This window comes from Macadamia integrifolia, unplaced genomic scaffold, assembly GCF_013358625.1.
Source record: "Macadamia integrifolia cultivar HAES 741 unplaced genomic scaffold, SCU_Mint_v3 scaffold1692, whole genome shotgun sequence".
In the NCBI taxonomy this organism is placed as follows: Eukaryota; Viridiplantae; Streptophyta; class Magnoliopsida; order Proteales; family Proteaceae; genus Macadamia; species Macadamia integrifolia.
Window position 1 is genome coordinate 1 of NW_024868313.1, and position 132,710 is coordinate 132,710.

The 132,710-nt window shown below is 41.3% G+C and overlaps 1 protein-coding gene, 1 long non-coding RNA gene and 2 other non-coding genes across 7 annotated transcripts; all 4 read right to left on the minus strand.

Annotated features, from left to right (window-relative positions):
- Nucleotides 1-8,584: 8,584 nt before the first annotated feature.
- LOC122064603 lies at nucleotides 8,585-75,828 on the minus strand. Of its 4 annotated transcripts, none has more exons than XM_042628329.1 (10): nucleotides 75,640-75,828; nucleotides 75,187-75,445; nucleotides 50,418-50,475; nucleotides 25,679-25,796; nucleotides 25,420-25,568; nucleotides 24,044-25,297; nucleotides 10,180-10,217; nucleotides 9,889-10,099; nucleotides 9,066-9,174; nucleotides 8,585-8,969 (listed from the first exon to the last, which is right to left on the minus strand). In XM_042628329.1, the coding sequence occupies exons 3-9, from the start codon at nucleotides 50,460-50,462 to the stop codon at nucleotides 9,172-9,174; spliced, it is 1,818 nt and encodes a 605-aa protein (XP_042484263.1). In that variant the 5' UTR covers nucleotides 50,463-50,475; nucleotides 75,187-75,445; nucleotides 75,640-75,828; the 3' UTR covers nucleotides 8,585-8,969; nucleotides 9,066-9,171. The 4 variants fall into 4 exon arrangements, with proteins under 4 accessions (XP_042484263.1, XP_042484261.1, XP_042484262.1 ...); XM_042628327.1 differs by having other exon boundaries at nucleotides 50,341-50,475; nucleotides 75,640-75,827; XM_042628328.1 differs by lacking the exon at nucleotides 75,640-75,828 and adding an exon at nucleotides 75,583-75,638 and having other exon boundaries at nucleotides 50,341-50,475.
- A 12,763-nt stretch (nucleotides 75,829-88,591) lies between these two features.
- Nucleotides 88,592-89,570, minus strand: LOC122064604. The gene is made up of 3 exons (XR_006135766.1): nucleotides 89,435-89,570; nucleotides 89,185-89,280; nucleotides 88,592-88,631 (listed from the first exon to the last, which is right to left on the minus strand). It is a non-coding gene; the product is annotated as an uncharacterized LOC122064604 (long non-coding RNA).
- Nucleotides 89,571-109,751: 20,181 nt separating this feature from the next.
- On the minus strand, nucleotides 109,752-109,858 carry LOC122064607. The gene has a single exon (XR_006135768.1). It is a non-coding gene; the product is annotated as a small nucleolar RNA R71 (small nucleolar RNA).
- Nucleotides 109,859-126,627: 16,769 nt separating this feature from the next.
- On the minus strand, nucleotides 126,628-126,734 carry LOC122064606. The gene has a single exon (XR_006135767.1). It is a non-coding gene; the product is annotated as a small nucleolar RNA R71 (small nucleolar RNA).
- Between the last annotated feature and the right edge of the window lie 5,976 nt (nucleotides 126,735-132,710).

Genomic DNA, 132,710 nt, shown 5'->3' on the forward strand with positions numbered 1-132,710 from the left:
AGTGAAAAACATGAAATCTTCAACAAAATCTTCTAAAAAAAACAACCATAAGATTCAAACTTGAGACCTCTTGGTGAGCAAGAGAATTTTGTACACCATAGCTCACCAACTAAGCTAGGTAGTTGTTGTTACCAAAAACAAATCTTTAATCACTTAAAGATGTGGTCCATCGATCCTTGTTGGCATTTGGAGTATTCCTTGTACCTCTGGGACAATTGCAAACGGGCTGGTTCTGCATCTCGGTTCAGTTTTGATCTATTATTCTTTTTCTGACCCGAAAAAGAATAATCATTTGTACGGGTGACCAAACGAATGTGTACTTTTAATTGAACACGTCCATCTTGCTCAGAATTTCGTCCTCTTCGCAACCATGGAAAGAAATAGAACCTCTTTATGTGTAAAATTGAAGATATAGCTCCCGATAGTCCTTAAGGCCTTGAAAATATAAAACCTGCAAAAAGAGAGTAAAACCCAAGGTAGCTCCATTCTAAATATGTAAAATGCATGTTTTACTACCCTAGATTTCACACATAAATGTGCTCATCAATTCCATACCTACCCAAAATTCCCAGAAATCCTATGCGAGAGAAAAGAAGAGTCCAATTATGACATTTCATATACGAAGGAATTTGGTCCTAGGTGACCGTGCAGATTCATAGTACTTGGTGACTTGAGGGATACTATTTTGAGAGAAGCACATAGCTCTCCATACTTCATTCACCCAGGCAGTAAGATGTAAAAGGATTTGAAGGGTTCCTACTAGTGGAAGGGAATGAAGAATGATGTGGCCATGCATGTTGTAAGGTGCCTCACATGCCAGCAAGTCAAGGCTGAAAGACAAAGGCCCATGATTAACTACAGTCATTATTCTAGAGTGGAAATGGGAGAATACCACTATGGACTTCATCGTGGGCTTACCCCGCACCAACAAAGGCATGGATGCTATTTGGGTAGTTGTGGATCGCTTGACCAAGGCAGCTCACTTCATCCCAATTAAGGTCACTTTCTCCATGGATAAGTTGGTCAAGCTGTATATTGACAATATCATCCGGCTACATGGTGTACCCATTAGCATCATCTCCGATCAAGATCCCAAATTCACTTTCAAGTTCTAGACATGTGTGCAGAAGGCTATAGGCACACAACTAAATTTTAGCCCGGCGTTTCACCCACAGATAGATTGACAGTCGAAGAGGACTATCTAGACCTTAGAGGACCTACTTTGAGCATGTGCCTTGGATATGAGTTACAGCTAGGATGAGCACATCTCACTCTCATTGAGTTCTCCTACGACAATAGCTACCAGGCCACCATCAGTATGTCTTCCGTTTGAGGCACAGTATGGTAGGAAATGCTGGACTCCTTTGTATTGGGACGAAGTTGGTGAACAACACATTCTAAGCCCAGACTTGATATAGGCCACTAGTGAGAAGGTGAATATGATCAGGGAAAGAATCAAGGCAACTCAGTCTAGATAAAAGAGTTATACAGATGTCAGGAGGAAGTATTTGGAGTTTGGGGTTGGAGACAAGGTATTCTTGCGAAGCTCCCCAGTCAAGGGAGTGATGCAGTTCTGCCAGAAGGGAAAGCTGAGTCCTAGATTTATGGGACTGTATGATGTATTAGAAAGGATTGGACTGGTAGCTTACAGGACAGCTTTACCACTAGAGTTGGAGGGTACACATGATGTCTTCCATGTATCCATGTTAAGGAAATACATTCCCGACCCCACTCACTTCTTGACTTATATACCACGTGAGTTAGACGAGGATTTTTCCTATGTCGAATATATGGAGAAGATTGTTGACCGAAAGGACCACGTTCTCCGCAACCGCACCATTTTGTTTGTCAAGGTGAAATGGATGAATCACCTAGAACAGGAAGCATACTGAGAGCTGGAAGATGAAATGAAGAAGCAGTACCCTGAATTATTTGATTTACCATGTACGTTCAATTTCGAGGACGAAATTCTTGTAAAGTGGGGGGAATATTATACCCGTGCCCTAACCCGGTCTAATTTGAACTGTTGTGATAGGTCTCGGACCGGAGGTGGAAAGTACCACCGGATTTTGGCTCACGGCTGTCCATTGCAAAAAGGGGAGAGATGATTCCACTTACTCGTGTGTTGCTTACCAATCCAACTAGAGGGGATTCAAGCCTTCCGATCACAAATGGTAAGTGACCCGACACCCTACCTTTGAATCCCGACACACATCAAAACTGTTGGAAGGCCATGTGCACAGCCTAGGACAACTACCCGTGCAAGACTAACTTGTGGATAGCACCTAGGTCTGAATCCGATGGCCACCTGTGCTGCTGAACTGGTTCTGATGCCCATGGACCCCACCTCCCGCATCGAAAACAACCCCGGATAACCACACACACTCTCCCGCACTTTCCTCGTGACTTGTATTTCGTATGAGTCCAAGGAGATGGGCTCACGTGTCCCGAATGCCGGATTAACCCAATTGGACAAGAAAGGACCCAACCAAACAGGCCCTATTGAGGACTCTGATAGGGCGCACCATGACATCTCACAATATTATCAATATATAATTGTGCCAATTTCTCCATAGAATGAGATACCTTCATAGGTATGAAATGTGCTACCTTTGTCAACGTATCAACAATGACCAAATAGTATCATTACCTCTTTTTGTTCTTGGTAGCCCTGAGAAATTAATTGGCCACTGTCCAGGCCACCAGAAACAACAGGGTTAGATCAGATGACTCTGACCATAGATCAGGTGTTTGGTTTCTGGTGACCTGCTCTGAACTATAAAAATTGATTGTTCGTGTAGCTTTCGGGGCCGACCTTGTGGGTCCCCCTTAGATGTTTTCGACATGTGTTGACGCCTGCTTAACCTTGTACCTAGGACAAAGACAACACAGAACGAGGAGGCCTAACGGGGTTTGACATCGGGTTGGAACTTGGGATTTCACCCGTCCATGCTACAGATGAGGTGCGTAATGGTTTCACTTTATTTTTTTGAGTGTTTTAACATTATAGAACTACCCTGCATGTCATAGCAATCATGTGTAGATATTTTCAACTCCTTGAATGATATATGTGAGTGGTACAACTTGTTGTGGTATATTTGAACTGCATAACACATGTGAATTTGGAATTGTATATATGTTGTGAACTATGTGAAAGGATCTGGTGTGGCCGAGGTGGTTCTCGTACCATGATCGTCATGTGGATGATTGCATCATGCATTGGGTGCGCATTAGAGTTAGCTATAGTTGTGGATGCACTTTGTGGTCGATTGTAATTATGGTATCAGGTACCTTATGGCTATACTTGGATATGGGTGCTTTTATGCCGCAATGGTAACTCTTGTATCGCATATCCCATACTTAACTGCTTGTATGCTAGATAGGCTTGGACATGGACATAATGTAGCCGATGGTGATTCCAACATCGTATTTCATACTGCCTATATCTACATGCAGGGCATGTAGTATATTGTGGTTAGGTTGCATCTCCTATGCTACGTCCCCTTGCATATAGGGGTAAGGTGTTGGATAAGCCGACTATGGTATGTTCGATGAACCCTTCCCGAATGCCACTTCCATGGTAAGATGTGATTGTTGCCGAAGGAAAAAATTTGTCCGACATGGCCGATGGTAATTCTGATGTTGTGACTACCATGGGGGATTATCAAGGATTTACTGGGTGACCGATGGTCGCATTCTGGGACCAACAGACTCCTAATCACGACTAGGGCTTATATCGTTAAGTGACTGATGTGCGAGTTTTAGGACCAATGATACAACCTCATGCATCATAGTAGCATGAACCCGACTTAGTTGTATGTTAGGTGGTTTAATGTAAAATGAATTGCATCATTATTGCATCATATACTATGTGTGTATGCTTGCCTAAACCCCATCCTTCACTGAACTAGTTGGAGCTCACATCACATGCGTGTTGTTTTTTAGATAATAATGCATGTGCTGTAGTGCCATTGGACAGTGATACTTTTTCCTTTGCAGAGCTAGTGACTAGTGGACACCAGAGGCTAACGAGTACGACCCCAACTATACCTGTGATACCTGTGCATATGCGGCACTATGAGTTGGGTGGTGGCCTATTGTCATCCTGATACCGTATTTATGGATGATATTCTTTTGGAGTTATTATATTTATGTTTTGGATAGATGTGAAAAGAACAAACTTTCGTTATGTAACATATTAACGTTAGTTGTTTTCTCCACTTGATTTATAATTCCGCTATATTATACTCTCATTCCGCTGCATTTTTAGTTGGTTTGGTATTGTGTGATTGTAACGGTTATGGTATTGTTATCAGAAATCCTGGTAGCGAAATAAGACGGATAAGTGTCATATTCACACCGCTAGTATCCTAGTAATGGGAGCGGGGTGTGATAGTAGAAGTTAGGGGATGAGAATGGGAATCGTGATTTGGCCTATAGATAGTTGGAAGGCGGGTAGAATGGATTAAAGAGGAGGATGATAAGGGATGAGATATGGAAGTTGGTTGAGAAACGTTAGGTGTTATAGGAGAGAGAGATTAAGGTGGAGAGAAAATGGAGGAATTGATGGAATTGGGAGAAAATAACATGGAGAAGGGTGGAGTTATAACTATGTATGTATTTAGGAAGTTAGAAAACGAGGGAAAAATGGGACAGTTGTAGGCTCCTAGGTGGAATTTCAGAATAAGGAAATTTATCCTCAAAAAATTTGACATGGTGAGAGATCACAAGACATGGGTAAGCATGATAATTTTGGGCATAACTAAGGAATAGGCAATGAGTAGAGCATTAAGCCAACTTGTGTTTTATAGTAGCCATTTGATTGGGATAGCAAGAACATCCAAAAACCCATAAGAAGCTATAATTAGGGCAGTGTAATAAAGCAATTGGTTTGGAATTTGACATTTAATGGTGGAAGATGAGAGTCTGTTTACACACATGTACAACAGTAGAAAGGGCCTCAACCCAGTACGTGAGAGGAAAATAAGCATGGAAGAGAAGGGAACAAACTATGATTGAGATGGTTTTTTGTCAGCGCTCGGCAATGCCATTTTGTTGTGGTGTGCGGAGGTAGATTTACAAATACCATTTATGTCTGTCTAAACATGATTGAAATTTTGAATCAATATATTCACCAATGCCATCACACTGAAAAATATTATTTTGTGTAGAAATGTATATTTTTAACCTTGGCCTTAAAAACAGCAAATGTAGGATGGACATCAGATTTACTTATCAATGGAAAAACCCAAGTGTAACCGGAATAGTCATCCCCAAACATAATGTAACATTGGAACCCAGAAAAAGAAGCTCCAGGTGATGACCATAAATCAGAATGAATTAATTGTAAAGGTTGTGTGGACCAAGAAGGGAACACAGAGAAAGACAATTGCGTGCTCTTTGCAGTCACACATTACAAATGAAGTTCGAATATGAATTGAAAACAAGAAGTAAATGAGATCAAGTGATAGAAGCAAAATGGGTTAACTAGGATGGCCTAGGCAGCTGTGCTAGATTGATGATGGAACCCGAATAGCGGTGAGAGCAATCTGACTGCAGCCAACACAAAGACACTTGATGGAATAGGGTAGAGGTAGCCCTTTCTATTGCAACGAAGGAGCGGTGTTTTCACCACATAATCCTTGAGATAAAAACCAAAGGAATCAAAATGAAGAGAAACATTATCATTAGACACAAATTTCTTACATGAAAGTAAATTATTTTTTAGATCAAGAACAAGAAGCACATTTTAGAGATGAAAACAATGATTGGGAGTATGAGTAATACGCAAAAGGAGAGTACCAGTACTCACAAAAAATTTGTTAGGACAATAGTAAGGTGAGATCAAGTGACAAAAGCTAAAATGGGTTCACTAGGAGATTGATGATGGAACCCGAATAGCGATGAGAGCAATTTGACTGGAGCCAACATGAAGACACTTGATGGAATAGGGTAGAGGTAGCCCTTTCTATTGCAACGAAGGAGCAGCGTTTTCGTCGCATAATCCTTGAGATAAAAACCAAAAGAATCAATATGAAGAGAAACATTATTATCAAACACAAATTTCTTACCTGAAAGTAAATTATTCTTGAGATCAAGAACAAGAAACACATTTTTGAGATGAAAACAATAATTGGGAGTATGAGTAATACGCAAGAGGAGAGTACCATTTTAGGACCATAGTAAGGTGATTTGGTATGAAGAATATCTTCAGAGGGGGTCATGTGGGATGAGACACATATGTCTGGGTACCAGGAGTGATCAATGAGTGAAATGAGTGTACATGGCTACAAAAGAGGTTAGTGTTGGTGTACGATGTCTTGTATTCCGTCACAGTTTAATCCAGGGAGTACTGGTGCAGTGCCTCGACAGGCAGAACAACGGTCCCGCTAGCCGATTAGCGAGCTGCGAGGATTGCAAGGGGGGCAGGAGGCCCTCCTGCATAGCAGGGGGTGTAGGGAGCACAGCCCCTTGTTCGAATTTTTTATTTGAGGGCAATTGTATACTTTTCAGATTAGGGTTTTTCGCTATATATTTGTAGCGAGGGTTTTTTTCTCTGTAATGTAAGCAATACTAAGAGGTGTGATGGACGAGCACTGTAAACCTATTCTCCATTGATAGTGAAGCAAGATTTTATCTCACCGGGGACGTGGGCAATCTTGCCGAACCTCGTAAATCTATGTGCATTGCTTGTTCTTGTTTTTCCATTATTTTCTGCATCGTTTTAGGGTTGCATTTCTACAGTTAGGAGATCGTTGGTTGTATAAGCTTGATTTATTTGTTCAGACATTGAAGGGCAGAATGGTTGCTTTTATTGTAAATTTGGCACTAGAGACCTTTGTTAGAAAAGGTAGGAGTAGAAAGAAGACCATTGAATACCGAGGAAGAAGAGTGAGAGTTGGGATGGGGCTTGTAGAAATGGGAGTTGTTAGTATTGGCATAACTATGACAGTGACCAATACCATTGTTGGAGTTTGAATAATGGAAGAAGCTATGTCCACAAAACTTATTTTGCCACCATCAAAACTATGACCACGATTGCTAAAAATACCGAATGATCAGGCAAGGGGCCTTAAGAGTGTTGAAGGTGGATCTCTTACCTGAGGAATTGAGATCAAAGTTCTTCAAAAGTGGGTAAGGTGGATGGGCAATAACGGCCACAACATAACTTTCAAAATCAAAGGGCAAACCAATTAAAGTTTGCATGACTACATCTTCCTCAACAGGAGAATGACCAATAACAATGAGGTAGTAAGAGAGAGATAGAGTTAACCAATCGAAGGTAATCAGCCATTGTGAGATTGGCTTTCTTGAGGTAGTCAACAGGAGAATGACCAAGCAAGGGGCCTCAAGAGTATTGAAGACGGATCTCTTACCTGAGGAATTGAGATCAAAGTTCTTCAAAAGTGGGTAAGGTGGACGGGCAATAACGGCCACAACATAACTTTCAAAATCAAAGGGCAAACCAATTAAAGTTTGCATGACTACATCTTCATCACCAGGAGAATGACCAATAGCAATGAGGTAGTCAGAGAGAGACAGTTAACGAATCGAAGGTAATCACCCATTGTGAGATTGGCTTTCTTGAGAGAGAAAATTGCATTTTCAGTTGAAGGCATTTGACATTGGCCTCATCATGAAAAGGCGTTTAATTGCAACACATGTTCTTCAGGCCCTGAGAGAATTACAGGCCTTATGATATGTTTTAACACATCAACGGACAAGGTTGCAATGATCCAAGAAAAAACCTTGTCATCTTCCCGTTTTAAGAAATATAGATGGGATTCGAGATGGAGTGACCATTTTTATCCATGAGAGTGGGTCAGTCGGAGGCAGAGGGTTCATCGAACCATCCACATCATGCAATGCATCATAGTTGTTGAGGACGGAGAAAAAACAGGGAGAAAAAGGGTTTGTCACATGAGGAAGTAGTCATAATCAAGGTTTCTGGGAATGAGAAATTTGACATTGGAAATTTTGAAGACAGGATGCGTAGCAGAGAAATATAGGATCAGAACAAGAGAATTGGGGAGAATATGAGGAGAGTTCTCTATGTTTGAGGGAGTGTTCGTTTGGGAGTCGGAGTCCATCATTGCAGAAAATAGGAAGATGTAGAAGGAAAATTCACAAAAAAAGGAAACCTATTGCTCTGCTCTAATACCATGAAAACTAGAATTCTATTGTGCAACCCAGACTTACTTTCATTTGACCAATTATTATTATTATTATTATTATTATAGCAATACATTTTCATGACAATAATGCCCTTGTGTTGGACATCTGTTCATAGCATCTAGTAGGTCACAGGCTTGCAAACAATGCTACAGTAGCGAAGCATAGAGAGGTGCTAACCACACGCTTACAAACTCCTCTTTTTTTTTCCACAAAAGGGGGGGGGGGGAAAGGAACCTTATCATATGGACCCACGCAATATCATGATGCCATGATGGTTATCAGGATTCCTTTCCCCACTCCTGATAAGCAGCAACAGTGATTTGTAAAAAGGAACTAAAAAGGAATCAGTTCCTAGTGATGGAACATTTGCCACCAACAATCCAGGTCACTGGTAAGAGGCTTCAAAAGATATTTAAACTTCCACACTGCAAATTTTTTTTCCTTTCCCGTTTTTTGGGAAGAAAACATGCTGAAATCCTATGGCAAAGTAATTCCACAACAAAATAAACAAATATATGGAACAATTCGACCAGAACTCCATAAGTTAGAAAGCTGGTTTAATGGACTTTTGAGATACCAGAAAGGAATGAAAGAATATTGTCATAAGGACCCCAAAGGCTAAAGTTATTAACGGCATACGTCCCGAGATGAAATCTACCTTTAAATTTTGGGGTATCCTGCTGCATCTCAATATTATAAGTATAATGGTCTCCTCAGTCAACTTGAACATCTAAATTAATGCATCTCAGTATTATGTGGTCACCTTGCCTCCACCTTCAGCTTACAATACTGACCTAGAAAAGGAGAACAAGTACAATCAAATGTTAGATAAAAAATCAAACACCACAAATTGCACAGATATTAAAGCAAAGAACTAGAAGCTTGCTTACTATCGCATCTACATGTCATAGAGCCTCTTTGCTCTCGAATGTGCACCATCAGAGAATGTGATGTGAAACTGGCCTACCTTGTCCTACTTCTGACTTTAACTTGAATTCACTGGAAAGAAAAATAAACCATTTTAAAAGGGATTCATCTAGTTGACATACAAGAGATTCAAATAGTTAGGCCCTTAGATAAACGAGATGATGCCCTTGTATTAACTTGAGATAAAAGTTTCATTTGCAGAGATGGGCAGTCATCACTCACAACATATTTTCCAAAGGAAAAATGAGTTGGAAAAAAAATAGAAAGCTACCAACATATATATTTCCAGCTGATTGAGCGGTCATTCACTCTCGACTTTAGGTGGTATCTGCATGTATCTACAGAAAAGAGCCTGCAACAAGGTGCAAGTCCCCTGCTTTCGCATGGTCCTTGGGGGGGCATTGGAAATGATCCTAACCTTGGCATTTTGCATGCATCAAAATATCATGCAAGCTTACTGTAAGGGTTGGTGTTACATCCAGCAGAAATTACTCAAATTTGCTACTGATATTGATTAGAGTGAAAATAATGGTTACCAGAGAGAAAATTGCAAGTACAAAAGAAATTAAGCACTGACTTTATTTACTGGTAATTTTAGTCTTTTCACCAAAAAAGCATCTTATCCAAGTTATTTGTTTCTCCTTTCCGTCAATTCTGATAAAATACTAGTTACCTTCTTTCCTGTGAAGCTAAATTATGGTAAAGAAAGGAAAAAAAAAAAAAACCTCCCGATTCATAGTTTCAATCACGTATATTAATGGGAAAATATAAGTAGTATTTGTAAACCTTTAAGACTAGCCGCAATGATCTCCTACTAGGGCTAGGAATTTCTCTTGCCGTTTGCATTGAACTTTTTATATTCTTTCCAGTAGGTTTGGTGCACCCATTTTGATCCACACTACTAGTTTGCAGTCTCTTACTCTGAAGACCATCACAATATTTGTTACCATGTGACCTCTTACAGTTCCTTTCTGATGTGTTGTCTATCTGTGAGCATCTGAATGAACAAAAAAGATAATAATCAGGTACTGTCCATTACATTAGACATAAAAACATGACTTTGAGAACAAAATTTACTCGGAGCTCTCTCTATCATTTATGGTGCTGCTTCTTTCCTGCATATGAATATCAATGATTGTCAGTTTCTAAATCACTGGATTGATAGAAAACTGAACAAAAACATCTACCTAAAAGAAAGAAAAAAAATTGGGGGTATATACATATAATTTAGTTGTTAGAGATAAAAAAACTAATGATATTACAAAGTTAAATCAGAAATGTTTTCAATTGAGGTCCAACTCAATATTTATCCAGAATTCTCTTAATGCCACTGTGCTTAATTTGACAAAGTTGCATTACATATCATAGTTGTCATGGCGACTAGGCAACCCAAGGGCATTGGAGAGGTGATAAGAGACAGGCTCCAGTCATGACCATATGTATTATAGCAATGACAATTTTATACTTTTATGCTTATACGCAACATAGAAGCCAACATATAACAAACAAAGCATAGGATATAATATAAGCATATTCATCAAAAAACAAAACAATAAACATAAATCAATATAAACACATGAAGTATCAACAAGGCTTGTTGTCACCTTAGACCCAAGAAAGAGTCTGGATGCCTAGGTGACGCCTTGACAACTATGTTACATATAATGCAATTGGAATTTTACAATAAAATACTAATGAATTAATGGTTCTAGCGTGCAATAAAATATATTTAACTATTACCATGGCATAGCAAAATTTCATGCCATGCATGTAAAATGAAAGTGTAAAAGTTCAATTCAACACAAGAAAGGTTTATTCCAAGCTTTCAACTACCAAGGGTAACAGCTGCCTAGTGCAGTTGGTGAGGTAGTGGTGCTTCTATTGCACACTCACCAGGAGCTCTAGAGTTCGAATCTCTTGGCTGTTACCTTTTTTCCCCCTCCCCCTTTTTCTATAGTGTACCTAATGTAAGGGTATTGAGAGGTCAATAACCCCCAATATTATTCCCCAAAGCTCCAATTAAACCAAGCATAATTATAGAAAAATCTGAAAACCAGATTTAGAAACAAACCCCAAAACAGGGTAAAACTAGGGCAGCCGGCGGTTGGGAGTAGGAGCCCCTCTGATGGGGGTCAAATTTGGATCGGCAGAGGCTGTTAAGGTTCTGAATAAAACCACCAAAGGGATCTTCAAACTGATTACAGACCTAAGAGTTTTGCAGGTTCTTGATTCCTGGGCTTTAAATAAGGAAACTTGGAGAGAATCCTCTAGAACAAGTTCCAGACCTCAGATGGGCCCCCAATGCTGGTCGAGTCTCTCTCTCTCCTAGGGTGATAAACAATGGTGACAAACAAAACCCCAAAAGGGGAGGCTGATCAGACTTCAGACTTTGGAGGTGTGGCCACTCAATTGGACTTCAAAACAGCTTCACTGCTGAAATCGATTCTTCCCTCGGACTGTTCTTCAAACAGATCTGGTTGGTGGACTTTCGGGTCATAGTAAACACTCTTGATATGATTTGTTTGTTTTGTTTCAGTCCAACTCCATGTTGGAGTCCTAAGAAGTCTTTCAGGAGTCCTAATAAGAGTCCAATTATGCCTTTTGTTTGTTAGTCAGTTTTTCAGTTGAGTTATTTTAGGAAACTTGTTTGTTAGTTGGTGAGTCAGTCATAGATATGATTTCTATTTGTAATAGGAGTCTTCAGTTACTTTCCTGTTTGGGTTATGACAAATCTTTCCTAATTGTAATCAGCAAGGTTACAGCCTACATATATGGCTGGTCAGTTGTAACTTAGGGGAGAATGATTGAATAAAGTTCAACAGAAAGACTACTTAAACTAATAAAGTAAATCTCTGTTTCCTAATTTCTACCCCATATTTTTGTTAGAGATATTAGTTATGCTCCTAAGGGCAGTTTAGTAATTTGTCGTAACATGTTTTATTTTCATTTCCCTCAAAGATGTATGTGTAATATCATGTAAATATATTAGTGAAGTAATATATTGGTGTGAGTGAGACTTTACTCACAACACACATTCTACCATTCTTCTTCTTCTTCTCCATCTTCTTCCTCTCCAACTCTTTCTCCTTCTTCTTCCTCTTTCTCTCTCTCTCTTTCTCCCTTGTTAATCACAAACCTTACATTCTAACTTGGTATCAAAGCACAAGATCTTGGTTTGAGAGTCGGATTACAAGTTCGCTTATTCTATCTTTGGAACCCTAGGTTACAAAGGGGTCCCAAGGAAGAGATCATTATGTGAGAAGACTTGAAGTTTTTTATCAAATGAGCTTGAAAGAGGGTCAAAGCAAACCCTTGAAGAGGTTTTAGAAGGAATGAAGCTGTTGAGGAGCTTTGAGAGTCGTTTTCTAGGCAATCCATGATTACCGCCCTCCTGTTCTTGAGAACCTTCTTTCTCTTTCATCCTGCCACCTTTGGAGGTGGTTTATACCTCATTTGAATTGCCCAAGGGTCCTTTACAAAGCTCCCAAGCTCCCAGTCCTAAGGAGAAAGAGGTGTGAGATCACAACCTCTTTTCCTACTAATTTACAGGTACTGCCTCCCCTGTTTTCTTCTCTGTTGGCTTCCGAAGTTGTGTTTATGATGGACTTCAGCCCTATTGGATTGTGAGATGTTTTGTTTGGGTGTTGTGAAGTGGTATGATCTGTTTTGCTGCTATTAGTATGCCTTGATCTCATTTCTTTCCTTTTGTTATTGTGTTTCTTCCTTGTGGGATTCATCTCTGAGTACTAAGGAAGGATTTTTTGGGTAGAGTGTGCACTCCCCATTGTGTTTGTGACTCCTTATCCACAATATGTCTGAAGATAGTGGACTAGGAGCCCTCTTTAGTGATGTTTCAGCCAATGTATCGAGTAGTGCTCCTCCTACTCCTATGGTTTTTGATAACTCACATACTGTGAAGTTGGACAACACCAACTATTTGGATTGAGCTCATTCTGTGAAGCTTTCCTTGTAAAGTAGGGTAAAGCTAGGGTATATTACAAGTACCATTAAGGCTCCTGCACAAGATGACCCAACATATCCAAAATGAGAGACCGAAAACTCCACTGTTATGACGTGGCTGATCTTTTTCATGAAACCTGAGATTGGAAGAAGGTTTATGAGGAAAGAAACTGCCAATGATATTTGGGACAGTGTTACTAAGACCTTTGACCGTGTGAGTGACTCGGCCAAAGTTTATCAACTATTCCAGAAAGTCATTGGCATGAAGCAAGGGGTGAGGACCATTTCTGAGTATTATAACACAGTCATTAGTCTCTGGGAGGAGTGTGATCACTACAGGGACCTCCAACTATCCAAACCTGAGGATGAAGCTAAGGTTTACCGGACACTTGAGAAACAATGGGTTCTTATTTTGTTTGGTGGGTTGAATCCTGAGTATGAGCCTATCCAAATACAGATATTGGGCCGGTCTCCACTTCCATCTCTTGATGAAGTGTGTAGCTATTTGCAGAGTTAGGAGACCAGGCAGGTGGCCATAAAGCATGTTCCTTCCTTGAGCGGTCAGCTCTTACTACTAGCTCTCAGAGAGATTGGCATGGTGGTGGCCAAGGCCAAAGCCCATCCCGTGGCGATGATAGACGTTGTGATTGATGTGTGAAGTCTGGGCACACCAAAGAGAGTTCTTCATGGTCGACCTCCTGGCATGTGTGGTGGTTCTGGTGGTGCTCGTGGTGGACGTAGTGGGGGAGCTAGAGCCCACAGTGTTGAGGCCAAGCATGCTACTACAGGGTCTACTCCTAGCCACAGGAAAAACACATTTCCCTTACTAGGGAGGATATTGCAGTATTCCGCAGAGTCATGTCTCAGCTGGGAGGCTCATCATATGCCCTTAGAGTGCCAGATTCCTCAACTTCCGTCTTACTGGTTTCCTCATCTGCCCCTTTCACAGTACCATCTTGGGTTATTGATTCTGGTGCTACGGATCATATGACTAGTACGTCCCATTATTATGATACGTACTCTATTTGTTCCGATAAAGATAAGGTCAGGGTTGCCAATGGCTCCCTTTCCTCCATTTCTGATAAAGGTAGCATCCCTATTACTTCTTCCATTTCACTTGATTCTATGCTTCACGTTCCTGACCTTACCCGTAATCTCTTGTCTATGAGTCATTTGACAAAATCCTTAAACTATTGTGTCACTTTTTTCCCTTCTCATTTTTTCTTTCAAGATTTAGTGACGAAGAGGATTATTGCAGTGGGCGTGAAGAGAAAGAACTCTACATACTTGAACCTCAATCACCTCTTTTGGCTATAGCTCAGTTTTATGTGTGTGGACGTACTGATAGCAGTTATGTGGATTCTGTGATGTGGCATCAACATTTAGGACATCCATCTTTTGTTTTTATGAGGAAACAGTTACTTCATTTACTTACTTATTTTCCTAGTTCCCATGTTTTTCATTGTGAACCATGTATTTTTGCCAAACACTGTCGTTCTTCTTATCCTTATCATGATAATAGATCTATTGTTTCTTTTAATATTGTGCACTCTGATGTTTGGGGACCTTCTACTACTACTTCTCTACTTGGTTTTCGTTATTTTGTTTCATTTGTTGATGACTTTTCTCATGCTAATTGGACTGTTCTAATGAAGCACAAGAGTGATGTGTATAATGCCTTTAAAAATTTTTATCATATGGTATGTACACAGTTTGACACCAAAATTAAAATTGTTCATTCTGACAAAGGGGGGAGTATATGTATGGTGGTCTTCAAGACTTTTTTACTGATCATAGTATTATTCATCAGCTAGCTTGTGTTAACACACCCTAACAAAATGGGATAGCTGAGAGAAAAAACTGCCATTTGTTGGAGGTCAGTAAGAGCCTTCTCTTTGGCATGCATGTTCCAAAAACTTTTTGGTCTAATGCTCTCCTTACTACTGCTTATTTGATCAATCATATGCCAACACAACTCCTTGGTTCCAAAACTCCCTTAAACATCTTGTCTCTTCAATCCTCTTCTTTCTCCCTTCCCCCCAAAGTGTTTGGGTGTATTTGTTATGTCCATGTTAATAAGTCTTCACGAACTAAACCGGACCCTAAGGCCCTTAAATGCATCTTTCTTGGCTACTCCTCCACTACTAAGGGATACAAGTGTTATCATCCTTCTTCCAGACGAAGGCTTCTCTCTAAAGATGTCACCTTCCTCGAGTCTACACCTTTTTTTGCCTCTTCTCATCATCCTCTTCAAGGGGAGCATAATGGAGGTGAAAAGGCTACTGATGAGATTCATTTTCTTTCCCCATTGTCTATCTCTCCTTTTATGCTTGACATTGGGAAACACAAAGAGGTGGATATTATTGATGTTGGTGATCATTCAAGAGGTGGTTCAAGTTCAGGTTCAGGAAATGAAAAGGAAACCATTGTGTACACAAGGAGAAACAAGAAGACCTACCAAGAGTCCTCTTTGAATCCAACTCCTGAGATCCACCCTCTTCAGTCAAGTAATATCTTTCCTTCCTCATCAGAGTTAGATCTTCCTATTGCTATTAAGGGAAAGAGAGCTTGTACTAATCCTATAGCCCAGTTTGTTTCCTATGACTCTCTCTCTCCTACAGGTGTTGCATTCACCATTGCTCTCTCATCTGCTTTTATTCCCAAGAATGTCTTTGAAGCTATGACTGACCCTAAGTGGAAGCAAACCATGACCGAGGAAATGAAGGCCCTTGAAAAAAATTGTCCCTGAAAAATTGGTTGACCTTCTAAGGGGGAGAACTCCAATTGGATGCAGATGGGTCTACACAATTAACTACCGGTCAGATGGTACTATTGAGAGGTACAAAGCAAGACTGGTGGCGAAAGGATACAGTTAAGTGTATGGGATTGACTACCAAGAGACATTTGCTCCTGTGGCTAAGCATAACACTATAAGGGTCCTTTTGTCTTTGGCAGCAAACAGGGATTGGCCATTGTATCAATTGGATGTAAAGAATGCCTTTTTGCATGGTGATTCAGAAGAGAAGGTGTATATGCAAACTCCTCCTGGCTTTAAGTTCCCTTCTGCTGCAGGAAAAGTGTCTTCTCAAGAAGGCCTTGTATGGCCTTAAACAGTCTCCAAAGGCCTGGTTTGAAAGGTTCCGACAGGCTATCTTGAAGAATGGTTATTCCCAAAGTTAGGCTGATCACACTTTGTTCACCAAGCGTGGTAATGGCACCATTACAGCCTTGATTGTCTATGTGGTCACTAATGATGACAGGACTGAGATAGCCAATCTGAAGAACTACTTAGCCAAACAGTTTGAGATTAAGGACCTCAGACCCTTAAAATATTTCTTGGGGATTGAAGTGTCGAGATCTAAGAAGGGCATAAACATATGCCAAAGGAAGTTTATTCTAGACCTATTGAAAGAAACAAGAATGATAGGCTACAAGCCTGCAAGTTCTCCTATTGAGCAAAATCATAAGCTGGGAGAAGATGCTAGCCCTTCTCTTGTTGATGCAGGGAAATATCAAAGGCTAGTTGGGAAGCTCATTTATTTGTCCTTGACTCGTCCAGACATTACTTATGCAGTGGGGGGTGGTGAGTCAGTTTATGCATGCTCCCACGAGTGGGCACTTGGATGCGGTTTACCACATTCTCCGGTACTTGAAGTCCTCTCCAGGAAAAGGACTACTTTTTGCCAAGCATAACCATATGAGGATAGAAGGCTTCACTGATGCAGATTGGGCTGACTCAGTTTCTGATAGGAGATCTACTTCATGTTATTGCACATTTGTAAGTGAAAACCTAGTTACATGGCGAAGCAAGAAACAAGCAGTAGTGGCTCAGTCTAGTGCAGAGGCAGAATTTAGAGTCATGGCTCATGGAGTGTGTGAACTCCTATGGCTGAGAAGGCTGGTCCAAGAGTTGGGATTTGATACTGAGGCACCTATGAGGTTTTATTGTGACAACAAGGCTACCATAAGTATAGCCCACAATCTAGTGCAACATGATAGAACAAAGCACATAGAGGTGGACAGACACTTCATTAAAGAGAAGATTGACACTGGTTACATATGCACATCTTTTGTGAGGACTGGAAATCAGCTGGTTGATGTCTTCACAAAGGGTCATCTTCATCATCAGTTCAGTTCTCTACTATCCAAGCTAGGAATGCATGATATTTATTCTCCAGCTTGAGGGGGAGTGTTAGAGATATTAGTTATGTTCTTAAGGGCAATTTAGTAATTTGTCGTTATATGTTTTATTTTCATTTTCCTCAGAGAGGTATGTGTAATATCATGTAAATATATTAGTGAAGTAATATATTGGTGTGAGTGAGACTTTGCTCACAACACACATTCTACCATTCTTCTTCTTCTTCTCCATCTTCCTCTCCAACTCTTTCTCCTTCTTCTTGCTCTTCCTCTTTCTCTCTTTCTCACTTGTTAACCACAAACCTTACATTCTAACTATTTTAGACCTACTAAAGTGGCTTATTACAAAGAAAACTCATGGGATCAAAGCCCAACACCTATAAAACCCAACCCAAGGCTTATTTCCAATCAAATAAACCCTTTAAATGACTGACTTATTTGCATCAATTCTCCTGTACTTGAAAAAACTCGACCTCGAGTGTTGAACATTAGAAAGATCACCTTGGTGTGAAGGTTATGTTCAAGTCCATAGAAAAACTCAGGAAATTCTTTAAAAACATGAATATAGTGTAGAGGACGAGGCTCTCATTCTTCAAAGTACTTTGAAGGAATAAAAAATTCCTCATGCTCAATTGCAGAATCTTCAGACATGTCCATAGGGTCATCCACCAATGTACCATTGACCTCTGCAAACTTTGGTGCAACGTAGAACTCTTTTGATTCATCTACCCAGTGGTTTTTTATTGCTCTCGTTGATGGTTCAATCACATCTTCAATCTTTTGATTCATCTACCCAGTGGTTCTTGGCTGTTCACAATCATCACATTTTTTGTAGTGCCATGTTCCTTCTCAACCTCATTGTCCATTACGGCAACTTTGTTGCTTTCGAATTCTTTGATATGAGTCTCAGTGATGGGAACATCAAGGACCTACTCTTTCTCACTGACAGGAATTACTAGAACTTCTTTAACATGAACCTCAATTTCAGGGTTTGGTTCTAAAATATTCCTCCAAAGAATCTAGCCAATCAAGGGCTTTGTATAGATCCCTCTATCTAGCAAAGTAACAAACTTCCAGATCCATCTTCGGTTCGGTTCGGTTCTGATACCAATTGAAGGACTCTAACTAAACTAATAAATCCTACTTTCTACCTATATTGTAGGCCCATTAAAGTGGCCTATTACAGAGAAACCCATAGGATCAAAGGCCTAACACCTACATAACCCAACTCAAGGCATATTTCCAATAAAATAAACCTTTAAGTGCTTATCTGCATCAGTAGCGATCTAAAAAAAAGATCAAGGGTCATTTAGACATTTATATTGGGTTATGAACCCTTTTATATTGTTCCACATCTATGCCCATACCTTCCATAAAATCACCAAACCTCAAGAGTTGCCTTACTACGTCAATCCAGTTTTTCTTGGACCTTTCCCTCATCTCAATTAAGCCTTTATCTTATGACATGCCACTCCTCACTACAGTAATTGTTCCTTAATTAAACATGACAAACTAATTCAGTCAACTTTTCCCCATAATATCACCAATTGCTGTTATGTTAACCCTATGTTGTAGTGATCACATTCATGTTTAATTCTATCCTTTCTAGTGCCTGCCTAGGCCCATAATTGTCAAGGCATTTCCTAGGCAAGCACATTGAACTCCTTGGTTGCCTTGTTGGTGTTGCCGTGCGTCTAGACCCCTTCCAACTCCTTGGGTCACCTAGATGTCGTGACAATTATGCCTAGGCCTGGGATCAAATCCCACTTTCACCCTCCCCACCACCCACTATAGATCCTAACTATAATACTAATATATTTTTATGTCTATGGGGTTAAACCTACAGAAGAGGGTGGACCTTGGTGCAACATTAAGGTTGCTCCATTGTGACCAAGTGATCACGGGTTCGAGTCAAGGGAATAGCCTCTCCGCGAAGCAGGGGTAAGGAGGCATATTATGACCCTCCCTAGACCCCACAGTGGTGGGGCCGCAGGAGCCTTGTGCATTGGGTATGCCCAAGGTTTTAATTATCCTTCTATATTTGCCGATACTAATTGATACATATCGTATCTTTAATTTACCTATACGATACCTAAAAAAATTTGATATTAGTAAATGTAAGAAACTTCATCCTTCTATATATAATCAATTGAATGCACTTGTCTCTCATACTTTGTTCTCGTTTTTATACATTTTTATAGTGTTTAATGCTTCAATACAGTATTTTGCATATATCCTGAGTGTTTCCAAATGTTTCTTCTCCATTACCACACATATCTTGTGTATCTTGTCTCTCTCTGATACGACACGATACATCCCTTAAAATCACCCTTCCGATACGATACCAAATACCGATACTTTAAAACCTTGGGTACACCATTTTTTGTGGTTAAACCTATATATGCCCCTCCCCATACCATGAAGTAGCAGGTTCCTCGTATATTGGGTATGCCCTAGTCGTTAAACCTACATATATAACCCATAGAGCTCAGACATATCATGTCAATGGTGGTAGAGTTTATTTTAAGGCTTTGATAATATGTAGTTAACATGTTGGACTTATGGATTTACATGTAATCTATCCACGTTATCAAAAGTAAGTGTTGAGATGACCATAGTTAGCATATTATTATCTTGGGTATTTTACTATTTATCATAGTAATTCATGTAGATAGGGATGCTTAGTTAGTGACACCCTACTTTCTTTATCTGTTATGATTAGTAACCTTCAAAGAGACCTCTGTCATCATTGACAAGTCAAATCATTCCCCAAACCTCTAATTCTCACCTTGGTATCAGAGCAAAAAACCCTAAATTTTCTTTTCTTTTTCTGTTTTGTTTTCTCTGCCACGTTTGGGGGCCCTCGCCTCATAGTCTAGCATGGTAGACTAAACCCATTCTATGCACTACTAACCCTAACCTATCGCGCTTCCCTCCACTCCCGCGCCTTTGTGACCTAACATCACCTTGCCTCCCACCTCGTGTAGCCACGCTCATCGTGCCTCCTCGCCAAGCGTCATCATGCTTCCCACCTCGCGCTAATCTTGTCTCTTCACTAGCCGCTACCGCTGCTCCTACCTCCCACGCCGCGATCCCTCTGGTTGCCACACTTCATTGCAGGTGTCACTGCCACTTGTGTTGCTATCGTGTTCTCTTGCCACCTACATGCGTACCGCCCTTCTATGCCATGGCTACTGTGACTGATAACACCAGTAGTTGTATCTCCTTCGGGGTGTAAAATGGTCATCGTTTAGGCAACCAGCTCTCTCTCTCTCTCTCTCCACCATCCCAATCAAGTTTAATGGTCAGAACTATCTCACGTGGTCTCATGCCTGCCTGCTTACAATCTGTGGGAACAACTTCTCTGGCCTTGTCACTGGGAAAACCCACAAGTCTCTTGTGTGAACTTAGAGTTGTTTTTGAAGATCCTACACGTCTATACAATGATAACAAGGAAACCAACGGTATTGCTCACAATCCTGTCCAGCATAACAGAACAAAGCACATTGAGATTGATAGGTACGTCATTAAAGAGAAGCTCGAACAAGGGACAATTTGCATATCCTTTATTAGTTCTGAAAACAAGTTAGCTGATGTGTTTACTAAGGTTGTTCTCTGTAAAGCGTTTAATCTTCTTCTCACCAAGTTGGGCATGTATGATATATTTGCACCAACTTGATGGAGCATTGAGATGACCATAATTAGTTTATTATTATTACTTTGGTTATTTACATTGTAGATAGGGACGCTTAGTTAGTGATACCCTACTTTCTTTATCTGTTATGGTTGTAACCTTTTTATAAATAAATGTGACCTCTATCATTACTGATAAGTCAAATCATTACCCAAACCTCTAATTCTTAACTATAAGCCTCTACATTTTCTTGATAAATATAGAAATGGTAACTTTATTGATAAAAATAGCCGGAACAATATAAATCAAACCTCCTTAATGGTCAATGTGCACAACCTTAGAGAACAAGCACAATGCACAAGAGAAACTAGCACACAACAAAAGCCAAACCCTGCTAATTGTTTCCTGATCTACTACAATGTTTTGGTTTCGTAATAAGTCAAAACGAAACTCCATGCGATATGTAAAAAACACAACGTTTAGGTCGAAATTTTGTTGTTTCGGTAAAGTTCGATGATATGTGTGGTTCCAGTATCTTTTTTTACCGAAAGAATACAAACCTTTAATATAATGTATAGTTTCGAACGAAATGGGCCCAAATTTTATACCATTTCATTGGTTTTGCTGGTTTCCAGTCTAGGGTTTGTGGAAATTTGGTTTTTTATTATTTTTTGGCCAAATCACTCCCATACAAGAGTAGAAAAAATACAATATTTGATAATTATGAAAGGGTTTATAATTATATGTTTATGCAGTCCTAATGCATATTTTAGTTGTTTTAAATTATGTGGCCTAGTGCTCTATTTTGTGTGGAATAGGCCATATTAAGAATGTATAGAGCAACATATAACGTATACTACCAACCTAGGATCCAAAGTCAAACTACAATTTTTGGTGCCTTTTTTTACCACCTACGGGCTCCACAATTTAGAGGGCCTAAATAGGGTTTCCTTGAAGTTTCAGGACCTAATTGGCCATTTGGGCCTTGAAACCATCCATTGAAACTATCCACCGAAACCTGGAAGGTTTGACTGAAATTTCGCGGTTTCGTGAAATATCTCGGTTTCAAGCCTGGTTTTGTGGTAGTGAATAATTTTTCTTATCTTGGGCTCAAGCAGGGCAAGTTCAAAACCTAGGTTGAGTTAGGATCTAGCCATCCTTTCGGCCTGCCCAATGCTGAATACCCAGCCCTGAACTCAACTCACATTTCAGGGACAGTTAAATAGGAGCAACATGGAACCACCTTTAGGACCAGCCAAACAGATGACATCCAAAGAGCAAGTGATTTTATGAGGGGCTGCAATATCAGAGTTTTGATTTAGCTATCGCTTTGTTGTGTTCTAGTTCCTCCCATCTTTTGTTACAAATGGCATTTTGGAAATTTTGGTTCTTGATCTGATTTAACTCTTGCCTGGTTCTCTTTATTTTCTATTTGGGTTAGTTTTTTTTTTTTTTTGCTAGAAGATCAGAATATATTAAAATTGAGAAAAAAGGAAGAATATATTATAAGCTATAAGCCAGAAGCGAGTCTCCACCTTCAGCATTGCCATCAGCAGAGACTCACAACTGCTATCTCATAAATCTGAATCTAGTTCTGCCTGCCTCATCAGAAAACAGCTCACTCATGATACGATGGGGGAGAATAACATCGTCAGACGAGGTCCCAATCTTGGCTGCTTCCTTGGCCAAATAATCCGCAATCGGATTAGCTTCCCTGTAACAGTGCGAGATCTTCCAAACAATACTATTTAGATAACTGAGAAGGTGACTCCATTCCTGACAAACAAACCAAGGAATGAACCGATGGTGGAAAAGCCCAACAGCCGCAGAAGAGTCAGACTCAATCCAAAGGCGATGGATATTCCTATCACGAGAAATTGAAATCCCCTTAATTATACTCCAAATCTCCGCCGTGAAGCTGCCAGTGACACCGAGAAAAGTCTGATAACTGAGAAGCATCCTTCCATCATGATCTCTAAACACTCCTCGCCCTCCTGCGCCTTGGATTACCAAGAGAGCAACCGTCTGTGTTTATCTTCACCCAATCACGCATGGGCTCACACCAATGAACTTCCAAGATAGGAATAGGGCGCTAAGAGGATGTAGTAAGTTGCAATCTTCTGCACAGGATAAGGTCTTCAGCAGACTTGGGAGAAAATTTCCGACTGCTACATATGAAATGGATGTCCCCTTTTATATTGCTTAAAATCATGGCTAAGTTTCTTTTCTTCCCTTTCAAAGCGCCTTAGATTTCTTTCGTGCCAGATTGCAGCAAGGAAAGAGAACAAGGCCACCACCCATGCCTCTCTCAGAGACCAACTTTTAGCCTTTCTATTTGGGTTAGTTAGGTCCAAGTTACTTCAGTTTAGAATTAGTAAGTACTAAGTAATAAGTAGGAATAGTTTTGACTTTCAATGTATCATAATTGAAGTTCTAATTTAGATACAAGTTGGGGGTATCCAAGAACATGTATCAGTGTAATATTTTATTCCTTATTGTTTTATGAGAATTTGGCTCTCATAATTCACTTCAAGCATGTGGCTGCTAAGAATTTGTTGGACCTTGATTATTTCACAGAGAAAGTCTGATTGCTAGTAATTAAAATTCATTTTCTACATTAGGTTTATTCATCTTTACATATATTTTCAACGGTTCATATACCATTTTGTTTTTGAGATAAACCATTGCTTCTTTCATTGCTTACTAGCTACTTGACTTCAAACCCTAGTCCATGCTTCTAAAAAGCATTAAAACCACCCAACAACAAATCCTAACCTTTTTTATCAGAAAAAAAAAAAAAAAAACACTCCTAACCCTGTTCCATAGCAAGGAGAAATTTCTAGTATAAAATGATATAATTTAGTAACAGGAGTCTGGATCCTTTGGTTGTGTGACTGGTGAATTTCCATGTGTCGTGGATGTGAGAATTGTTGAATGGATGGAAACTTCCAGTAACAGCTTTTTATAATGATGTCTAAATAACTTTAGAATGAAAATGCTGATGTATTGAATGTATGTCCCCCTAGACAACCAGAATACTAGTCTAGTTATAAACTCAAACAATCCAGACTCATAGAGTGACACTATCCAACATTATGAGATGTTACAGATAATAGCATCTCTACAATGTCAAATTATATATTAATATTTAGGTCATAGTTTCCAAAGTAACAATATGTTGGCAATAAAAGGAAAGAAAGCTAATACCCATGTTTCAGTATATGCAGTTGGAGGGTTCCTACAGGTGTTCTGATCATGCTCACAATTTGCAGATTCTCCATTTTCAAGTTGTGTACTGCGCATCAGATCATCAAAATTAACTAGACCACAGTTCTGGCAAAAGGAGTTTATCACGTTCTTACATTGACTTCCAACTTCTGACATCTGCATCTCTATAGAAACACTTGTTGAGAATCCAGGACAGACCTCACTAGGATTTTCAAAACTGGCAGTATTGGACGGGACTGAAACCTCACAGATTTCGCTAGATACTGGAAGACCCCTATCTTGGAAAACATTACAAGTCCCTGAGCTGTGTCTTGCAGAATTTTCAGTACAAGTGCTACAAAACATTGAATTCTGATGCTTCATAGAATCAGGGCAGTTTAGTCCGTCCAACTTCGTATCCAAAACAGAGTTAGAGGCCGATTTTACCTGGGAAGTATCAAGGACCTCCAAATCAAGACATGTCATTTCCCCTTCTCTAACACAGGTTTCTGTACCAGAAACCATTTGCATCTGTACATCAGAATTAGGTCTGGATATGGATGTAAGTACTGGATCATCATTCTCTGAAACCCCTAATATTTCTAGAGGAGTTCTGCATGGTATTGTTGTACAGGACCTTAGTGTTTCACCAGTTATATCTGAGTAATGAGGATCCTGCAAAGAGTGCTCATTTGTCACAGCTGAACTCAGGGAGGATCTGGGACATCCAGGGTCACCTTTTGTTTGGAGTCCTGACTCTTTACTCGAAAGTGATGAGATTTTCATTTTCTCATCACCAACTGCAATGTTTTTAACTTCCTGGAAGATACAGACCTCAGTTGTGAAGCCCTCAACCCAGTCTGATGGACTTGAATTTAAATCAACGTAAAGATTAATTCCTTCTTCAGAACTGACAAACAACTCAAAAGGAGGTGCTTTTATAGAAGACTCATTGGGGGGAAGGCCATTCTCTGTAGAAAACACAGTAGAAGTTGGGCTTCTATAATGCATTTTTCGTGAATTGCCTGCCCCACCAATGGTGGTGGAATCTTTCGAATTCTTATCCGAGTTTCTTGTCTCTGCAGGTCTCTGAGACTCAAAATTTTCAGCGTTAAAACTAGCCAAGCCATGTTGAGAGCCAAAACGTGATATAGTTGTAATCTCTTGCAGCTCATAAGCAGAGCACCCATAACCTTCTTTAGCTCCATTGATGGAAGGTTTATTGAGAACCATACTCACAGTTGCACCTGAAGCCTGCAGATGCAAAATATAATAAAGTTTCCAGTACAGAGAGGACAAAGAAATAATGTTAGAAAGTAACCCTGCACAAAAATATATCTTAATCATTCTAAAAGAATACGAATGAGAAATTACACCTTAGGAGACATATGAGCATTTTTATGACTACACATTCCACTGTAGTTGAGAGTTCGAGAATTCAAATCTTCAGAAGTGTCCTCTTTGGAAAAATGGGAAGGTCCAAAGCTATCAGCATTAGATGTTCGCAATCCTCTTTTGCACATTCCTATTAGATTGCCAAGTTATATTTCAAGCAGGACAATTAGAATCATTTTCCAGTTCTATAGGAAAAGTTGCAAATATAAGCTACTATCAAAATCCATCTGTGAAGCATACCTCTGCAGATTTCTCCTACAGCTTCCAATTGCGGTACAGATGATGTAGGAGGGAAAACATCCATAGATCCATTGCACCATTCCCCTGAGGGTAGTGAATGAACACTCTTCTCATTTGACTGAATTAAGAAGAAACAATCATGTGTCACCAAATACACCAATTCATCACACTGAAACCAGAAACCTGTTTAAGGACTAGACTATGGAGATGTCTTATGCATATAAGCACTCCCAAGTCTCAAACTCATGGAAAACCCAGGGAAAAAAGAAAAGACTTTCTGATACATCCATTAATCCATAGATCCCTTAAAATAAAAGCAAATGATATGCCGGTCCCAAGTGTAATACCCTAATCTGACTTTTTATACACTTACCTAGATGGTTCGAGAACTCGATTTCACAGGTATCGCCAGGGGTCGAAACAAAACCTCTAGTATTTTTTAAAATCATCTGTTTCGACCAGGTATCGACAGGTTTTGACCATGTTTCCCCTGTTTCAACCGAAACATGGGAAATTTCGACCTTTTCGACCTCGTTCGACCATTTGGGTTGAACCAGGTCCTATTTAATTTGTTTGAAACAAAAACCATTCCCTATTTCAGTAGATTTCGACTTTCTCTTGTGCTTTTTTTCTCCCAAGTGTGGGAAACTTGGGGAAACAGTGGAGATTTTCATTTTTTGACTATCAAACTTGAATCTAAGGGTGATTAGTGCTACCTCTACACAAGAAAGGCATCTTGAACCGAAAAGGTAAGTCCCAACTTCCCCAAAAAACTTTTTTTTTTATATAATATGTTAGTAAATAGGGTAGAATCATGTAATTTTTTTATATGTTGCTTAGGAGGACCCGATCTACGGATTCACGATGGCCAAATTTTTTTTTGCATGTTAATGCTTTTTCTTAATATTCTGTTTTTAAAAATGCATTTACCAACATTTTTCTGAAAAAAAAAAATACGTTAATAGTTGGTCTTTGGTGTTCAACTTAATATATGCTGAACACCATCAGCCGAGCTACAACTTGATGATTTTTTTTTTTTTTAGATATATTCTGAAATTATTTTAAAAATGTAAATAATTACGAAAAATTGTCTATTATAGTTTGAAAATTCAAGAAATTTATAGAATGTATTACAAATTCATTTACAATCATGCTTGTAAACTAATGTGATGTTTTTTAATTAGTCATTATTTATTAATTAAATAATTATTTTTTAAATATTTTTTTAAAATATTTTTAAATAGGGAAAAAATATAATGCTTTGTTGGGAATTTGCAATTATCTCTAATTGTTTTTATGAGTCATTATGGATGCATATATGTTTATAATTGGTCTTTTTTTTGTTGGAATAGTGTTGTAGGAAGATTTTAAGTGTTGCATAATGAGTGATAGAGGTGGGGACATTGCATGGTTGCATAGGAGACCCCTATCAGCTGATAAAAGGAAGTCACAATGTAATTATTTCCAGAAAAAATATGTCTGGTGGGGCCACAAGATTAAAGTGGCATCTAGCAAGTGGGGATAGGAATGTGTTGGGCTGCCTTAATGTATCCAATGAGATCAAGAGGAGCATGTTGAAGCATTTAAAATGAGGGTTACAGAAGAGGAAGGAGAAGATGGCAGTTAGGGATGAATAACATGATGCTTGTCTTGAGTCATTGCCAGAGTTGGGGGAGCAAGATTAAGACAGTGAGGAACCTGACTTGGATGATGTACAAACGGCACAAGAAGCTGAACAATTGAGGAGGGCTTTTGTAGCAAGCAAAGCCCAACTTGATATTGATGAGGAAAGACGGGTACAGAGGGCTAGGGAAGCTAGTTCATCTCGAGCAGTTGAAAAAGACCCTGAGCCACAGAGGAGGAGGAGGAGGTTGAGACATAGAGAGCCAAATGTTCTATTGAAGAGGTCCTAGAGTAGGAGGGACCAAGCCCCAACTCCACCCACACCCACTCCCCCACCCCCACCACCACCACCACCACCATCATCTCGTAACTGTAATGTTGAGGTTCTCCAATCTGATACTGCACTGTATCGAAGGCAGGACTCGAGATGATTAAAATTGAAGCAAGTGTGGACCAATGTTAAGGAGGCAATGGGGATGGCTTTCTCTAAGTGGGCTTTCTATCATACCATTCCAGCCAATGTGACCACAGGGTCATATTACCAAAACATGCTGGATGAGATTGGTAAGGCTGGTCCAAGTGTGAAAGAGCCAACAACTTATGATATGTACAATGTATATTTGCCAAAGCAGAAGAAAAAGTTGGTAGATTACATTACGGATCTAAAGCCAATGTAGGAATATTATGGGGTGACCGTGATGAGTGATGGATGGACTGGACCCACTAGACAATCCATCATCAATTTCATGGTGAATTATGATGGAAGGCCAATCTTCCTAGAGTCAGTTGATGCATTCAATGAGAAGAAAGATGCAAAATACATTTACAACCTCTTAAAAGAGGTGGTAAAGGATGTTGGGGTCAAGAATGTTGTACAGATTGTCACTGATAATGGGAGCAACTTCAAGAACGCTGGGGAAAAGTTAATGAACAATCGAAGGTACCATCTATTTTGGACTCCCTGTGCAGCCCATTGTATAGATCTCACGTTAAAAGATATGGGAAGTTTGAAGATTAAAAAAAAATGTGGTAGAGAAAGCAAGGCAGGTGACCACATATGTGTACAACCATGGGTTTACTCTGAACTTATTAAGAACAAAATGTGGTGGGGACTTGGTGAGGCTAGGATTGACAAGGTTCGCGACGAACTATATCACCTTAAAGAGCTTTGAGACGAAGAAGTCTATATTGAGATCCACGTTTGCTTCTGAGGAGTGGTTTAATTGGGATGGATCTGACTCCCAAGGAGGAAAAGCAGCCCAACCACTATTAGTGAAAAATTCTAGGAGGATCTCAAGAAAGTAGAGAAGATATTAGATCCGATTGTGAGCGTCTTGAAGTTGGTTGACTCACAGAAGAAACCCACCTTACCAATCATATGGGCTGCCATTGAAATAATGAAGATGGAGGTGGAAGCGGTGTACCAAAAGGGTAACAAGAAGTTCCTTGCCATAATCAAGGACCGCTGGGAGAGGCAGCTCACGCATCCTCTACATAAGGCTGGTTAGTTTTACTTTATTCACCTTGCTTGAACTTGTTAATACTGACATATACTTTTGCTTACCCAATATTCACCTTAACTATTTTTAGCTTATTACCTAAACCCCAAGTATCAATACAAGCATAGGGTTGGCTTGAGAAATGATCTCATAGATGCAATTCACACCATGGTGGAGAAGATTGAGTCAACCCAACCGCACAAAATATCATCAACACGGAGGTGAGTGTTGAAGTTATTAATTGATGCAATTATTACCTAGGATATGAACATTAAGTTGCTAACATTATTACCGACGTATAGATGAAAGCCTTTAGGGATGGTGGTGATGGGGATGGTAGGGATGATGTCGGTGATAGATTAGCTGCCATACGAGCTGAAGTAACACGGTTCTACAACCATCTCCAGTAAGATTCATAGGGGAGACCAAGTTCACACATGCCATGCAAGATGAACATCATGGTTCCCGAGAACAGAGAGGCTATAGTAGAGGACCACACAAAAGGTTCGAGCCTTATGATGAGGCAAATAGGATGGGCCAAAGCATGGATATATCCAAGGTTCGAAATTTCGTTTCATTTCGGTGTTTCGGTGGGTTAAGAAACACTGAAATACCGAAATTTCGTCGAGATTTCGCCGAGATGGTGTATTTTTGTTTTTCTTTTTCGGTTGATTGTTTCGGTGGTCCAACGGCCATATTTTGACCTGAACTTGGTGGGTAGCTTATTTTAAGGTTAATAAACATGCTTAGAACATAGAAATGCAAAAATATTAGAACATGATATTATTTTAGAGTTGCACCTTTGTTTGGAAGCAACCGTAGATGTTCTAAAAATTTTACCAACAGTATTTATGTACTATTTAAAAAAAAATTGATTTTGGAGAAAGAACTTTACCTTTCTTAAGCTTTAAATGTGCAGATCTTCTTGTAGGAGTCCAATGAAAGTCAAAATGTGTGATGGTGTGGCTAATTAGAAGCTTGTTGGAGTGTTTTTCCTTCAAAACATGCAAAAGGAACCGAAACCACTGAGACAGGCGAGACAAAGTTGAAATTTCAGTGAGATACCAAAATAATACCGAAATTTCGACTATGGATTTATCTAGTTTATCTTCCACAATGGAATCCATGAGTTTGGGACAGGGTGGAGGATCTGAGCATTAGCGTGCACCAAAATTCATTGACTCGAGCCCTAGTCCAGTACATCAAGGTGATAGTGGCTTTAAGAGCACCGGATCAGCTACATCGCATTATGGGTATCCGGGACAGTATGGTGTATATGCCGGTGGACCATCCTTCGAGAGCACAGGTTCATTTGGATATGGTAGTGGCTATGGGCAGTATGATGAATCTTCTTCCTCATTCGAATAGGAGGGTTCTACAAGTGGTGGGTCATCTTTTGTTGATAATATCTTTGGGTATCGATCCCAACCTTCTATGTCATACCCACAAGGGCCACAACCCAACCTTCTGTGTCATACCCACAATGTTACTAACCCATTCCCTAGGTTAGGATACCTAGCTAATGTTGATGATGAATCTTATACAAAAGCGGTGAGAGACTACCAAGACAATTGGGCCCAAAACATGTCATGGGATGCATATGTCTCATCAGATTCAAAGGAGCGGCTACGACATCTGCAATGGTATGCAGCTCATGGGATGGAACTACCTAGACACTCTACTTGGAATTGAGTCACTACTTTCGAGTGATGAGTAATTGAGTCAAAACTGTTGAGTATTGATAGATAACTGTTGATTATGTAATACTTTTATTTATTTTGGATCATTTGGATTATGTCTTATGTTTTGATGTAGATTGTAGACTATATATAGTCATTATGTAGTAAAGTTTCAGAAGTTAAGCCAACAAGTCAGCGTAATGATTATCGAACCTTTGGTTCACCACACAAGTAGGAATGTGTTTTTTTTTTATGAAACTAATGATGTGAATGTGTTAGAAATGTTTAAAATATGATGTACACAATAAATCAGACCAAAAAAACACTGTTTGGGGGTCAAAACCTAAGTTTCTACCATACCGGAAAAAATTCCCCAGTATCCTCGAAATTTCCCAGGTTTCGACCAAAATTTCGGTCTCCCCAGAGATTGAAACCTGATACCGTGAACCTTGCTTACCTGTGAACAGGCAAGAGTACAGGACAGAGAAGGCCCATGCTGGCTTGGTTGGCAGCAATGGAATGCTAGGAGAGAAAAAGTGACCCCACTTGGTCATGTTCATCCTGCCAACATTGCTAGAAAAATCACCAGGAAGTGTGGGCAGCTAGGTAATTTTCAACCTAAAAGAGATCAGGTAGGGAAGGAAGCATGATAGGCCATAGGGGGCTGAAAGTGGCCAAACTGATGGGTACAAACCGGCCAACCGGTTTTGCCTGGCAGAATGCATTTTTCTGGTTTTTGCACTATGGGCCCCACATCTCTACCGTGCAAATTCCCACTTTGCCCCTATGTAAAGAGGGCTACATAAGCCATGAAATGCATAGTTTAATTTCAGAAAATGCAATGAGGGAATTTATTAATTTAATCAAATTCTGATTAAATAAGTGATATATAAATATATGTATATATATAATATCTATAAGGGCCAACCAAACAGACCTTTGGGGTGCCTTAAATACAGGTTTTAGGGCAAAAACCTCACCCCAAAACTGTGGCTGTGTAACAGTAAGAAGAAGAGGGGAGAAAGAAGAAGAAGAAGAAGAAAAGAGAAGGAAGAAGAGGAAGAGAAGGAGATAAGAAGGGAACTCACCTATCTCAGGCTACTACTGGAATCGAATCTGCACCAGGTGAGTAAAACTACTACTGTACTAAGCTTAGGAAGGTGATTTTGTATGTGTAGGATAGCTAGGGTTAAGGTTTTTGCCAACTGGGGACTGCCAGGGAAACCCTGTGCAGAGTATTGCTACGCAGTAAGGTAAAACCCCAACCCAGGGAAGGTTTCAGGGAATCAATTGGTTAGAAATTGTCCCTGTAAACCCTGGAATCTAGGGTTTCTATAATTTTAGTAGTAATAGAGAAAATTAGGATGGGAGTAAGGTCCCTTAAATGAAATTCGATTTCATATCTTAGGGCAGAATTCTAATAATTGTTGGAATTGAGAATTTCAATAGATTTTAATTAAATTCATTGTAAAATTCTGTTGCAAACTGAGGTGGGCTGACTTATTATGTAAGAGATTGCAAATGAATGTATTCAACCTAGTTCAGTGATCGAATTGAGAATACATGGGTCAATTCAGCTTCACAGCAACTTGTGTTGCAGGAAACAACAGGGCCAAATCGGATTCTGCAGAATAAAAGAGAACTGGTGGGTCATGACCGGCCAGCCGGTTGTTGCCCAGGTAACCCACCGGTTAGGGTTCCAGTAGACAGAGATGCTGTGTAACAGGTCAGCAGACCTTTACACATGTTTTGGGACTTGTGTACATAAGATTTAGGATTTGTGTACATAAGATTTAATGAAAAATAAAGCCCATGACAGTACGATACAATGTCTGGGATTTAATATATGTTTTGAGGACTGCAGGTATGACTAGGGCACTTTTACCAGGTGAGGATCTATTAGTGGTTCCCTATACATAGTCCCACAGTAAAGAAGGTTTACGAAACCAGAATACACAGTCAAATGCCCCCCTAGTTCAGGAACAGGAATACTACACTTAAACAGGTTGGGGTAGAGTGTAGAATTTTGTTATGTAATTAATGATGTAAGAGTGATTTACATCCCCCTCCCCTGTGTTTTTCTTATATTACATCCCCCACCCCCATGTTTTCAAAAATTACACCAGCCTCCCCTGTCAGATGACATTGTTAGTGGGCTATTAGTTTTGGGTGTTAAAATACGAGTTTGCCCTTTTTCCTTTAACCACAATAGTTTTTCGAGTTTACCCTTGTCGCTACTCTCATTACATTTTACCCCAACCTTAAAACAGATTTGGGGGTTTGAGGGTTTCAGCATTGCCGGTGATAGGGGGCAACTCTAGGTGAAGACGACAAGGCGACGACAACAGTTGCAAGCAACGGCGACATGCGATGGTTGCGCGACAGGCGATTGTTGCAGCGACGCGACGGTGATGAGATCTCTAAAAATGGAAATTTGCAGACTAAGACCTCTATTTCAACATTACGAATCATAGGACATTCTGAAGTCAAATGTGTAATTAGATCGAACAGTGATAAGGTTTTAAGGGTTTAATTAAGAGCAATTGGGTAGGGAAACCCAGAGGCTCAGAGAAGAATTGATTTTCATCCTAAAGGGGTAAAGATCTCTTCTCAAATCAATGTGTGTTCCCATAGAAGCCAAAAATGGTTGGCCAAGCAAGGGGCTTATCTCCCAACCACTGTTCTCACCACTGTCACCCACAGGAGAAAAAATAGAGTATGGACAACATACTACGGAGATGAGGAAAGAACTTACCGAGAAGAGAGTCGCCAACTGCAACTACAATCAATTGGGGTTTGGGTCTAATAACGGAGGCTAGCCACTGCCGCTCGCCATTTGCCATTCATCGTTCGCCGTACACCGTACGCCATTGCCTTCACTATTGCTGCTGCCGCTCGCCGCTTCTTAGTTTTGTTAAAGGTGTTTCACAAGGGAGGGTAGAAGGGTAAATTACATTAATAAGGGGTAATATGGGTATTATAAAAAAATTGAAAACTAAACGGCCAAAAGTTGACAGAGTCAGCTTATTTGTAATATGTGTCATCTGACGGGGAGGTTGGTGTAATTTTTGAAAACAAGAGGGTGGGGGATATAATATCAACAAAACACAGGGGAGGGGGATGTAAATCACTCATGATTTAAATATCTTATGAAATAGGAAATATAAGTGGCAGTGTGGGAGTCTGCTTAAACCAAATAAGTAAATTTTCTGGACTTGAACACCAAGTTGAGTGGGTGCCCTGACTTATTTTATGGAGTGTTTTATTATTGTAATCTTGCTTGGAATTCATGCATTATGATTGTGTGCATATAATTATTATTATTGTTCTGGTACTCACTTGTGAAATGGGAAGTTGGAACAGGTAAGACAAGTAAGATGGGACACTGGTAGGTGCCCAATGATTTTTGTGTACATGTGATGAATGGTTGATGGATGGTTATACATCATGTAGATTTGTGGGTTAGGTTATCACCCAGGTCCCCAATGATTTTTGTGTACATGTGATGAATGGTTGATGGATGGTTATACATCATGTAGATTTGTGGGTTAGGTTATCACCACCAAAATGCTACAACCCCTTGTCAGTAGGGGGATAGGTACTGACTAATCCTGACCCATGGTTGCCTGATTAGCCGTACACTTCCGTGGTACGACGTACTGTGCCCAAGACGGATAGCAGCAAGGTACGACATATTGTGCACTTGACTGCCCCCGGGGTTACTAACCTAGGGGATAGCTGGGGGACCGAGGTTATTTCCGAGATTGGCTGACCTCCTACCTGCAATGAGCTTGTATGTCCTAAGGCCTAGGGGTGTCAATTCCAGGCCAGCACCAGTTGGTCCGACCAAGCCCGACACGTTTATGGCCCGACCTAGACCGGCCCTATTAACAAACGTGAGCCCGACACGTTTATAAACAAGCAGTACACAGTGCATCCGTCTAGCCCGACAGGCGCCTGACCGACCCAACACATTTACAAGCCCGACTTGAACTGACTCATTTAAGCCCGACCTAGCCTGACCCCTTTAATACCACTTGTATTTTTTAAAAATTTTTAATACTATTTCTATTTAGTGCCAAGGCTATATGATATGTACAGTTGAGATGGTGGTGATTGTTATCTGAACATTCATCTTTTTCAAACATAATTTAATTGATTTACACTTGCTCAACTTGGGTTGTGTAGGCATAGTTTAATTGATTTGAGTTCCGCTGGGTTAAAGACTGAGTACCTTAGTAACTTAGCTGCTTCCATCTTTGGCTTAATCCATTTTAAATATGGGATCTTTCTTCACTATGCCCATCTTTACCTCATTTATTGGTATTCCTTTCAAGCACATTTAAAAGACCAATTTTAAAGAGGACACATTTAAAGCCCGTTTAAAGGTCAATAGGTTTACAGCCTGGTTAAGGCTCGACTAAGGCCCGTTTATGGCAGCCCAATTAAAGCCCGAGACCGACCGGCCCGATTATCAACTGTACTATGCCCCCACTAGCTAAGCCTATTTAGCTAAACGGGCATTCAAGGTGCAGCCCTAAAAATTAGCCGAGCCTGATGAGGCCCAACCAAGACCGACCAGGCCAAACCCATTGACACCCCTACTGAGGCCCAACGTACAGGGTAAGGACTACCATCTACGTTGCGTAGCGCTATATCATTGATCTCAAACTTAATAATGGACTAGAAAGTAGTGTAATTTAATTGGAATCATGAGCATCATATAAGGTGTGGAGCATGCATTGCATCATTTGTATTGTGTTTGATTGCTTGCCCCCAACCCTCATAGAGCATGACTTGCTCACCCCCCTTTATTTACTCCCTCTCATAGTTGTCAAGGCGTCGCCTAGGCGTCCAGGCGGTTTTCCTGGGGCCTAAGCGACAATTGCCTTATTGCACTGCATGCCGCCTTGTGTTTTGGCACTTATTTATGCCAAATATCACTTAAGTAAATTTCATTTACGTAAGATATTATTCATAAATAAGAAAATACCCCCTATTTGAATCCAATAAAAATAGTTTAAAAATCAAATTCCAAAAGGATAAAAAGTCAACCCCCCGGTCCAAGAAGAACAACTGAATTTTGGTTATAGGGGCGATTTTCAACTTTTAAATGCTGGAGTTTTTCTCAATCATGAAAATTTTATAAATTCTATCATGTTAAAACATTGCTAAAAACCAAAAGTCCAGTAAAATAATTTTTTTGTTTTGATATCCATAAAATTATTTTCATTCAGGCAATTTTAACAGCATTCGCGCACTTAAAAATAAGTTTGACCAGAGCATAACTTTGTCATTATAACTTAGATTTAAGTAATCTTAGACTTGTTGGAAAGCTGGTTTTATATTATAACTGATACAAAAAAGTCTCATGTAAAAATAATATCATTTGACCAGTCAAACTTATTATAGAACCAGAGCATTTCTCTAAATTTTGATTTTTTATAACTTAATATGACTTAATGTTAATTTTTTATGATTTAATATGGCTAAATGTTGATTTTTAATGACTTGATGTTGTTTAATCTTTATTTTTTATGATACAAGGTAACTAAATAATGTTAGAAAATAGGAAAAATAAAAAATAACAATTGGTCGCCTTGTTCGCCTCAAGGCGTGCGCCTTCTCGCCTAAACGCTTAGACAACCCTCCACCGCCTTGGTTCGCCTTGACTCCGTGACAACTATGCTCCCTCTAGATGGCGAGACCGGTATTTTGCCAATTACCTGCTCTGATCATAAGACGATGGCCTTGGATGACTTGGCCAATCTTCAAGAAGATGAAACCAACCATGCACCCGACTGTGGATGCGACGACTGTCTACGGAGGATAATTCTTCTGAGGACTAGAGTAGTCCATTTCTGATGACATTTTGTGCAGATACTTCCGCTGATGCAGACTCTGATGCATTAAACTCTGATGTATATATATATTTTGCTTCTGAGATGTTGTAATTATGTAAATAATCTTTTTGAGGTGTGTGACATATACCTGGATAATTGTAAATATCATCTATAACTTAGTGACACTGGAAATGATGTAACATATTTTAATGATGGACTGTAAATATTTTTATGAACTCTGATCTTTAGTTATGTGGTCGTGGTGTTATGATGTGCCTTAGTCTAGATCCTGGGGCAAACAGGCTTACTGGATATGGGAAGGTGTCCAGTGCCGCATACCTTGTACGAATTGGAGGCAGGGTGTGACACCAAGGTCAATCATGAAGCAAAGTTGGTGGATCCTGAACTTCACTATATGATGAAGATAAAACGCCTGAATAGGTGTGCCCAGATTAAGACACCCCTTTATACTAAAGATCTCATCTATAGCCTGAACATGAGTTGGGTGCTAAAATTGACCAAAAAAAAAAAAAGCGTCTTAAATGGTCTGATGGTCAAATCAACCAACTTGTATGGATCAAATGTACAAGTCCACACTATTGATCCATGGATATGAGAGCATGCCATGTGGCACTATGAAAACAATAGCCCCCACACAGCAACAAAGTTGTTCTGATATGACGAGACTTTTTTCGGCTCTCCTCTGGCCTGACCCCCACTCCCCTCCCATGTAACCTCGCCATGATTACTCCCCCTCCGACGGCAGGGGCAGTCAGAAACCCTGTGACTGACCCTCTTCCCGCTCCTCCCCTCCTTATTCCCCCTCCTCCCTTACCTACAATCACCTCCCCCTCCTCTTCACCTTCTCTCTCTCCCAAATCTTGGTCATCGGTTGTTGCATCTCCCTCCCACCCTTCCCACAATGGTCATCCCCTATTCTTCATTCCTCCATCCATCATTGAAGACCTCAAAGTGGGTGTTTGCCCTACTAGTTTGTTGGAACCTGAGATTGCTAAATGGAAACATTGTTTGATTGGCCACTTCCTGGGTAGCCATCCTCCCTTCCCGATAGTCAAAGCTTCACTCTCAAATCAGTGGAAGATTAATGGAACCTTCTCGACTTATCTTCTTGACAACAAGCTATTCATTTTTAAGTTCTCTGATGAAGAAGGCTCAAAGTTTTCTCTCGAAGGGGGCCCTTGGCTGGTAGGAAAAAAGCCTATCTTCCTAAGGTTCTGGGACCAATTTATTAGTCTCAGCAAAATTGATTTCAAGGTTCTGCCAATCTGGGTCTCTCCCAAACCTCCCCTTGCACTTCTGGTGTCCCCATGGTCTAAGAACTGTGGGATCTGTCATAGGGAAGCCGTTTTACTAAGATCATCGAACGCGCGTCATAGACCGACTTGCATTTGCTCGAATTTGCAACAAGCTATCGGTTGATGAAATTCTGCCTACGTCTGTGACCATATCCACTGATGAGGGGTTCTCCTTCACCCAACAAGTTCACTACGAATGGCTCCCTCACCAATGTACAATCTATAACTCGTTCAGCCATCTCACTATGGTCTGTGCCCCCAAGTCAACCGCTGCCGCTGCTGAATGCCCTCAACATATTGAAGCTAATATTAGTGCCGAGAAACTTACTCTCATGCCTGATTGTGGAAGAAAGTTCAATCGTACTCATCAGCATCATAGTAGAATGGCCTTCCCCCGACCAACTCGATGATCCCTCTGCTAGTCCGTCATCCATTAGCCCCTCAGACATCTCCCCTTTGCCCAACGGTCACAAAAGATTTGCATCTTTTCTCTCCTCGTCTTCGAGTGACAGAGAGGAGGGTGAGCTTTATCTGCGTCTTGTCTCTGACCCCTGCCAATCTCCTAGCACCGACATCATGGCGTGTCTTCCTCTCTCATCCCCTTCTTCCTCCTACTCTGCTCCCCTTTCTTTGTTACCCCCTGTCCTCTGTCCTTCCAAGGAAACCTCTCTCCACAATCCTATCGAATCTCCTTTAGACCTACCTCCTCCCTTCCCATCTTTTGACATGGATAACTTCTCTCCCCTTTCTCATCAGCCCATCCTGCCAGCCCATCCCGCCAGCCCAATCCAGCTCCTCCACTTCTTTTGTTCACCAGACCACTACCTCCTCCATTGCTTCCTTGGCCATCATTCTAGGCCCATCCACCAATTCTCTCTTAGCCCACCCCCTCCTCATCCACCCTTAGCCCACCCTTCTTCCTCTAATCCGACCCAGATCTTACCCATGCCTGTCTCCCTTGGCCCCGATACCCACTTTCGTTGGTTGGTTCCAACCTTGGGTCTTCGTCCCAACCTAACGAGAGCTCCCCTGCCCCCCCCCTCCCCCCTCCCCCCTCCCCTCCCCCCTCTCTTCTCCACTACAGGTACTCGACGCTCCATCTTGCCTGACGATTCTTCGCTGCCTGTCGCCCCTGCGCCTTCTCTGCTTAGTATGCCTCTTGCTCTGGCTGCCATTATTCTGCTCCCTCCGGTCCTCTGTCATCATGCCACCTGTCTATGTTGCCTCTGCTAAAGCTAAAGACTCCCTCTCTACTCATGATCTCCGCCTCCTGCGTTGCTGCTGAAGACACCTCTTTGCTGGTGACTCCCATCAAACACAAAATCGTGATTCCACCGCAGCCTCGTTTGCTGCATCTTCATCCTTGTTTGCTGCTCCCTCCTCTGCCCCTGAGGGCTCTGCCTTTGTTGTCGTCCTTGTAATCGTCAATGCTGATACTTCCCCAAAGGCCAGGCTTCATGCTTCCCTTGAGGCTTGAGCACACTGGCCCATCATCTCCTACCACAATGCCATCTGTTGCCCCCGAGGCATTGGTATTGCATCTACAGTCAACAACCATTCTCCTCCTGAGAACACCTTGCTGCCGATCACCTCTGCTAGTACTTCCTCTGAGACAAAGCTTCATTCTGGCCTCGAGAACACTTCTACAGTTGGCAACCCTTCTTCTGAGAACACTTCGCTGCCCATGCCCAGGGTTATAATTGGCCTCCACTCTCAGATCATCTCCATTGCCTCCCTTCTGAAGAAGCCTGACAATTGGACGGCGGTGTTGCATTTGAAGGTACTGATGACATCCGGATTAACCATTCCCCCCTCCCTTATCAGGTTGCCTGCCACCCCGTCCACCCCCTCCCCGCCCGTCACCTCTGATATCCTTTCTGATAGAATTGTGGTTGCCAAGCCCATAGCCTCTAAGCCTAATCCCACCAACTTTTCTAAATGCACCAAACCCCTAGATTCTTCCAGGTCCAAATCTACTAAAGTTGTCCCCCCATGCTCTGCCCCGTGCTTACTCTCTCTGCTCCCCCCTCATAGAATATCATCGCAGGAAAAAAATGTCATGGCTCCCTTAAGCCCTCGATGCCACACTTCTCCCATTCCAAATGATCCCTTAGACCGTTTGGAACATCCGAGGATTAAATTCCTTGGCAAAGCAATCTGCCATTCGAGGCCTCATCCGCTCTTCCAAATCCAACCTTTGCTGCCTGCTGGAAACAAAAGTCTCTAGAGTCAACTGCCCGTCGCATCCTTAACCGCATTGCTCCTTCTTAGTCCTCCACCTCCAATTTCTCCCTTCATCCCCATGGTCGTATCTGGATCCTTTGGAATCCATCCAAGCTTAATGCTTCCTCCCTTTATGCGTCCTCCTAAGCGATCCATCTCTTATCTATTCAGCTCCAACTTTTGCTTCCTCTCCGTGATTTATGCCTTAATTCGTGCCACAAATAGAGATCTCTAGAGTAACCTTCAGTCCTTTGCTCCCAATATAGGCTCCCTCCCTTGGGGCCTTGCGGGAGATTTCAATGTGGTCAAAACTAGTGCCAAAAAGCTGTGTGGAGCCCCATTGACTCTTCTGCGGTGGGCTCCTTCAATGATTGTATCGACGACATTGGTGTGTATGACCTCATATGGTCTAGAGCCAATTTCATATGGCAAAACCGCAGAGCTGACTCTGGCAGACTGACTAGTAAACTTGATAGAGTTCTGGTGAATGAATCCTACATGACCTCCTTCCCCTCTTCTCATGCTACCTTTGATCTCCCCAACTTCTCTGATCATTCCCCACTCTCCCTCCACGTTTATCCCTACATATCCTTTGGACCCAAACCTTTCAAATTCATTGACATGTGGACTCTTCACCAAAGCTTCCTCCCCCATTGTTCGTGAGGCTTGGAGCCTGCCTGTCCAGGCCTACTCTTGTCACACCCCGCCTCCACTTACCTAAAGACTAGTGTGACCTGGACACACATAAGTGTCCACAATCCATCCAAGATCCCCGATGTAAATGATTCTACAATACACATAGATAATAAAAATCATTAATGTAACGCAGCTGGTGAATTCTATTGATATTTACCATAATTACACAAAAGAATGTTTCCACAGACGGATCATAATACAATTATGCCCTTAGGGCTAAATCAGATATGCACAGAAAAGAATCAAAAGAGAAGATGAATACTATCATCTTCAAGGTGCCCAAAAAGCACAATCATCACATACGCAGCCAAGCCAGCTCCTCAATCCAAAGATCATCTCCGTAGAGGGTCGGCTTATCGACCACAGTCTCAAGATGGTCCCCTTGATCATCATCTAAACAGGGTGCAACAAATGGGGAGAGCTTCCATGAAGCCCAGTGAGGGGTGGACACACAAGAAATCACAACAATATATGAAATGCAATAAAATATCAATGCTCAACCACACCAATGTGAATGCAGTTAGATGAATGCAATGTCATGATCCAGTTTATTAACACACAAGCCTAATCAACAGATTCTAAGTCTATAGTGAGTTTTAGTGCTACTGCAACATAGGTGTTATCCCCAGTCACGAATGTACGTTATCAGTCCCCGAGGATACAAGCTAATTATGAGACAGGAGCATGCCGATTCCGATACCAAACATTGTTATCTGGCAAAACCCAATTAATAATTCCCTATAATACCACTACATCGAATCCAACATCCCATGTAGGATATACCACTACCCCAGAACCAAAACTTTGGAGTAAGGTTCTGTCACGATGCCTGTACCCTGCACCTCGGTCACCAAAAATTCCCCCACCTCGGTCCATCAGATGTTAGGATTAGCCAATACATAAACCCCTATTGGCAAGGGTTGTAACACCAGGGTTGTCCTAGCCTGATGCAATCTATCATGACACATGCCACATCACAATCATACTCACACACCCCGTGGGCATACAGTGCCGAAAACAAACCTTCAGCTACCCTGTACCCCACATTCACAGACCATAGGCATGCAATGCCGATACCCAACCTTCGGCTACCCTGCATCCCATTCACCCACACCCACACACATGCACACAAACACATCATTATGCATATTTAACATCCACAACAGTAACAAGTTATAATATGCAATACACTTGATCATTCACATCCGTAAACATGTTATAAACAGTCCACAAACACACACAACACCCACCCACCTCGAGTCTCTACTGATTGCGGAAAGCAGATGGCCTCGTGCCGCATTGCCCCGCTGTCAGCTGGTTCTATTCCTAGGAGATAGTGTTTTTAGGTCAACTGTCAAGCATGGTAAGGGCCTTCCCATCGATCGAAGGACCCATCAAAAAGGAACAAAAATAAGGTTTCAGGTGGTTCACCGGTGGATGCTGACCGGCTGGTGGTGACCCACCGGTGAGTTCACCAGCTAATGAAACCGAGTATTTTTCCTATACAAGGTTCATAGGTGGATGTTCACCGATTGGTGTGCACCCGCTGGTGACCATTGGTCGGTGAAGCACTTTTGTGTTGTTTTCTACCTAGATCTGTCCTACAAGTCGGTTGGGTTTATTTTAGAGTCTATATGTATGGTTGTTTCCATACTAGGGGTCCCTTCCAGCCAAGGTTCCCATTTTCCCACTTTTGTCTTGTTTACAATTAGGTTTTAGGGTTCTAGGTTTGACTTACTTATAGGAGCGTATTCACATACCCAATTAGGTCTTAGTAAAATTAATGGTTTAAATAGTATAGGAGTGTAAGGTTTACCCAACTCCCCATTTAGTGGTCTATGTTATCCCCAAACTTGGGGATTTCAGTTGGGCACACACCATAGCCACCAATTACTCATGTGATCACCTTAACCTCCCATATACATGTCCAATCCCATTTTCCCAACATAATGTTAGGTTGGAATGGTTAGTTTTAGGGTATTTGGGCCAGGTTCACTCCTCTAGGGTTTGATTGCCCAATTTGGGGTTTTCAAGTTGGGATTTCTCATAGGGAGAGCCCACATGCTCAATGTGAGCAACTAATCATGTTAGGTTAGGTCTCCTACACCATTTCCCCCATCCAATCCGTAGGTTGGGTAGGTGGATAGGGGAAAATCGGTTAGGGTTTTGTCTACCCTAGTACAGGTCTTAGAGTCGGTAGGAGAGAAAGAGGTATTTACATAGAGAGTAGTAAGAGATAAGAACTCACCTTAGTTTGGGTAGGTGATCCCTTGCTCCCCTACTTCTTCTTCTTCTTCTTCTTCTTCTTCTCCATTCTTGCCCTCCTTGCTCTTCAGTTGGTAGGAGTGAAATGAATAAGCAATAAATTCTATTTATAACCATTTAAGTCACATAACGGTTGTTTGGGGAAATAATGAGTTTTCACTCATTACAAGGTTAATCCGTCATTTGGCACTAATGGGCCCACCTCAGGGTATCCCGGTACATTAATCTATTCCCCAATAGGTTGTCCCAATTATTTGGAGTGGTTTGAGGCGCACGGGTGTGAGGGCTCGGGTCTCACGGAAATTCAACCCATTATTGGCCAGTACACTCACCGGAGGGTGCTCACCGGCTGGTGTAGGCAAGCCAATGACCATCAGCGGGTGTAGTTTGATATGGTGCACCTTGTGTGGGACAGAACCCATTGGCTAACTAGGGCTCCCTTAGGTATTTCCAATGTGTGGGCCCCTTTTTGTGTATTTCACTACTAGGGTTCGAACAATTCCCATTAAGGTCTGAGGGCTTATACTAACCTCCTTTTCTATGGTTTGAAATCCTTCTAATACTTGGAGCATGAGTAGCAGATGCAAGTGGGGTCATCCTTCCCTTCTAGGCAAAAAACAGCTGCTACCCAGTACTCATTGGTACTGGTATCCTCTTGCGTCTCATCTGCATTTAGTCACAAAGAGGAAATTTTAGGGTACGGGTATAACACCTTTCCTCTTATTGCCTTTTCTAGGAAGCTCAAAAATGTCAAGACTGCCCTCAAAACTTGGAACCTCCACCTTCAGGGACATCTCTAATAGAGTTTCCCTTAGCAAAGATCATCTCCAAACCATCCAATCCTCTCTCCCATTGGACCCTCTGAATCCATCTCTTGCTGAGGAGGAAACGGCTGCTGCCTTGAGCTCTCTTCCCTCCTAACCTAGGAAGAGAGTTTTCTCCAGCAAAAATCTAGAATTAAATGGTTAGAGCTTGGAGATTCCAACTCCTCTTTTTTCCATCGCTCCCTCAAAGCTAGATCCAATTCCAACTCCATCCCTCTGCTCATCTCCGGGAATGGACCTCGGCCATGGCTGCTGCTACTGCTATGCTGGCCAGCCCAGCAAGTTGTGGCCTACGCCACTTCAACATTCCAACTGCCACATGGCAGTCCACATCAGCCACAGGTCAACAACAACAACAACAACAACAACAAAAAATCAGCCTTATCTCAACTTAATGGGGTTGCCTACATGGATCTAAGCAAAACAAAGCAGGGAAAATTGAGGTCAAAGGACCATAATACCCCTGAATGATCTCTATCATCTCCATGAGACCCTGGAAAAGACCAAAATATCCTTGGCTCAAATCAACATAAAATAAAGGTTTCTTAGCCTTGTACCCAACACTTGTGCACTGTGGGGCCTTGTCCACCTCACCAAACACAGTGGGGCCTACTCAACTTCATATATGGCCACAACACATCAAGAACACATCCACTGCAGTCTGCACCTCCATTGCTGCACTAACATGCACACCTGTACTGCACTGGACCTGAGCACTACCACATCACCTGAATTGACCACCTCATCACAGGTCTGGTCAAATCACACAGACACATGGACAAGGTTTCCAACAATGACAACCCATATGCAACATGGCACATGTATTGGTTTGATGTGAAAAATGCTTTCCTCCATGGTAACTCACAAAAGAAAGTGTTTTATGCAAGCCACTTTAGGGTTCAAATTCCCTATGGCTGAAGGGAAGATGTGCAAACTTAAAAACAAGCTCTCTAGGGCCTTATACAATATCACAAAGACATAGTTTGAAAGAGTCAGAAAAGCCAAATTAAGGAATGGGGGTACTCAAAGCCAAGTCAACCACCCTACGTTAGATAAGGCAATGGTAACATCACAGTCTTAATTGTTTATTTGGATGACATTGTAGTAAATGGAAATAATCAAGACAAAATAATTAGTCTCAAAACTTACTTGGCTCAACAGTTTGAGATTAAAGATCATGATACTTTAAATATTTTTTTTTTTTTTTTTTTGTATTCTATTCAGCAGATAGTCATATGTTTGTTCGTCATGCACCACTCAGTGGCAAAGTCTACCAAACAAGCATACCCATCCTGCACACATTCACAATCCACTCACTTTAATATACACACACATACACTTTGCACAAAATATACGTGGTTTGACTCACTGCCTACTCCACAGACCAATACCCTTTCTAAGTTTCATATTTTGCTCAACACTCTACTAGCTTGTGATTACATGGGTAATCCAAATGCTATAACACCTGCTTCAACCTGAGATGAAACTCAAGCTAGGGTTTCACCCCTTTACAATGTAAATGATAATAATGTGAGTACAAGTAAGGATTAAAGTATCGGTATCGGTTGCCATATCGATCAGCTAAATTTAAGATACGTATCGGAGTGTACAATATCGTATTGGACATACACTCAGATATGCTAAAGATCAAGGATTAAACTATCGGTATCGATGGCTGGATCTGTTGACTAAATTTAAGATACATATTGAAGGGTATCGTACCGGTATCAAAGATACTTTAAACCATGAGTACAAGTCCCTCCCCTTACAGTCAATGCCTTAGGTTTAGTAACACTAGCTTGTGTACAGAGATTACCTCCCTTGACTAGCAAGAGGTGGAGAGCTCCTAAGTGGACCTAGCAGCACACTAGAATCTTCAACTGACCACCTTTGGCTGGGTAGACTTGAATCTTCAAGTGCAAGTGCAAAAACTCCTCATTGTCCTCTTCCTCTATAGTAGCATCCACAAATCTTTTTGAGCTTAATAGAGTCCAACCATCAAGCTCAAGCCTCCAATATAACCTTCATAAGTTCTCGCAAGAGTGGATAAATGTGATTCCAACTCGATCAATGCTCACAAATTCTCTTCGAAAGAGTTTCTTAAAAAATCGAGCACTTGGACCTCCATCCTCTCTGTTTTCTCTCTGTAGATTTGTAGTGCTCGAAGAATGGAGAAATCTACAAGTTGAATCACTCGGTTTGGAGCTATAATGAAGGAGATATTCCAGTTTGAAGCGCCAATGAGATAGATCAAAATGGAATCTCCTGGGGGTCTACAAGCGCATGCGCTACACCAAAGCACGGCTGGCAATAGGCCGTTGGACTCAAATCCAAAGTTGGTTGTTTTCATATCAGCTGCATGCTGTGACAATGGCGTAGGGGCTGTCAGTCGTTCGATTAGCATCGGCTGACGTCATCGTCTGGTGTCTCATAGAGTTACTAGGCCGCATTTCGGCAACTATTGGTCCAGCAAAGCAGATAGGCTTCAAGCCATCTGATTTCTCTCATAACTCATAAGGCAAGAAAGCTCTACAACCTTCCAATTAGGATCCTCGGAGCGCAACAAATAAAAACTCATCAAACAACATCTCTCCAGCGGCATACAAACCACACAAGAAGCATGTGGGCCATAGTTGTCACAGCGTCATGGCGACCCAAGGCGGTGGAGGGGTTGCTAATCGATTTGGCGGTGAATCAATGCCATAGCGATCAAATCGCCCATGTGTTATTTTTATATCCCCTATTTTCTAAAGTTATTTTGTATGTTATAATATATACCCTATGACATAAAAAATTAATCAAAATTAAGCAACATCAAGTCATAAAAAATCAAACAGTCACACTCACATCAAGTCATAAAAATCAACATGACTTATTGACATTTAGAGAAATGCTCTTGTTCTATTATAAGTTTTATTGGTCAAATGATTCTATTTTTACAAAAGACTTTTTGTATTAAGTATAACATAAAACTAGCTTTTCAACAAGTTTAATATTACTTAAATCTGAGTTATTATTGACTTTTTGTATTAGGTATAACATAAAACTTATCTTAAAGTGCGTGAATGTTGTTAAATCGCTTGAATAGAAATAATTTTATGGACATTAAAACAAAAGATTATTTTACCGGATTTTCGGTTTTTAGCAATATTCTACCATGATAAAATTTATAAAATTTTCAGAATTGTGAAAAACCTTAGCATTCGAAAGTTGAAAATCGCCCGAGGGTTGACTTTTTATCCTTTTGGAATTTGATTTTAAACTATTTTTATTGGATTCAAATAGGGGGTATTTTCTTATTTATGAGTAATATATTAAGTAAATGAAATAACAAAATATAAAATCATTTACTTGGATTCAAATAGGGGGTATTTGGCATAAACAAGAGCAAAAAATATAAGGCGACAGTCGCCAAGGCCCCAGGCAAACCGCCTGGATGCCAAGGCGCTTGGCACTGCCTTGACAACTATAATGTGGGCGTGGATTGATTCCATGAGTCACGGCACATAATGCACAATATGGTGGACCAACGCTTGCACTATCGCAGGCACTACTTTTGTCTTTGGTATTTGTGATATGTGGCGGCATCTCAGCCGCGGATCGGGAATAAACAAACTATCAACAATTACCCCCAACTCCTCTAGAAAGTCCCCAAGACATTTAGATTAACTCTAGGCCATAGGATTTGAATCAACCAGACTTCTTAGAATTTGCAAAAAGACCCCCAGAGTAATAAGAGATTACTACTAAACCACTAATAGAAAAACAAAACAGCAGCCATTTATGAAATGCTATTTTGGAAAACTTGTAGCGACCGAGCAGGAATGCCCATAACTTAGTCATACAAACTAGGATTGCAACAAACCACCATCAACACTCCAGAACAAACCACCATCAAACTCAGCCATATAGAATGACGAAGTTGCCCCTGAACTTTGCACTAGCTGTATCTTCTTCTTTCAATATCTGATCAAGGCATATTCGGATGCGTTGGAAAGACTTCGAGTCCCTCCACAATTTTCCTGAAGGAGCCAACTGCCAAATGCCATCTTAAATGACCAAATTCCCCCGAACCTGAACTTGTCAAAAATTTCCGTAACTTGCATGGGGATTGAATACGGACCAACCCTATGTACACACCACTGACCATCCAAGACGACATCCACTGATCCTGTTGCTAACAATGACATGTCCGAACTGCCACTCAATTAGCGAGATGACCAACAAAGTGTATATATCAAAGAAGGGAGTTCACATTTGTCATAGAAAGTATGTGTTGACCTCTTGAAAGAGATAGTGATATTGTGTTGTAAAACTACTAACTCTTGAAAGAGATAGTGATGTTGCGTTGTGAAACTACTAAGTCTCCATTGACAAAAATCATAAACAAGGTGACAATGGTGTTCGTCCGTTAATTAATGCAATAAGGTATCTAAGAGTGGTGGGAAAGAAAATCAATCTCTCTCACACTCGTCCAGACATAACATATGTTATTGGAGTATTAAGCTAGTTTATGCTACACCCACGGACTGGTCATGTAGAAGTTATATACTGCATCCCCAGGTGTCTGAAATCGAGCCCAGGAAAGGGATAGTTGTGTACTAAACATAACCACATGAGAGTTGAGTCATAACCATTTAAGGATTGAACCTAGCACTGATGCAAACTAGGCTGGTCTATAACAGAAATAAGACTATATCAGGTTGCTGTACCTTTGTAAGTGGAAACTCAGTTACTTGGAGAAGTAAGAAGCAATCCACAGTTGCTAGATCAAGTGCAGAGGTAGAGTTTAAAGCAATGGCACATGGACTTTGAGTAACTGAAAAGCAACCAGGTTCCATGCCTTCTCTGAAGCATGTCACAAAACTTATCCAAGGACACTTCCTATCCAAAAGTCTACGGTTTTTGGATAGGGGCACAAAATTGTCAAAAGGAAAGGCCACGATGGACACAAAAGGATACAGTCAGAATTAGTTTTTAGAAAGATGGAACGAATATAAGAGTATATTTATCAGAGATTCAGAAAGGGAATTCAACCACCAAAGGTGTTCTCAAAATCAAAAGGCGGCTATAGATGAAGGGGACCACTATTGCACATATACTACTTTAAAGATATCCTATGTCAATAGATCAAACCCCAGTTTTGCTCTCAACCATCTCAGCTATTGTATCTACTTTTTTCCTCTTTTTGTGGTACGGGGAGTGAACAGATAAACAACTGATGCGGATCCGTGTTCCAAAACTGGAATCAGATCGCTTATGGGCCCATCCAAGTATTAGATAACTCGAATCAAAGAACCAATGGCAAAACAGTAAATAACTTGACTTTTGTAATAGGTTGGCATACTTGTAAATAGAGGGAATCCTAAAAGAATAAAGGATAGTTTAAGTAGGTGATGGGATATGAAGGGAAATAGGAATTATTGTGGAGGGGCAAATTAGGAATGGAAAACAACTTAATGTCAGGGTGCAAATAAGGGGTTAAAGGAGGGGCACTAGTAACTAGGAAGGACAGTAGAAATAGGGAAATTCACGATTTAAGAGAGGAGTTTGGACTCTTCTTCAAGCTTGGACAAGGGTTGCAGGCGATGGAGTCAGCAGGGCTTTGAGATGGAGAACTCACTGGTTTGGCATCGGACTGGCCCAAAATTTCAGGCAAAGGGTCACACCTTCCAGTTCTATCACACCCAGCAATATTAATCACAGACGTCAAGGGCACAAGGAGTATTAACCTCAGCAAATCAGATCTGGCTGGTAGTTTCAGGTAGACTGAGTTGCAGGTCTTGTCTTTCACAATAGGAGGTCCCTTTGAAGACAAGAACCTAGGGTTAAGGTCGGCTAAGGAAGGGAAACCTTCAACCAAACCTCAGCCCAAACAAATCAACCCTGAGGGAGATCGATCAGCTCATATGGGGCTGCTAGGTCACTCAAAAAACAGAGCACAAGAGAGAAACAGGAAGAAGAAGAGAAAGAAGGAGAAGAAGAGGAGGAGAAAGAAAATCAGGAAAGGAGAAGGATGAACTAGAAGCTCACAGCAGTCATGGTTTCAAACCAAATACTTCAATCAAATTTCAATTCTTCAAAAATCCAACTAAATCGTTTGGTACAAGCTGATATTCAAAGACTTAGAAATAACCTACTATCCTATTCTAAAACTGAAACAACGAATCCAAATCAAACTAAAAAAACTAACTAAATATCCTTCTCCCAACTGCATCAACAACTTTTGGGAGTTCATAAAAATGGGGGGAAATTTTATATTAAAAAGAAAAGAGAGAGAGAGAGAGGGTACAGATACTCAAAATCATCCGACTCACATAAATTTGGCCTACACAATTACAATAGGAAGGAAAAAAGTTTTCAGGTCTATCAACTTGTATTTTGATGATGGTTGATAAATATAGAATATAGACTCTAACTAATTCATTAATAAAAATGCTTACAAGATGCTAACTATCAGGCACATTGATCAAATTTGCTTATTCACGTTAGTCCATGTAGAGGAAAAAAAGAATACACAAATAGGAAAAAAGATAACCTAAAAATAGAATCAATATTTACTATTAAAGAATAACTGAAATAGACTCTATGTACTTGCTACATATGGCTGCAAATAAAATAAGAGATTTAGATTTCCTCCAAGATGTTTATCTTCGAAATTTCACATTAAAATATATATCCACAAATCAATTACCCGGAAATAAGAGAGCAATGAATAGGTCAACTGAGAATTTGTCATCTTTGCAGGAAGGCCATGTTTCTTGCACAAACCTTGGAGCTCTTTGCGTGAGAGGTTGCGATAAAATTCTTCATCATCCCGATTCCCCATCTGCTTGATCACAAATAAAAATTAATTCCAAATCTCAACCTATGTAAATCCAAACAAGTTTGATCAAGAAGGAAAACCAAATAAAAGATTCAGTAAGTATGTCAGATAAATTAAGGACATCCACATCAAATCATCCAAGAAGTTAAGTGAGCTATAGAAGAACCTAAAAACAAATACACAGGATTGAAACGAATTATAAATTGAGGCCATGGTCAAGGGAGAAAGTATCAGAATTTTCAACATCTTAAAGCATCCCAAAACACAACACTAGAGCACATTGCTGGAAATGGTCTGTATTATATGTTCTGCCTTCTGAGTAGCATGATCCACAAGCTCATCCACTAAATGTTAGCCTACCTAAGCATCCAGTGGAATGAGATGAATAACAAGGACACCAGGACCCAATGTCCCCAACAAGGCGATATAGCCTCCGAAACCTCCACTATCAAAAAAGAAAAGCCCCTAATCACAATTGAGTAGTTTGGCTTGATTGTCAACCTCTCACATACAAGTCCTAAATCCACCCTAAGACCATAAATTAGCTAATGCATATATAATCTTGGACGAGCACTAATTTAAGATAAAGTATATTTGGAAGCTTGACAAGTAATGTAATATAAGAAAAGGGATCAGAACCAAATAAAGATATCACAGTTGTTGCTAAGATCAGTAAAAAACCCTTAGTTCCTGTCCCCCTGTTTGATGGTGATTCACAGAAACCTAAATTCATTCAGAGGCCAAATTCCCCAAGCATTGAAGATGAAACAAAACTGTATCAAAATGCATAACAGTCCTCGGACATTGTAGAAGAAAACAGTCAGAGACAAACAAGGAAGGCACCATACTTAATTAATAAGAACCAGTAGCATAGACCTTATTCAATGATCGTAAAATTCTTAGTCAAATTTACCCTGCAAAAAAAAATTATATTTTCTAAACTGTCCCTAGGATTTGCTTCATTTATTCCGGTATTGAATGATATTCTTGGTTTTGGGTATTCTTTTTTTTTTTTTTTTTCCTCTTTTTTGGGGGGTGAATAAATAATTCATTATCAAAGGAGAAGCAAATACATACGACCCCAAAAAAAATGTGGGGGGGATAAGAAAAGGAAAGCAAAAAACCACAATCCTCAAGGGGAATCATGGTTCCCGATCACAGAGCTCGGAAGCTCCCAAGAAGCAACAATGTGACAATTTCTTGGGGAAGTGGAAGAAACTTTTAAGATCTTTGCTTTGACATCAAAGAAGATGGAGCTTCAAATCTTTCCGAGCGGCCGAGAGTTGGAGGTCCATTTCCTATGATTTCTCTCCATCCAAATTTGATTGATAGTTGAACAGAAGGCAAGTTTGCCCACATAGTCACATATGGTCTTCCCTTGAAATGTCATATCCATCCAAATCCACTCCCTTTGAAGATGAATTCTACTATTAATAGACTACCATTTGGAGAGAACACACTTCTATATAGAGGAGGAGACAAGGCATGCAAAGAAGAGGTCGTCAATATCTTTAGGTTTTGTACCACAAAGATAACATAATGAGACTGGAATCCTTCTTTGGATGAGGAAAGAGCTTGCATGGGGAGGCATTTCATGAAGACTCTCCACGCCGTGAACTTTGCCGAGGGATATGATGCTTAAACCAGATGAGCTTGTGCCAGGGAGAGGGGGCCATGAGATCTGATAATGTCCCATGCAGACTTTGCACAAAAGAGGCCATTCGGGGCATGGTTACAAAGAATAGTATCATGCCTCCTTAGGCCGGCACTAGAGATAATGGGCAGAGAGTTCCAAATTTCAGCAATCAGATCAGAAGCAAGAGCAGGGGGGCCCAAGAACTAGAGGATATCATGTCAGCAACCATATCATGCTTTGGGAGCCCTGAACTGCAAATGCCTCTGGCACTGAGAACATGAGAGAGGAGCCCTTTTGGGTGCCAAGAATCAAGCCAAGGAAGCAATGGGTCTCAAGGAAATTATCTTGCGCCACACCCATCAAGCATCTGATGGAGTGCTCACTGACCAATAGGTATCCAGCCTAAAAGGATACGAATACACCCAATAAACCCAAATACTTTTCTTCTTGGTGACCACCTTCTAAATTAACTTGAATGTTCCTGTAAAGTTAACATCCCTGATACGTCTCAATCCCAAGCCCCCTTCTTTTTTTGGGAGACAAATAACAACCCAACTAAGAGGACGAAGGAATCTAGAGGACTCACACCCTTTCCATTGGAAGGAAGCAAACAAGGATTCTAGGTTGGATATAGTGGCTTTGGGCAGCCCGTAGATTCCAGCCCAGTAGATGTAGGAAGCTTGGAGAACTAATCGGATAAGCTCAAGGCGGCCTACAAAGGATAGGAGCTTCTCTTTCCACAACTAGAGGTGCTTTCTAATGAGATCTAACATAGGACTGAAGTGATGGCCAATGAGCCTCGTAGGGATAAGATGAAGACCCAGATACATGACCGAAAGAGACCCTAGAGCAAATCCAATTTTCTCAAGAAAGAAATATTGACATCATTCGAAATTCCAAACAACAAAATGAGAGATTTCCTAGGGTTATGCTAAGACCAGACATCGTAGCAAAGTGGTTCAGGAAATGCATAATAGTGTCTAAGGAGGAACCATCAGCTTTGGAGAAGAACATCAAATCATCAGCAAAAGCCAGGTGAGTAAGCTTGATGGCCTTGCACTTAGGGATGGGAGTGATAAAATTCTGATCCGAGGATGCAACGGGATAAAGGGCATCCCTGTCTAATTCCTGCAAAAGAGAAGAACCCCGTCGGGCTTCCAATGACCAAAATAGAGAATCTGGGGAAGGCAATACAATGAAAGATCCAGTTTGTAAAGGTAGAAGGGAAACCCATCTTGTTGAGCACTGAAACAATGTAGTCCCATCTCAAGGAGTCAAAGGTCTTGTGAATGTCAATCTTCATAAGGGCTGCCGGGGGTGAGTCTTTCTGTCAAATCCTCTAGCAATCTCGTGACAGAGAAGAGTATTATCTCCAATGTTTCTTCCAGGGATGAAGGCAGACTGGCTATCACTAACAAGAGAGTCGATGACATTCTTTAACCGATTGGCAAGGACCTTGGAAATGAACTCGTACAAGAGGTTGCATAGGGAGATCGGCCTGAAATCATTTATTGAGTCAGCTCCCTCTTTCTTGGGGATGAGGCAAAGAAAGGTATGGCTAATACCCTTGATCTGACTAGGATTAAAGAAGAAACTCTTAACAGCTTTAATTAACTCTTATTTAATGATATCCCAAGCCGAGGTGAAAAAACCTATATTGGGACCTGGAGCTTTGCTGGCTTTGTGGGAGATGATAGCAACAATAATCTCCTCATCAGAAGGAATGGCCTAAAGCATTTGGGCAATATTGTCAGGGACAAATTTGTTGCTAAGACCCTCAAGGATGGATGAGGCCAGGGAAGTTACAGGATTGAACAAGTGCTTCAAATGGTTGACAGCAACACCTTTTATCTCATCCAATTAAAGACATGGAAGCCATCAGGAGTTGTGAGAATGGGGATAGAGTTGAAATTGTTTATTGCCTTCGGGGAGCAATGGAAATAAGAAGAATTAGATACCCCTAATTCCAGCCAATTGATTCTAGCCTTTTGCCTTAGGAAGCTTTCCTCATGAGCCAAAAGAGATGAAAGATTTACAGATTCAGATTTCTCTTCCTCAGTTATCAAATTGAAGCCGAATCTGAATAGAGGACAGCCTATTCCTATAATCAGCAACATAAGACAAGATGTTCCCGAAGGAGTTAGTATTCCAAAGCTTTAAGGCTTCTTTGACATTCCTGAGCTTCATGGCTAAGGCAATGAGAGGAGTTGAGAAAGCTTGGACAGGCTTGAGCCAAGCTTCCTAAAGCATATTGGTAAAATCTGGGTGAGAGGTCCACATATCAAAAAATTTTAAACACTTAGGCCCGAAAGAGGTATAGGGATGGATTAAAAGGGATATGGGGCAATGGTCGAAAATGAAAGGAGACTCAAAAGTTGCATGTGAAAAAGGGAAAGCAGATAGCCAGGCTTCATTGACAAGCACCCTGTCAAGCTTGCAAGCAATACGGGAAGACCCCATTCTTTTGTTGTTCCACGAGAATTTGATACCAAACCAACGGAGGTCATCAGCAACTACGTCCTCAATATAATCATTGAAAGCACCAATATTTGGAGTGTCAAGGAGGCCCCCACCTTGTTTTTCATCAGAATACCGAACCACATTGAAATCCCAACAAATACCCCAAGGCCGAGAACCCACTTCACTGGCGAAGCTGCAAAGGTCATTCCAAAGAATATCTCTGTCAATCATACCATGGGAGGCATAGATGGTAGAGAACAAAAAGGAGAAGCTGCAAGCAGTATCCAAAATGGCTAAATGAAGGAGCTGAGGAGGAAGAGATGAGGAAAACAGAAATAATTTTCGGATCCCAAAGAAAACAAAATCCCCCATTTAGATGGTGGGAATGGTTGGTAAAGGAGGACCAGCCAGGGGCAATGATGGAGTCAACCCGCGAGGAGGAGGGCTCTTTAATGTGAGTTTTAAGGTTGGCCGAATGTCTTTGATGAGCACACAGATAGCAGCATGCTTATGAGGGGAGTTTAGACCCCTAAGATTCTAGACAAAGCCTTGAGACATTACGCAGGCAAGGAGGGCATCTCATGCTCAAAAGGGGGGGAGCCAACAGGGACAATAGGAGGCTGAGATTTATTACGGTGCTGGTAGGAACGAGGGATAGGGGAGGCATCAGAGGTCAGCTGGGTGGGGGAGGCTTGGAAGAGGATGCACGAGATTTTCTAACGGAGGACTTCTTCGGAATTGCAGGGGTGGGGGGCAGAGGAGACAGGTCAAAGGTCTATGGGTTAGGTCAAAAGAAGAGGGGGTGTTGGTAACAGTAGTGGGCTGGGTAAGAGGCAGAATGAAAGGCCCAGGATGTAGAGTGGAGGTGTATTGGGCCATAGTGGAGGTGTTAAGGGAAGGTGGGCCAGAAGAAAGGATTGGGTCCTCAGGATTGGGCCGGGTAAGATGGAATATGAGAAAGTGGGACAGATTTAGGGAGATGGGCATAGGTGTCCAAAGAAAGAGGGTTAGCAGAAATAATAGTGGAGGGCCCTACATCCGGTTGAACCATCAATACCAACGAACCGACTAGGGAAGAGTCCAAAAGTTGAGAGCCATGCGTAGTGGAGACAAAAACCCGAGGTATTTCCAGAATAAGCGACTACTGGAGGTGAGCCATAACGAGAGGCTGAAGAGGAGGTCTCATCATTAGAGGATGATTCAGAGACTATGGAATCATTGCCATCAGAAGACGAACCAGAGGAGGTTTCGTCAATAGCAAGTCACCTTGGGAAGCGACAGAGGAGACAGCAGCAAAGATTTGGACAGGAGAAAGTTGCTGCTCCATCTCTTCCACATCCGACTACCAGATCAAGAACCTATTTTGCCCATCGGACAAAGGCATAGCAAGAACCGTTGGGCGTACAAGAGGCAGTGGAGGTTCGTTGCTGGTATCGCCGCCTAGCAAGGCTCCTACCTCTCGCCAGAGAAGGAAGGGACAACAAGACCGACCGATCGATCTCTGTGGAAGCTTGGGTCGTTGGTGTTACCCAGAATGTCATCTCCCAACTCACAGACAGAGGACTTTGGATGTCAAGTTGTTGAATCGTGGCCAAAAACTTTGCAGCAAAGGCACTAAGGAGGCCGCCAATCATAGCTGATGCGTTGTTGAAAGCATAAATCATCCCCATCTTGAACAAAGATGGAGGAAGGGAGAGCTTCTGAGGCAAGAACCTCCATGCATATCCAAGCGCAAGCTAGTGGTCCTTCCTGTTGGTCCTAGCATCAGAGCAAATCGGGGCGCCAAGCATGGAGCCAACAATGCTTAAGCCTTCGGAGCACCAAAAATGCAAGGGGAGCCCTAGCAAAGAGATCCAGAGGGATGGTAGAATAATCCACATGGTTCAACATCAAATGGCGATGCCAAGGGCAGAGAATGATGGGTTTGCGACCCCACCAACCACAAACCAACTTCTAAGCAACAAGCCTTCTCTCTTTCCTCAGAGAATTTGAACAAGAAGAAGCCATGATCAAACAAGAAAGTGTCCACCATACCAGCAGGTCTCCACTGCTTCATAAGAGAGCTTGACCAGGTGGAAGGGAGATCACTTTCCCAAAAAGTGACCAATGAGGGAGTTGGACCATTTGGAAGCTTCAGCATCTAGAAGACCTACAAGGCATTTGGCCAACAGAGACTCTCCCAGCTTCAAGGGAGGGACGAAGTGGGGAGAAAGACCATCGACAGGAAGGAAGATGGTATTCTTGTATAAGAGTTCCAAGCGTTTACCAAGGGGGAAGGTTGGGTATGGAGGGGAGGGGGCAAGGGGTGTGGAGGGAGAAGGAGATGAGGGAGGCAGAAAAGATAAAGAGGATTGAGGACCCCCAGCGTGGGGTAGACATTTTGGTATGTCTATCCTGATTGTTCAATTTTGCTTGGTCGGTTTTGGGCATTCTTATATTCAATGTAGATGATTTAAGATCTTTAACGTCAGAAAACAAATTAAAGTTCAGTTTTAGGACAATTCAACTTGAGGCAGTCACTCTTTCCCTTTTGTTCTTATAATTATTCATATGTTTCAAGATCTTCTGAAGCAGATCCAGGTTCCAAAATCGGAATCAGACACTTATGGGCCCATTTAGATATTCAATAATTCAATTGCAATAGACAATGGCAGAGTTGTAATTATATTGGGGTTTACAAAGTGAGATGACAAATCCGTAAATATTGGAAGTTTAGATCACAAAGGGAATAAAACAAAGTGAAGAAGTCAAGGGTAATCTTGGAATTGAACTTATGAAAAACGATTGTGGAGAATAAAGGGTTAAAGAGGGGTATAATGGGAAAGTCAAATAAAGATGTGAAGAATTGGGGAAATTCGGACTTGTGTATTAATGAACACAGTCCTCTCTTATTTATAATGAAATAAAACCCTAAGAGGGCTTAAACGTCCGTTTGAATATAACCCCTAAAACCCATTATTACAATAACTCATTATTCAACACTCCCCCTCAAGTTGGTGTATGGATATCACACATACCCAAAATAAAAAGATTTACTAAGTCCCTTAATGAGAATATCCACTAAATGATCTTCACTCTGCACAAAAGGAATACAGATAAGGCCTTGCTCTAACTTATCCTTGATGAAATGCCTATCAATCTCCACATGAATAGTATGGTCATGCTAAACAGGATTGTGTGCAATGCTGATGGCTGATTTATTGTCACAATATAACATTGGCACCTGAATGGACATACCCAATGTGACACCCAAGAATACGGCAAGTGTCGGACCCTCTTGGGAGATCGGTGAGGGTGTACAAACTTAAGTCCCACATCGCCTAGGAAGAGAATATTGGGCTAGTTAATAACCTCTAGCCTTCTTAACATGGCACAATGCGTTTTAAAGTCTTGAGGCCCATAGGCCAAAGAGGACAATATTGTGCAAGATTAATAGGACCGGGGCGTTACACCCAAATCATGAAGACTCTACAACTAAAGTTCTGCGCCATTGCCCAGAACTCAGCCTTTACACTAGATTGAGCCACAACTGACTGCTTCTTACTGCACCATGTAACCAAGTTACCACCAACAAATGTACAATAGCCAATAATAGAACGACGATCATCTGAAGAACCTACCCAATCATCAATATATGCCTCAATCCTCGTATGATCTGTTGGAGAGAATAAAATTTATTTCCTAGAGCAGTCTTCAAGTACCTAAAGATACGGTATACAGCATCCATGTATGAGGAATAGGGATCATGCATGTAGTGACTAACCAAACTAACTATATAAGCTTTGCTTGGTCTCGTGTGGGATAGATATATGAGTCTTACAACCAACCTTTAACACCGACCTTTATCAACAGATTTACCTTCCTTGCTTCTAAGACGAGAGTTAGCCTCAATAGGAGTATCCAAAGGTTTACACCCAAACATATCAATCTCTGAGAGGTCCAAGGTATATTTTCTCTGAGAGAAAACACCCTTAGTAGATTGTGCCACCTCAATACCAAGAAAGTATTTCAGCCTTCCTAGGTCCTTGATCTCAAACTCCTTACCAAGATAGGGTTTGAGCTACGAGATTTCAACTGTATCATTGCCAGTAACAACAATATCATCTATGTACATTATCAGCATAGTAATCTGATCACCCACCCTTTTAATGAATAGAGTATGATCAGCATTACTCTAAGTGAAACTGACTGCTATCATTGCCTTGTGGAACGGACCAAACCATGCACTAGGAGATTACTTCAATCCATACAAAGCTCTCTTCAGTCTACACACTTTGCCTTGGGTTTTTGAACTACAGTTCTTGGTGGAAAGTCCATATACACTTCCTTAGTCAGCTCTCTATGAAGAAATGCATTCTTGACATCCAGTTGCTGTAGTTCCCAACCTCGGTTCACTGCACAGGAGATGATGACTCAAACTGTATTCATTTCGGCCACAGGAGCAAAGGTCTCCTGGTAGTCAATCCCATAAGTTTGAGGAAAGCCCTTTGCCACCAGTATTGCATTGTACCTATCCATAGTTCCATCAGCTTTATGCTTGACCATGAACACCCAATTGTAGCATACTGGTCGCTTTTGTAAGGGAAGAACAACTAGGTCCCATAAGTTATTCTTGTGAAGAGCTCTCATCTCCTCACTCATTGCCTCCTTCCATCTAGGTTCTACATTTGCCTCCTGCCAGGTTTTAAGAATAGAAACAAAGGACAAGAACAACATAAATTCATGATATGATGGAGAAAGGGCATTATATAACACAACATTGGAAATAGGGTGCTAAGTATAAGTCCTATTACCTTTTCTATGAGCAATAGGAAAATTAAGAGACTGATCAAAAGTAAGGGGAAAGGTTATACCTGGGAGAGAAGACTTAGGATCAACGAGCAATGAGTAGCAGTGGTAGTGTGAGTGGTAGTGTCAATTCTCCTTTTCTTGTGAAAGAACACTTGTATCACTGGACCATCCTGTGTTTTTATTGAACATATGGCTCCCCCTGAATGGGAATCTCCTACTCCTAAATCAATGGCTCCCCCTGAATAGGAACCTCTGGACCAGTAGTCATCTCCCCAGTATCCCTCTGAGTTTCCCCTTCATCCATGGGGATCAATAAAAGACTGCCAAAGGTAGGAATCGGTATCACCTCTTCAGTACCAAAAGTCTCCCCCTGAAGAGGTGAGAAGTAAGCCAGTCTCACGAAAGATCACATCCATGGAAACAAAGAGCCGCCGAGAAGGTGGATGATAGCATATGTATCCCTTCAGTGGGAGAGTAGCCAACAAAAATACACCTACAACCACGATGGTCAAGCTTGCCAGGAATCTGATGATTACAAACAAAGCAAACATAGTGATGCAGCAGCACACCAATGGATCGATCCAAGCATGCTCCAGAACCCGGATCAAGACCCAGATCCAATTTGGGTTCCAAGTTACTAATTTGGATTCTAAGTTTAATAGAATATTTAGGATTTTATTTTTATTTGAGAATATTTGTTCCCTATTTGAGTCCTTAGCTGTTTCTTTATTTTGTTAGCTTAGGTGTAGGAGATTTTATTTCTATCTTAGTTTTTTTATTTTTAATTAAAAGGTTTTTAATTTTATTTTATTATATATTGGACATGTAATTCATGGGAAGAATAGTTGATTAATGAAGAAAAATTGATTTGAGTAGTGCCTGCGTGGCTGCCTCTCTCCCCCCCCAACCCCCCCTTCTTCTTCCTCTTCCCTGCGGTCTCCCTCTATCTCCCCTCCTCTGCCGTCTTTCTTCTTTCCCTCTTTATTTCTTCTTATCCATCTTCTCTAGAACCCCCCCTTCTTCGTCTTCTTCTCTTCCTTACGACCTCTTTTCTCTCTCTTCTTCTTTCTTCTTCGTTGTCTTCTTTTCTCTTGATTCCTTCTTCTTCATCTTCCTGCGTTAAGTTCTGCCATCACCAAACCAGTAGACCTGAGAGGGATTCGACCAATCTCCCCGAATCTTAACTCTCTTTACCTGAGATTTTGGACAAAGGACATACCCACCTGGGCGATCACAAACTCTCAGATTGCAGTTGCTGAAAACCCCTTTACCATCAGTTTTCATACCTGCAACTGAGACCGACTCCATTCTATCGCTAGGAAGAATTTCAGGCAGCTTTCTTGGATGAATCGATGCCTATTTCGCTGGGTTGTCACATGAGTTTGGTAAAGGCATGAGTTGCGAGCATGGATCCCAGATCATGGTTGGATTCAGCTGGTCTTTTGGAAGTTCTCTCCTTTTCGTTTTTCTGGTTCTACCGCCTCTTATGTTGGTTGTCCAAAGGTTGAAGACCCCAAAAACAGAATCATGAGTTTGTTTAACCTATTTAATAATTTAACCCTTTATTCCCATATTGCCCTCACCTTTTTACTTTAACCCCCATTATCCTTTCTTTCTATTTTGCTTCCTAATTTATCCAACCCAATAATTACTAATTCCCTTCATATCCCATCCTTTGTATTAACTTCCACTTACCCTTTTAAAATCCCTTTTATTTACAGGTCTGACATTCTATTCTTGGGTTGAGTGGTTTGGTATTTAAGTGGGCCCACAGCCATCTTAGTTTGGGTCTTCTGGGCCCAGCGGCCCCGCATTATTTGGTATCAGAGCAAGTTTCTTGTCAACTCTTTACCATGATTGCTTACACCACCCCCTCATCTGAACAGTGGACTCAGTCGCTTCAACAGAGCGAAGAAATCTTAAGAACCCTCCAAGCTATCCAGGCTGTACAGGAAGCACAAGCTGTTACCCTCCAGGACATTAACACAAGGCTTGATGCCCTAGAGGCACATATTCGGAAACCCGGTGGACAGCAAGGTCACGTTACTCATGATATCGTGATGACACCTCGAGAACTGTGCCGCCATCTAGAGACCATTACATCAAGTTTTGTTGTCAATGTTGAAGATGAACGGGATGACCTGATGAAGGATGTTTCTGAAGAACTGATTGATGGCCCGATCTCCTTTGTGAAGCCCCACCATCCGATTCCGATCAAAGGGGTAAAGATCCAGCACACCTCGCGATCAACGGTCACGATCTTCTGATCATCGTCAACAAATGATATGACTTTGATCGGAATTGGATGGTGAGGCTTCACAAAGGAGATCGGGCCATCAATCAGTTCTTCAGAAACATCCTTCATCAGGTCATCCCGTTCATCTTCAACATTGACAACAAAACTTGATGTAATGGTCTCTAGATGGCGGCACAGTTCTCGAGGTGTCATCACGATATCATGAGTAACGTGACCTTGCTGTCCACCGGGTTTCCGAATACGTGCCTCTAGGGCATCAAGCCTTGCGTTAATGTCCTGTAGGGTAACAGCTTGTGCTTCCTGTACAGCCTGGATAGCTTGGAGGGTTCTTAAGATTTCTTCGCTCTGTTGAAGCGACTGAGTCCACTGTTCAGATAAGGGGGTGGTGTAAGCAACCATGGTAAAGAGTTGACAAGAAACTTGCTCTGATACGAAATAATGCGGGGCCGCTGGGCCCAGAAGACCCAAACTAAGATGGCTGTGGGCCCACTTAAATACCAAACCACTCAACCCAAGAATAGAATGTCAGAACTGTAAATAAAAGGGATTTTAAAAGGGTAAGTGGAAGTTAATATAAAGGATGGGATATGAAGGGAATTAGTAATTATTGTGTTGGATAAATTAGGAAGCAAAATAGAAAGAAAGGATAATGGGGGTTAAAGTAAAAAGGTGAGGGCAATATGGGAATAAAGGGTTAAATTATTAAATAGGTTAAACAAACTCATGATTCTGTTTTTGGGGTCTTCAACCTTTGGACAACCAACATAAGAGGCGGTAGAACCAGGAAAACAAAAAGGAGAGAACTTCCACAAGACCAGCTGAATCCAGCCATGATCTGGGATCCATGCTCGCAACTCATGCCTTTACCAAACCCATGTGACAACCCAGCGAAATAGGCATCGATTCATCCAAGAAAGCTGCCTGAAATTCTTCCTAGCGGTAGAACGGAGTCGGTCTCAGTTGCAGGTATGAAAACTGATGGTAAAGGGGTTTTCAGCAACTGCAATCTGAGAGTTTGTGATCGCCCAGGTGGGTATGTCCTTTGTCCAAAATCTCAGGTAAAGAGAGTTAAGATTCGGGGAGATTGGTCGAATCCCTCTCAGGTCTACTGGTTTGGTGATGGCAGAACTTAACGCAGGAAGATGAAGAAGAAGGAATCAAGAGAAAAGAAGACAACGAAGAAGAAAGAAGAAGAGAGAGAAAAGAGGTCGTAAGGAAGAGAAGAAGACGAAGAAGGGGGGGTTCTAGAGAAGATGGATAAGAAGAAATAAAGAGGGAAAGAAGAAAGACGGCAGAGGAGGGGAGATAGAGGGAGACCGCAGGGAAGAGGAAGAAGAAGGGGGGGTTGGGGGGGGAGAGAGGCAGCCACGCAGGCACTACTCAAATCAATTTTTCTTCATTAATCAACTATTCTTCCCATGAATTACATGTCCAATATATAATAAAATAAAATTAAAAACCTTCTAATTAAAAATAAAAAAACTAAGATAGAAATAAAATCTCCTACACCTAAGCTAACAAAATAAAGAAACAACTAAGGACTCAAATAGGGAACAAATATTCTCAAATAAAAATAAAATCCTAAATATTCTATTAAACTTAGAATCGAAATTAGTAACTTGGAACCCAAATTGGATCTGGGTTTTGATCCGGGTTCTGGAGCATGCTTGGATCGATCCATCGGTGTGCTGCTGCATCACATAGCCAAACACTTAGGGCGGAACAACAAAAGTACAAGACCCAGATTACAACTCAATGGGACTGAGCATACGGGATGACATCCTATTGATCAGATAGGCAACAGTAAGGACTGTCTCACTCCAAAAAGGAGCAAGCACCTACATCTCAAACATCAAAGAGCGAGCAACCTCAAAAAGGTGTTGATTCTTACGTTCTGCCACCCCATTCTACTCTGGGGTAACCACACAACTAGTCCGATGGATGATCCCATGATCAACCAAATAATATTAGAAGGAACCATCCATATACTCCCTATCATTATCAGTATGCAGGATTTTGATCTTAGCATCAAATTGAGTCCTAACATACAATGAAATTCCCAAAAGCACTGAAACACTTCACTTTTATGATGCAATAAATAAATCCACGTAGCAAAAGTTTTTTTTTTTTTTTTTTTTTTTCTAAAAGATCAGAATTATTTCATTAAAGGAAGAAGAACCAAGACAAACATCCTAAATACAACATAAAAACATCACCAACTGAAAAAGCAAAAACCTAGAGAAAGATGCTCCCCACCTTTGGCATTGCCATCAGTAGGAAAACACCAATCTCGACACTAGCTAAATCTATATCTTGGCCTTGTCATAGAATCCCTAGTAAGATCTTTTGTCACAGAAAAAGGAAGAGAAACCATATCACTAGACCTCCCTATCTTTGCTGCTTGTCTAGATAGGTAATCCACCACAAGATTCGCCTCTCTGAAGCAATGTGTAGTCTTCCATGATATACTTTGAATGAAAGAACGCAAGAAGCACCACTATTGTAGAACATACCACGGAATATTATTAAAAACAATCGAGAAAACAACCGCTGCAGAATCGACTCGATCCACAGGGCCACCACTCCATCTGTTTTGCTCTAGCAATGCCTTCCACCAGTGCTACAAATTCCGCTTTAAATATTTGTTTCACACCCAGAAAAATGTTGAAAGCCATCAACACCTACCCCAAGTGATTCCTGAGCGCATGCCCCCTGCACCTGCTCTTCCTGGATTGCCTAAAGAACTCCCATCTACATTAAGTTTTACCCAATTTAGCTCATGCTTACACCAATGTACTTTTAATATCTGATTTTTTGAGCTAGCACAATAGGGAGACTTGATTTCCCTGCAGCAATACACATCCCTCACTGATTTCACCGCCCCTTCCAAATTAAAACTCAGACCTCTAATATCCTCCTTAATCATATCGAATATCTAAAGGGCTGACCTACATTTGTTTTCAAAAAGCTTGTTATTTCACTCCCACCAAATGTTATATGCCACCATAACAAGGCCCACCGTCCAAGGCTCTTTTACGTTAGTTGACACTGTTTTTCTTATCCACCAATATAACAGGTTCTCTATCGAATCCTGACTTTGCGCAAGTAACACGAGTATGGCAATCAACAAAAGTAACAAATCATCTATAGCCAGAAATAGAGACATGGTGGGCGAGGCCCCAAACATCAAAATGAATCAAAGCAAAAGGAACATTACTTCTTCTATCAGAAATAGGATAAAAATTCTGAGTTTGTTTCGCCAAAACACATGCATCACAAGTAAACTGATCCATAGTACAGTGTCTAACTAAAGCAGGAAATAATCTAGATAAAATGCCCTATAGGGGTGACCTAGACGACAATGCCAACCCAAAAGTTCTAAGAGTGCTAAATCAAAAGATGCGTGAAGAGCCCGTGAGGGACCAGTGTCTAAGTAATAGAGACCACCACTCATTCTACCATTGCCAATCATTGCCCCTATCACCAAGTACTGAAACACACAGTGAGTAGGAAAGAAAGTGACTTTACAGCTCAAATCTTTAGTAATACTACCAATAGACAATAAATTAGTAGAAAACTGAGGAGCATGTAACAGAGGATAAAGACAGCGAAGGAGAGCACTAAATGGAACCCGATATAGCAATAGGTGAAAGGGAACCATCAACAACACGAACTTTGGTATTACCTGAAGTGAAGAGCAATAGATAGAAAAAAAAGGTGTGCAAACCAATCATATGATCAGTAGCCCCGGAGCCGATTATCCAAGCCTAGGAGCAACAGATGCGCTATGACCACAGAATATAGTACCTGACTGGGCTGAGTGGGAGGCAGTGATTATTGGTAGAGAGGAACCAACAGCAGCACCAGCAGCTGAGGATCCCATATGAGTCAGCATAAGACGAAGCATAACCACCTCGTCAGTAGGGGAGGATCCTGTAGTAGTCGAGCTATCATAATTGGTTGTAGTCTCAGATTGATTGGCCTATATGTTCTTCCCACGACTCTGATTATGACCACGAGCGTTAGCGTGGCATCCGTGGAGCTTCCAACAACTCTCCATGGTGTGACGCTCCTTACCACAGTAGTCACATTTAACAATTGGTTTATCAGTAGAGGATGGGTTTGCAGTCCATAAACCAATACCAACAGTAGAAACCAAATCAGAACAATCCTGAGAAATAGGCTATAGCATCTAAAATCGATGTTGCTCCTCGACCTGAATTAGAGAATAGGCTCCTCAACAGTGGGTAAAGGATCACGATTAAGCACATTAACCCTAATCTGATCACATTCCACATTGAGACCCGCTAGAAAATCATAAACACACTGCTCTTCCTCACGCTTCTTAAACCCAACAACATCAATCTCACAAACAGGTTAATATGTCTCATAATAGTCAATCTCATTCCACATAACCTGCAGATCAAAGTGATATTGAGCCACATAAAGTTTCTTCTGAGTAGCCCGATGGACCTTTTTCCTCAATTCAAAACACTAGGCACATTTTCCCACGTGGGAATAGGTGGCCTTAGCGGCCTTCCAGATCTTAGGCAGTAGAATCAAGTAACAAATATATACGAGCAATAGAAGCGGACGTAGAGTTAATAAGATAGGACATTACCATTCAATTTGCAACGCCCCATTTGTCCTGAGCAGAACCAATAGTAGTAGGACGTACTGAATCACCCGTGAAAAATCCAACATAACCACGACCAGCAATTGACAGGTAATAAGACCGAGACAAGATCAGATAATTGCTCCCATCTAACTTGATGGTGCTAGTAGGGAAGAGAGTGTACTCATGATTAAAGGAACGGCACCCTCCTTCCTGAGTAACTGATGTCCCAGAATCTTCAAACGCCATGGGTGCAGATTCAACAAATAACCACAAGAATAGCCCCCAATCCAGATCTAACCAAACATAGGGGTCTGAATCAATAACAGAGTCGAACAAGAGCCCTTGGTGGGAGAACACTCACTACCAAGGGAGAGAGCCTAAAAAAGGAAAAATCGCCCCTTAAATGGAAATCGTGTGGCACAAGGGGAGAGAGAGAAAGAGAGAAAGAGAGAAAGAGAGAAAGGGGCAGTGGGCTTGGGAGTTAGGGTTAGGGTTTGGCTGACAATATTAGTGTAGGTCTAGGGTTAGGTTTAGGGTTTAGGTGTGCATAGAGAGAGAGAGAGAGGGTGGCGGTGGCTGGTTTACCGCAAAAGAGAGAGGGAGAGAGAGAGAGAGGGAGAGAGAGAGAGAGAGAGAGAGAGGTGGCAGCGGTGGTGGCTGGTTCAGCGCAAAAAGGGAGAGAGGGTGGCGGCGGCAATGGCTGGTTTAGCACAAAAGAGAGAGAGAGAGCGGCGGCGGCGGCGGCGGCGGCGGTGTGTAGCGCGCGAGAGAGAGAGAGGAGGGCAGCGGTGATGGGTGTGCAGCGCAACGGAGAAAGAAAGAGAGAGGAGGGAGGGCGGCAGCGATGGATGGGCAGTGTAGGAAGGGTAGGGCAATGGAAGGAGAGTGAGGGAATGGAGTTCAGGATTTTTGTGAGTAAACCTGCTCTGATACAACGAAGAATTGGGGAAATTTGGACTTGGGCATTAATCAGCACAGTCCTCTCTTATTTATAATGAAATAAAACCGTAAAAGAGTTAAGGGTCTGTTTGGATATAACCCCTAAAACCCGTTATTACAATAACTCATTATTCAACAAGATGTATTAACACAACCCAAGATTTGGGGGTTGTCTTCAACCTTGGACAAACAGTGGTGGTCGAATCAAATCTGATTCAAGAGATCTCTCATGAGGACTCCAATTGGATCGAAATTTCAGGAGGAAGTTCAGAATTCACTTTACTCTTGAATCGATGCTGCAAGCATCCCATCCTCAACCACGAAATCTGTAATAATCCCTGGAACCAGATAGAGCGATGGCTGTAGGTTCAGATCTGAGTTGCAGGTTTCGTTTCTCACAGCAGGGTCGAATCTAAGGAAAGAAACTCTAAGGGTTTGGTCACCCGGGGAAGGGCTTACCTTTGACCCAAAGCTTGGGACCGATTGATTAGGATTAACGATTCAGCAAGGCTTTTCAGGAATCTGGTATTGTCGCTGGTTGCAGAAAATGAACAGGGAAGGAGAAGAAATAGAAAGAAATAAGAACATAGGGAAAGAGAGATTGCACAAGAGGGGGGAAGAAGGTCACACGACCAATCAAAACCACCAAGGTTTCAACCAAAAAAAACAATTTATCATTCAGCTCTGAAATCTCCATCGGTTGCATTGGTATAAATAACAAAAGAAAACCCACCATGAAAGGAAACCTACTATAATTTGGAAACTTAAATTAATTGAAACTAATTGGAAACTAGATCCTAACAGCTATCTCCTACTTAAGCAAACAAAATAAATGATTTCATGTTAATCCCAAAATAGAAGCAAATAAATCTTAAAAGATCTTAATAGCTTTGGTTCCAAATTGGTAGCTTTGATTTCAAATTGGATCCGGTTCATCTCCATCTGGATACCCATACAGGTTTGGATCAGTCCAAGGCTGTGCACTTGCATCATCTTTAGTAATGTCATATGGGATATTATCATGTGACACGTCGACCCTTCATTTTTTTCTAAAAACCCATGTCATACATGACATGACTACAGATATGGGATACGTGTAGTATCCATAGTTATCATGGGATCACAATGAGACAAGGTGATGGCCAGCTGAGGCCTAGCGCAAAGCCAAGGCACCTGAGGCAAGGCCTTAACTGCCCATACTTTTCTGCCAATTCTCGGTATGCTTTCTTCTTTTTTTTCTTCCCTTTTCCCTCTTTCTTTCATTTACTTATTCTTCTTCTTCCCCTTTTTTCTCCTCTTCGTTTCCTCTTTTTTGCTACTTTCTACCCTAATCTGGACTGGGCACATTTACTTTAAGGCAACCTGTAACCCAGGGCATCCCAGGTGGCCTTGTGATCTAGGCAAGGCCTGAACAACTACGGCAGAATCCTACAAATCTGGACTCTTTTTTTCTCCCTTTTATGGATTAGATAAATACCAATTACTTGCTCAAACACACAACATAGACTGTGGACTTGCATTAAAACAAGTCAAACTGTCCATACCCGTTTAACTTGACAGATTTTTTAGTACACAATTACATGTAGAGTTCTTCTTCACCAATGCCATTATTTTGTTCACCTTCTCATTTTTTGGACATAAATAATGAATGCATCAAGCTTATTAATTTTCTCTCTTGCTTGGAAATTGTGGTTAAATGGTATGTATGATGTGCATCAATCTGGCACATCCCTATTATCCAAGTCCTTGTATCCTAGGATCTCACAATCGAAACGATCCAACTCTAATCACATACATACACTGATGTAGATCCACATTATCGAAGGAAATATGAGAGGAAGAAGGGTCCAGCCTTAGTCCACCTAAGTGGCTAGGGTCCAGCCAAGAAGCCAGCCGAACCCCTACTTGGTCCACCTGAGTGGCTAAGTACAAATAAGGGCCAATTGGGCCCATCGGCTAGGGGAATAATTAATAGTTGTTTTTAATTAATTAGTGGGCCATTGGGCCCATCGAGTTGAGTAAGTGATATGTCGAGTCCAAATTGTCTTAGGACTCTATTTGTTTTCCACATAAGTTTATTATTCCTAGTCCAATTTTGAATTCCTAGTTGTAGTAGGAGTGTCTAGTCCTATTGAGAAACTAGCGCCTAGTAGTAGTTTGATTACTATTCTGCCCTCTATAAATAGAGGATCCTATGTACTCATAATTTCATCTTTGAATAAAGAATAATTGCAGTCAATTGCTTAGAACAGCCGGGATAGCTGTGGGTGAGAAGCCCGAGCCGAGACAGCCGCTCCTCCCCCACTTTTCCCTTTGTTTCTTCTTGTTTAAAACTTTCTATTTTATCCTAAAGTTACTGCTGTTGAAGTATACGACTGTTGTGAGTATTCAAAAGTTCAGATCTGTCCAAGTTACAAACCAGATTTGATTCTCTCTCCTGAAGCCTGCGATTATTTCTCCTAAGTCAGAAAATCAAGAAAGCTTGTAACTTCACAACCAGCAGTCAGAATCCTCTCAACTTTGGAGGTTTTTGTACCCTCCCTAGGGACTATCTACGCCTAAGAGTGCAACTCAATTGGACTCCTACAGACCTGGCCGCACCTCACTCTCTTCAGCTCTATAGTAGGTCTTTCTCTCTCCTATCGGATTGTGTTTTGGGCTGGTTTTGCTCCTATATGGGTATTGTATCCTTGAAGGTTTATTTGATGGTATAATTTCTTTGTTTCTTGGTCCTATTGGTATTGTTTGGGGTTATAAATTGCTGGGGTAGTTTCTTGTAATCTACTCCTGCATTATACACCCAAGAACCACACATAGACCCATGTCATATAGACCTTATCATTTTTTCATGAGAGAGACGTCTTCAAATGGAGGAGAATCATGCCATAAACCACCCTAGCTAGTTGAAGCCACAACAGAGAAGATTGTCATAATCAAAGCTAAACAAGTTGATAAAAGATATCTTTCATCTTATTCATGGGCAAGGTTTCAAGTAGTCACAGGTTTGAGCCAGGAAACAGCCTCTTTGCGAAGCAAGGTGCTGCATACATTATGACCCTCCCCAGACACCACAGTTGCGGGAGCCTCGCGCACTGGTACGCCCTTTTTTTCAGATACGTATTGAAGAGACGCTAGATAAGCTTTGATATACATGGATTTGCTTATGAATTATGATACATGCAAAGCAAGAATTTTAAGCATTGTGTACCATAAATGAGCAATAAATAATGCTATCCAACCAATGCCAAGTTATCTCTATCTTTACAGCATCTAAGTGATTCAAATTTTTATTGGCAAGTACAATATCAAACCTACTAATAAGTAGTAAGAAGCAATTAACCAAGAATATTTGAAAACAAAAAACCTATGCGAATCAAATATTCATTGGCAAGTGTAAATTTTTGCTTGTTCGATCACTCCTATCTCATTTTTTAGTGTGGATAGGATCCACTTAGATTTTTTCCAGAAAATCAGAGAGGAGAAAGAAATTTTATTTCAAAAAATGGGAATTTGATTTCTACAACCTGTGTATCGAGTGCACTTTTCTATATCGAGTCGATATAGTTCTGTAAAAAAATATAATGTGTACCGGTTCTAATGCAGAATTGAGGTTGAACCGGGTTGACCTTTCAGGCAATCCCAATCGAGACAAACCGGATCCAATTTGATTTTTGGGATTAGTAGAATATCTTAGGATTTACTTTATTTAGAAAAGAATGAGTTATTTTATTTGGAAAGATATGCAATATTTTATTTTTGGGTAGTTCTTAGTCAATTAGGGAGTTACCAGTTTGAGTTTAATTTGTTTCTAATTTCATTAGTTAGAATTTATGAAGTAATTAAAAGTTGTTAATTTCAGTTTTAGATTTTGTTAGGCAAGTTTTAATTTGCAATTATTATATAATGGCATGTAATCCAACTTATTAGACAAATTGAGAAGATAAATTGAGTTTGATTGAGTATTTGTGAAGCCTACAGGCGTGTGTGAGTGACTCCCTTTCCCCCCTTCTTCTTAGTGTGATTTCTCCCTCTTCCCTGCAACTCTGCGACCCCTCTCAGGGATTTCTTCCCTACCCCTACCGGCCCTCCATCAAGTGGTATCAGAGGCGAAGGATCCCTTTCTTTGCTCTACTGAAAGACAACTCCATCCCACAACCCGTCCCTGCTACTCTCACCTACTCCCTTTCTCTCCCTATTCTCTTCCCCATTCCCTGTCTCTATCCGAGGACACCCTAATCCCTCCCTTCCATTCCCAAAAAAGAAAAAAAAATTAAAAAAAAAAAATGATTTCTTCCAGAGAAGAATCGATCCCCTGTCTCACCGCCCACCCCCCCATTCTTTCCCAAGTTCCGTGATTGACCCCTTTTATAGGGTTTCGACAGCCAAAAAAAAAAGGAGAAGTCGAAGTCGGAGAAGCAGCAGAGAGGGTGATAGCAGGCTGAAAAAAAGAAAAGGAAGAGAAACAGAAAAGGAAGAGAAGAGCAAAAGAACTCTGTTTTGAAGGCGTTGTTCTCCCTTTCTCTTCCAGTAGCTTCAGCAACCCTTTCTGGGTTCAACGAGATAAAAAAAAAAAAAAAAAAATTACATACCTAGTTTTCTCTATGTTCCGCCCTCGCACCACCGGTCACCTCTTCAATCAGAGTCTCAACTCTCTTCTAGGAAGTCGCCGACCCCCCTCCTCTGTGCAACCCAGCTTCCTCTTGCTGGTTTCTCCTCCGCTGATTCCATGGAAGAGAATCTCTTTCCCTTTATGGTATTGAACCCCACCCCACGATTCTTATTGTCCTTTTCGTTAAGTTTTCCCTTATCCCAAAACTACCCCTACCTTTTTTATTATTTCTTTTCTCCATAATTGTTTCTAATTTTCAAATCTACTCTCCACCCACCTAACCTTTTTGTGTTAGAGTAGGACTTTCCATAATTACAAGTGTGCCACTCACTCAAGGACTTCTACATATTTACAATTCTGCCATCCTTACACAAAAAAAAAAAAAAAAAGACCCTCCATATTTACAGTTCTACCACCCACTTGATTATTGGAGTTGTTGTCTTATTTTTGTAAAGCCCATAGCAATTCCGGCACAAGATTGATCATGGATTCCTTTGTGTTCAAATTTGGAGTGCGATTGCCCAATGGAAAGTCTGTTAAATTGTTAATTGATGAGCAACTAAATGACAATTGTCTCCAGATCTGTGGTGGATATGTTGTCAAAGGCCAGTTAGATTATTTTTTAATCAGAGGATATTGTATTTGTTGAATTTTCTGTTCCTCCTTATTATGATGGTGTTTTTTGTGAAGTGTTTGACTCGCCTCAACGCATCATTAAATTGGGTCGAGGCTGGTTGGAACAACAAGACAGTATTCTTGATCATGACAACAATGTGTTCACCCTCCAGCCTTACCACATGCATAAAAATTTTAATCTCCATGGATTGGTTGCGTCAAAGAAAGTGATACCCCCAATACAACCACAAGTTGAATCAGAGGCATCAACACAAGTGGACGATGTCCTATTGTGGAACAAAAGATGACAACGGAAAGTGCAAAAATCATGGATCAGGTAATGATGGCCATCAATGCAGTGCCAGTGGTTCACTATCATAAATTCGTTCTTCCCCATGATTTTTCGGACTTAACTACACCTCCAAAACTGCACCTCATGGATTTTGTTCGTGATGCAAACGACAAGCAATTCACCATTGTTCATGAGTTCTTATTGTTATCATTCTTTAAAACTCGTGGACGAGTTTTTCTCAATTTCAGGGGAGTTGATGCAGAATTGAGGCTGAATCGGGTTGACCTTTCAGGCAATCCCAATCGAGACGAACCGGATCCAATTTGATTTTTGGGATTAATAGAATATCTTAGGATTTACTTTATTTAAGAAATAATGATTTATTTTATTTGGAAAGATATGTAATCTTTTATTTTTGGGTAGTTCTTAGTTAATTAGAGAGTTACCAGTTTGAGTTTATTTTGTTTCTAATTTCATTAGTTAGAATTTATGAAGTAATTAGAAGTTGCTAATTTCAGTTTTAGATTTTATTAGGCAAGTTTTAATTTTCAGTTATTATATAAGGGCATGTAATCCAACTTATTAGACAGATTGAGAAGATGAATTAAGTTTGAGTATTTGTGAAGCCTGCGGGCATGTGTGAGTGATTCCCTTTTCCCCCTTCTTCTTAATGCAATTTCTCCCTCTCCCCTGCAACTCTGAGACCCCTCTCAGGGATTTCTTCCCTACCCCTACCGGCCCTCCATCAAGTTCTTTATCAAATCGACATGGCCAATCTTGATAGTATCAGACCTTACTGGTCATATTGTATCGAGACTTGAAACCATGTTCATGAGAAACTAAATTATTGAGAAACTGCAGAATTTATTAGGTATGTCAAACAATCAATTGATAGGCAGACCATAACCCATCAGAGAACTTCTGTTAAGTGGATAACATTGATGATAAGCTAAAGGTGAAAGTAGATGACGAAAACGATGCCATAAGGACCATCCCCAAATGGCAATGACATGGGCAAAAGAAACGATATAGGAAATTTGCTCAATGCCACAAAGGAAGTCACGAATACAATTCGAAGTCCAATAATCGGGTTCTTAGGGCATACTGAATTTGTTGGGTTTTCTCATGATAACTAGCCTACAATTTTGCAAAGCTGATATGATTTCCTGATTCCTACAGAAATGAAGAAGGCTGATCACCACCAGAGATAAATTATATGCAAAAATGTCAACTATAAAGTGGTAGAGTGAGACGATCTTATTCCTAAGTCATTTTGTATTCGCTTCATTAAATAGGAAACCTTACATTGAATGGATTATCTTAGTTGCTGGTAATGGTAGTAGTCAATTTAATGAGAATGCAGCATGACACTCTAGGGTAAAGAAGAGCAATTAATTTTGCTCTCAACAAGGTTTGATCCCACCAGTGTGCTAGCAGAATTTCTTTTATGCTGATGGAAGTATTAAAGTAATAACTGAAAAGCCACACCCATTCTGAGAAGGATGTAAAAGTATATTAATGACGCAGGACTTGGGGCAAGATGACCATCAGCATGTTGCATACAGGATATAGCAAGCGTAAGATACCTTCCCGAAAACATAAAAGAGGCAAAATGAGGCAAGTGTATCCTCCCCAGAGCATGCGAGAAATAGTATTTTAAGGAGATAATAGGGACACTTGAACCAAGAATGCTATTGTTAATATCTAGTAATTATTCCATTATCTTGTATGACCCATCAAAAACAAATAGATAAATAAATAATAAAAAGAAGGTAGGTTTAATAACCCTCAAAGTGACCTAGTCAGGACTGTCCACTCTCCCTCCCTTATTCCTCTATTTTTCATATTTTTATCTGAATCTCTGGATATAATTGTGTAGGATGAATCAGAAATCCAGATTTTTACTACATCTTTTATTGGAATAAAAGAACAAAAATAAAAGGAAAATTAACCGATCTACAAAAATGGAATCTGGGTTCAACAGACTTCTCATTCGTAAAACTTGGCAATCTGGCCAAGTTTCAAAATCTCCAAAAAGAACTCATCTACGATCGCTCACCAGTGGTTGACAGGAGCATTCAGATTACCAAGATAAATATATAAATAAACTCAACTCAGAGGGGAAAAAAATAACATAATAACATCAACTCTCACGAGACATTTTCAAGTTGGTCGAGCGTCTATAAATTCCATAGCAACCATCAAGCAGAAAACAAATTGCACAAAATCAAAATCATCACATTTCAACAGATAGCATATGGGACCAGTAACCTATGAGCTTACTGACTATTGAAATGAAAGTTTAGCTATAATTTCTGACAATAACATGTTAGAGACGCAGCAATCTTCAGAAAATTCCACAAAAACCCGTCAAAAAGAACAAAAAAAATCAATTCCATTTGAATAAATACCCATTTCCCCCATCATCAACAAACTATAGGAGAAAAAAATGAGAAAAAAAAATCATAGAAATCTAGTCTCTTGAGTGACCACATACCTTAAGAAAATCTGGGCTCTTCTTCTTCCTCTAATTCATTGAATTTGTGTTTATAATGAAAAGAATAAGAAAGAAATCAATGTAAAGATCACCACTCTGCTCTGGAAAATGGCTGGTGTGACTGTGAAGCTCAAAGGAGAGAGAGGGAGTACAAGAGTCTGTAGGGACCTTCCGGACATGCAAGCTGGGAAAATACCGAGGTAGAGATGACGGTGTACACCTCAATCTATGTTCTGGTCCGTAGATCAAGTTCTTCAGCCTTGTGAATCAATTGGGAAACATTGAAAAATGTGAATTAAAAATTTCTGATCTAATGGATTTAAACCTACAATACGTTTAAAACTGTAGATTAAAGAGTATTTCTCATCATACATACACCCTTCCCCTTTCCCTTACCTAGAAAGTAGCAAATTTTCACCAAAAATAAAAGCCCTAGATAGTAGCAAATCCTACCTTAGGTGTCGGAGTAATAAATAACACGCTCGGTACCGTTTCTTTCTTCTTTTCCCTTCGTTGCTTTCTTCTTCTCCAATTTGTTGCCCTTTACATATAATGTATTACCCGTGGGAGAATTGGAAAATCTATGCTTCTTTGCATAAAGAACCATAAAGGTGGCGTATAAGGGATGATAGAGAATATGAAGACTTAAGTTGCTCGTTGCACACCTTGGCCTCTGGTTGTAGTGCTCAATAGAGTTATTGCCTGAGGGTTGGCCACTTGATCAACTCCTCTCAAGTACATTGATGCTTGGTGTGTATCAATTTCCTTGTTTTCTAGGGGCTTGTTGATATTAGGACAATGAGGTTTGGTCCTCACCCAACCCTATCTCTGTGTGGGACACATGGAAAGTAGAATTCAACAACTCCTAAGAGATGGGAGTCATTTTCTCCCCATCAACCCATCCTTAGCCTACCCGACTCCCTTACTGCCACCCACAGATTCCTTCTCCCTCCTCAAACACAACTTCATCTTCATCCTCTTCAAATAGAGAAACCCTAAGTGCCTATTTGTTTGCAAGAGAAACGAGGAAAAGGAAAAAAGGGATGGGATAATACATATGTTTCCCATAAAACCCTAAAATCAAGGATTGTTTTGGATGCCTTTCCTTGATAAACCAACAAACAAGGTATCCAATAATTAATGCCCTTGTCAGTTGAGCTGGCAGGCTAATTCTCCCACCCCATCTCCACAGAAAGTCCCACCGAAGGATTTTGTGGAATTTTGCGAGGCTCTCTCTTCTTCTTCCTTCCATATGTCTCTCCCTTCTCCGAGATCATCAACGACCACATTCCGGTGCAAAGTTCACACTCAACCGCCCCTACATCATGGTGAGATAAAAACCCAGAATTTGAGATCAGATTCTAGTCAAATGTAGTATGTCAATAGTATATGAAAACCCCACAAACTAGTAATGATCAAATGGCAGGTTAAGAGGTGAGAAATAAAAACCAGAATCTGAGATCAAAATCTCAGGGAGGTAAATAGTGCCCAAAATAGAAGTTAATCTCACTACTGACAAAATCTTCCCAAAAACAGAGCATCTGCCAGATTAAAATTAGACCAAAAAGAAACAGATCAGGTGAGCCACAAATGAAGATCAACACCCTAAATTTTGAAACAACCAAACCCTGGAGATGGAACATGAGTGAGAAGTGGAATGTTGAACTGTAGGCTATGCACCCCATGCATACAGCCATACAGCTTTGTAGGGAAGAAGTTAACAACTAGAATAGTTAAGTAAGAGGGGGTAAACCAGTCTAAAAGTGTTGAAAAGGTCCCACATATAGTGGACTACCCTAATCAGAGACTGGGACAGCTAGAAGACAAAAATGAAGGCAATCGGCAAGTTGGCCAACTGACCAATTGGCTAGCCGGTTGCAGTAGTCAAATGCCCAGAAATAAGATTTTTTATCTGTGGGCACCACTACTATGTGGGGTAATTCCACTCATTTCCACCATGTATGGGGACATGTTTAAGGGTTCTAAAGGACCAAATTGCATGTCCAACTAGTTACCTTATATTTAGTTATTAAATTTAAAATAATAACAAAAAATATTTTTTCTAGAGGTAGAAAACCAAACAGACCCTAAGGTCAGTTTTGGTCCTTTATATGGGCAAGGGTCGGCTACTGCCTTCCCCTTTGCTGCCTCATATGAAGGAAAACATAAAGGGCGAAGAATGAAGAAAGAAAGGAGAAGAGAAGAAAGAAGGAAGGAAGAAGAAGAAGAAGGGAAAGGAGAAAGAGAGAGAGAGTGTCACACCCTACTTGCACAAAACTAAGCCGGTGACCGAGTTAACTCTAGTTAACTCACAAACCTACCAGGATCAACAATACAGTAACTGCAATACAATATACATCTACTAAACTAAGATTAGACTTGTGTTTTCAGCGGAAGACCTATTCATAATAATACCTGTAATTGTTTCCCAAATACTTGATAGCCAAATTGAGTTATAAAAGTTATATACATTTGGGTCTGAAGGCATAATATATGCACAAAAATATAACAATTTAAGCATTAAGTAATCAAAAGGGAGTACATCAAAAAGTATAAAAAAGAATCACTCAGGAGTCACAGCTGTCATGCAGTACAATCCTCGCACGTGCGATCGGCACGGTGCTCAAACTCATCAGGGACCCACCAGTCCTCAGAGAGAAACTCCACAGTGGCGCCTAGCTCCTGATCTCCAGGCAGGTAACCTGTAAAATCACTTAAAAAGAGTTGTGCACATGGGATGAGCTCACTAGCCGGGTAAGTTGAAAGGAAGGTCACACAAGGAAAACCATACAAACGGTCACAACACATATGCGCCTATATGTATGTAATTCATTTTAATTCTATTAGCCTAACAACATTACTAGGTCATAGGCCATGTACTACTCACAACCACAATGCGCAAATGCCCCGGGTACGAGCCGCGAACCCCATCCAACGATACGCCTATAAGGTTGTCAGAGAAGGCCCATCGTTGGTATCAGAATTTAAAATGCAAGCCGACTCCCAGCAAATTTAAATGACAGAAAGTAAATGGGTGACTCCACCTAAAATAAAAGGAGTATGATCGGCCCTCTGAATATACTACCAGGGTTATCGACTATCCTAGCGATCAGCCGTGCGTACTTCTAACCACTGTAGTAGTTCGACAATCGTAACCCGATGCTTCCCCCCAATAGTAACGCAACTAGTAAACCCCTGTTGGGAAGGGTCATAGCACAAAGGGGTATGTAAATCCTAACCACATGCTTCTACATGAACATAGTATGATTACACGATGGCACCACGTCCCATTCCACGAGCCACCATGCACTCGTTTCCAAGCCAACTACAACATCTAAAATCTAGCATGCATATCATGTCCAAATGAGATTCCTCCATCATATACATCAAGACATAATGAATATTCAATCATAACACAAAGCATAACATATTATGTAAATGCACATTCAAATGCGTGATATGGCATATGTGATGTCTAGTCTACACACAAGTGATATGATGACATGGTAGACTAACATATGTTAAATGATGCAAAACATTCTCAAATTAAATCAGAGTCCACTCCCCACTTACTTGTATATGTACACAGTGCTTGTTCCCGACATGTAAAAGATCCAATGTGTGGGTACGCGTATAATGAGTGTAACCTATCATAAATATAATGGTTTATCATTTCATTATTTTGGGGTCAAAATCATCATGTTTAAACACTAAAATTGGCTTTAGAATCATAGATGGGGTTTACCCATCCAATTTGGACTCATTCTGGGCATTCTGGAAAGACAGGTGGGCATAAGCCAAAGACAGGCGGGCTTCGTAGCCCACCGGTTTCATGCCCGTCGGTTACACCAGAGCCAAAATTTTGAGTTCTGGAAACTCAGGTGGGCCAAAATTCAAAGATAGGTGGGCATAAAACAAAGACAGGCGGGCTTCATAACCCACTGGTTTCATGCCCATCAGTTACACCAGAGCCTAGAAATTGAGTTCTGGGAACTCAAGTGGGCACAAAACACCCCCAGTCTTGAAACGAAGTTTTCCCCCCTTCTTCCCCATCTTCTCTTCGGCTTGGAAAACTTGTTTGGGGTCGATCCGGTGACTCAAATCACTCATATAAGGTCCAATCATGTATCCTCAACCTAGATCTAAGATCAAATCAAATGAAAGAAGGAGATTCTTACCTCTTTCTCAAGAACACCAATGAAACCCCAAATTTCACTTCTTTTACTCAATAACTTCCAAATACTCTAGATTTTCACCAAAACTCCTTCAAAATCCTTCAAAATCATTGTACACACCTTTCATTAGTCCTTAGATTTGAGTATCCATATAAGATTAGCAAGATCCAAGTGAGTTTTTTCCTAAAAATCAAAAAGAGGGTTTATGAAAGGGGGTTTTCCCAAAGATTCTTAGAATATGTGCAATACCTACCTCAAATCGAAGATCCCGATGAGCTAATCATTAATCCAGGCTCAAAATACCAAGACTCAGCTCCTGTGAAGCTCCACGGTTGATTCCCCTTCTTCTTTCTTCTTCTTTCTTCTTCTTCTTCCTCTTTTTCCTGTCTTCTTCTTTCTCTCTCTTCTTTACTCTCCCATCGACCAATTACCATTAATGAGGGAAAAGACAATAAATGTCTCCCCTTTTATACCTGGGCCCAAAAAAATATCTTCTAGTTATAGGTGGGTACATCTCAGGTGGGCATTCTCAGGTGGGCATTCTCAAGTGGGTATTCTCAGGTGGGTATATCTCAGGTGGGTATACCATTCTAGTCAGCCCATTGCTAGTGTTCCACGTGGACTTCAATAGGGACAACTCATACTTATAATTAAATTGCATAGGCACCCAAAATTACTAGCACGTACCCTTACTTCTTGTACATTGCCTTATGGTGCGTGCAAGTGCAAGGCTTGGGTGCACGTATTACACTTGGTGCCCGCTTGGTCTTGTCGGGCCAACCCGAGTTCAAGATCACTCTTGCTACCATTTTCCATATGGTACTTGCGTCAGTTTGCTCCGGTTCAGCCCCTATATGATCAAACCAAGTCAATACGGGTAATTAGATCGGGTTTAGAAAGTAGGGTATCACATTATCCCCCCACTTTTTGAAAATTTCATCCCCAAAATTGTAGTACTTGGTTGTCCGAAAAGATGAGGATACAAAATTTGAATATCATCTTCTTTCTTCCAAGATGCCTCTTTGATTGGGTGGTTGGCCCACCGAATCTTCACGAAAGCAATAGAGCGGTTGCGGAGAGTTTTCACCTTCCGATCTAAGATCTCAGTCGGATGTTCTTCATATGTCAAATCAGCTTCTAAGTATTCCAGTTCCACAGGTAGCACGTGGGATGGATTATGATCGTATCGGTTCAACATGGATACATAAAAGACATTGTGAACATTGCTGAGGGAAGTTGGTAATGCCAACATGTATGCTACTACCCCAACTCGCTTCAAAATCTCAAATGGCCTAATGTATCTCAGACTTAACTTGCCTTTCTTGTGAAATCTACGCAGACCTTTGGTAGAAGATATTTTGAGGAACACTTTCTCTCTCTCTTGGAATTCCATTTTCATTCTATAGCTATCTGCATAGCTCTTTTGACGTGATTGGGCTTCTTTAATTCTTTCTCTAATGACATCGACTTTATCACATGCCATCTAAATCATTTTTGCTCCAAGCATTCGACGTTCAACTACTTCATCCCAGTATAGAGGAGTTTTGCATTTTCTGCCATACAATGCTTCATATGGAGCCATCCTAATTATAGTTTGGTAGCTGTTGTTGTAAGCAAACTCCATAAGAGGTATATAATCCTCCTAACTACTACTCATTTTCATGGCGCAGGCTCGGAGCATATCTTCTAATATCTGTATTACCCGCTCGAATTGTCCGTCTGTCTGTGGATGGAAGGCCGTACTCAGATTCAATTGTGATTGCAAGGATTGCTGGAGACTTTTCCAGAATCTAGAGGTAAACCTCGGGTCTCTGTCGGATACAATGCTCACTAGTACATCATGTAAGCATACAACATTATCCTTGTAAAGCTGTGCCAGCTTATCCATGGTGTAATTGGTCCTGATCAGAATAAAGCGAGTTGTCTTAGTAAGCCTATCAACCACTACCCAAATTGCATCCATTCCCTTGGGTGTATGTGGTAGTCCAGTGACGAAGTCTATTGTAATGTTATCCCACTTCCAATCAGGTACTAGGAGTGGTTGAGTGCCAAAAGGTCGGTGCCGTTCAGCTTTGATTTTCTGACATACAAGGCAAGTCGACATATACAAAGCTATTGTGGACTTCATTACTGGCCACCAATAGTGTTGCTTTAGGTCTTTGTACATCTTGGTACTTTTAGGATGAAGAGAGTACTCAGAACTGTGTGCTTCCTTTACTATTTTGTCTTGTATTACTTTGTCGTAAGGTACACACAATCTGCCCTGAAACAATAGTGCCCCATCAGTGGCTAATGTAAAGCGAGGGTCATTCATTGTTTACTCTTGAATCTTCTCTCTGATGCACTGCAACTCAGGACCTAAAGGCTGTTTCATTATGATTTCTTCCTTGATGGATGAGTGTACCTATAGAGCCAGCAAGGACATAGTAAACTATTGAACATCATCTACCTGGTGTTCTAGTTCCAAGGTCGCTCCCACGTACAAGAGGATTTTTTCTATTAACATCGCCTCCTGTACGAGCTCTGGACTGACAACTTGATAGGAAAGTGACATAGTTTGAGCTTTCTGGCTTAAAGCATTTGCCACTATATTGGCCTTTCATGGTTGATACTGAATATCACAATTATAATCTTTCATAAGCTCAACCCATCTCCTTTGTCTCATATTCAAGTCTTTTTGGGTGAAAAAGTACTTGAATTTTGTGGTCACTGTATATGTCGCACCTTTAACCGTACAAGTAGTGACGTCAAATCTTTAAGGCAAAAACGACTGCTGCTAACTCCAAGTCATGAGTAGGGTAGTTCTTTTAATAGTGCTTCAATTGTCTGGATGCATATACTACCACCTTGCCGTGTTACATAAGTACATAGCCCAATCCGACTTTGGAAGCATCGATATACACTGTCATTCCACTTGTGCCTTTAGGAATAGTTAACACTGGTACTGACACTAGCCGCTTCTTTAGCTCTTGAAAGCTTTCTTCACACTCCCTTGACCAATTAAACTTCATACCCTTCCTAGTCAGCTTGGTTATTGGTGCTGAAATTCGAGAAAAGTTTTCAATGAAGCGTCTATAGTAACCTGCCAAACCCAAGAAACTTCTAATTTCTGTTACACTCTTGGGTACCTCCCAGTCTACTACGGCTTTCACCTTATCTGGATCTACTTCGATTCCATTTTCAGACACCACGTGTCCTAGGAATCTAACCTATTTGAGTCAAAATTCACACTTGCTGAATTTCGTATACAACTGTTGCCCTCTCAGTCTCCGTAGTACCATCCTCAAGTGTTTTGCATGGTCTTCTTCTGACTTCGAGTAGATCAATATATCATCAATGAAAACAATGACCCACTTGTCAAGAACATCGTGAAACACTCGGTTCATCAAATCCATGAAAGCTGCTGGTGCATTGGTCAACCCGAAGGACAACACTAAGAACTCATAATGACTGTACCGAGTTCTAAAGGCTGTCTTTGGTATATCACTACTCTTTATCTTAAGTTTATAATACCCAGATCTGAGGTCAATCTTTGAAAATATCTTAGTACCTTGTAGCTGATCAAACAGATCATCTATGCGTGGCAATGGATACCAGTTCTTGATGGTTAACTTATTCAATTCCTGGTAATCAATGCACATACGTAGGCTCCCATCCTTCTTCTTAACAAACAACACTGGAGCACTAATAAACTTGGGCATATAAATCCCTTCTTCAACAGTTCTTGCAACTGTACTTGTAATTCTTTTAATTCTACTGGTGCCATTCTGTATGGAGCCTTGGACATCGGGGCAACTCCAGGAATCAAATCTATAGCAAATTCCAACTCCCTATCAGGTGGTAGCTGAGTCAGATCATCTGGAAAGGCATCTGGGAACTCTTTAACTACCTCCACTTCCTCTAGAGTTGTGATCTTTGCATCTAAATCAATCACCAATGCTAGGTACCCCTGACACCCATTTTCTAACAATTTCACCGCTTGCAGAGTAGAGATGAGGACCTTCTTAGCCCACTTTATCATATCCGCTTGGTATATCAGTTCCTTCCCTTCATTATCAGCCACCTTGATCTATTTCTCAGCACACATCACGCTTGCACGATGTGCTGATAACCAATCCATGCCTAGTATAACATCAAAGTTTTGCATGTTGAATTTGATGAGTTGGGCATCTAATTGCTTCCCACTGATCTCAACGGTGCATGGCCCATATACTTCCTTCAACTGTGAAATTTTGCCTGTAGGTGTACTAATTATCATCTTATGCTCTAATACCTTGGGTGTCATGTTAAGTTTCTCAGCAAATCTTTTTTTACAAATGAATGTGAAGCCTCTGAATCAAACAAGACATATGCTGGTATACCTGATACAGGTAGGACACCTAATACATCAATGCATATAAGTAAAACATGTCATCAATATTTACCAGAAGGCAGTTCTCAAATTAAATTGTACCTGCTACCACTTCTGTGCTAGCTTCAACTTCCTCAGCTGACAAAGCATACATCCTTCCTTGTGGTTGACTCCCTTGAGTCAAAGCAGGTCTGTACCCAAAAGGATGATTGGCTGGTAAGGCTGGTTGGGCTCGACAATCCTTAGCAAAATGCCCATAAGAATGGTAATTAAAACAACGGTTCTGCAAAGCTTGAACTGGAGCAGAAGCTCTCTGAGCCTTACCCATAGCAAGTGGAGGCCGAGGTGGCCTAGTAGTTGTGGGTGCCGTACTGGTATTCGGGTGAAAAGATGTAGTGCTTGGCCCACCAGCAGGTCGAGGAGGATAACCCGATGGCCTGTAGGACTACCTGTATGAAGGACCAAATCCGTATGATCCATGAAAATTCTTACTCAGGCAGCCCAAGTCCACATAAGGGTTCGCTCTCTTCCACACTCCAGGTGTAAGGAATGATTCACTTTTTATCTTGTCTTTAATGGTTTTGGCCTTCTGTACAATCAAGGCATAGTCGGTGAGATCTAATGCCTCAAGTATTGTGCCAATAGAGACCTTCAATCCTTTCAGAAACTTCTTGCCATTTTCTTCAGTCAATTTCATGTGAGGGGGTGCAAAGTAGAATAGGGCCTCAAATTGTTGCTGATAATCAAGGACAGACTTGCTTCCTTGAGTCAAGGCTGAGAACTTCGCTTCCTTACGGTCTCTAAAACTCCGAGGGTAGTAATTTACTAAGAACTCCTTGAATTGCTCCCATATGGGTTTTGGGTGTGTAGCAAACAATAAGGTTTTTGAGGCTTGCCACTAGGAGTTGGCCTCATTCTTAAACTGTAACCCTGCACAAATAATCTTTTGAGCATAAGTGCACTCAATCATTTCAAATATCTTCTCAACCTCTTAGATCCATCGGTCCGGTTCCAAAGGGTCACTTCCCACCTTAGTGAATGTAGGTGATAGGTTCCTTTTAAATGACTCCACCACTCTTGTGGTATGGCCCACCGGCTAAAAATATGGTACATATGTCGAATGGTATGGGTAAGGAGGTGGCATCATGTATGGAGGTGTACCCTATGGTAGTATGGGTGGTGTACCTTCAACTTGGTTCTGAGGGTTGATGCCAGGTGGTGTACCTCCAACTTGTGCCCCGACACTAGGCCCACCAGTTGGAACTTGTGGAATATCTACCTGGTAAGGCTGACCTGGTAGTGCAGCATACCATTGTTGTTGCATAGTAGTCATAAATTCCTACTGTTATTGGAGAATCTGATTCGATTGTTGAATCAAGTACTCAACATCACCAGAGGCAAGTACTGGTGGAGGATTAGGAAGTGTAGCCATGGGTGGATCCTCATGAGCCACATTCTGATCAATTGTCTCTTGGGGTTGTCGGTTAGGTGGTTGCCCCATAGGTTGAGGTCTTCTATTGATTGGTGGCCTACCAACAAGACGAGGACCCCGAGGTGCACCTCGAGTGACACCCTCAGATCTAGTGCGTACCATCACTAGTGTACCTGATTTGCATAAAAATTTCATATATGTTAGTATTACACATATTACACAATTGTTCGAAGCTTAGCACACAACTTTGTGTACTTCCATCCCAAAACAATCGAAGAAACGTGCACATAATAATTCAAACTCCAAATTTGTATCTCATTATATGTGTCGGCCCAAATCTCCCCTATAGACTCATAATTTTTCAAAAATGTCCTTCAAATCCACCAATGCAAGCCATGTAGGATATACGGGTGCATCAGGCAGCTGCTACCAAAACCGACGGGCTAAAGACTAGTGGGCATGGCTGGCTGAACCCCACTGGTTTCATACCCATCGGAGTTGCCCGAGACATGCGTTTTAAAGGGTTTAACCCCTATTTTTTCTGCCTATTTTCTCTCCTTTCTCCTTCACTTCAACTCAGGCGATTCTTGGGCGATTTCATACGACTCAACTCGTCGAATCGACTCAATGATCCGTTCAATTTGTATTCTCCCTCCTACAATCATTAAGGTAGGTTCATAAACCCTCTTTTTTTTTTCTCTAAAATCTGGGTTTATCTCTTTTTGATTGGAAAATCATCAATGTGGTTGGAAATTTGGTTTTTTTCTTCTATTTCCTCCATGGAAAACCATTTATATGCTAATGTAGAGCTTAGATTATGGTTTCCAAGTACTTTGATCCGTAGAATGGAAACTTTGAAGAATTTTCCCCTTTTTTTTTATGCCCTAATCATCGATTTTGGGGCTCTACTGTTCATTTCTTTCCTCTATGTCAACCTAGCATTCCCATTATGAATTTATTTGTTTTCATTGCAATATTGGGCTTCTATTGTGTTTTCAATTCATTCCATTGCATACTTTGCCCCAATTTGGGCGGCATGGTTGTTCTCAACCCTTATATAAACTTGCCCAAAAGGAGGGGCAAAACATTTGGGAATTTTATACCTAGCCACCCATGAATTCATTGTTTACATTTGAATCATAGTCCCTTAAGCATATTAGAATCATCAATAATTGTTTCCATCGAAATGTATACCTTTCACTTGGCTAGGTTCCAAATTTGAAATTTCCTACATGCTTTGTATACTTGTTTGAAATCCTTCCATTTCTTATTTCGAACCCAATAGTGATATGATATCTCTTGTTTAATCTAGTAATGTATCTCGTGTTCTCTTGAAAGGATCTACTCATATTCTATATTCTTGGACTTGTTCATACATTAAGGCTACACCTTATTGGGATCACTGTATACCTCAATCACCACATGCATCATCTCATCAACTACTTTGCATCACTTGTGTTTACTTAGTGATTTCCATCGTCTTAATCCTTCTTACCTATGTATTGAATCACTTGGCCGGTTTAGGTATTCGGGTTTGATAACTTGTAATATGCTATCTTAGATCACATTTCCTAAAACTTTCTACCATATGCTATCATAGATCATTATATTCATTTCTTTGATTCTACTTCTACTATTTGTCTCAACTTGGTACTCCTTATACTTTAACTTCTCATTTTACATCATGTGCTTATCTATTTTCTTTGCATTTTCAGGATGCCACCATGAAAAGGCAAGGAACCTATCGATCCCTCAAAGAAGAGGAAAGCTTCCAAGGCTAAGAAGAAAGAGGTGTTGTCTATCAGGTTTCATGTTGAAAATTTTTTGGTTTTCTCATTTTACGCCATTATGCTGCCAAAATTTTGTTAAAATCTTCGCTAACAAGTGAATTCAATTATGACAATTTTGAACTAGTTAACTAGAATTCAAATTATTAATGCATGCATGCCATGAAATGCAAGAGTTGCAAATTTTACATTTAATTAAGGCTTTTAAACATTTCATAAGGTTTTTATCTTCACCGATCCCATACCTACTATAGTTTTTTATGGGGTCTAAGCAGTATATTGTAGGCAAGTAGAGTCTTTCGCACTTTGATACCACCGTTGTCACACCCCACTCGCACAGAACTGAGCGGTGACCGAGTTAACTCTGGTTAACTCACAAACCTACCAGGATCAACAATATAGTAACTACAATACAACATACATCTACTAAACTAAGATTAGACCTGTATTTTCAGTGGAAGACCTGTTCATAATAATACCTGTAATTATTTCTCAAATACTTGATACCCAAATTGAGTTATAAAAGTTATATACATTTGAGTCCGAAGCCATAATATATGCACAAAAATATAACAATTTAAGCATCAAGTAATCAAAAGGGAGTACATAAAAAAGAATAACTCAGTAGTCACAACTGTCGTACAGTACAATCCTCACACGTGCAATCGGCATAGTGCTTGAACTCATTAGGGACCCACTAGTCCTCAGAGAGACTCCATAGTGAGGCTCGGCTCGGCTCCTGATCTCCAAGAGGGTAACCTGTAAAATCATCTAAAAAAAGTTATGCACGTGGGATGAGCTCACTAGCCCAGTAAGTGGAAAGGAAAGTCACACAAGGAAAGCCATACAAACAGTCACAACACATATATGCCTATATGTATGTAATTCATTTTAATCCTATTAGCCTAACAACATTTCTAGGTCATAGGCTATCTACTACTCACAACCACAGTGCGTGTATGCCTTGGGTACGAGCCGCGAACCCCATCCAACGATACGCCCATAAGGTTGTCAGAGAAGGCCCATCGTTGGTACCAGAATTTAAAATGTAAGCCAACTCCCAGTAAATTTAAATGACAAAAAGTAAATGGGTGACTCCACTTGAAATAAAAGCAGTACGATGGCCCTCTGAATATACCACTAGTTACTAACAATCCTAGCGATCAGTTATGTGTACTTCTAACCGTTGTAGGAGTTCGACAAACGTAACCCGATGCTTCCCCCAATAGTAGTCCAACACGTAAACCCCTATTGGGAAGGGTCATAGCATAAGGGGGTATGTAAATCCTAACCGCATGCTTCTACATGAGCATAGTACATTACACGATGGCACCGCGTCCCATTCCACGAGCCACCATGCACTCGTTTCCAAGCCGACTACGGCATCTAAAATCTAGCATGCATATCATGTCCAAATGAGATTCCTCCATCACATACATTAAGACATAGTGAATATTCAATTATAACACAAAGCATAGTATATTATGTAAATGCACATTCAAATGCGTGATATGGTATATGTGATGTCTAGTCTACACATAAGTGATATGATGACATGGCTAGACTAAAATATGTTAAATGATGCATAACATTCTCAAATTAAATCAGAGTCCACTCCCCACTTACTTGTATATGTACATGGTGTTTGTTCCTAGCACGTAAGAGATCCGATGTGTGGGTACGCGTATAATGAGTGTAACCTGTGATAAACATAATGGTTTATCATTTCATTATTTTGGGGTCAAAATCATCATGTTTAAACACTAAAGTTAGGTTTAGAATCATAAATGGGTGTTACCCATCCAATTTGGACTCATTCTAGGCATTCTGGAAAGACAGGTGGGCATGAGCCAAAGACAAGCGAGCTTCGTAGCCCACCGGTTTCATGTCCATCGGTTACACCAGAGCCTAGAATTTGAGTTTTGGGAACTCAGGTGCGCCAGAACTCAAAGACAGGTGGGCATAAAACAAAGACAGGCAGGCTTTATAGCCCACCGATTTCATGCCCGCCAGTTACACCAGAGCCCAAAAATTGAGTCCTGGGAACTCAGGTGGGCTAGAACTCAAAGACAGGTGGGCATGAAACACCCCCAGTCTTGAAACGAAGTTTTTCTCCCTTCTTCTTCATCTTCTCTTCGGCTTGGAAAACTTGTTTGGGGTCGATCTGGTGACTTAAATCACTCATCTAAGGTCCAATCATGTATCCTCAACTTAGAACTAAAATCAAATAAAAAAAAAGAAGAAGATTCTTACCTCTTTCTCAAGAACACCAATGAAACCCCAAATTTCACTTCTTTTGCTCAAGAACTTCTAAATACTCTAGATTTTCACCAAAACTCCTTCTAAATCCTTCAAAATGATTGTACACACCTTCCATTAGTCCTTAGATTTGATTATCCATGTAAGATTAGCAAGATCCAAGTGGGTTCTTTTCTAAAAATCAAAAAGAGGGTTTAGTAATGGGGGTTTCCCCAAAGATTCTTGGAATATGTGCAATACCTACCTCAAATCGAAGATCCTGACGAGCTAATCATTAATCTAGGCTCATAGTACCAAGATCTAGCTCCGGTGAAGCTCCACAGTCGATTCCCCTTCTTCTTTCTTCTTCTTCTTTCTCTCTCTTCTTTACTCTCCCACAGATAATTATCATTAATGAGGGAAAAGACAGTAAATGTCTCCCCTTTTATACCTGGACCCCAAAAAATATCTTCTAGTCATTGGTGGGTACATCTCAGGTGGGCATTCTCAGGTGGGTATATCTCAGGTGGGTATACCATTCTATTCAGCCCATGCTAGTGTTCCCCTTGGACTTCAATGGGGACAACTCATACTTATAATTAAATTGCATAGGCACCCAAATTTACTAGCACCTACCCTTACTTCTTATACATGGCCTCGTGGTAAGTCCAAGTGCGAGGCTTGGGTGTACATATTACACTTGGTACCCGCTCGGTCTTGTTGGGCCAACCCGAGTTCAAGTTCACTCTTGCTACTATGTTCCATACGGTACTTATGTCATTTCACTCCGGTTCTGCCCCTATATGTTCAAACCAAGTCAATACAGGTAATTAGACAGGGTTTAGAAAGTAGGGTATCATAGAAAGTGCAACTGCTACCCCTCTCTATTGCTCCTCCTATTGATGCGACTGCTACTACTGCTATCCATGTGGTTGGAACTGCCCCATATGCTATCCATAGTGAGAGTGCAACTGCCCCATATGCTATCCATAGTGAGAGAAAGCTTCCAGAGGATGCCATCACAACTAGGAGTGGAGTTTGGAGCTGGACAATTGCATATGGACATATCTGCACACCCCAGAAACCCTAGGAAGGTAAATACCCCAATCCATCCTTGTGATTTTGAGTTAGGGTAGAATCGGCCAGGGGTAGGGTAGGTTAATAATTGAAATTGAGGGTGGGAATTCACTTGTGGGAACCCAGTACAACCTCCCATAGCAAAAAGCCCCAATTCTTAGACTCCAATTGAGACCAAATTGACTGCAGGGTTGTGCCAGAAACCCTAGGTCAAAGGGTTTTTCCTAATTGGGCTAAATTGTTAGTAATTTGTAACACCCCAAATCTCACCTCTTTACATTGACTGTGACCAGGCAAGAGTAGCAGATTGGAGAAGCCACACTAGCTTGGCTGGCAGTAGTGGAATGCCAGGAAGGGAAGGATGACCCAACATATACCTGTGCCTCCTGCCAACAGTGCTGGAAGAGTTAGCAAGCAAAGTGGGCACACCCTGTGCCAGCTGCCTGCCAGCCCTATGCACATGCCTAGCTTGCCCTGTGCACCCATGCATGCCCGGTGCACCCTTGCCCAGCCTCGTGTGCCACCATCAATGGCCAGAATTTGTGTTCCGCTAACCCAGTGGGTGAAGAGAATGCTTATGCATTTTACACTACCCTGCTAGCATACCCTACTCCACAACTAAGGGTGTCAATATATAATTAGAACCATTTATCGGAACCATTTATCAGAACTAAAACCAACTAGTTATAACCGAACTGAACCACACCGTAGTAAATTGATCCGATTTTGGTTTTATAGACCATAATTCTGGTTTGGAACCAAACCGAACCAAAAAACCGATGATTAACCGGCACCTACTATTAATGACTTAAAGTGTTTTAAATTTCTATGGGTCTCTATGAAAAAAGGGAAGGCAAAAAAAGCAAAGTACTAACCGAGAAGGGAGCTTCACTTTCACACAATCACACTTCTTTATTTTCTAATTTCTAGGATCATAGTTAATTAGTTATAATATGTGTAGTCTTTTAAATAGAAAGTATATTGTCTTTGGCAAAATAAATGTATATTGTCTTAAATCTTGACGAAATTTAATATATGTAGGATTCACACTAGTTGTAGGATGCAAACCATTTTCTAAAACAACACAATTAACCACATGTAAACCAATTGTGAACCGAATAACAAAAATCGATTAAAAACTGCTAAAACTGAAACCAGATGAAAACAATTATTATTTCACCTTATTCCTTTCCAGTGCGGTTTTGGTTTCACATTATCAAAATATAAACTGAATTGGAACCGAATTGAATAATCAAAACCGCACCGTTTGACACCCCTATCCGTTACCTACCATTGATCCAAAAAGGAATCTTTTTACCTTATTGTCCAAAAAATTTACCTTTCCCCTCATTGGCCAAAGAAATTTATCCTCCACCCCATTGGTCCAAAATTTCTTACTTTCATCCTATTGGTGTAAAAAAATCACTTTTTCCCCCATTGGCTAAGGGAATTCCCTTTCCCTCACCATTAGTTTAAGAATCCTATAAATGCCTCCATCCCTTTGGTTTTTCACAACACAACACCACAACATCCAAGTCTTTAAGAGAGAATCCTTGGTAGAGAAGCTCTTCCCTCTCTCCTCCCCTTCCCCCCTTGAGGTTTTTCAAGTCTTCGGAGAGATCTTCAATCTGAAGTATTCTTCGGGCCTTTAAAACTCTCCAACCCTTTGCTTTCTTTGACTGACATTTTACGTAGAAGAAATTTTCCCTTAGTCTCCCACCCCCTCTTGAGGTTCTTCTAGTCTTCATGGAGTTCTGCGTAAGATTCTTCGGATCTTTAAAGTGTTCTTCGGGCCTTCGAAGTTCCTCAATCCTTAGGATTAGCCTATCCCCATCAGAAGCTCTACCAGAGTGCCACCTCAGCCTAACCCTCCCTTAGCCTATTCCCAATGGAAGTTCTGCCGAATCGACACATCAGTAAAAATCTGGAAGTAGCCCCTCCTAGAGAAAGCTCTATCGAATTGATAACTCGGCCCAAAACCCAAAAGTAACCATCCTAGCCAGAACTTTGTCCAAATATCACCACAATCAACGTCTCCCAAGAAAGAAATTTGGAGGTTAAGACCATCTTCCCCTGAGCCAAGAAAATCCAAAAAATAGCTCGTACTGGCACTAATTGGGGTCCCACCCCTCTTGACCCGAAACAGGGGTCAAGCACAGGTCTAATTTCTTACCCAAATTAACATAATGTAGACTTTATATTGACATTGTTTTAGTGTATATAATCATTTAAATTCAGTTAACGTACATATGTGTGATAACTTAGCCATACATGTGAAATAGGAATAATTCTGGAAAATGTTCGTTCTGAAGCATCCAGTAGGAAGACCGGTTGAACCGGGTAGATTGGGTGCCTAACACCTTCCCAACTCTACAACCTGACACTTATCCTAAATCTCTGAACTAGACCAATTCTTGGGCCCTTTTCTCAAAAATTAGACCCACCCTTGGATCTTAGGCCCATAATCTAAGGTCGCGACTCTAAACCCTTTTACATGATCCCAATCCCCGCATTGGACCATCATCAAATCCCTGTCTCAAATGATGAATTTTACACTCCTACGAAATAGGCCCCCACGTATCTCGAAGCGGCGATACGACGGTGTGGGACCCATGGGTAAGCACACATGACACACCCCTCCCTAAAGAAAGAGAAAAAGAGGAGAGAGGGCTGAAGGCAAGAGTCTTTTTTCCAGCCGCTACCGTCACAGTGGCGACTCCATTGGGAAAAATGTCAAGTTCAGACACTAGATGCTACCATTAAATGCAAGAACATTTTCCACCTCATCTATTTGAAAACATGTTTAGCTAACCCCATGTTTGTAATTATATTCGCTAACCACATCATGCATCATGCTCAAAGTGAAACCATTTGGCGAGGGACTCCCTATCATGCCCGCACCCGCAGGGAGGTCAGTGCATGTCATGGAGAGTACTCTAAGAGCAAATGGTAGCCACTTCCTGTACAAGGGTGTGGGGTATTGTTAAACGGCAAGGATATTCATAATTGTGCCAGCACCTTTGGGGAGGTCCACACACTTTATGATATTCTGAGATCGAATAATGATATTCCCGCATTACACTTTTGCACACAATCACTCATGGTTCCACCACCCCATGGAAAGTTGCTTAACCTCGTGTGTAGTCACTAGTAATGGGCAAGGAAGCCACCCCCTTGATCTCGTACCCATGGGTATATCAAAAGGATCACGTACCTTGTGTATATAGATCCTGTCAAGGAAGCCTTATCGGTCCTATTGCATCCACCGCATGCTCGCATCATGTAGGAAATAGATGGCGAATGCTAGGAACGCCACAAACTGATTTGTAGAATTTATTTGTGGTATTGAAAAGGAATTTTCCTATGATACATTCTTGTCATAAAGAAATTCTCTCCTAAGTGGGTTTCGAATAAAAGGTGTCCTTCCTCTTTAGAAATGAAATATGGATGGTTTGGCATACGCGATCCTGACTGGTTTCTGTCAAAGTTCTGTGAAATGCCGAATTATCTAAAAGACCCAAGGAAACTAGGAGGAGGGTCACCCAGTGGGATAAGATTAAGGAAAGCATGACTTTATCAACAGAGAATGTCTTAATAGGAGTATTCTAGTCAAGGTATTTGTATGAAATTCTCGCCTATGACATTGAGTGGACTAGGGGCATCAACCCCTACCCACTTCCTATCATTAAGCAGACTAACTTTGGATGGATCATTGGTCGTTAATCTAGTGGATGAGTGAATAAGGGGCTTGGAATATAAGAATCCTAAAATAAGCCACTTTTGGTTTAGGCACAATTCCACACCTCAAGTATTCTCCGCAGTCCATTTGGACACGTCAGGGTAGCCAGTTGACTCGATTAAGTCCAGTGTCACCTCCATCATCTCTTTGATGTCTGCCACCAAGTTATTACAACCCAGTTCACATAGTTCCACACGATCCTGAATCACCCAGGGAAGCATGGGTTCACCCCGTAGAGACCTTGTTGACAGAAATGGCCAAGGTCAAGAGAGGAATAGCTTAATTACTACATGCACTCCAGAACCTTCCTGGGATGAACCAGCACAAGCTACAGGAGAGTTGGATCAGAATAGACCTACGGGTCATCGTGGGAATTCTTCCTGAGTTGACTTAGGAGAACCAGAGCAAGTTAGCCCAACCGATCAAAGAGGAGCTTCATCTACCCATCCAAATGGTCAATGGGGGGCCTAATCCAGATTCGCTCTTCCCAGGGTAGTAATTGAAGATGAAGAAGAAGAGTTTGTAGCATTTGTCCGAATGGAACCTCCAGAGATGGAGAGAGAAAGAAAAGCTAGAAAGCAATTGCAGAAATTAGAAAATATGCTCCGAACGGGAAAGAGTTTGGAAAGCCAAACAGTGGATTCTGATGAAATGAATTTCTTCTCTGGGGTAAGGATTGCCGAGAATTTCAAATGGAAAATTGATAGATTTGACGGGTTAGGGGACATTAAGGCTCATCTCCAAGTCTTCGTTAGCATCGTTAAGTCCTGGCAACTTGCAGACAACCAGATGTGGCAAGCCTTCATGTTAACCCTATCAGGACCAACACTAAGGTGGCTCACCCAGCTGGAGTCTTCCTAAACCCAGAATTGAACAACAGTGGTGAAAGCTTTCACCAAGCAGTACTCATACAACTCTGAATTTGATGTGAAACGTTTGGAGCTTGAGACATTGAGACAACAACCTAGAGAAGGATTCACCGCCTTCTTGATGAGGTTTAGGTATAAGTCCACCAAGATGGCAGATCAGCCTTCAAAAGTAGAGCAAGTAGAAATGTTGATTGAAACTTGTCATAGCCTTATTATGATGTCCTTTACTATCAACATCTGCAAACTTTTGATGCCTTGATAGCAATCGATTGTAGACACCCAATTTTGTCACCCTCGCTGGCTATGATGAAATGTGGATCTTGGACATGACTTCTTGCTTCCGATCAATAGAGATGATGATTGACTAAGGAAACCCGGAAACATGCCCTACCTAAAAACCTCAGAAACCCCACGCGGGAGAAAAGAGGGTCCAATTTTGACTTTTTATATATGAAAGAATCCGATCAAGATGACTACATGGATGGATAGTACTCGAAAATACAATTCTGATGATATATGGTACGTCAAAATCAGACTGTCGGATCTCCCACAATCTTCCCGGGAAAATTATATTTTTTTGAGTGCATGTCACGCGCACCAACCTACGCACAACAGCTGGCCAACCCACATGCAGCCATAGGTCAGCTCATGCATAAGCATAGGCTAGCCCGTGCATGCATGCCAGCCAACCCTCCTGCAGTCGCAGGCCAGCCCTTGCATAGCTGCAGGCTAGCCCGTGCGCACGCAGGCCAATCCACTCACACACGTAGGCCAGCCTGTGAGCAGTAGTAGGCCAGCCAGTGCACAGCCACAGGCCAGCCCGCGTGCACCCTTCCAGGCAGTGTGCCCCCACTGCTTGTCTCCCATATGCATCCATACATGCTCCGTGCACCCCTACCCTGCCTTGTGTGCTGTCATCAATGGTTAGGATTTGTGTTCCATTGACCCGATGGGTGAAGAGATTTTCTCTTCACCCACTTGCGCATTTTACACTACCCCGCTAGCATACCCTACTCCATAACCTCCCATTGGTCCAAAAAAGAATCTTTTTACCATGTTGGTCTAAAAAAATTACCTTTTCCCCCATTGGCTAAAGAAATTTACCCTCTACCCCATTGGTCCAAAATTTCTTACTCTCATCCTATTGGTGTAAAAAAATAACTTTATTCCCCCATTGGCTAAGGGAATTCCTTTTCCCTCCCTATTGGTTCAAGAATCCTATAAATAGCCCCCTCCCTTTGGATTTTTACACCAACACACCACAAGATTCCAAGCCTCTTAATGAAAGAAGCTCTGCCCTCTCTCCTCCCCCTCCCCCCTTGAGGTTTTTCAAATCTTCGGAGAGATCTCATAAGATCTGAAGTGTTCTTCGAGACTTCGAAACTCTTCAACCCTTTTCTTTCTTTGAGTGAGCTTTTGTCAGAAAATCTCCCCTTAGTCTCCCTTCCCCTCTTGAGGTTCATCAAGCCTTCGAAGAGTTCTTCATATGATCCGAAGTGTTCTTCGGGCCTTCGAAGTTCCTCAATCCTTAGAGAATAACCTATTCCTAGCAGATGCCCTACCGAAGTGCCACCTTAGCCAAAGTCCAGAACTAGCTCACCCTAGCAAAAGCTCTGCCTAAATACCCACATCCTAGCCCTCCCATAGCCTATCCCCAGTAGAAGGTCTATCGAAGTGCCACCTTAGCCAAAACCCGGATGTAGCCCATCCCTAGAGGAAGCTCAGCCGAATCAATACCGTAGTCAAAGTCTGAAGGTAACCATTCCTAGCCGAAACTCTGTCCGATCAACAACTCTCGAGAAAAGGAAGTTTGAGGTTAAGACCATCTTTCCTTGAGCCATGAGAATCTAAAAGATAGCCCGAGCCTGATCAGGGGTCCACCCCTCTTGACCCAAAATAGGGGTTAAGTTCAGGTATAATTTTCAACAGAATTAACATAATGTAGACTTTATATAGACCTTGTTTTAGTGTACATAGTTATTTAAATTCAGTCAATGTACATATGTGTGATAACTTAGCCATGCATACAGAATATGAATAATTATGGAAAATGTTCGTTCTTGAGCATCTAGTAGAAAGACAAGTCGAACCGAGTAGATTGGGTGCCTAACACCTTCCCAATTCTACAACCTAACAGTTACCCTAAATCTCTGGACCATACCAAATTTTGGGTTCTTTTCTCAGGAATTAGGCCCACCCTTGGGTCCTGAGCCCATAATCCTAGGTGGTGACTCCAAACCCTTTTGTATGATCCTAATCCCCATATTAGACCATCATCAAATCCTTGTCTAAAAAAATGAACTTTACACTCTTGCGAAATTGGCCTCCACATATCTCCGAGCGTCGATATGGGGTACGAGGCCCGCAGGGTACGCACACACGACACACCCCTCCTCATGAAAGAGAAAAGAGAGGAGAGAGGATGGAATGCTGGTCCTTTTCGCCTTAGTGGAAGAGAGAACATGGAAAGGGTCCCGAAACCAATATGGTAGGCGTGGTCCAACAGTCAGCCTCACCTGTCACCTCTTCACAACCATTCATGATACAAGCAGATGCCCCTGCTCAGAAGGCTTGTTGCCCAAGGAGATAATTTACTGATTTAGGAATTCCCATGACAACAGTGTATGAAAAGTTAAAGAAACAAGGATTCCTAGGGACAGTGGCACCAAGAGTAATCAGCAACCCTCCCCCAGCTTGGTATAGTGATCATGAGTATTATGCCTACCATACTCAGAAAGGACACAACACTGAAAGATGCATAGGTCTCCAACATGCAATCTAAGATTTGGTAGACAATGGGACTATTGAAGTCAAGATTAAGCAATCTCCTAATGTCAATACCAATCCCCTCCTAGATCATGGAATCGTGAATATATTGGCAACAATGAGTGACTGGAAAAATTAGGACCCTAAGTTCTATGATCCAATCCATTTTATTAGGGATGCCAAGAAATACCCAGAAGAGAGGCATGTTGAATGGCAAGAGAAGTTCCAGCTTGTGCAAAGGTTGTCCCTTCCTCCAGAATTGATAGGGCACATCCATGGATTCATTAAGGATACTTTTCAAAAGGAGTGTGACTCCTTCTGTAGGGTTGTTCACATGTATCAGTTGGATAAACACTTTCGTCACCCCAAGTTCTATGATTGTGTGAATAATCTAGATGAAGAAGAAACAAAGAGTAATCCCACTCAACTCATTATGTCTTGAGCTTGGAAGAATCATATAAATGCCCAGGATTACAGGAGGGCCATGATATGGTCATCAGAAGAAGGATCAAAAGATCAGACATTTGCCATTCATCCTTCCTCATCAACAGAAAAATCTACTGCACCATACCTCTAACCTTCACCATATTACCAACCTCCACCATACCTTCAACCTTCACCATATTACCAGCCTTCACCATATTATCAACCTTCACCACACCGTTAAGGAGAAGGAACTTCATCATCTTATCACCCTCTATCTTCATCACAATACCCTATCTCTAATATCACATCACCTTCTTATCACCCCACCTTATAACCCTCATCACCCTCATACCAATCCCATTCTTAAGGTTCAGTGTATAACTCAAAAGAAGGATGGATGGATGGGTAAAGTTGGAAGGATATGCTTGCACTACCAGACTCCCCAAAGATGACCTCATCAACAGGATCAGTGAATGCTTTAGGAGAAGGCCAGGATGGTGATCCCACTTCTCTAATTCAGCCCACCGTGCCTCAGGAAGACATTTCGGTTAACATTGAAGAAGTCATAGATGATCTCCTTAGAGCAGTAATGGTATTGGTAGTGGGCGAACAAATCAAAGAGCACAACTCCCTAATCCATATCAAGAGTGACACAAAAGATGAAGAGTCTGGCTTAATCCGTCTTCGAGCCAATGAGACCAAGCCTGGCCCTATGGAAATTTTTTGATCCATATGCTCTGAATACTATGAACCTTTGGATACCAGGGAATTTGATGGTTAAGAGGAATCTGATGAAGAACCAAGTGAGAGGGAAGTAAACGAAGAAGAGGATGATGACGATGATGATGAGGACAAAAGTGAGGATGAGAATGATGGAGATGACTCTGATTCTCAAGAAGATGATGAGTACCTAGATTGGGATGACTACCAGGGGCATTGGCACAACGATGATGATGATGAATTAGGGTACTACTCACCTAGGGATCCGAAAGGATATTTTGTGTATGCAATTGGTTAAGATGACCCGATGGTTGATCCCATAGATTCTATTCAGCCGGCACTCACGATCCATATGGAAGGGGAAGATCCGGCATCAGATTCAGAAGATAGTGAAGGGTATGAGATCACTGTTGAAGGTGAAGCGAATCCTATAGCAGAACACATGACTTATGTTTGTAATCATTTGATTGACATCAAACTTGAGGCTGATGAGATTGATCAAATGGTAGGTGATGTAGCCATCAATGAACAATGCTACACCAAGCAGTTGATAATCCTTGAAAAAGTAGGGGGACATTCCACACTTACAGAAATGATAGATACAGTAGTTGCACAGTTTCCAATGTAATCAACAAGGTGCGAGCCAGGGCCCTTGACATTCGTGGAGGACCTTGACTTCCGACCTTAAGTAGTGAAGAAGAATCAAAAGAAGAGGATGATCCCATGGTAGGAATCATTACCATAACAAATAGTGATGATGAAGAGTGTTATCCTACGGAGATTATCATGAAGAAACCTACCAATGTGATAGAAACTCGAAGTGGAAGAGACTACAAGGGCAAGGCCCTAGCCGTAGAACAGTTAAGAACTAATGAGGCGGGAACCAGTGGCTTGAAGAAAGAACCGAAGAATCCAATCTTGGCTCAGCTCAAGAAGTCCCAAGTTAATATCTCGATCTGGGGATTGTTGATGGCCTCCCCCACGCACCGTGAAGCAGTCTTGAAGTCTCTCACCAATATGCAAGTGCCAATCGAGGTAGATCCGGTACACCTCTAGCACATAGTAGGGGCAACATATGTGGTACAATCATTGATGTTCTCAGACTCTTAACTCCCTAAAGGAGCCCAACACAATAAAGCTCTACACATCACGGTAGAATGTCTGGACAAGGTGGTTCCCTAGGTTCTCATTGACAATGGGTCCGCTTTGAATGTTCTACCCTTGAGATCGGCAAAGAGTATTGGCATCAACCTAGAAGAGATGAGGCCATCAACCCAAACCATACGGGCATATGACAACACTAAGAGAAAAATTCTTGGCATCCTCACCATCACCGTAGTAATTGGCCCGGTAAAGTTTGATATTGATTTCTAGATCATTGATATACCGGCATCTTTCAACATACTCTTAGGAAGACCTTGACTACATCATGCAAAGGTAGTGTCCTCTGGTCTCCATCTGAAAATGAAATTCATTCATGAAGGAAAGGTGATTACAGTAGCCGGGAATCCTGAAGTGGTGAACACCTTAGCCAATATTGAAAATGAAGAAGAACAAGAACAGGAAGTTCAACTTACTAGTTTTGAAATAAAGGAAACTTGTGCAGCAACACTCTCCAACGAAATCCAGATGAAAAGATTTTGGCTAACTATGAAACTATATGGAGCCCTCTGGTGAATCAGATGATGAGGAACATGTAATACTTTCCAGGGATGGGATTAGGAAAATATCATCAGGGTGTTTCAAAATTACTTACTCTGGTGGTTAGCAAAGAAAAGAGTGGTCTTGGGTACATTCCTCAAACCACCAGACCAAGAAGCAAGAATAAAAGCAAAGGGCAGAAGGTACTAAGGATGACTAGGAAAATCTCAGCCTCTTACTACCCCACTCTCAATGCGTACTTCATAAGGGATGGAGAAGATTTTCCCTTTTGCGGAAATGTTGAGCCATGGTTTGACGAAACCACCGCGAAGATGCTACTAGGGTTTAAAGTATTCTTTCAAGATGAGTTCGACTGGATAACTCATGAGGTAGAACAACTAGAAAATGATAGCCAAAGAAAATGATCAAGATAGTTGCATCACCGGAATAGTGGAAGTAGCACTGATTGAAGATGGGTTCTCCTCTAACAACCCCACAACATTAATCCAGTCAAAAGAATTGCCAAGTCCCTGAGTATTCTTGAAGAGGGCATGGGAAAAGAAGATAAGATTCGTTTGGAGTCTACAACTTCCCACGGATCTGAAAGGTCACATCTGTTCCTTTGTACAAAAGCCAGAAGCTCAGGAGTAATATGAGCTCAAGCCTAGGCTTTTCAGAGGAAGAAGCACCTATGCAAAGCAAAGGAGGGCAGAAAGAATGATGGTCTGCTTGTACTGTGCCCGAATCAACTGTAATAGGAAGATCCGTGATGATGGTAAGAAATGTGACTGAGGAGCAGAGATGGCTTCAATAAGTAGGCTTGAAAAATTGGACTTCATAGAAAGAGGATTGAGTAGTCTCCAGAAATCCTCACCCCTCAAGAAATTTGGCTTTAGAGAATATAAGTTGGATCAGCTCATCTTTGTGAAGAAACAAGTATTTGATGTCAACACCCAAAAGAGATAGCAGTGACTTTTTAAGAAGAAGAAGAAGGTCCCTTGCCACATCTTCTCTTCCACTAAGCCGTCGACCCACTCCTAAACTGGACAAGCATTAGAGAAGAATTCAAGTTTACTCATGCTACTGAGTCAACCACCTCGAATACCATTGATAAAAGCATCAAGCCAGTTATCGAGTATGTAGTCGAGTTAGTCATTGAGTCTTTCGTTTATGATTTCGTGTCAGCCTCCCCTCTTGAGCAGCGCCCGGAGTCCGTGTATGTCGAGTTTGTTACTCCTTCTTTCATGAATGAAATTTCTAATTTCGAGTATGATTTGCCTCCTTTTTCTGATGATGATCATAATAAATATCAAGAGTTAATAAAATAATACAAAACCAAGGAAAGCCCAACCCATATGTGAAAATACTCAGGTTATTAATCTAGGAATCGACCAATGCCTTTGAGAGGTAAAAATTAGCACTACCCTTGATGAAGAAGAAGCAGAATAGATAATTAGTCTTCTAAAGGAATTCACTGAGGTCTTTGCTTGGTCTTATGAGAATATTCTTGGTATCGACCTCAACATCGTGCAACATCGATTGTCGACCTATTCTGGGGGCAAAGCCGATCAAGCAGAAGCTTAGAAGGTTGCGTCCAAAATGGAGTGAAAAATTTAGGGAAGAAGTAGTAAAGCAATGGAATGAGGGGTTCTTACAAGTGGAAAAAAACCCCACATGGTTGGCCAACATTGTACCAGTGCCAAAGAAGGATGGTAAGGAACGAATGTGCATAGATTTTGGGGATCTTAACAAGGTAAGCCCTAAAGATGACTTCCCATTGCCTCACATTGATGTATTGGTGGACAACACAACAGGGCATGCCTTATTTTCATTCATGGATGGATTCTCGGGATATAACCAAGTGAGCATGCACCCCGAAGATCGAGAGAAGACAGCCTTCACCACTCTATGGGGAACCTATTGTTACAAGGTGATGCCTTTTGGATTGAAGAATGCCAGGGGGGACAACTTACCAAAGAGCAGCTACAACCATATTGCATGATATGATGAACAAGGATGTGGAAGTCTACGTGGATGACATGATAGTGAAGTCAAAGGATTGGCAGGGGCACATTCCCGCATTAAGGTGATTCTTTAAAAGAATCAAGAAGTATCAGCTAAGGTTGAACCCTTAGAAGTGTATCTTTAGGGCAACAACAGAAAAATTGTTAGGGTTCTTAGTGAGTGAAAGAGGCATCGAAGTCGACCCTGTCAAGATCAAAGCAATCCAAGAAATGCTCATGCCTCGCACTGAGAAGCAGATACGAGGATATCTGGGTCACATCTAGTATATCAGCAGATTCATAGCTCAGTTGACTACAATCTACGAACCAATCTTCGAGTTGTTGAAGAAGGATCAATCCATAGAATGGAATGACTAGTGCCAACAAGCTTTTGATAAGATCAAAGGATACGTCATGAACCCTCCAGTATTGACACCACTAGTGGAAGGAGAACCACTTCTGTTGTACTTATCAGTGAGAGAATATTCCATGGGCTCGTTGCTAGCACAAAAGGAGAAGAAAAAGGGGGTGAAGCATGCCATATATTACCTCAGCAAGAAGTTCCTGGAATATGAGACGCGATACACATCTTTGGAGAAAACTTGTGCTTCACTGATTTGGGCAACGAAAAGGCTGTGACACTACATAGAAGCTTGTCCAGTACGTTTGGTCTCAAGGATGGACCCAATCAAGTACCTCTTTGAGAAACCAGCTCTAATGGGAAGGATGGCTCGATGGTTGCTGTTGTTATCAGAGTTTGACATCACCTATGTTACTCAAAAATCTATTAAGGGGCAAGCTATAGCCAACCATTTGGTTGCCCACCCCACAGAAGATGGAAGAGACCTGGATGATGCCTTTCTCGATAAAGAAATCACAGCAATAGAAGAAGAAGACACAGCTAATGAAAGGCAGTTGTTTTTGATGGACCAACTAATCAAAAGGGGTGTGGTGCGAGAATATTGCTAGTTACTCTTGACGGTCTTTATCTACCTTCAACATTCCGCCTTGATTTCCCCTATACCACATTACTGAATATGAAGCTTGTGTTTTGGGACTCGAAATTGCCCTAACCATTGGGGTGAAAAGGATTAAGGTATACGGTGATTCATCCATTGTCATTTGTCAGACGCAGGGAAAGTGGAAGACCATAGATGAGAAGCTAAAGCCATATCAAGAACATCTAGAGGAGGTGATTGGACACTTTGAGAAGATCTCATTTGAATACTTCCAAAGGGACAACAACCGGTTCACCAATGCTCTCGCGACCTTGGCTTCCATGGTAGAATGCAATCCTATGGCTAGGGTTTGACCATTCTTAGTGGAACAAAGAAGCAAGCCCATTTATCAAAATTCGAAGAACTCTCTCACTATTGATGGTCGGTCTTGGTTTTCTCACATAGTGGATTTCATCAGGGAAAGTAAGTATCTGATAGAAGCAACTGAAAGAGAAAAGAAATTCCTGAGAAGATATACCATCCAATTTATCCTTCAAGGAGACTTGTTATACAAGAGATCTTATGATGGAATACAATTGCTGTGTGTGGATGAAGAATAAGTGTTTGAGTTTTTAAAATGGAACCGCAAGGGCACAAATCAGTGTAGCTACGGGTCAACACAGGGAGAGCAGCCACTTTATTTATTTTTTTGCTTCTTTTAATAATGCGAAAGTAAACTGATTAATGGTTGTGACCTAATTCTAATTACCGTCCTAAACATATGTATCTAAAATAACATCCTAACCATTCATCATCTAAGAATTTAAAGACGCAAGCCACGCAATTAAAATTAAATAAATAAATAACTGAAAATAAACAACCCACGAAATTAAAAAAAAAAACAATAAAGGAAGAAAAAAATGCTGAAATAAAACTAAAGTAAAAGAAAGGGGATAAAGCTAGAGAAAGACTCACAAGTAGGTTTCTATACTTAGCCCGAGGGATGCATCATAATATGAGCTTCCCTACTTGGCCAGAGAGTCACTCTTACAAGGGTTACTCTACTTGGCTTTAGGGAAAGAGAGATAATTAAAATAAAAGCAATAAATTGATGGTTCTATGGCTAGGAGGGGCAAAGCCAATACATACACTAGCCATGAACCTTGGGGGAAAGGGATAGCAATAATATAATGATTGAAATTAAAAACCTAAATTAAGAAAGAAAGGGTAGTCAGAAGAGGGAATGCGAGGGGGGAGAGAAGACTACTGAAGGAGCCTACTTATTTGAACTTCAACTCTTGAACTGAAAACTTGATCTATTTGAGATACTACCAGTACTAAAAACCAGATCTAGAATAAACCAAATCTGAAATTTCTAGTACTAGAGAAAACAAATCTGAAGAAAAAAAAATTGAACTTGAAAGATATGCTTCATAGCTTGTTCTTGTCACCTAGAACTCAGCCTAAAACTAGAACTTGAAAATTACAACTTCAATTGCTTAAACAATAAAAATAAAAGACTGAATCAAAAACAAAAGTGCTTGCATTAATTGAATAAAAAGAACTTACAAAAGTGTTTAAAGCATAAACCTAGAACTCGAGCTAGAGAAAGAGATAGAGCAACTTAAAAAAAAACCCTAGAAGAAGAATGAAGTGCCTCCTCCCCTTGTGTTAATTCTATTATATAGAGAATGGGGGAGGGAAGCTAATGATTTTAACTTCTTAAAAAAAAATTAATTTTTTTATCTTGTTGATGAGGTGGAGGAGAGAGAAGATAGAGAATTGTAGGAAGTAGGGAATCTCCAATGATTTTACTTCCTTTTCCTTCTTTTTTTTTATTTTTTTCTCTCTCTTCTTCAAATGTGGGTAGCATCTTGGATGATTTTTTTCCTTTCCTATTTTTTCTCCCTTTTTTATATTTTTCTCTTTATTTCCTTATTTCTCTCTCCTCTTGCATAAGAAACCCTTTGGCCGACCTCCTTTGAGTGATGAATTGGAGAGAGAAAATCTTCTGAAAAAAAAACCTCAACAAATGACAGCTAAGAGGTTCGAACTTGAACTTGAGACCTCCTAATAAGCAAGGGATTTTGCACACCACAACTCACCAACTACGCTAGGTAGTTGTTATTATAAAAAACAAATCTTCAATCACTTAAGGATGTGGTCCATCGATCCTTGTTGGCATTTGGAATGTTCCTTATACCCTTGGGACAACTGTAGATGGACTGGTTCTGCATCTGGGTTCAATTTTGATCCATTACTCTTTTTCTGGCTCGAAAAGAATAATCACTTGTACAGTTAACCAAACAAATGTGTAATTGCAATTGAACATGTCCATCTTGCTCAGAATTTCGTTCTCTTCACAACCATGAAAAGAAATAGGACCTCTTTTTGTGTAAAATTGGAGATATAACGCCTGATAGTCCTTAAGGCCTTGAAAATATAAAACCTACAAAAAAAGAGTAAAATCCAAGGTAGCTCCATTCTAAATATGTAAAATACATGTTTTGCTACACTAGATTCACACATAAATGTGCTTATCAGAATTTCCCCACACTTAGACATTGCTAGTCCTCGAACAAAAAAAAAACAAAAAGAATAAAAATAAAAAACCTAACTCACTTTCGTAGGAATCACGGTTGCACTTAGCATGTGCAACAAACCTTTAAACCCCTAGGTCACCCTTAGTGGATGAGTTGTGTCTCGTGGGTATTTGCAATGAATATACACCCAAAATTTAGAATAAACAAATCCCAATCTTGGCTAAAGGTAAGGGCCATACCGATCCAGAGCAAAGATAATTCCTCTTACAAGGGACCCCCACACTTGAACTTTTATTACTCTTTATAAATTCCAGGAACTAGCATATTTCTTAATTTGGAACTCACTTTGTTTCCTCCAAAACATCCTTATCTTTAGGCAAAACCACTTATGAAGAAATAGGGAACCAATGACTATGGCATTGGAGTGTTTTTGACCAAACATGTTACCTCGCATTAATGATATTTGCACATTTTTTTCTCCTTTTTTCGCTTAATAAACTCTATTCTACTCCACTGCTTTTGGCCTGAATGACATGGTGGAGCAAATACTAGACACCCAAGTGACTATGTAGCTTTACTTTTTGCATATGCCCACAAAGACAATGATGCTAGAGTTCTTTTAGAAGTTTCTTCTCTAGGATTTTCGATCAAGACACCACGCTTCCTGAGGCGCAATGACCTGTCTAGTTCAAAGGGAATCAACTCTTATTCTTCTTTACACCATATCTCACATTTCGTTTAAAATTGTGCATATGTCAATTCATACCAAATTAAAAAGAAGGTCTCAACTCCAAATCAAAAGTACAAGGAACCCACAGACTTACATCTGGTCCAACACCGTAAAACAAGGGTCTCTTATTTTTCAAAAGAATGTCCCATCTCAAGACACAATCTTGTTTCTTTCTTCTCAACAGGGTTTTTATACATTCAAAATGGATACCTTAATCAAAACTTTTATTTTCACACATCAAGCAACCGAATGGTATGATCATTAGCTAAAAGCCAAAGTAGGACTTCATCCTTTAGCAAGCTCAAAAAACAAAAAGAAAAATAAATAAAACAAAGTGGAAAAAGTAAAAACTGGTTTCCCTCCCCCACACTTAAGTCATGCAATGTCCTCAATGCATGGAAAGAATTAAAAATGAAGACAATGCATGGGGGTCATACCTGATTAAAAGTTAATCATCAGTGTAAAGAGGTTCATGGAGATCCATGACCTCTTCACTACCAATAGTAGGAAACTCAAGGAACGGTTTCAAATGCTGACCATTAACCTTCGAAATTACCCCTGTTCCTAGATTCAAAATCTCCACAGCCCTATGGGGATATACATTATTGACAATAAATGGGCCATCCCATCGGGATCTGAGCTTACCAGGGAAAAGATGCAATCGAGGGTTGTACAATAAGACCTCATCACAAATTGTAAAAGATTTGCACAGAATGTGCTTATCATGGAAAGCTTTGTTCTTTTCCTTGTAACTCCTAGAACTTTTATAAGCATCATTCCTAAGTTCCTCCAACTCAGATAGTTGGAGCCTATGATGAATTCTCGCATCAGACAAATCAAAGTTGAGCTTCTTGATGGCCCAAAAGGCCTTATGCTCCAACTCAACTGGTAAGTGACAAGCTTTTCCATACACCAAATGATAAGGAGACTGGCCACGGTCAGTCTTGAATGCAGTCCGATGGGCTCACAAGGCATTAATGAGCCTAAGGGACCAATCCTTATGGTTGGGATTAACAATTTTCTCCAAGATTTGTTTGATCTACCTATTAGACACCTCCACTTGGTCACTAGTTTGGGAGTGATAAGGGGTAGATAACTTATGGGTGATCCCATACTTTTTCATTAAGGCCTCAAAAGGCCGATTACAAAAATGAGTACCCCTATCACTAATTATTGCACGTGGTGCACCAAAGCAGGAAAAAATGTTCTCTTTGAGAAACTGGACCACCACTTTATGGTCATTAGATTTACAAGATATGGCCTCTATCCATTTAGAAACATAATCAATGGCCAAAAGTGTGTACAAATTCTCAAAGGAATTAGGGAATGGTCCCATAAAATCGATGCCCCATACATCAAAGATCTCAACTACCAAAATAGGGTTGAGGGGCATCATGTTCCTCTTATTGATATGGCCAAAAGATTGGTAGGCGGGATAAGCCTTGCAAAAATCATAGGGATATACATTATGGATAATAAACGGGCCATCCCCTCGGGATCTAAGCTTACCAGGGAAAAGATGCAATCGAGAGTTGTACAATAAAACCTTATCACCAATTGTAAAAGATTTGCGCAGAATGTGCTTATCATGGAAAGCTTTGGTCCCAACAACGGAACCAAGACTCCCTTAGTAGTCTTCTCTCCCCCCTCTCATTCCCTCTTCTGACTACCATTTTTTTCTTAATTTAGGATTTTAATTTCGGTCGTTACATTATTGCTATCCCTTTCTCCCAAGGTTCATGGCTAGTGTATGTGTTGGCTATGCCCCTCCTAGCCATAGAACCATCATTTTATTGTTTTTATTTTAATTGTCTCCCTTCCCTAAAGCCAAGTAGAGTAACCCTTGTAAGAGTGACTCTCTGGTTAAGTAGGGAAGCTCATATTATGATGCATCCCTCGGGCTAAGTTGAGAAACCGACTTGTGAGTCTCTCTCTTGCTTTTTCCCATTTCTTTTACTTTAGTTTTATTTCAGCATTTTTTTCTTCCTTTATTGTTTTTTTTTTTAGTTTCGTGGGTTGTTTATTTTCAGTTATTTATTTATTTAATTTTAATTGCGTGGCTTGCGTCTTTAAATTCTTAGATGATGAATGGTTAGGATGTTATTTTAGATACATATGTTTAGGACGGTAATTAGAATTAGGTCACAACCATTAATCAGTTTACTTTCGCATTATTAAAAGAAGCAAAAAAATAAATAAAGTGGCTGCTCTCCCTGTGTTCGACCCGTAGCTACACTGATCCCTACGCTTGCGGTTACATTTTAAAATCTCAAACAAGTTTTTGGCGCCATTGCTTGGGAGACAGTTCCATGTTATTTTTCGCTTTCTTTTGGTAAATCAGAGTACTTTGTTTGCTTTGTTTTGTTTTTCCTTTTCTTTTATTGAATTCCTGAGCAGATCAACTTGCAATAATAGTTGTATCAGTGGAGGTCGCCATGCCTCACAGTATAATAAAGACAGGTTTCGCCCTGTAGCAGTACCTCAGGAATTGACCTGAGCAACCTCGGATCCCTGTTGATAAGCTCCCAATAAGCCAAAAAAAAAATCAAAAAAATCAAAAAATAAAAAAAAATCATAAAAAAAAAGTTTTGCTATCTATTCTTTTGTGCTTGTCTTACTCTAGTTGTGGGTAGTTTTTTGTTACATGAGTGTTAGGTGGGTACGTAATACTAAGAATCGGTTAGAAAGAAGAGATCCAACAAGTAGTGACCCTATACGTTTGCTTTCTTTGAAACCCTTCAATTTGGGAGACCCAAAGCAAAACCCTCCACCTAAATCTCTGAAAGATAGGTTCTACCCCGCTAGAATAGCCCAACCTTCCTGCATAGTTCTACCACAAGCCCAAGGCAATAATTTTGAACTCAAATCTCAATACATCACTATGTTGCCCCACTTCCATGGGTTGACCTTTGAGGATGCATACCTATTTCTGAGGGAATTTGACGAGGTATGTGTTCTAATTAAGATCCAACAGCTTTCTGATGATGCTGTTAAGCTTAGGTTTATCACTTTTGCATTGAAAGACCAAGCTAAGAAGTGGTTGTATGGGTTACCCACAAATTCCATAACCTCATGGGAACAGTTCACAGTTGTCTTCCTTAAGAAGTTTTTCCCAACTCATAAGACCAATAAGCTTAGAAGTGATATCCTTTCGTTTAGGCAAAAGCTTAGTGAGTACTTTTCCAAACTTATGGAGAGATTCAAGGATCTACTCTAAGAATGCCCTCACCATGGCCTAGACTTATGGCATTTATGTCAAATAATTTATGAGGGTATTGATTATCCAACTAAACAAATGATAGAGTCTATGTGCCTTGAGGGATTCATGATGAGCTTATTTATGTGTGAAATCTAGGGTAGTAAAATATGCATTTTATATATTTAGAATGGAGCTACCTTGGGTTTTACTCTCTTTTTGCAGGTTTTATATTTTCAAGGCCTTAAGGACTATCGGGCGCTATATCTTTAATTTTACATGTAAAGAGGTCCTATTTCTTTTCATGGTTGCGAAGAGGATGAAATTCTGAGCAAGATGGACGTGTTCAATTAAAAGTACACATTCGTTTGGTCACCCGTACAAATGATTATTCTTTTAGGGCCAGAAAAAGAATAATGGATTAGAACTGAATTGATATGCAGAACCATCCCATTTGCAATTGTCTCAGAGGTACAAGGAATATTTTAAATGCCAACAAGGATCGATGGACCACATCCTTAGGTGATTGAAGATTCGTTTTTGGTAACAACAACTACCTAGTGTAGTTGGTGAGCTATGGTGTGCAAAATTCCCTTGCTCACCAAAAGGTCTCAAGTTCGAATCTCATGGTTGTTTTTTTTAGAGAATTTTGTTGAAGATTTCCTGCTTTTCACTCCCTTAAAGCACTAAGGGCATGGAGGAGATTTCCACATCAAATTAGAAGTAAGGAAAATCGTGGAAGGGTTCTTGCGTAAGAAGAGAAGAAAAAAAAAAGGAAAGAAAAAAAAGGGGAGAAATAAAGATTATCCAAATCTTCTCTCTCCTCCACATCATCACCAAAATATTGTCCAAATCACACCAGGCAAGAAGAAAATCGTCCCTTGGAGGGAGAAAAAGAAGGGAAATAAATTAGAAAAAAAAGGAAAGAAAATAAGCAAAAAAATTATAGGAAATTTCTCAAAGTTTATTTCTCTCTTCTCTCTCCTCCACCTTAGCACTTTTGGTCTCAAAAGATCTCACAATCAATTTTGGGTTTCTCTCTTTTAGGAAAGAGAAATTTGTCACCCTACCTCCACATTCCCTATAAATACAACTCATGTAAGAGGAGGGGAGACAATTCATTCTTCTTCTAGTTTTTTTTAGTTGCTCTCTCTTTCTCTTGCTCTCTCTTTAGTTTTAGTTCTTCTTTATCTTTTCTTCAATCACTTTTGTAATAGTTTTTTTTTTATTTCAATTAATGCAAGCACTCTTTTATTTTTATTCAGCCCTTTTATGTTTATGATTTATGCAATTGAGTTGTAATTTTTTAAGTTATAGTTCTAGGCTTAGATCTAGGTGACAAGATCATCAGCCGTGGAGCAATATTTTTTTTTTCAAGTTCAAGCATTGATTCAAGTAAGTAGGCTCCTTCAATAGTCTTCTCTCCCCCCTCTCATTCCCTTTTCTGACTACCCTTTCTTTCTTAATTTAGGATTTTTGTTTTCAGTCGTTACATTATTACTATCCCTCTCCCCCAAGGTTCATGGCTAGTGTATGTGTTGGCTTTGCCCCTCCTAGCCATAGAACCATCAATTTATTACTTTTATTTTAATTGTCTCCCTTTCCCTAAAGCCAAGTAGAGTACCCCTTGTAAGAGTGACTCTCTGGTAAAGTAGGGAAGCTCATATTATGATGCATCCCTCGGGCTAAGTAGAGAAACCTACTTGTGAGTCTCTCTTTAGCTTTATCCCCTTTCTTTTACTTTATTTTTATTTCAGAATTTTTTTCCTTTATTTATTTATTTATTTATTTTTTAATTGCGTGGGTTGTTTATTTTTAGTTATTTATTTATTTAATTTTAATTGCGTGGCTTGCGTGTAATACCCTACTTCTTAAACCTGGTCTGATTGGTTGACCCGGTTTAACCATGCAGGAACCGAACCAGAGGGAGTTTAGAGTGGGTTCCTTATGGGCTATGATGGCAAGGGTGACCTTAAACACCGGCTGGCCCGACAAGTCCGAGCCAGTGCCAGAAGAGACGGGAGTGCCCAAGCCGTGTACATGCACCTACCATAAGGCCATGTACGGATAAAACAGGTATTTTAGCCGTATATTAAGGTATATACGTATGCTACATCGTATGCTGGGGTGGGGTTCGCGCCAGGCCTGAACTCTGTCAAAATCCCAAGTTTTGGCCCTCAGGTGGGCGGACAGGTGGGCGCACCCACCCACCTGAGTGACCCATCCATGTGAACTATTCAGTTAATTAGGAAGTATATATATATAGCATTTATAATTCTCTTTTATTTTCATTTGACACCCGTACATTGGTGAGGATAGTAAAGAGGAGAGAGAAAAGAAAGGGAAGAAGAAGGGAAAAGAAGGAAGAGGAAGAAGAGAAGGATTTCAGTGGTGCCGAAGCTTGATCTTCCCATTCCGACGTCGGGAGAGTGATCTTCAACTCTAGATCTACATTTAGAGGTAAGCAAAGTTGGGTTCCTTGAACATTCACCATACCCAAGCTTAAACCCTTGATTCGAGTAGGGTTTCTTGAGATCTTGTAAATCCCCTTTGAAATGATGAATCTAAGGTTTAATAGATGATTTATGTGTTGATCTTGAAGGATTTGAAGAGGTATTGACAAGGTGGAAGAAGCATTGTGGTTTGAAGTGATTTGGAGGGTTTGAAGTTGTTCTTGAGCAAAGAAGGTAAGATGGTTTCCCATCACTTGAATCTAACATAGATCTAGGTTAGAACCATCCTATAAGACCTTGAAGGTGTGAAGAATGGGTTTGAAAAAGCCCCATTTGAATCCCCAAAGAATGGAGGAAGTTGGGAAGAAACAGCAGGTTTCCTGCCAAGACCGGTGGGTGGAACTGGTGGGCCATCTGGCCCGCCTGTGGGCACCCACCTAAGAGGGCAGGGCCTTCGGGCACAACCGACGGGCCAGACCGACGGGCTAACCGACGGGCCACCCTACCCGCCGGTCTTAGTAGGGCCCCCTGGCCCAACCAGTGGGACAGACCGGTGGGCCAACCGGCGGGCCAGCCTACCCGTTGGTCCAAACCGGTGGGCCAGACAGCCCACCTGTCTGACCCACCTGTGTGGCCCCGAAGGTGATTCTTACGTCCGATTGGACCCAAATCGGACGTGCGACCTTCTTTTAACGTTCTAAACATGATTTTGTCATCGGATTGTGTTAATTTTGATTCCAAAGTGGTGAAGTACTAACCCCACCCAATCATATTAGGTTCACCAAATCTTACGCGTCTCGCACCGGATCTCTCTCGTACCGAACGGGAATCCTTGTACGCTACAGGTAAGTGGGGAGAGGGTGTTTGGCCTTGTTTCAAGGCATTGTTTGGCATTCATTTAATTTGTATCTTGTCTAGTCATGCCATTATGAATATGCTATATAGATTAGTCATCCTCACCTTGTTATGCATGTGTGCTATGTTTACTTTCTAAATGCCAAGTGATGAGATGCTTATGTGATGGATGTTGACATCATGGTGCATGATGCATTGATAGACTAGATGCCGTAGTCGGCTTGGAAATGAGTGCATTGGTGGCCCGTGGTATGGGACGCGGTGGTACTATACAATCGTACTATTGTCATATAGGAGCATGCGGTTTAGGATTTCACCTTCCCGTGCTACGACCCTTCCCAACAGGGTTTAAGGTGTTGGGTTACCATTTGGGGGGAAGAAGTGGTCACGGTTGTCAGGTCACTGTGGCGGTTAGACATAACGCCCGGTGGGTCATTAGGACAGTCGGCAACCCCGGTGGTACATTCAAGAGGGCCAATTGTATTGCTTTTAAATTGCTGGAGTCAACACCTTTAATTTCAGTCATTTACATTTCTATTAAAAGCCGGTGGTCGGCATGTTTTTATTTTTCTGAGTACTCATGGTGGGCTTTCTCCAACAGCCCTATGGGCGTATCGCGGGATGGAGTTCGCGGCTCGTACCCGGAGTATACGCGCACTATGGCTGTAGTAGCATTAAACTAAAGACTTAGTAATGTTGCTTAGGTGGATGTGAATTAAAATGTATTGCATTGCATGTAGTGCATATGATGTGTTTTGCTGTGTGGACTGCTGTGTGGTCCATCTTTCCACTTGCTGAGCTAGTGAGCTCATCCCATGTGTGCACCCCTTTTTAGATGATTTTGCAGGTCATACATCTGAAGGGCACGGGGCGGGTCCCACAGTCGAGTTCCCCGAAGAGGACTGGTGGGCCCCTGAGGAGTTAGAGCACGGCACTGACTGCTCGTGCCAGAGTTGTGCTGCGGGACCGCACTTTTGAGGCTGAGCTGAGCTCTACCATATGATGCCGAGCTGGGCTCAAACCTTGATGCTGAGCTGAGCTCTAGTCTTAATACCGAGCTGAGCTATGTACTCTGATTATATTGATGGTTTCCTTTACCTACTTGATATATGAATTGTACTTTTTTTGTGTAAATATCATGCCTTCGGGCCCACATGTATATAACTATTGTATCACAATTCGGGTATCAAGTATTATGGGAATATTCACAGGTAAACCTAGTCTGCCGCTGATCTGATAAGTTTTTATTAGTTGTGTGTATGCTGTGGTGGAATACAGTATCAGATGATCCTGGCAGGTTTGGGTTAACCGGTGTTAACCCGATCACTGGCCCGGTTCAGCGAGAACGGGGTGTGACAACGGTGGTATCAGAGCGTGATGCTCTGCTCCACTGACAGCATACCCTTAGAATCACGTAGACTCTATAATAGGGAAATGGGGTTGGGTTAAAGTAAAAGCTTTAAAGAGTAAAAGCCAAAGAATGAAGTATTAAAAAGGGTTGCATTAGATGTTGCATTCATGGCATGTGTGAGAGTAGATAAAAGGTAAATAAGTTGGTGTTATAACCTATAGAGTACTAGTTTGACGAAATTTCGGCAGCATAACAGCGTAAAATGGGATTTCCAAAAATTTACACACAAACACCTGATAAACAACAGATAATATGATATAACAATGACCACAAGTAGCAAATACACCACAACTAAACTACACAAGTATTCCACATATGAATTCACCACAAAAAAATCGCTATCAAAATATATTATTCGACAAATGAATCCAGTTATAGTGCAAATACAAGGAATAAGAAGAAATGAAATGTACAACAAGGTCCACAAAAAGGGAAAATAGATAAACAGCTGGTGTGGGCGAGCTAAGCCCTCACTGGTCATCGTCGTCATCATCGATGATCACCACGTTCGTCGGAGGCCTAGAGTTGACGTCGAGACGGTGGTCGTAATAGTCAAAACTCGCGTTCACTAGCCGTACTGCCCTCTATAGTAGGCCAAAATCTGCTGACATGGCGTTAGCCGTGGTGCTCAAGTCCTGGCCCAGCTGGAGAAAGGAGTTCTCTAAAGTGGCCTGCCTCTCCAGGATGCGTTCCTCCCTAGAGGCACTCTCGTCCAGCCTTCTCAGTAACTGAACCTGGCCATCCTACAAGGCCCGCATGGTGGACATCATGCCCTCGAAGTCGTATGCACCACTCCCAGGTGGTGGGGCTCTATGTGGTGAGGCTGCAGCTCCTGAGGCGCCTCCTCAGGGATGCCATCACCCACCAGATCATCCTCCTCGTCCTGAGGAACGTAGTCCTCATCCTCCCCGCTGGACTCCTCCTCCATGTGGACATCCTCCATTGGGGCAGCCCTCCTACCCCTACCTCTCTGAGCTCCTGCTCTCGGAGGTGTATCCATAAGGGTATGGAGACCCATCCTCAGGAGGTTACTCCTGTCGAACCTATCAGCCGGAGCCTTCCCCTCCTCGCCGCTCAGGTCCACCCCGAAGAACTCGAAGATCCTAGTGAGGATCTTGCCATAGGGGAATCCTCCATCCTCAGGGTGGGAAGTGTGGTGCTCCATCGTCTTGAGGATGATGTACGGAAGGCACAAGTGCTCGCCGCCTCCCTCTGCGGTCGTGTAGATGCAGAACGCGATGAAGGCCACTATGAAACCCACCTGGTTCCGATGACCTCCTCTGGGGAGCAGGTTGAACTGGACCAACTGGGTAAATAAGCGAACCTCGGGGTAAAAGGACGTCTTGGACTCCGGACGGGTGCTGCTGCAGCAGATGGTCTTGTAGATGAAGTCCGGTGTCTCTAAGCTCATGAATGGTCCCAGAGACTTACTCCTGGGAGGACTGTAGTATCGGTGCCCAGTTGTCGATATGCCCAAGATGCGGGCCAAGGTGTCCACAGTCAGCTGGATGTCGACCCCCTTCACTAAGCTGACTATGGTGAACTCCCCGTATGGATAAGACACCTCCAAGTTGCAGTAGAACCGGCGGACTAGCTGCTCATAGTATGGACGGTCTACGTGGAGGATAGACTCCCAGCCTAGTGCTGAGAACCTCTCCTGAAGCCGAGCCTTGTGGAAGTCATCGACTACCACGGTCTTCTCCATCATCACCGACCTCTTCAGGAAAATCGACCAGTTGGCTGCTGCCACTGCACTAAGGAAGAGCTCCTCATCATAGTCTGTAGGGTCAGACCGGGCAGGTCTGGGTCTCCCTGTGCGGGGGGCTGAAGAGCTGGTTTCTGCATTCTTCTGCTTAGAAGCGGTAGTCTTACGTCGAATGCCAGAGGAAGAGGGTCCTTTGCTGGTGCGAGATGACATCCTGACAAGAAGAAAAGAAAGTGGGGTGAGTAAAGAAAGGAAAATGACAGCAGTAAAAGGGAAACCCAAAACCCAAATTCTCGCAAAATGGAAAAGGCGACAAGCTAGAAATGATAGGGAGCCTATGGACAGGATGCATGGTAAGTGACAAAGCGGGGACATGGTAAAACACCAAAACGACAGTAAAAAGCATATGTAACATGAGAGGATTCGATTCCAATGCGTAAATTCAAACACAATGGAGTACAACTTGAAATCATAGGTCTAAGACGACATGCCTTGGTAGCGGGATCATGAATGTACAAAAACATACCCAAATAGGCTGTGGAGGTCCGCAAATACCAAGTGTGTGATGGAAATTAAGGAAACCCAATACAAAAGAGGGGTTTTTTATGGGAAGACATGGGGATTCCAAGCAAAAGAGACATTCCACAAGTTCTATAGCATGTTAAGCACAAATCAAGTATAATGCATCACAAATGAATCATTAATTGGAGAAAAAGAGCGAGAATTGAAGAAATCCCCAAATTTGGAAACCTAGGGCACGATTTGGGGTTTTTCTCCAAATGAGGAGATAAAATCCTAATAAACTACAAATGACCACAAGAGAAGCATCACAATCACATGGCAACACTATTCCATGGAGAGGAATATGGAAAGAAAGCCTAGACTAAAGTCTACACATGCATTTCTACCCCCAAGTGAAAATTCTGAGAAAAAGGATAAGGAAAACTTACTTGGAAGTGAGAGATGTAAATCTTCTCAAAAGACGCCGAGTTGATGAGTAGAGTCGCGAGTAGAAGCGCCGAGGAGACCTCTAAGATCGCCCAAGGAAGAGAGGGAGAGAGAGAAAGAAATTGGGGAAGAGATAAGACAGAACAGGGTCTGTAGGGCCCTGTTCGTGTTTTTACTCAGCCAGGACGGGCAGGGGGGCCCACCGGTGTCACCCGCCGGTTTGAGGTACTGGGACCGACGGGCCCCTACCCGCCGGTGCAGCCCACCGATTGTGTAAACTTGGGAAATTTTGAAATTTTTTTTTATATATTATTAACATATTTATATTGGTTATTATTATTATTACTATTCCTATGTCAATGTGTTATGGTCGAGTGGGACCATTGACATACCTGTTGGGGCATTGGCCCTGTATCTCGGAAATTAAGTTGCGGTTAATTCCAGACTATCATATACTACAATACCTTATGTGATGGCATATAATTGTGTGCCGAAATCAATTCTATGGTGTTTTAACCAATATGGTGTGTGATATGTTCTAGGTACAGGGATACGATGGTACGTACTAGATCCGGTAGCAATGCTCGAGGTACCTCGCAGGGTCCTCGTCCGGTCGGTCGACCACTAAATCCCGGGAGGTCCCGCTCTGTGGGGCAAACCTCACCTCCACTACCTCTAGAGACCCTTGGTCAGGGTGGGGCACATGGGGACCCACCTATGACTACACTCCCGGACCCTCCACCGGTCATTACTCCGGGAGATGTGGCTACCATAATTCAGCAGTCACAACAGGCTTTTCAGCAACAAATGCTTCAGCAACAGCAAGCATTTATGACTGCTATTCAGCAACAATTGGACTTTTCTCAATCGGGTCAACCTCCTCGGGTACTCACTCCACAGGACCCGCCTGTAGGGTCGGGAACGGGACCACAAGGGGGAGGTACACCTCCAATTCCACCATTCAATATTCCTCAGTATGGGATGCCTCCTCCATACTCTTACTATCCGGCTTATGCTCCTAACTTCCCGCCGACGAATAATACGTCAAAGGTAGTGGAGTCATTCAAGAGGAACTTACCACCTGTATTCTCTAAGGTGGGGAGTGATCCTCTGGAACCGGACCAATGGATCCAAGAACTAGAGAAAATATTTGAGATGCTCGAGTGCACAGAGGCACAGAAACTCATTTGTGCTGGGTTGCAACTCAAAAAGGAGGCAAATTCTTGGTGGCAAGCCTCCAAGCCCATATTGCTGGCTGTCCATCCAGAACCCACCTGGGAACAGTTCAAGGAGTTGTTCTTGGACAACCATTATCCACGCAGCTTCAGAGACCGCAAGGAGACTGAGTTTATGGCTTTAACTCAAGGAGGTAAGACTGTCCTTGAGTACCAACAACAATTTGAGAGCTTGTTCCATTTTGCCCCAAGGCATATGAGGACAGCTGAAGAGAAGGCCGCGAGGTTCCTAAAAGGCCTAAAAGCATCCATTGGGTCAGATTGTGCAGAAGGCAAAGACCATAGAGGATAAGCAAAAGGGAGAACAGTCCCTCACCCCTGGACTGTGGAAGAGATCGAACCCATTTCTGGATATGGGGAACTCCTCCAAGGCATACCACAGATCGTACAGTTCTGGGCCTATGTATAGGCAGCCCTATAGGCCATCTGGCTACCCTCCTAGACCAGCTGGTGGTTCGGGTTCCACCTCTTTTCACCCGAACACTGGTGCGGCACCTACAACTCCAAGGCCACCCCGACCTCCCTCTTCAACGAGTCAAGTGCAGAGGGGCCCCGCCCCAGTTCCGACATCTCAGATTCATTGCTTCAACTGCCATTCTTATGGGCATTATGCAAAAGACTGTCAGGTCAGACCAGCCTTGCCCTCCAGTCAGCCCTCTGCGTACCGACCTCCCTTAGCTCGGGGGAATCAACCGCAGGGAAGGATGAATGCTCTATCAGCTGAGGAAGCTGAGGCCAGTACAGAAGTAGTAGCAGGTACATTTTAAATTAAGAAATTCATTATGATTAATATTGATGACCTGCTAAAATTATATGCATTGTTACACTAGGTATCCTACCCATATCAGGCATACCAGCCTATGTTTTATTCGATTAAGGAGCTACTCATTCATTCGTAGCTAAGAGATTTGCAGAGAAACTTGGGATGCCACCCAGGATCTTAGATCATGGAATGATTGTTAGTATGCCTACTGGTAAAGTTACACAGTTGAAGGAAGTATATGGGCCGTGCCCAGTGGAAATTAGTGGAAAGAACTTTGATGCACAACTCATTAAGTTCAATATGCAGAATTTTGATGTTATACTGGGTATGGATTGGTTGTCGGCTCACTGAGCTAATGTGATGTGTGCTGAAAAACTGATTAGGGTGACAGATGACGAAGGGAAAGAATTGGTATACCGAACAGATAAAATGAAACGGGTGAGGAAGGTCCTTGTCTCTGCTCTTCAAGCGGTAAAATTGCTGGAAAGTGGATGTCAGGGTTACTTAGCATCGGTACTTGATGTTGATGCAAGGATTACACCTCTAGAAGAGGTAAAGGTGGTGAAAGAGTTTCCCGACGTTTTCTCAAATGATCTGATGCATTTACCACCTGATAGAGAGTTGGAGTTTGCCATAGACTTGACTCCTGGAGCAGCTCCAGTATCTAAGGCTCCATACAGGATGGCACCAGCTGAATTGAAGGAGTTGTAGATGCAGTTGCAGGAATTATTAGAAAAGGGGTTTATTCGCCCAAGTGTTTCACCTTGGGGTGCCCCAGTGCTGTTTGTCAAGAAGAAAGATGGCAGCTTGCGTATGTGCATCGATTACCGGGAATTAAATAAGCTAACCATTAAGAACCGGTATCCATTGCCACGCATTGATGATTTATTTGACCAGTTGCAGGGAGCCAGGGTATTTTCAAAGATAGACCTTCGGTCCGGCTATTATCAACTCAAGATAAAGAGCAACGACATACCTAAGACAGCATTTAGGACTCGATACGGTCACTATGAGTTCCTAGTGTTATCTTTCGGGTTAACCAATGCACCGGAAGCATTCATGGATCTAATGAATCGAGTATTTCAGGATGTGCTCAATAAATGGGTAATTATTTTTATTGATGACATCTTGATCTACTCCAAGACCGAAGAGGAGCACACTCAACACTTGAGAATGGTGTTACAGAGGTTGAGAGAACAACAACTGTTTGCCAGGTACAGCAAGTGTGAATTCTGGCTTGAACAAGTTGGATTCCTGGGGCACGTAGTGTCTAAAGCTGGAATCGAAGTGGATCCTGATAAGGTGAAAGCAGTAGTGGAATGGGAAAGCCCCAAGAATGTTACTAAAATTAGAAGCTTCTTGGGTTTGGCTGGATACTACCGGCGTTTCATTGAGAATTTCGCCGAATCTCAGCACCAATGACCAGATTAACCAAAAAGGGTGTGAAATTCGACTGGGCAGAGGAATGTGAGAGAAGTTTCTAGGAATTGAAGAAGAGGTTGGTGTCGGCCCCTGTGTTGACCATCCCTGAAGGCACAGGTGGAATGACAGTCTACACTGATGCTTCCAAAGTTGGTTTGGGTTGCGTTCTCATGCAACGCGGTAAAGTAATATCGTATGCATCCCGACAACTAAAGGAGTATGAGAAGAACTACCCCACTCATGATTTAGAACTAGCCGCAGTCATTTTTGCCCTTAATATTTGGCGACATTATTTGTATGGGGAGAAGTGTGAGATATACAGTGATCACAAAAGCCTGAAGTACTTCTTCACCCAGAAGGATCTGAACATGAGACAGAGGAGATGGCTTGAGCTCATGAAGGATTATGACTGCGACATTCAGTATCATCCCGGCAAGGCAAATGTAGTGGTAGATGCATTGAGTTGGAAGACACAGACTGTGTCGCTCTCATACTTAGCAGTCAGCCCACCACTCGTGCAAGAGGCAATACTAATGGATGAAACCCTCTTATATGAAGGGGCAACCTTAGAGCTTGAACCTCAACCAGAAAACCTTAAATGGTTGACTGTATCCTTGATGGCTCTACAGGTGCATCCGACAATTAGGCAAGAGGTAATAATAAAGCAACCTTTGGATCCTGAATTGCAGCGGATCAGAGTTAAGGTTCAAGATCAAACAATGAACGACCCAGATTTTGCTTTAGCCAGTGATGGGGCATTGATGTTTCAAGACAGATTGTGTGTACCTGATGATTTGGATATACAAGACAAGATAGTGCGAGAAGCACATAGCTCCGAGTACTCACTTCACCCAGGAAGTACCAAGATGTACAAAGACCTCAAACAAAGTTACTGGTGGCCAAACATGAAAGTCACCATAGCTCTGTATGTGGCGACTTGTCTTACCTGCCAGAAAGTAAAAGCTGAGAGGCATCGACCTTATGGTACTCTTCAGCCACTCCCAGTACCAGAATGGAAGTGGGAAAGGATTACAATGGACTTCGTCACCGGACTACCAAGTACACCTAAGGGAATGGACGCGATATGGGTGATCGTTGATCGGCTTACCAAGACTGCTCATTTCATTCCCATCAAGACTACGTTCTCCATGGCCAAACTAGCACAACTTTACATGGACAACATAGTGCGCTTACATGGAGTGCCAGTGAGCATTGTTTCAGATAGGGACCCAAGGTTCACTTCCAGATTTTGGAAAAGCTTACAGCGTGCCTTGGGATCACAATTGAATTTGAGTACTGCTTTTCACCCACAGACGGATGGTCAGTCGGAGCGAACCATACAGATATTAGAGGACATGCTCAGGGCATGTACAATGGAGATGAGTGGCAGTTGGGAAGAATATATACCTCTTATGGAGTTTGCATATAACAACAGTTACCAAGCTACAATTGGGATGGCTCCGTATGAGGCGTTATATGGCAAAAAGTGCAGAACTCCTTTGTATTGGGATGAGGTAGGTGAACGTCGAATGTTAGGACCTGAGATGATACAGATGACTTGTGACAAAGTCGACATTATTAGAGAACGGATTAAAGCAGCTCAGTCCCGTCAAAAGAGCTATGCGGACACCCGCAGAAAAGACATTGAATTTCAGCCAGGAGAAAAGGTATTTCTCAAGATCTCTCCTACTAAAGGGTTGCAAAGGTTTCACAGAAAGGGGAAGTTGAGCCCAAGATACATTGGACCATTTGAGATCTTAGCCCGGGTTGGCTCAGTAGCCTACATGCTTGCTCTGCCACCTTCACTTGGGGATGTTCATAATGTATTCCATGTGTCCATGCTGAAGCGATATGTTCATGACCCCTCTCATGTATTACCCATGGAGCCAGAATACCTTGAAGCTGACATGACCTATACAGAACAGCCAGTTGAAATTTTGGACCAGAAGGTGAAAACCCTTCGCAACCGCTCCATTTCCTATGTAAAGGTGCGATGGGCTGATCATTCACTTGAAGAAGCATCTTGGGAGGTAGAGGATGAAATGCAAGCCAAGTACCCTCATCTTTTTTATCAACCAGGTACGTAATTTCGAGGACGAAATTTTTCAGAAGGGGGTGTAATGTAATACCCTACTTCTTAAACCTGGTCTAATTACGTGGTTGACCCGATTTAACCATGCAGGAACCGAACCAGAGGGAGTTAGAGCGGGTTCCTTATGGGCTATGATGGCAAGGGTGACCTTAAACATTGGCTGGCCCGACAAGTCCGAGCCAGTGCCAGAAGAGACGGGAGTGCCCAAGCCGTGTACATGCACCTACCATAAGGCCATGTATGGATAAAGCAGGTATTGTAGCCATATATTAAGGTATATACGTATGCTACATCGTATGCTAGGGTGGGGTTCACACCAGGCCCGAACTCTATCAAAATCCCAAGTTTTGGCCCTCAGGTGGGCTCACCCACCCACCTGAGTGACCCATCCATATGAACTATTCAGTTAATTAGGAAGTATATATATATATAGCATTTATGATTTTCTTTTCTTTTCACTTATGACACCCGTACGTTGGTGAGGATAGTAAAGAGGAGAGAGAAAAGAAAGGGAAGAAGAAGGGAAGAGAAGGAAGAGGAAGAAGAGAAGGATTTCAGTGGCACCGAAGCTTGATCTTCCCATTCCGGCGCCGGGAGAGTGATCTTCAACTCTAGAACTACATTTAGAGGTAAGCAAAGTTGGGTTCCTTGAACATTCACCATACCCAAGCTTAAACCCTTGATTCGAGTAGGGTTTCTTGAGATCTTGTAAATCCCCTTTGAAATGATGAATCTTTAATAGATGATTTATGTGTTGATCTTGAAGGATTTGAAGAGGTATTGACAAGGTGGAAGAAGCATTGTGGGTTTGAAGTGATTTGGAGGCTTTGAAGTTGTTCTTGAGCAAAGAAGGTAAGATGGTTTCCCATCACTTGAATCTAACCTAGATCTAGGTTAGAACCATCCTATAAGACCTTGAAGGTGTGAAGAATGGGTTTGGAAAAGCCCCATTTGAATCCCCAAAGAATGGAGAAAGTTGGGAAGAAACAGCAGGTTTCCTGCCAAGACCGGTGGGTGGAACCGGTGGGCCATCTGGCCCGCCTGTGGGCACCCACCTGAGAGGGCAGGGCCTTCGGGCACAACCGGCGGGCCAGACCGGCGGGCTAACCGGCAGGCCACCCTGCCCGCCGGTCTTAGCAGGGCCCCCTGGCCCAACCGGTGGGCCAACCGGTGGGCCAGCCTACCCGCCGGTCCACCCAACCGGTGGGCCAACCGGTGGGCCAGCACAGCCCACCTGTCTGACCCACCTGTGTGGCCCCGAAGGTGATTCTTAAGTCCGATTGGACCCAAATCGGACGTGCGACCTTCTTTTAACGTTCTAAACATGATTTTGTCATCGGATAGTGTTAATTTTGATTCCAAAATGGTGAAGTACTAACCCCGCCCAATCATGTTAGGTTCACCAAATCTTACGCGTCTCGCACCGGATCTCTCCCGTACAAAACTGGAATCCTTATACGCTACAGGTAAGTGGGGAGAGGGTGTTTGGCCTTGTTTCAAGGCATTGTTTGGCATTCATTTAATTTGTATCTAGTCTAGTCATGCCATCATGAATTTGCTATGTAGATTAGTCATCCTCACCTTGTTATGCATGTGTGATATGTTTACTTTCTAAATGCCAAGTGATGAGATGTTTATGTGATGGATGTTGATATCATGGTGTATGATGCATTATTAGACTAGATGCCGTAGTCGGCTTGGAAACGAGTGCATTGGTGGCCCATGGAATGGGACGCTGTGGCACTATGCAATCGTACTATGAGTCATATAGGAGCATGCGGTTTAGGATTTCACCTGCCCGTGCTACGACCCTTCCCAACAGGGATTAAGGTGTTGGGTTACCATTTGGGGGGAAGAAGTGGTCGCGGTTGTCGGGTCACTGTGGCGGTTAGACATAATGCCCGGTGGGTCATTAGGACAGTCGGCAACCCCAATGGTACATTCAAGAGGGCCAATCGTATTGCTTTTAAATTGCTGGAGTCAACACCTTTAATTTCAGTCATTTACATTTCTGTTGAGAGCCGGTGGTCAGCATGTTTTTACTTTCCCGAGTACTCACGGTGGGCTTTCTCCGACAACCCTATGGGTGTATCACTGGATGGAGTTCGCGGCTCGTACCCGGAGTATACACGCACTGTGGCTGTAGTAGCACTAAACTGAAGACTTAGTAATGTTGCTTAGGTGGATGTGAATTAAAATGTATTGCATTGCATGTAGTGCATATGATGTGTTTTTCTGTGTGGACTGCTGTGTGGTCCATCTTTCCACTTGCTGAGCTAGTGAGCTCATCCCACGTGTGCACCCCTTTTTAGATGATTTTGCAGGTCATACATCTGAAGAGCACGGGGCGGGTCCCACAGTCGAGTTCCCCAAGAGGACTGGTGGGCCCCTGAGGAGTTAGAGCACGGCAGTTACTGCTCGTGCGAGGGTTGTGCTGCGGGACCGCAGTTCTGACGCCGAGCTGAGCTCCACTTTTGAGGCCGAGCTGAGCTCTACCATGTGATGCCGAGCTGGGCTCAAACCTTGATGCCGGGCTGAGCTCTAGTCTTGATACCGAGCTGAGCTATGTACTCTGATTATTTTGATGGTTTCCTTTACCTACTTGATATATGAATTGTACTTTTTTTGTGTAAATATCATGCCTTCGGGCCCACATGTATATAACTATTGTATCACAATTCGGGTATCAAGTATTATGGGAATATTCACAGGTAAACCTAGTCTTCCGCTGATATGATAAGTTTTTATTAGTTGTGTGTATGCTATGGTGGAATACTGTATCAGATGATCCTGGCAGGTTTGAGTTAACCGGTGTTAACCCGGTCACTGGCCCGGTTCTGTGTGAACGGGGTGTGACATTGCGTCTTTAAATTCTTAGATGACGAATGGTTAGGACGTTATTTTAGATACATATGTTTAGGACGGTAATTAGAATTAGATCACAACCATTAATCAGTTCACTTTCGCATTATTAAAAGAAATAAAAAAATAAAGTGGCTGCTCTCCCTGTGTTCGACCCGTAGCTACACTGATCCGTATGCTTGCGATTACATTTTAAATCTCAAACAAGTTTTTGGTGCCGTTGCCGGGGAGACAGTTCCATGTTATTTTTCACTTTCTTTTGGTAAATCAGAGTGCTTTGTTTGCTTTGTTTTATATTTTTCCTTTTCTTTTATTGAATTCCTAAGAAGAACAACTTGCAATAATAGTTGTACCAGTGGAGGTCGCCATGCCTCACAGTATGATAAAGACAGGTTTCGCCCTGTAGCAGTACCTCAGGAGTTGACCTGAGCAACGCCGGATCCCTGCCGGTAAGCTCCCAAAAAGAAAAAAAAAATAACTAATAAAAAAAATCAAAACAATCATTAAAAAAAAAAAAATTTTTGCTATCCATTCTTTTGTGCTTGTCTTACTTTAGTTGTGGGTAGTTTTTCTGTTGCATGAGTGTTAAGTGGGTACGTAATACTAAGAATCGGTTAGAAAGAAGAGATCCAACAAGTAGTGACCCTATACGTTTGCTCTCTTTAAAACCCTTCAATATGGGAGACCAACAGCATAACCCTTCACCTAAATCTCTGAAAGATAGGTTCTACCCTGCTAGAACAGCCCAACCTTCCTGCATAGTTCTACCACAAGCCCAGGGCAATAATTTTGAACTCAAATCTCAATACATCACTATGTTGCCCCACTTCCATGGGTTGACCTCTGAGGATGCATACCTATTTCTAAGGGAATTTGAAGAGGTATGTGTTCTAATTAAGATCCAACAGCTTTCTGATGATGCTGTTAAGCTTAGGTTTATCACTTTTGCATTGAAAGACCAAGCTAAGAAGTGGTTGTATGGGTTACCCACAAATTCCATAACCTCATGGGAACAATTCACAGTTGTCTTCCTTAAGAAGTTTTTCCCAACTCACAAGACCAATAAGCTTAGAAGTGATATCCTTCAGTTTAGGCAAAAGCCTAGTGAGTCATTTTCCAAACTTATGGAGAGATTCAAGGATCTACTCCAAGAATGCCCTCACCATGGCCTAGACCTATGGCATTTATGTCAAATAACTTATGAGGGTATTGATTACCCAACTAAACAAATGATAGAGTCTATGTGCCCTGAGGGATTCACATCCTTTACAGATGAAGGAAAGGCATGGGAATTCTTACTTGACTTAGCTGACAAAACCCGTGAGTGGGAATCAACCCAAGAGAGTGAAAGAACCATAGGAGGAAAATGATATTTTGTGGATAGGATAGTAGCCGAGGAAGCCCATTTGGATAGCCTAATCAAGAGGATTGAGGCTATTGTTCCTAGAGAGCCATCATCAGTCAATTTGGTTAAGATTTGTGCTTGGTGCCAATCCCCTGGACATGTCATAGAAGAATGCCCCAACACCTCTGGGGGCACTTCTAATGATAGTGTTAATGTCTTATACCAGAATAATCCATATAGTAACACATACAATCCAAGATGGAGAAACCACCCAAATTTCTCTTGGAATCAGGGCAACCAAGCAGGACCTTCCAATTTCTATAATCAAGGTCAACCTGGACCCCAAAGGCCTCCCTTTGCACAACAATCTTTTTCCCAAAATACTTTTCCTAGGTCAAATGTAGGACCTCAGGCGATTTTTTCTAGGGCCCCTCTTCTATCATCTTATCAGCAACCCCCTGGGTTTACCAACATTGGAGAGGCAAGTAGAATAAGTGACTTAGAAAAAAATATGGCCCTCCTCATGACAAGCCATCAAAATCTTACGAGAGAACTTACCCAAGTTGTCTCAATTATGCATGAGAGGGAGAAGGGAACTTTACCCAGTCAACCAGAGGCTAACCCTAGGCATCATCAGCCTGTTAGTTCACAAGGACCAACTAATGCACCACTGAATATAGTACAAGGTCAGACTCAACAAGGTCCCTCTGACCAATGCAATGTTGTTTATGCCCTTAGGAGTGGTAGAGAGTACCAATAGAGTGTTTCTAAATCTTCCCCATCTATTACTCCTGTTAACTCTTCTTCAGTTGAGGACACATGTGTGCCTCAATTTCCAGGTTCGTCTGATGAACCTAAAGATTTTTCTGAAACTAAAGATGATTTGGTTGAGAAAACCAAAAATGATTCTTCTGAACAGGGGCAAATCCCTAACAGTCCTTATGTTCATCCTATCCCATTTCCTAATCGCTTGGCACACAAAAAGAAGACTGCTTCCATGGATAAAATTTTAGAAGTTTTCAAAAAGGTAGAAGTGAACATCCCTCTTTTGGTTGCCATATCCCAGATCCCCGCCTATGCAAAGGTACTAAAAGATTTGTGTACTCACAAACGTATCACTAGTGTGCCCAAAAAGGCGTTCTTGGCAGGTAACATTAGTTCCATAATTACTCCGCCTATAATAGCCAAATATAAGGATCCAGGGAGCCCTACCATATCTTGTGTCATAGGCAACACCTATATTGAGCATGCCTTACTTGACCTTGCGCAAGTGTGAATCTTTTACCTTACCATGTGTACAAGCAACTAGGATTGGGAGAATTGAAAGCCACTGGAACTACTCTTCAGTTGGCAGATAGGTCTGTTAAGATTCCTAAAGGGATGGTTGAGGATGTCTTACTAAAGGAGGGGGAATTTATTTTCCCTGTTGATTTCATTGTGTTAGATACTAAGCCCTTCTCAACCAAGGATGAGATCCCAATAATTATAGGAAGACCATTCCTAGCTACCAGTAATGCATTAATCAATTGTCGGAATGGTTTCCTAAGATTATCTTTTGGTAACCAAACTGTTAAGTTTAACATGTTTAGGATTGGCAAGCAACCATATATGGAAGAAGAGATCAATATGCTTGAGGATTTTCTGGATTTTTCTGATGATTTAGTTACCAACTTTGATATTGATTTTGATTCAGAATTCCAAGAGTGTATGGATGAGTTGGATGATGACAGTGAAAATTTCTTTTCTGAAGTCTTGAGTCTTCACACACTCGTGAAGCCCTTAGGACCCCTTTCCAATTCCATTCCCAAACCTTCCATAGTTGAGCCCCCTAAGCTAGATCTTAAGGAGTTGCCATCTAATTTGAGGTATGCTTTCCTAGGGCCTGACCAGACTCTTCCTGTAATAATTTCTTCAAATTTGACCTCTAGCCAGGAAGAGGAGTTACTTAAAGTGTTAAAAGATAATAAGGAAGCCCTAGGTTGGACCATGACTGATATCAAGGGTATAAGCCCTTCCATTGTGCAACATCATATACATCTTATGGAGGATTCTAAACCATCCACGGAACCCCAAAGAAGAGCTAACCCAGTGATGATGGAAGCCATTAAGAAAGAGATCCTAAAGTGCTTGGATCATGGAATAATTTATCCTATTTCTGACAGCCAATGGGTAAGCCCAGTTCACGTAGTGCCTAAGAAGTCTGGTGTGACTGTAGTTCCTAATGCCAATAATGAGTTGATCCCTACCCGTGTCCAAACAGGATGGCGTGTGTGCATTACTACAGGAAACTTAATATGGCAACCTGGAAGGACCACTTCCCATTGCCATTCATTGATCAGATGTTAGAGAGGTTAGCTGGACATGAATACTATTGTTTTCTTGATGGATATTCTGGCTATAACCAAATCCCTATTGCTTTAGAGGACCAACATAAGACCACTTTTACATGCCCATATGGAACATTTGCTTACAGGCGTATGCCCTTTGGGCTTTGCAATACCCCTACTACGTTCCAACGATGCATGATGAGCATCTTTTTTGATATGGTCGAAAAATTCTTAGAAGTATTTATGGATGACTTTTCAATTCGTGGGAATTTTGATTCTGAATGTCTTCATCATCTTTACCTAGTTTTGAAAAAGTGCATATCTAAGAATTTGGTTTTGAATTGGGAGAAATGCCATTTTATGGTTAAATCTGGTATTGTTTTAGGCTATGTAATATCCAAGGAGGGAATTAAGGTAGATAGAGCCAAAGTGGATTTAATTGATAATTTACCACCTCCTTAATCTGTTAAGGATGCTCGGTCCTTTCTAGGGCATGCAGGCTTCTACAGAAGGTTTATTAAGAACTTTAGTCAGTTAGCCCGACCTCTCACCTCATTACTTGTCAAAGATCAGACTTTTAAGTTTTCCAAAGAGTGCCTAGAATCCTTCAAGCAACTTAAGAAGGAGTTGACCAATGTACCCATTGTTCAACCACCTATTTGGACTGAACCTTTTGAATTGATGTGTGATGCTTCAGATTTTTCCATAGGAGCAGTTTTAGGTCAAAGGATTAATAAGTTGCCCACTGTCATTTACTATGCTAGTAGGACCTTAAATGATGCACAACTCAATTATACAACCACTGAAAAAGAATTTTTAGCTGTTGTGTTTGCATTAGAAAAGTTTCGATCTTACTTAGTTGGTTCACATGTGGTGGTGTATACTGATCATTCTGCCCTCAGATACCTAGTTCAGAAGAAGGATGCCAAAGCCCGTCTCATTAGGTGGGTTTTACTTTTGCAAGAGTTTGATTTAGAAATTAGGAATAAGAAAGGAGTTGAAAACCTAGTTGCAGACCATTTATCTCGGCTTCCCAATTCCTTGACTGTTGATTCTCAGTCAACAAGAACTTTCCAGATAAACAATTATTTGCAATGTCCAGTGAACCATGGTTTGCTTACATTGTCAACTTCTTAGTTTCAGGTGTGACTCCGGATCACTGGTCCACTCAAGATAAGTATAGGTTTCATTCCCAAGTTAAGCACTTTTTCTGGGATGATCCTTATTTGTTTAAGATATGTCCAGATCAGATTATCCGACGATGTGTTCCTGATCATGAGCAACATTCCATTCTCTCTTTTTGTCATGATCATGCATGTGGTGGACACTTTGGACCTAAGAAGACTACCGCAAAGGTTCTCCAATGCGGATTTTGTTGGCCCACTCTTTTTAGAGATGCTTTTGATTTTTGCAAGGCTTGCCCTGCTTGCCAGTCTTTTGGCCGTATCAATAAAAGGAACATGATGCCCCTCAACCCTATTTTGGTAGTTGAGATCTTTGATGTATGGGGCATCGATTTTATGGGATCATTCCCTAATTCCTTTGGAAATTTGTACATACTTTTGGCCGTTGATTATGTTTCTAAATGGATAGAGGCCATACCTTGTAAATCTAATGACCACAAAGTGGTGGTCCGGTTTCTCAAAGAGAACATTTTTTCCCGCTTTGGTGCACCATGTGCAATAATTAGTGATAGGGGTACTCATTTTTGTAATCGGCCTTTTGAGGCCTTAATGAAAAAGTATGATATCCCCTCCGCATTCCTCTCCCTGATGAGCACATTTATGTGTGAAATCTAGGGTAGTAAAACATGCATTTTACATATTTAGAATGGAGCTACCTTGGGTTTTACTCTCTTTTTGTAGGTTTTATATTTTCAAGGCCTTAAGGATTATCGGGCGCTATATCTTCAATTTTACACGTAAAGAGGTCCTATTTCTTTTTATGGTTGCAAAGAGGATGAAATTCTGAGCAAGATGGACGTGTTCAATTAAAAGTACACATTCGTTTGGTCACCCGTACAAATGATTATTCTTTTCGGGCCAGAAAAAGAATAATGGATTAGAACTGAATTGAGATGCAGAACCAGCCTGTTTGCAATTGTCTCAGAGGTACAAGGAATATTTTAAATGCCAACAAGGATCGATGGACCACATCCTTAGGTGATTGAAGATTTATTTTTGGTAACAACAACTACCTAGTGTAGTTGGTGAGCTATGGTGTGTAAAATTCCCTTGCTCACCAAGAGGTCTCAAGTTCGAATCTCGTGGTTGTTTTTTTTTAGAGAATTTTATTGAAGATTTCCTGCTTTTCACTCACTTAAAGTAATAAGGGCATGGAGGAGATTTTCACATCAAATTAAAAGCAAGGAAAATCGTGGAAGGGTTCCTGCGCAAGAAGAGAAGAAAAAAAAAGGGGAGAAATAAAGATTGTCCAAATCTTCTCTCTCCTCCACATCATCACCAAAATATTGTCCAAATCACACAAGGCAAGAAGAAAATCGTCCCTTGGAGGGAGAAAAAAGAAGAGAAATAAATTAGAAAAAAAAAAGGAAAGAAAATAAGCAAACAAATTATAGGAAATTTCTCAAAATTTATTTCTCTCTTCTCTCTCCTCCACCATAGCACTTTTGGTCTCAAAAGATCTCACAATCAATTGTGGGTTTCTCTCTTTTAGGAAAGAGAAATTTGTCATCCTACCTCCCCATTCCCTATAAATACAACTCATGTAAGAGGAGGGGAGACAATTCATTCTTCTTCTAGTTTTTTTTAGTTGCTCTCTCTTTAGTTTTAGTTCTTCTTTATCTTTTCTTTAATCACTTTTGTAATAGTTTTTTTTTTATTTCAATTAATGCAAGCACTAATTTATTTTTATTCAGCCCTATTATGTTTATGATTTATGCAATTGAGTTGTAATTTTTTTTTTAAGTTATAGTTCTAGGCGTAGATCTAGGTGACAAGATCATGAGCCGTGGAGCAATTTTTGTTTCAAGATTTTTTTTCTCTAGTACTAGAAATTTCAGATTTGTTTTATTCTAGATCTGGTTTTTAGTACTGGTAGTATCTCAAATTGATCAAGTTTTCAGTTCGAGGGTTGAAGTTCAAGTAAGTAGGCTCCTTCAGTAGTCTTCTCTCCCCCCTCTCATTCCCTCTTCTGACTACCCTTTCTTTCTTAATTTAGGATTTTAATTTTAGTCGTTACATTATTGATATTCCTTTCCCCCAAGGATTATGGCTAGTGTATGTGTTGGCTTTGCCCCTCCTAGCCATAGAACCATCAATTTATTACTTTTATTTTAATTGTCTACCTTTCCCTAATGCCAAGTAGAGTAACCCTTGTAAGAGTGACTCTCTGGTCAAGTAGGGAAGCTCATATTATGATGCATCCCTCGGGCTAAGTAGAGAAACCTACTTGTGAGTCTCTCTCTAGCTTTCTCCCCTTTCTTTTACTTTATTTTTATTTCAGCATTTTTTTT

Coding starts and splice junctions, on each gene's coding strand:
- LOC122064603 (XM_042628327.1), bottom strand. CDS start 50,475: ATGGGGAATCGGGATGATGAAGAATTTTATCGCAACCTCTCACGCAAA. Junction 25,797..50,340: donor CATTGCTCTCTTATTTCCGG/GTAATTGATTTG, acceptor TTCTTAATTCAG/TCAAATGAGAAGAGTGTTCA. Junction 10,100..10,179: donor AATGATAGAGAGAGCTCCGA/GTAAATTTTGTT, acceptor TTGTTCATTCAG/ATGCTCACAGATAGACAACA.